At 39.0% G+C, this 144179-nt stretch overlaps 1 pseudogene; it reads right to left on the minus strand.

Annotated features, from left to right (window-relative positions):
- Nucleotides 1–46082: 46082 nt before the first annotated feature.
- LOC104682616 lies at nt 46083–109752 on the minus strand (annotated as a pseudogene).
- Between the last annotated feature and the right edge of the window lie 34427 nt (nt 109753–144179).

Consider the following 144179-nt stretch of genomic DNA (forward strand, 5'->3'; position numbering starts at 1 on the left):
GTGTCTCCATTTACAGGCATGAGTGTGGCTACCGTGGAAGAGTGGAAGAGGGAGTCCTGTGGGAAGGCAGCGAGTATGAATGCCTGGGAGGTGCCGTCATTGGGAAACACAGAAAGAGCAAGTCAGAAACGGCATCCTCACTTGGTGTGTGTGGCGTGTCATGGCATAATTCAGTACAGGCAGGAGTGCTGGAGTGGTGGCATCTGCATGCAGCCTGTGTCCCTGCTCTAACAAAATGTGGAGTCGTTTCACCAAATTACATGTCCGTATCACAGAGCAAAATGGAATAGAGGACAATCATGAGAGTCCAGGAGATATCACTTTTCATTGTATCTAAATAATAAAAAAGTAATCCTGATTTGCAAGATTTGGGGATAATTTTTTTTAATTGCTGGTCAAAACCTACAAAATGTGTAGTTACCATTTTCCCTCACAGTGGGGCAACACATGAATTGCAGTTTCTTCAAATTGCACACACCAAATTGAACTAGCTTTGAAAATAAATCTCTAGATACTTAATGCAAACCTTTTTTTAAAATCAAATCATCATCCTGGGGCTTGACTTATACATTCATTTAAAGTAGAATAAAAATATAGCGGCTGGGCACGGTGGCTCACGCCTGTAATCCCAGCACTTTGGGAGGCTGAGGTGGGTGGATCACGAGGTCAGGAGATCAAGACCATCCTGGCTAACACGGTGAAACCCCGTCTCTACTAAAAAAAAAAAAAAAAGTACAAAAATTAGCCGGGCCTGGTGACGAAGGCCTGTAGTCCCAGCTACTTGGGAGGCTGAGGCAGGAGAATGGCATGAACCTGGGAGGTGGAGCTTGCAGTGAGCCAAGATCGCTCCACTGCACTCCAACTGGGAGACAGAGCGAGACTCCATCTCAAAAAAAAAATATATATATATATATATATGTATATATATATATAGCAAAAATATGCATATTTAGAAATGCAGAAATTGTAATAAGTAATAGAAAAGTGAAATCAAAGTAGTGTCCCCACAGTTTCAAAAGATAGTTTTGTTAACCTAAAGTAAATAAATGTCAAGGAAAATACCGATTCACGCCATAATAATCACATGGAAGAGTCGGGCCAGTTTTCCAAAGTGGGCTATGAAGTTCCCGTTTTTATAACACATTAGAAACCTTAATTTTATCTTTCTTGAATTTTCTATATATACTTCACACAAATAGAAAATGTAATACATAGAAAGCATACATGTGTATGTTTTTTAATTATCCAGAATGATGATACATGCAACAGCTTGGTTTATAATCTGTGCATATATAAAGACCAAAGATGTTGGTATAGTGTTTTAATTAACCCATGGGTCACCAAGTACAAACAGAAGTCTAGAGGGAAGTGACAGAGATAAATTGAATCCTTTACACCTCATTATATTCTGCTGGTGAAAATCAAATGCTCGAGGCTGACATCCTCTACAGGAACCTGTCTCTGTGCTTCCTCCTCTGGGAGCACTATGGGTCAGCATATTTCATCAGGCAGCTCCCCCCACAAAAAAAGCAATAAACATCTTGGAAACATTAACTCACTCCTATGCTTCATAACTTTTTGAGTAGGAGGAAAGAAAAAGCATCCCATTTTAAAAAGTCTTACTTTTTTGTCCCGAAGATCCCAAAGTTCACCTTCTGTTTTCAGCATTTGGGAATAAAGTAGAAATTCTGTAGGTCCTACAGCATTTGGCTAATCTCTACTTGTACCTGAAGGCAGAGTAAGAAGCATGAGAAGAACACAAATAATTGATATTCACAAGTTGGTCCTCAGAGCCCCTCTATAGAGGCCCCTCCCACGTGAGCCACTGCCAGGCAAAGCCACTGCCAGGCAAAGCCATTTTACAGGTATAAAATGATTCTTAGTGGTGATGGCTTTGTGTCTGTGTTCATATCACCAGCAGTGCCTGGCTGTGGTTTGAAAGCACCCACTTCTGATGCCCAGAACCTGGTGTCCCCATAGGGGATACCTCTGGATCCAACTTCATGGGAAGCCATGGCTTAAAAGCAGGGAATCAGTCTTTGTGCTGGAGTGTCAGACGAGGAACACAGTGGCAAAAGGAGAATGGCACAGACTCAGACACTAGGCCAGCCACTGCTGTCACCCCAGGACAGAGTTGGGGGAATGGCACCTCTCCTGATGCTCTGTTCTTACCCTTCTCCCGTCTTTGGTACACACAGGAGCAGCCCGTACCTTCTTCCGCTGAGCTGTATGCTCTGAAGATCTGCCCTACGCTCAAGCTGTGCTGCCTAGATGAGCCCACAGAAACATGCCTTGTAGCCTCGACTTGTCTTCTCATCTCCTGGATGAACATAACTGGACTTCTGCACATGGGAGTTGAGATGCTGGCTTCAGGTAAGCAGTGCCCTGTGCACGTCACTCCTTACGGGTTGATAACTGGCTCGATAGAAAGGCTCCTTGGTGATTGTCACTCTTCCGTGACATAAAACAGCATGTGCCAACTTGTTCCCTGCATCAACCTTGCAGAGCTGGCTCCCTAGCAGCCCCCCTGGAACTCCTGTGACCCCCACAAGCAGTCTTTTTCAATCCTTTTTCACTGGAGAGAAGTCAAATTGGAAGTCTAAGGGAAGAGGCAAATGGGTTGTCTGAGTGGCTCTTTCATTTATTCTGGGTCTATTTGCATAGCAATATGTCTGTCCCACAAGTCAAACCGTCTTCTTTTCAAGGGAACAAAACCAAACAAAGAAAAATAACACAAAACTTTAAAATCATCTAGAAGCCCAGTTGAGCATGAAATGGATGTTGGGAAGAACATCAATAATTGTAAGAAGTGTTGCAAATGATCCAGAACTGGCATGTGGATTAAGCTAAAACTATTAGTTTTCATTGTAAAACAGTCAACATTATTCTGTTCAAGCTTTTGTTTAAGCAATCCTTAACCAGGGTAAACTGCAGCTTGAGCTTGCTGGGAGTTGGCACGGCAGGTTGCAAAGGGTGGACGGTTTCCCGACGTCCCGGCGCTATGCTCTTGAGCTTTGAGCAGGAATGTGTGCAGCCCACAATCCCACAGGAAGCAGGGGATCTGCAGAAACAGGAATTGAAAGGCAATTACCTGGCATCAGACTGGCACAATCTGTTCAAGGGACTTGTCCGCCGGCATGGGGTCAGTGGGAGAGGGAGCTGAGCTGGTAACAGATCCTTCCTTCAGCCTCAGCAGTTCCCGGAGACAGTGACATGTTCTTGCCAGGACTTAGGGCCAGCAGAGCAGAGGGCTGCATTTTTCAATTTTTTTTTTTTCACCTATGCAGAAGATTTTTATATCCAGACAGGGAGGACCTACATTTTTATAAAGCAGTATGCTTTGGGGATATTTATAATCAGTAATTTCCCTCCCTGCCTCTCCCCTGGTATGCTACATTAGATGAACAGTTACTATATTAGCCACAGTCCAAGCATGAGGAAAGGGAAAACATGCAAAAACAAGACTTACACGAAAGAGAAAAGAAGAGTCTACATAGACAGCAGTGTGAATAGATGTCTACTTTGGAACTCTAGCTATTTCTGCTTCTGTTTTGGAAATCCAACTAGTATTTTTTCAAGTGAGCATACATCATTCTTTGTGTAGCATTCCTATGTTATTCTGGGTAAAAGACTGAACCGTACAAAAAAATACAACTCTAGGCAAGAGGGCGGGAGGTATTAATGAATTAGACACTCACAGCGCCTTCGAGCCATGGTGCCTTCAGTGACTGAGGTTTGAATCTTCTAGTGCGTGTTGCAGAAAGAAAGCTTTTAGACAGCTCTTAGCAAAGGGGAACGAGTGTGCAAGTTTGAAATAAGTATTCATCAACTGCTGTGTACTTTTATTCAGTACATATGGTTTTATATAGTAGGGCAAATAGAAGACAAAGAAGCAATGACTTAAGCACTGATTTGAATAGATAGCATTTATGGAATAAATACACGCTGTACCTATTTTCTACAAAATATAACCTCATTAGCAAGGCATAGCAGAAATGAGGCAGTTAATCGTTACATATGTACTGCACTCTTTTCCTCCATAATGACAATAAACAAACCTATGAATTTGAGAGCCTACTATGTGCCAGGCATAACCCACCCAACCATTATGTAGAGAGATAAGATTCCCATTTTTTAGATGAGTGGGTTGAAGCTTTATATTAATTTTACCTAAACAAGTCCACCTGGAAAAATATCAGGTATGTTGTTGAATAAAAACTGTTTTTGCTAAAGAGTAGATATCGATGGTTTGTAAGCACATGCATTAAAAATGTGAACTTTTACTTGTTTGGATTTTTGCACTCTGGAGAGCAAAGAGATAGAAGAGACTTTTAAAAATCCTTTGAATTACATTTGCGTCTTATTTATTAAAATACCGTAAGAAAAACAAGGAAGCTTAAAAGCAAATATAACAAGCTGAAGGGACGACACATCACCAACAGGTTATTATTATAAAAGATGGGCTGGGCGCGGTGGCTCACACCTGTAACCCCACCACTTTGCAAGGCTGAGGCAGGCGGATCACTTGAGGTCAGGAGGTCAGGAGTTCAAGACCAGCCTGGCCAACGTGGTGAAACCCCATCTCTACTAAAAATACAAAAATTAGCCAGGTGTGGTGGGATGCATCTGTAGTCCTAGCTACTCAGGAGGCTGAGGCAGGAGAATGGCTTGAGCCCAGGAAGCAGAGGTTGCAGTGAGCCAAGATTATGCCACTGCTCTCCAGCCTAGGCAACAGAGCAAGACTCTGTCTCAAAAAATAAAATAAAGTAAATAAAATAAAATAAAATAAAAATGACTACTGATCAATAGAGAAAAATTAGACTTTTTCCACCTCTGAAGTCAAACCAGGTAGCACCATAGGCAAATGCTTCATAATTTCCTCTTGTTGTTGATGTTTCTTTATGTTTTCCTGCTTTCAAACCTTTATCACATTTCTGCCTGCAATCCCTAATAGTTTTGGAACAAAAAGAAAATTTTCACTTTTGACATTTAGGTGAAAATGTTAGGTTGTAGACACTGATGAACTTCATTTCGAAAGGAGTGGCCAGTCCGATTCTGGTCATAAGCAAATAGAAATAACGCCATGTCTGCATATCTCTCGGCCAGACAGGTTTTATGGCTCTAAAGGCTGTGATCCTTCTGAAGTATTCCCAGGAGGACAGCTTTTATCAGAGCATTGCATTAGTCATGGTTACTTTCGGAGGGAGCAAACTGCTTTCCAACACACAGAGTTTGGACAGAAAATAATCTCCTGCTTTCCCCCTTGATATTTTGTGAGATTGTTACTGGCACAAATATATTCCAAGTTACCAAAGCAAAGGGCGGAAATAGATGAGATGTTTACAAGGATTCCAAAATTTGGGGTGGAAATTCTTAGTGAAAATGCCTTTGAAGATAAGAGGAGATAGAAGCCAAAATCCTTGACAACTCAGGGTCAAACTGCTTTCAGAGATGCCACTGAAAGGCCGCGAGACCACAGCCACGGCCGTGGTGAGTGCAAAGCTGTCTAAACAGCACATTTGAACCTTCTGAGAGGATGAATGCACCTTTCCCTGCTCTCTCCACAGTGATTTCAGGTTGCTGTATTTGCTAACTTCTTTTGGTTTTATCATCAGTGTACGGATTCAGTCCCCCAAGGAAAGTTTAATAAGAATAAGAAGGAAACTTGCTCATAGGGCATTCTCTCCCCTTTTGGATTCAGGACGTCAGGAGCTACAGGGAGTAGATCCTAGTTGACTTCTGGCTCGGGAATTTATTAACTGGATGGCCTTCGCCTCCCTAGCACTCGCTTTTCTCACAGTGAAATCAAGGGGCTTGAACTGGATCAGAATAGACAAATAACTTTCTTCAGTTTCGGAAATGCTTTATGAAACATCGCAAATGGGATTTAATTAAATGAAAGATCTTCTGTACAGAGGAGGAAACAATCAACAGAGTTGACAGACAATGTGCAGAATGGGAAAAAATATTTGCAAACTGCGCACAGGGGACTAATATCCAGAATTTACAAGGAACTCAAACAACAACAACAAGTAACAATAAATAATCCCATGAAAAGTGGGCAAAGGAAATGAATAAACATTTTTCAAAAGAGGGCAAAATGGCCAAAAAGCATATGACAAAATGCTCATCATCACTAACCATGAGAGAAATGAGAATTAAAACCACAATGAGGCATCATCTTACTCCAGTCAGAATGGCTGTTATTGAAAAGACAAAAAATAACAGATGCTAGCGAGGACACGGGTAAAAGGGAACTCGTATACACTGTGAGAAGGAATGCAAATCAGTTCAGCTTCTATGAAAACAGCATGGAAATTTCTCAAAGAACTAAAGATAGAACAATCATTTGATCCAGCAATCCCACTTTTGGGTATCAACCCAAAGGAAAAGAAATCACATCAAAAACATACCTGCACTTGCATGTTTATCGCAGCGCAACTCACAATAACAAAGATATGGAATCAACCTAAGTGTCCATCAATGGATGACTAGATAAGCAAAATTATACATAGATAGATATGTATGTATTTACACACACACAATAGGGTACTATTCAGCCATGAAAAAGAATAAAACTTTGTCTTCTGCAGCAACATGGATGGAATCACTCGAGGCCATTATCTTAAGTGAAACAACTCAGAAACAGAAAGACAAATATTGAACACTCTCACTTGTAAGTGGGAGCTAAATGACGTGTACACATGGACATAAGAGTGTGGAATGATAGACAGTAGACATTCAGAAGGGTGGGGAGATGGCAGAGAGTAAGGAATGAGAATTACTTAAGAAGTACAAAGTTTGTTAGTCCAGTGATGTGCCCACTAAAATCTCTGACTTCGTCACTGCACAGTATATCCATGTAACAAAGTTGCATTTTGACTTCCTACATTTATACAAATAAAAAATTTTTCAAAAGAAAATGCCATCATTTAGAATAAACAAATGTAAGGCATACACTTAATAAAGCATTTTTTCTCTGAATCAGCCTGCAAGGACTTGGAGGAAAAGCAAGGCTCATAGAACGGCAAAGTCTGAGCTCTTTCAATGCTCCCAGCAAATGCTTCTCTATTCCACTGCCTTCCACTCAAGTGTGGTTCAGATTTAAAATCATCCCTTAGAGTTTTTCTGGCTTAACACCTGGGAAAAGTTTCCTCTCCGACAACGTGCCTTATGTATTAAAATATATTTTGTCACTATGTCACCTATTGTATTTCCAGTCTGGTGTATCTGGTAGGATGTCTGAAGATGGTAATTACAGTGATAGTAGACATGGAAAATATATGATTCGTGAATTTTGATTTTACACATAATAGAGAAATAAAGTCAGATATTCCAATAAACCATCAAGGTAGCCTTTGTTTATCCTAAACCCAAACTGAAGAGGGGATTGCTGGTGAGACTTTGAGTAGCCCATGGATGCCAACTCATTCACTGTCATAATTGGTGGAAATGTAAGCTGTTTGAGACTTACGATAAGCTCTCATGTTTATTTGGCCCTTTAAAGACCATACTATAAGGCTTCACGTTTCTTTTATTTGCCAGAGGAGGTTCACACCCATTTTATGAATGAAAAGTAAGTGGAGGAAGGAAAGATTAATTGATTGGCCTACGTTCGCTCATTAAGTTTGTTAATGGTACTCAGGATGAAAATTGTAAGTCACCTGAAAGTAGGATTTTATCGCGCTTATCTCTACACCAGTGTTTTTCTCAATCATCTGCCTAGGGCCTATAATAAGAACATTTTACAAGTGACCTAATAAAGATTCACACCCACGGAACTCAAAAAAGAATTTCATGGAACAAAGTTTAGTCTTTTTTCTTTTTTTTTTTCTTCTTCTCCTGCTTCTCCTTCTCCTCCTCCTGCTTCTCCTGCTCCTCCTCCTGCTCCTCCTCCTTCTCCTCCTCCTGCTCCTCCTCCTGCTCCTCCTCCTCCTTCTCCTCCTCCTGCTCCTCCTCCTCCTTCTCCTCCTCCTGCTCCTCCTCCTCCTTCTCCTCCTCCTGCTCCTCCTCCTCCTCCTCTCCTCCTCCTGCTCCTCCTCCTGCTCCTCCTCCTCCTTCTCCTCCTCCTGCTCCTCCTCCTCCTTCTCCTCCTCCTGCTCCTCCTCCTCCTCCCCTCCTCCTGCTCCTCCTCTTCCTTCTCCTCCTCCTGCTCCTCCTCCTCTTCTCCTCCTCCTGCTCCTCCTCCTCCTTCTCCTCCTCCTGCTCCTCCTCCTTCTCCTCCTCCTGCTCCTCCTCCTCCTCCTCCTTCTCCTCCTCCTGCTCCTCCTCCTCCTTCTCCTCCTCCTGCTCCTCCTCCTCCTTCTCCTCCTCCTGCTCCTCCTCCTCCTTCTCCTCCTCCTGCTTCTCCTGCTCCTCCTCCTCCTTCTCCTCCTCCTGCTTCTCCTGCTCCTCCTCCTGCTCCTCCTCCTCCTTCTCCTCCTCCTGCTTCTCCTGCTCCTCCTCCTCCTTCTCCTCCTCCTGCTTCTCCTGCTCCTCCTCCTGCTCCTCCTCCTCCTTCTCCTCCTCCTGCTCCTCCTCCTTCTCCTCCTCCTGCTTCTCCTGCTCCTCCTCCTCCTTCTCCTCCTCCTGCTGCTTCTCCTGCTCCTCCTCCTGCTCCTCCTTCTTCTTCCTTTTGTTGTTTGTTGTTTCTCTCTCACTCTCTTTTTCCTTTTTAGTGCGATTTCAGTTACTTTTTATTTAAAACCATAATATTTATTTGGACTCATTAACTGATTTCCCAACTCTCTAAGATGTCAGGTACTCAGATGGAAAAATACCCCTTTAAATTGTAGGCCCTCACAGGCCTTTTTGGCAGCAGTCTTGTTCTACTATGAAGTTTTAGAAAAATAAAGCAATAAGAATGATGTTGTCAATATAAGTTTGGCAGCAGAACTTTCTAAGGAAAAACTCTCTTTTCTCTGACAACAAATTCCTACTACTATTTTGGATGGGAGTCCCACTGCTTCCTCACCCCAGCCACCTTTCTTTTTTGAAACGATGATGATACTATCTCAACAATAATTTTTTTTTTAGCACTTCTATTTAGACATAATTAAACAGTTGCCAATTTTGTGTAAGGTCTCTAAATTTTATTTGTTGTTGTTAAAAGTTTTGGTTAGTATTGAAATGGTGTTGTCTGTGGATATTTTTAGGTACTTGAAGTCTTGCTGCCTGAGAGCAACGAAACACAACCGTAGTATCTCCCTGTTGCTGCTAGCGTGGGACCCTCACACACCTCTAGTTCATAAACGTGTCTTGAAAAGCCTGACTTTGCCAAAAGAATATACTGTTCTTTTTTTTTTCTTCAACTTTTATTTTAAGTTCAGTGGTACATGTGCAGGATATGTAGGTTTGTTACATGGGCAAACATGTGCCACGGTGGTTTGCTGCACAGATCATCCCATCACCGAGATATTAAACCCAGCGTCCATTAGCTGTTCTTCCTGAGGCTCTCCCTCCTCCCACCCCCACCCTCTGACAGGACCCAGTGTGTGTTGTTTGCGGAAGGGGTATGGTTTTGGGAGGAAACTGCTTCGCCTCAGATCATCAGGTATTAGGTACATTCTCATAAAGAGTGTGCAACCTAGATCCCTTGCTTGTGCAGTTCGCAACTGGGTTCATGCTCCTATGAGAATCTAATGTGGCCGCTGAACTGACAGAAGGCAGAGCTCAGGCGGTCATGCTCACTCACCCGCCACCCACCTCCTGCTGTGCAGCCTGGTTTCTAACAGGCCACAGGCTGGTACTGGCCCACAACCCGGGGGCTGAGGACCCCCTGAAATAAGATATGTAATTAAAATAAACTTGACAGTTTCTTTTAACTTTCACTGTAGCTGCTAGACAACTGAAATTACATACGCTGCCCATATGATATATTCATTGGCAGTGCTGATCTCAACCTTTCCCTCTTCCCAGTCTCCACACGTGCCCAAACATCAAAACGATGCCTACAAATTCAGGATGAGTAGACTCTCTGAAGCATAATCATAAGTTCCTGTCCAGTCATCTCAAGTAAAAAGCTGTCAATGTATTATTATCATCTCTATTGTACAGAAGTGGAAACTGGATCTCTGGAAAGTTTAGTGACTTGCTGTAGGTCAGCTAGTAAGTGCCAAAGCTGGAGTAAATCCAGGTTTAATTACTTCCATTAATTCCCTCTTTATTAGCACTTGCAGATATAAATTCCCATTTTGCCTACATGTATTCATTATCAACTTTTCAAATTAGTTTTTATGAAAAGCATATATATATCCCAGACCCAATAACACTTAAAAATGTTGTGAAGACTTGGAAAGCAATTATTCATATGTGGACCCTACATTACCAAGGCCACAATGAATACATTTAGATTATATAAAAGTGAATTGAGTATTTTATTTACCAAAGGATATTATAGTCCCTATTTATATAGTTTAATGTATTCCACATATAAAAAGACTATTGCTAAGAATGGTTACCATATAGTGGATGTTGACTGTATGTTAGGAATGTTTGCTAATGCTTTAAATATATTATTTCATTTAATCCTCAAAACAACCACTCAATAATAATTTCATATAGTCAATAATAATTTCACCAGGTTGTTAGGAATTTTATATACAGTCCCTAAGATGAAAAACTTTATGACACTAAGTGAACTTACCCAGGTCACATTAAGGAAGGAAGAGCTGCCAAGCTTTAACCAAAGTCTCTCCAACTCCAAGTCTGATCCTCTTAATCCTGCCTGCATGCACTACGTGTTAATAAAAAATCTCTTGACATGCAGGTTCCATCTCTGTACCTGTGTCAGTCATCTAGTCTTAAAACCAGTAGGAAAAAGTATATGTGGGAAATAAACAAAATGGGATGGTTTTAACTTATCTTGTGTGATAGAAAAGCTTCTATAGAAGAAATAAGCAAACTTAATCAAAAGGAAATTGGCATGTCTATTGTTAGAAATACAAATGGGTGGTTGTGATCATTCGGAACATTTACCTGTTTAACAAATTTGTGTCTTAGTTTTAAGATGGTAAAGCAAAACGGTCTCTGTGTAGATTCTGATTCCTGATCTACGTGATGGACTAGAATTATCAAATGAGAGAAAGATAAGATAAAGACATACAGAAGAAGATGATAGATTAGAAGGGAAAAAAATAAAGCTTTTAAATAAATTATGGCAACATTTAAAAAGTCAAAGTATCAAATATGTGACCCTAAATTAGTTCAGTTTCCTCTTCTGTAAAATTGGCATTTAATATATCGGTCTTAATGCACACTGTACTCAATGTCAGCTTTTAGCTTAAACTTTAGTACTCACAGGGCTGTGCTCATGTGACTTTAGTGTTAGAGGGTATCACACAGTGGAGACATAGGTGATTAGCTACAGTTCTCTCTAACTCCACCCAAAATTGTGTTCAAAAAGTGTAACAGGGTCTGGTCAATCAGAAAAGAGACAGAAAGCTAGAGGAGATAAACAAAGAAGACTGACTGTAGAGGTGGAGAGGTGGCTGGAACTGAGAGCTTCCTTTGCTCCTGGCAGATGCCTGCTTCAAATGGCAATCCAAATATGTCCAGGAAGTAGCCACATTATGTGACCTCTGTAAATAGACTTTCTGGGTACAAATCCCAGCTATTCACTTATTAGTTGTGTGTCCTTGAGTAAGTTATCTAGGCGTTGGTTTCCTCCCTTGTAAATTGGACTAATAATAAGTAAGTGGCATTGGACTGAGAACTAAGGTTGTGGGTGACATCCAGATGTGCCATAGAGATGAAAATGGTGCAAGAAGAGGACACACACATGTGAATCCTTCAGATGGAGAGGACTGAAGAGCATGAAGGCACTGAAGGGCCCTTGGGGCTGCAATACGGAGTGTGGCATAGAAATAACATAGCTGAAGCTGGAGAGGGAGGCAAAGCCACATATAGGTTGTGGTCAGGATTTTATCCCACACCCAAGAAAAAGCCAGGAAATGCACTCTGGGTTAAGACCCCTCTGTCTCTCACCAGAACAATCAGTAACCTCCAGCCCAGTTTCAAAGACTTTAAGCCTGTCTTCTACTAATTTTATAGGCTGCTGTGAGATTAATCTCAAAGTCATGGTCTAATTAAAACATTGCCCTGCTTGGTTCAGCATTCAATCCAATGTCTTGGATAGACACTTAAGGTTAAGTCAACTCCACCTGACATTTCCAGAATTATTTCTCAGTATTTTTTCTTTTAATACACCTTACCATGTTCTAGAATTCACTATTTTGTAGGCAGAAATACCAAAAGCTGGTTCTTGGAAAAGATCATTAAAATCATTAAGGCTCTAGCCAGGCTAACTTAGAAAAAAATGGGAAAAAACACAAAATACTAATATCAGATATGAAAGATGAGCACTATTACAAATTCCATGGACATTAAAATATAATCAAGGAATCCTAGAAACAATTTTATGCCTACAAATTTGATAACCTACCTCAAATGGATCAATTCCTTATGAGACACAATCTGCCAAAACTCACAGAAGAATAAATATACAATCTACTGTAGAGACCCATCTATATTAAAGAAGTTGAATCAATAATAACTTTCCCAAACAGGAAGCAGAAGGTCCAGATAGATTCAGTGGTGAATTCTCCTAAACAGCTAATGAGAAATTATACCAAATTTAATATCTTCCAGAATACAGAAGAACACAGCATACTTTCTAAATCACTATGTAAAGCCATCATCACCCTAATACCAAAGCCAGATCAGGACTTTACAAGAAAATAAAACTACAGACGGGTATCTCTCATGAGCATAGTGCAAAAATCCTCCACAAAATACTAACAAATCAAATTGAACAAAATATAAAAATGATTACACACCATGACCAAGTGCGATTTATACCCAGATATGAAAAATGTATTCAATATTTGAAGACTGATTAATGCGATTCATTTTATCAACAAGCTAAAGAAGAAAAATCCTATGATCATATCAATCAATGTAGTATTTGACAAACCAGCAGTCATACATGATAAAGTCTCTCAGCAGACTAAGAATAAAGGGGAACTTCCTCAACTGGATAAAGGACATTGCTATGATTTAAATGTCTACCCTCTTCAAAACTCATGCTGAAATTTAATTGCCAATGTAATGGTATTGGAAGATGGGGCCTTTAAGAGGTGATTAGACCATGAGGGATCTGCCCTCCTGGCTGAGTTTAATACCTTAAAAGGCTTTCAGGAATGGATTTCCTGCCTTCCCCTTCTGTTGTTCTGCCATGTGTATGACAGCATCCCTACCCTCTGGAGGATACGGCACTTAAGACCCTATCTTGGATGTGGACACAGGGCTCTCAGCAGACACTAGACCTGCCAGCACCTTGATCTTGGACTCTCCAGCCTCTAGGACTGTAAGAAATAAATTTCCATTCTTCATAGATTACCCAGTCTGTGGCATTCTGTTGTAGCAACATAAAATGGACTAAGACAAATAATTACAATAAACCTAGAGCTGGCATTATATTTAATGATGATAAACTAGAAGTAGCTTTCCTTCTAAGGTCAGAAATAATACAAGACTGTTTTTTCTCATCACTTCTTTTCAACATTATACTGGAACTCCTAGACAATGCAGTAAGGCAAGAAAGATAGATAGATAGATAGATAGATAGATAGATAGATAGATAGATAGATAGATAGAGATATTGAGCAGGAAGAACTAAAACTGTTTTTATTCACAAATAACATGATTATTTATGCAGAAATCCTGAAAGGCTTGACAAAAATCTCCTGGAACCAATGTTATTGCAAGGTTGTAGGATACAAGGTTAATATCCAAAAATCAATCATTTTCCTATATGCCATGAATGAGCAAGTGGAATTTGAAATTAAAAATGCAAGACTATTTACATTAGCACCCCCAAAATAAAATACTTAAATATAAACTAACAAAATGGATACAATATCTGTATGAGAAAAATTACAAAAATTATCAAAGAAATCAAGGAACGACCAAATAAATGGAAGGGTATTTCATATTCATGAATAGTAAGAATCAATGTTGTGAAGATGTCAGTTCTTCCCAACTTGATTTTAGATTTATTGCAATTCCAACCAGAATCTCAGCAAGTTATTTTGTGGATGCTGACAAACTTACTCTGAAATTTACATGTGTATTAGTCAGGGTTCTTCAGAAGGACAGAACTAATAGGATAGAAGCATGTATAAAGGGGAGTTTATTAAGCAATGTTAACTCACATGATCACAAAGTCCCACAATAGGCCATTTGCAAGCCAAAGAGCAAGCAAGCCAGTCCGCATCCTAAAGCTGAAGAACCTGGAGTGCAATGTTCAAGGGCAGGAAGCATCCAGCACGGGAGAAAGATGGAGGCTGGGAGGCTAAGCCAGTCTAGTCTTTTCATGTTTTTCTGCCTGCTTTTATTCTGGTCATGCTGGCAGCTGATTAGATGGTGCCCACCCAGATTGAGGGTGGGTCTGCCTCTCCCAGTACACTGAGACACATGTTAATCTCCTGTAGCAACACCCTCACAAACACACCCAGGAACAATCCTGAGTTGACACTCAGTATTAACCATCACAGCATGTGTATTAAAATTTTTTGAAACTTTATGCTTTCCCTAAAATAGGCTGTGAACACCCTGCCCAGGTGAGCAGGTGCACTAGTTAATAAGAGTGGTCATTGCCAAAAGTGCCCCTTCTTGCCTTTTCCTGTCCGTGACCTAAGATCACTCAAAGCCATCAATGAAATCCCCTCATGTCTTCGTGTGCTCCCTCTGACTCCTAAGAAAGGCTCACAGATCCTCCCTCCTTTTTGGTTCCCAACCTGCCTGGCTGAGCTTGCTCCCCTGGCACTCCTCACATATGGCCCCCTGCATGGCCCACCATGCCACCCTCTCCAGGATCTGTGAGTGTGCTGAGTACTTTAATTTTGCATCTTAAGTGTAATTTCCATGGCTGTGTTGTTATGATCCTTAAAGACCCCAAAAAAGGGACTCGCTCCCTCATTTACAACATAATATGGAGGGGCAAAAGACCCAGAAGAGCCAACACTATATTGGGGAGAAGAACAAAATTGAGAGAATGACACTACCTGACTTTAAAATTCTATAAAGGTATGGTAATCAGGATGGTGTGGTATTGGCAGAAGAAGGGAACAATTATCAATGAAACAAAATAGACACTCCAGAAATAGATTAATATAAAAATAGCAAACTGATCTTCAACAAAGGAGCAAAGGCAGCATAATGGAGAAAAGATAGTCTTTTCAGCAAATGGTGCTGAACCAACCTGTACATGTACCCCCTGAATTTGAAAGTTGTAATTATTTAAAACAACACAAACAAAAACAGGACATTCACATAAAAAAGAGTCTAAGCATAGTCCTTACACTCTTCAAAAAAAAAAAATTTAAAATGCATCATAGACCTAAATGTAAAATGCAAAATTAGAAAACTCTTAGAAGATAATGTAGAAGAAAATCTAGACAACCTTGGGTTTAGCATGACTTTCTTAGGTAAAAAACCAAAAGTATGATCCACAAAGAAATCATTAATAAATTTCATTTCATTAAAATTAAGAACTTCTACTCTGCAAAAGACAATGTCAAGAGAATGAGAAGACAAGCCATGGGCTGACATAAATACTTATAAAAGACATGTAATAGAGGACTATTATCTACCATATACAAAGAAATCTTAAAACTTAACAAGAAAATGAACAACCCATTAAAAATGGGGCAAAAGACATGAACAGATAACTGACCAAAGATATACAGAGAGCAAATGCACATATGAAAACATGCTCAACATCATATGTCTTTAAGAAATGGCAAATTAAAATAACAATGAGATGCCACTACACACCAATCAGAATGGCCAAAATCCAGAACATTGACAACACCAAAATGCTGGTGAAGATGAGGAGCAAAATGGTACAGCTGCTTTGTGTGGAAGACAATTCATCAGTTTCATATAAAACTAAACATATTCTTAACACGACAATCCAGCATTTGTGCTTTTTGATCTTTACTCAAATGAGTTGAACATTTATGTCCACACAAAAACCTGCACATGGATGTTTATAGCAACTTTATTCATCATTGCCAAAATTTGGAAGTAACCAAGATGTCTTCCAGTGGGTGAATGGATGAATAAAGTGTGGTAAATCCAGACAATGGAATACTATTCAGCACTAATAAGAAATGAATTATCAGCCAGGTGCAGTGGCTCACGCCTATAATCCCAGTACTTTAGGAGGCCGAGGTGGGTGGATCACCTGAGGTCAGGAGCCAACATGATGAAACCCTGTCTCTACTAAAAATACAAAAAATTCGCCAGGCATGGTGGGGGGGCCTGTAATCCCAGCCTACTCGGGAGGCTGAGGCAGGAGAATGGCTTGAACCTGGGAGGCAGAGGTTGCCGTGAGCCAAGATCGCGCCGTTGCACTCCAGCCTGGGCAACCAGAGTGAAACTCCCTCTCAAAAAAAAGAAAGAAAAAAAAAGAAATGAATTATCAATTCATGGAAAGATGTGGAGGAACCTTAAATGCACATTACTAAGTGAAAGAAGCCAATGTGAAAAGGCTGCATATTGTATGGTTCTACTATATGACATTGTGGGAAGAGCCAAATTATGGAGACAGTAAAAAAATCAGTGGTTGCCAAGGATGAAGGGAGAGAGGGATAAAAGGGGAAGCACAGAGGATATTTAGGGCCGTGATGCTATTCTGTATGATGCTGTAATTGTGAAAACATGTCATGATGCATTTGTCAAAATCCATAGGTTGTACACCACTAAGAGAGAACACTAATGTAAATATGGACTTGGTGTGATATTAATGTGTTCATGTTTTATCAGTTGTAACAAATGCACCATTTTGGTGCAAGACGCTGATAGTGGGGGAGGCTGTATGTGTGTGCGGGCTGAGGTACACAGGAGCTCTCTGTACCTTCTGTTCAATTTTGCTGTGAACCCAAAAATGCTGTGAAAACATAAACTGTTGAAAAGGACCAAAGAAAAGAATCAAATCATATGTAGAAGGAAGAAATTAGCATGATAGTTATAATAGGAAACTTTAATACACCATTTCCAGATAAAGCATATAAAGTAGTTGTGATTAGTAAAAAAAAAATTTACCAGTTTAATGTAAATATATATAATTGTATGAATATTTGTGGCTCTTAGCATATTAATAATATATATTCTTTCCAGTCATACAGAAAACATTCTAAAAATGAAGCAAACACAACAAAATAAATTTTATGCATTAGATCACAAAAGAAATCTCAATAAATCCTCAAATGCAGAAATAATACTCTTCAAGGACCATAACTGTGTAATTTCAAAAGTAACAGAAAAAGATGCAACAAAACGCCTAAAATCTGTTTAAAGAAAATTTAATAATAACCAATGTTCTAAGGAAATTTTTAAAATGAAAGTTATAAAGAATGCAGAAATTCATGAACAAGAAACTGTTTAATATCAAAACCTACGGAATACTGGCAAAGTGGATAATATGGTCTGATAATTTTAATTATTAAAAAAATTTTGTGATGAAAAAATAAAAACAGAATGAACAACATTTTAGTCAAAGAAATCTGAAAAATAGCAATGCATCCAAGAAAATAGAAGGATTTAATAATAAAACAAATTTTAAAAGAGAAAAAAAAGTTGATTTTTTAAATGAGTTCTTTGATAACTTTGAAAACATCAGAATTTAAAACTCTAAATAACAAACAAGACTACAAACAAATTTAAAAAACAGAAAAAGTTGATGAGAAAATAAATCTGTAACATACGAAGGAAAAAACAGGTAATACATTATTAATAACATTGCATTGGAGCATTTATAACTCAATAAGGAAAAGAAAAACGATGTAATAGAAAGAGGCACAGTCTGTGAATACACAACTGGCAAAGGATAAATAGAAATAGTTGATAAGCATTTTAAAAGATGCCAGTCCTCACTAGTAACCAGAATAATTTAAAATTAAATCCACAATGCCAAATTTTTTTTTTTTATTATACTTTAAGTTCTAGGGTACATGTGCACAACGTGCAGGTTTGTTACATATGTATACATGTGCCATGTTGGTGTGCTGCACCCATTAACTTGTCATTTACATTAGGTATATCTCCTAATGCTATCCCTTCCCACTCCTCCCAACCCACAACAGGCCCCGGTATGTGATGTTCCCATTCCTGTGTCCAAGTGTTCTCATTGTTCAATTCCCACCTATGAGTGAGAACATGCAGTGTTTGGTTTTCTGTTCTTGCAATAGTTTGCTGAGAATGATGGTTTCCAGCTGCATCCATGTCCCTACAAAGGACATGAACTCATCCTTTTTTTATGGCTGCATAGTATTCCATGGTGTATATGTGCCACATTTTCTTAATCCAGTCTTACACTGTTGATGGGACTGTAAACTAGTTCAACCATTGTGGAAGACAGTGTGGCGATGCCTCAAGGATCTAGAACTAGAAATACCATTTGACCCAGCCATCCCATTACTGGGTATATACCCAAAGGATTATAAATCATGCTGCTATAAAGACACATGGCACACGTATGTTTATTGTGCCAAACTTTTTTACTCATCTGATTGATTGACAACATTTGCATTTAGTAACATCAATATTGGAGGGCAACTAGAAACTAGCATACTAATGGACTACTCAGAGTATTTAATTTTATTAAGTTACTGATCCAAGATTATTTGAAAGTATCTAATTTTTTTGAAAATCATATTATCTAAACCAACAATTTTCTTTCATTTTTTAAATAGCTATCCTACAAAACCACTGGCAATCATAGATAAATTTATTTCATCTTTAGTTTTAGTGGGAAAAAATGGAATAATTTACAGAAAATAATCTAAGTGTCCAATAGAGGTAATTATTATATAGGATATAATACAATGCAATATATGTGATAGAAAAGAATGTTCTATGTTTATTTCTTGACTTCAAAAAAAAACCCAATTTTTTGAATCAAAAAATGAATATTGTAGACTTAATCTGACATACAATATGATATGCCTGTAAAAATACATTAAATATTATATATTATAGTATTTTTATTTCCTTAGCAAATTATTTATTATTAAATTTTTGTATCAATAAATGTTCAGGCTTTTTTGTTCTATAACTTTCTGTTAATTTTGAAAATTACATCTATCTACTAAAAATTAGATATAGTATATGTACTACATATATGTGTGTGTGTATATATATATAGTGAAACTTATGCAGAAAATTACATAGCAAACTGATAATGGTTACATGGAAAGGACTGGTGTTCAAGAGAGCATGTATTTATTTGTAATGTCTGAATTTTTTACATTGAGCATCTACCCATGACTTTCTCATATACTTAAAAATAAAAGGTAATAAAATTAATAAGAAACAAAAAAGAAATAACTTAAAGTTTTAGTTTTGCATTTATAATAAAAACTAAAGGATATTGAGTGTGTTTTACATGTTAAGCATTATTTTAAGTGTTTTTGCAAATGTTAATTTATTTGACAATCCTCAAAACAATACTGTGGCTCAAGCATTATCACCATCCCCATTTTAGAAATTAAGAAAGTGAGGCACAGAGAATTTGAGTATATTTGTGAGGATCAAAAGAGATAGCAGTTTATGCTGCTAACCCATTTAAGAATGAAAGGAGTTTAAAAGTAGACAGGTAAGTATAAAGAAATATGCTGCCGGGCACGGTGGCTCAAGCCTGTAATCCCAGCACTTTGGGAGGCCGAGGCAGGAGGATCACGAGGTCAAGAGATCGAGACCATCCTGGCTAACATGGTGAAACCCCGTCTCGACTAAAACTACAAAAACTAGCCGGGCGAGGTGGCGGCGCCTGTAGTCCCAGCTACTCGGGAGGCTGAGGCAGGAGAATGGCGTGAACCCGGGAGGCGGAGCTTGCAGTGAGCTGAGATCCGGCCACTGCACTCCAGCCTGGGCGACAGAGCGAGACTCCGTCTCAAAAAAAAAAAAAAAAAAAAAAAAAAATGCATTGAGTCATCCTTAAGAAACTTCAATAAACATCATAGAAAAATATACAGTCCAAATGGAAAGCCCTAAATCGTTTTTTGCCCTGATGATTTATTATAATTTAAACTTTGGCCCAGCTCTAGTGGTAAAGGAAAAAAATCTCATGTGGTGCCGACCATCAAAAGCTCTGTCCACATCTCATTATATGTTCTGTCTTTGTATTTAGCTTGTTTAGAACACATCAAGAAACCCCGTGATAATTTCCATTCTTACATTAGCAGTATTCTTCAGATTTTATTCGCTGCCATCTGCCAGCTAAACTAGAGAATCAACTTACCTGCAAAACTCTGATAAGTAAATGTGGGCCATTATTCTGGCGTTTAGTAGGAGAGTCCATCCTGATAGAAACAGTTGCAGGGCATGCACTCCAATTCCACAGGCAACTCTTGTAAATCTCTCTGCTTCTGCTTTTGCTGTGAATTCTTTTCCGTTGTCTCTGGGCTTTTTGCCATTAACATCTCTCAAATTCTCCTTTCCAGGTCTAGCTCTACAGGACCCACTCTTAGTAAATCTTTTAGAGTAGGCTCCACCTCCTCTAGTACTCTCCCTTCATTACCTCTCCAGTGTCTCTTGAGAGAAATCTTGCTATGCAGATTCTGTGAAACATTGGTGGAGTAAAGGAGTGAACAGAAATTTTATAAATTTTCTTTTGTATCCAGCCAGTCTTATCAACAGTAGTAGCTTTGTAACTACCCACTTGTAAAAGTTACTTGCATTATACCTTAATCTATATGCTAAGCAACCGGTATTGACCTTTTTTACTGTGTGCAAGGCACACCATCAGTATCTGGGAGAGATAAAAAATTTTTCTGGTAAAGATCCTTTCTGTAAAGGAAATTCAAATTTTTGAAACAGATAATTGACAAACAGATGAGCTACACATGTACAAAAATTACTATTATATAAGGCATAGACCGTTAAGTGTATGAATAACATGAAGTATAATCTTCTTGGACTCTGCAAACATTTCAGTTTTGGTTTACCATGTTTTCCATAATAACATGTTACTCTATAATTAGATTTTATTACACACGGTTTTTGAGAATTTTGTAAATTTATAGGACAATAAATAAAAATTAATTGAGCAAGGACAAATAAGTCTGCAGCAGAATTTCCCCTGGAATGCACATTTACACCAGTTTTCATTCCAAACCACATCGTGCATATGATTCTTTTAAAAGTTTGTGAAGGAACCAAAACAACAGGTTAGTCTGGATATGATATTGCTCTTGGAGGGGTTTACATGATTTTTCTTTTACTCTTTGATCTTAAATCAAGTTCACCAATTATGAATCCTAGAACGAAACTAACACAGCAAGAAATGTTTCATAGTTGGAATATATATTGATAGTTTATAATGTTCTAAAAATCTTTTTTTGATAGAAAATTTTGTTAAAGAAAAAAATAAAAATCCAAGTACTATTGGTGAATTGTAGCAACACATTAATATGTTTAAAAAATAAATTCAGGGAAAATAATAAAAATAGACAAAAATTATTAACAAGTTAGTATTTAAATTTTGGTCTCGGTCATTGAAAAACAAATAGGTTTTCAAAGTAGAGTTGTTACACCTTTGTCAAAGATATATTGACCATAATTACTTGAGTTTATTTCTGGACTTTCTATCCTGTTCCATTGGTTCATGTGTCTGTTTTTAATGCCAATACCACACAGTTTTGATTACAATAGCTTTATAATATGGTTTACAATTGGGAAGTGTGATGCCTTCAACTTTGTTCTTTTTCTCAAGATTCCTCTAGCTAATTGGGATCTTTTCTGGTTCCAGACCAATTTTAAGATTGCTTTTTCTGTTTCTGTGAAAAATGACATTGGAATTTTGATATGGATTTCATTGAATCTGTAGATCGCTTTGGGTAGTATGGATATTTTAACAATATCAATTATTCTAATCCATGAACACAGGATATCTTTCCATTTGTGTCCTACTCAATTACTTTCATCAATATTTTATGGTTTTGAGTGTACAGATTTTTCACCTCCTTGGTTAAATTTACTCTTATTTTATTTTTTGATACTATTTTAAATGGTATTTTTTTTTTAACTTATTTTTCAGATAGTTTGTTGTTAGTGTATGGAAATGCTAACTTTTTTGGTGTTGATTTTGTAACCTGAAACTTTGATGAATTTGTTTATTAATTCTAACAGCTTTCTGGTGGTGTTTTTAGGGATTTCTGTGTAGAAGATCATGTCATCACCAAACAGACAATTTCACTTCTTCCATTGATATATGAATGCCTTTTATTATTTTTTTTCTTGCCTAATTGCTCTTGATGGAACTTCCAGTTCTATGTTGAATAGAAGTGGTGGGAGTGGGCATTCTTGTCTTGCTCCTGATCTTTGTAGGAAAAGCTTTCAACTTTTCACCACTATGGTGATAGTTGTGGGCTGGTCATATATAGCCTTATGTGTTAAAGTATATTCCTTCTATGCCTATTTTGTGAAAACGTTTATATGAATGAATGTTGAATTTTGTTAAATTCTCTTTTTGTAGTTATTGAGATTATCATGTGGTTTTTGTCTTTCATTTTGTTAATATGATGTATCACATTTATTGACTTATGTATATTGAGCCATTCTTGCATCCGTGGGATAAATTCCTCTTGATTATGGTGAATGGCTATTATCAGGAAGATGAATGATAAAAAGTATTAGTAAGGGTGTGGAGGAAAGGGAACACTTATACACTGTTGGTGGTCATGTAAATTAGTATAGCCATTTTGGAAAACATAAGTTCTTCAAAAAGCTAAAATAATTATCATATGATCCAGTTATCCCACTTCTAGGTATATATCCAAAAGAATCTAAATAGGCATGTCAAAGCGATGTTTGCACTCTCATGTTCATTTCAGTATCTTTCACAGTAGCCAAGATAAGGAAGCAACCTATGTGTTCATCAACAGATGAAAAGATAATATGGTATATATACACAATGGAATATTATTTAGTGTTTAAAAAGAGGCAGATGCTATCATTTATGGCAACATACATAGAACTGGAAAACATTATCTTAAATGAAATGCACAGAAAGACAAATACTATAAGAGCTCAGTTATATGTGGAATTTACAAAAGCAATTTCATAGAAACAGAGAGTAGAAAGGTAATTACCAGAGGCTAGAAGGAGGGGAAAAGATTGCAAAAGGGAAAATGGCAGTCATAGGGTACAAAGTTTCTATGAAATTGATTGAATAACTTTTAGTGATCTGTTGCACTGCAGGGTGACCACAGTTAATAATAATGCCTTATATATTTCAAAATGTTATTTATTTATTTATTTTTATTGTTATTATTTTTTTTTTTTTTTTGAGACAGAGTCTCACTCTGTCGCCCAGGCTGGATTGCACCAGTGCCATCTCCGCTCACTGCACGCTCCACCTCCCAGGTTCACACCATTCTCCTGCCTCAGGCTCCCAAGTAGCTGGGACTAGAGGCGCCTGCCAGCTTGCCCAGCTAATTTTTGTACTTTTAGTAGAGATGGGATTTCATCGTGTTAGCCAGGATGGTCTCAATCTCCTGACCTTGTGATCTGCCCACCTCGGCCTCCCAAAGTGCTGGGATTACAGGGGCAAGCCACTGCACCCAGCCTATATTTCAAAAATTTTAAAGTAATAAATTGTTAATGTTCTCACCACAGAACCATAATAATTTGGTGATGTGATGGATGTGTTAATTAGCTTAATTGAATTTTTCTACAATATATAAATAGATCAAAACATCAAATTTACCCCACAAACATACACAATTATTATTTGTCAATTAAAACAATAAAAATAAAAAGCAACTTAGAGCTGCTAAAGATGAAATTGTGATGGGGAAATTTTGTTTTTGATGTTACAGTTCTCTAATCTTGACTGGGCTTTTCTTTATCCCTTGTTAGTTAGTCAGTGCCGTTCTTCTATAGAAAACTTACGTTAGGAAAAGTATTTATTTCATTACTTCAGTTCACACATATTTCAGCAAAGCATTATGCAAGGCATTGTGGGGGCTGCAAATTTGAACAATGCATAGTCTCTGTTCTTGTAGAACCTCCAATATTACCTAGAAAAGTGGGTGGCAATTCCATGCAACAGGTGGAATAAAACCCATGCAGACTCTGTTACTGAAAGGATTGTTTCTGGGAGAATGAAGGAGAAGACATCATAGAGAAAGATAAACTTCTGCAGAATCTCAAAGAAGAATCAACTGCACTGTGTTAAGCAGATATACCATAAATGAATGAACAAATATATTCTTCATGTAAGCATTTAATATTAAGCATTATTATTCCAAGTGGAAAGAACAGCAGGGTAAAGCGATACATTTCAGTAAAGGTTTTGAGGAATGTAAAACATGGGAAACCAGGATACAAATGGAGAGTACTTGAGTTTTGAGTACAGGTTTCAGATTTGAGGGATACATCGTCTATCTTAGGGAAGCACTGAAGCTTTCGTAGGAGAAAATTCACACTATGAATACTGTTTTTGGAAGATTAACCTCATAGCCCTATAAAATGGATTGAAGCAAGAGAAAATTTTGGAAGAGCAGCATTTGAAAGACTGTGGAGACAGCTAGTTCAGGAGCTGAAAAATGCCAAATCAGAGCAAATGTGGCAAGGCCAAAGTAAATAGTCTGTGAAAGAGAAACAGAAAGAAGATTTGACAGAATTTAGCACTGCTAAAGTTCTTTTCCAATTGTTACTTAATAATGTCCCTATTCATGTCTCTGTCATCTTTCATCTTCCTCATCATATGTAATTTGTTAACAATGGTCTTCAGCATTTCACTGCAAGTCCACTCTTTCTACTCCCAATTGAGCATCCTACTTTAATGAAACTTGATTTTTATCATCCCATCTAAGTCTCCAAGTCTTTACCTAATCCACTGACTTTCCCAGCATTCTTCTGCCCCGCTGAAATGTGTAGATCCATCTTTTCAAAAAAAACAACTCCCCATCTTTCCGATTCTATAGCATACTTCTTCCCATCCTCATATATGTTTGTAGTTGTATTTGCAGACATTTATTGGTGCTGATTGAATTCCCTATCCTTACACTTCAAAAATCGTATGAGAATAGGGCTATTTTTATAGCCAATACTTGAACAAGCCACAAAAGCCACAAGTGCATACTCACTATGTGGAATAAACACATCTTTAACTGGTAAGTGGAAAATTATAATGAAAAGACATCAGATAAAAATATAAAATACTGTTTTTTTTTTTTTTTTTTTTTTTTTAGATGGAGTCTTATCTCTGTAGCCCAGGCTGGAGTGCAGTCTCAGCTCACTCCAACCTCTGCCTCCCAGGTTCAACCAATTCTCCTGTCACAGCCTCCTGAGTAGCTGAGACTACAGGCACACACCACCATGCCCAGCTAATTTTTTGTATTTTTAGTAGAGATGGGGTTTCATCATGTTGGTCAGGCTGGTCTTGAACTCCTGATGTCAGGTGACCCACTCGCCTCAACCTCCCAAAATGCTGGGATTACAGGTGTGAGCCACTGCGCCCGACCTAAAATACCACCGTATTTTATATGTCTTTTAATCTGAGAGATATTATTCTGGTTGCCAATTCAATAAGTGCTGGACTTTGTTGAATAATATATTCCTAAAAACACATCTCAAACGAGATGTGAGAAATTTGAACTAAAGACTTCAAAGTCAAAAAGGGGGCTCTATTCTGAGAGAACTAAAATATATTAGAAAAATCCCTGCTTTAGCATCTTGAATTTTAGATACCATATTCAGGAATGAATTTGTAGATTATCTTGTATAGTCTTTAACTGTGGTTCCTTCAGTTTAACACTAAACCATAGACCTTGATTCCAGTGAGTATCCAACTATGAATAAATGTTTTTTATTTTGACACACCTAAAGATGTCCTTATATTGCTCATGTGACCTATGTTGCCCACTAATACTAGCACTCTTAATGGTTTTATATGCAATTTGATTAAAGAATATTGCATTAAAAATTTTGATTCATTGGGCAATTGAAATTTTATATACAAATATGACAATTGTGCCTCAACAAAGCTGTTGACTACTAGATGGTAACATCAAGTGATTTTGAGCAAGACTGGTCTTCAAAGTCTACAAAAGGTCTAATTTTGTTTAAGGATAGGATTTTTAAAGAGTATCAGTGTATAATAACCAATGTCTAGGTTGTGAACAAATTGAACATTCAAAAAATAAGCCTTCTCCCTGAATCAACATGGCCCACATTGTCTTGGAAAAATGTGTTATCTGTGACTCAAAGAATGATAGGCACAGCTAGAAAGGATTTTAGAAATCAGCTCTCACACAAAACGCTGCTTTGAGAATGAAGACACAGGAAGCCAGTAGAGCTGCAATAATTGATACAACATAAGGCACTTTACCATATGTGTGATGGATGTATGCTCATGTAGATGGGAAGAACAGTGTTAGCTACTACTTTATACCACCCAACATGGTGCCTTTGAACATACAACTTTGATTTTTAAAAATCGTGATAAAGTACAGCTAACATAAAATTTCCTGTCTTAGCCATTTTTTCTAAATTTGATTTTACCCATTCATGTTTTGGAACTTTGCAATAGTACCTAAGAAACTGAATCTGGGAGATGGGTACCATCTCTAATTCCACACATTCCTGCTAAACAGTGTGCAATACATATTCATCAAATAAGCAAAGAAGTGTGCTGGGTGTTTGGCTGCAGGGTAAGAAAGGCAGCATCTGGAAAACAATTCTGAACTCTGGTGAACTCAAATTCTATTTGAGATACACTGGTACCACAGTAAATATAATTTGGCTTTGCAGGGAAACACGTGTCATTAACCCAGGGCGTGTGTATTACTGGGCATCCTCAGAATCCTCTTTTCGCCCCTTGCCCTACTGATTTAAATGGCTAAGGAACAGTGAGAACTTCCATTTCCCAATTCCTACATTTGGGACTGAACAGATCATGTTTTGCTGATGTTCACTACGTATCACAAAGACCTCTAAATAATAAACTACAAAAGCATCTGGTGTTTCCAGAAAATGAAACATTACATTTCCTTTAGTCCACTGTTCAAACATGTGTTTAAAAGTTCTAAGGTGTTCAAGTTTGCAAATGTATCAAATGTATTATCTGTAGGTTGTTATAAATTGTAGCATTTTTTTTTTCTGAAGCCTTAACTAATTTGCTAATGTCCTGCTCCATTGGTTTCTGGTCCCCAATCATCAGTATGATGATAGGCCTACAGCATTATTTGAATATGCAGGGAAAGTCCTGCATGTTGTTTAGGTTTCACTGTGGCCAACTGATCCCAAGTTGCATAGTTTTAGTTAGGAGTATTTTTTAAATAAATAAGTGCCTGTGTTTACTAAAATGTAGGATAATTTTTGCTTTCCTCCTTCAAAGAAAGTCCCAGCATTGGCTGGGTGCAGTGGCTCACGCCTGTAATCACAGCACTTTGGGAGGCCGAGGCGGGCAGATCACGAGGCCAGGAGATCGAGACCTTCCTGGCTCACATGGTGAAACCCCGTCTCTACTAAAAAATACAAAAAATTAGCTAAGCGTGGTGGCGGGCGCCTGTGGTCCCAGCTACTCGGGAGGCTGAGGCTGAGGCAGAGGCAGGAGAATGGCGTGAACCGGGGAGGCAGAGCTTGCAGCGAGCCAGAAGCCAGGATCGCACCACTGCACTCCAACCTGGGCGACAGAGCAAGATTCTGTCTTAAAAAAAAAAAAAGTCGCAGCATAAAGTAATTTTTTAAATTCAGTATCTTCTATCTTGGAAGAATGACATTCAGAGTAGTTTTAATGATGTCAAAGTACAAAAGTTCAAGAGTTACTTTGAAAGTTTAATTTATAGCTATGTAAAGACTAATGCCAGGTTTGAACACGAATACAGCTCAAGGAAAACCATACCAGCTGTGACAACTTGGAGATTAGGTCCACTATAATTTAGTTTTACCAGTTTATCTGCTCTTTGGCAAGAACTGAGTTAAGTTCCCTCCAGGTTTCACCCATATCTTGTGCTTTCAATGCGCGGAAACTATAGTTTTAAATTGAGAAACATACGAAAATTAATCTGTTTAAGAAGAGGAGATATACCGGCTTGATCCAAGCACCTTGCAACTTATATTCGTATTAAATATTTAAGTGTTTTACAGTTGTTACTTGGCATCTTATTGGGTTGCATTTTAGAACCATCTTTTTTCTCCTTTTGTAATCAAATATTTTTATAAATACCTGAAACCTCTAAGAAATATTCACATAAATGTTTCCATTTTAAAAAAATATTTTCTCTGTTAAATTGATTTGCTTTTTGACCAAAGATCAATTGACCATATTTATATGGGTCTACGTCTCGGCACTTTATTCCATTGCATTGCTCTATTCGTCTATTATTTCACCCATAGTCCACTTTCTTGATTACTACAGCTTTCTTGTAGTTTGTTGATTTTCACAAAGTAACTTGCTAGTATTTTGACTGGGTCTGTGTTGAATTTATACATAAAGTTAATAACATGTTGACAAAACTGAGTCTTCATATCTATGAACCATGGAATTGCTTTCCATTTATTTAGGTCTTTTTTTTTCCCCCCCCCGAGACAGAGTCTCGCTCTGTCGCCTGGGCTGGAGTGCAGTGGTGCGATCTCAGCTCACTGCGAGCTCCACCTCCAGGGTTCACGCCATTCTCCTGCCTCAGCCTCCCGAGTAGCTGGGACTACAGGCACCGCCACCTCGCCCGGCTAGTTTTCGTATTTTTTTAGTAGAGATGGGGTTTCACCTTGTTATCCAGGATGGTCTTGATCTCCTCACCTGGTAATCCGCCCGCCTCGACCTCCAAAGTGCTAGGATAACAGGCGTGAGCCACCGCGCCTGGCCTATTTAGGTCTTTTTTATCAGAATTTTTTCTTTCATCAGAATTTTGTGGCTTTCCTCATAAAGATCTTGTACGTATTTTGTTAAACTTAGATCTAAGTGTTTTCCGGTGCTAATAGAAATGGTATTATGTTTCTAATTCCAAGTTTCAGTTATTCATTGCTGGTATGTAAGAAAGCAACTGACATTTGTCTATCAGCCCACATCCTACAACCTTGCTCTAATTGCCTATAAGTTCCAGGAGGGTTTTTGTTCTACAGTAGAGCTTTCTACTCTAATTTTTATGATTTTTTATAGTTGTTTCGAGCATAAATTATTTCTTCTTTCTGTAATTCTCTAAGATGGAAGCTTAGATTATTGATTTTAGATTTTCTTGCCTTTTAAAATTATCATTCCTTTTAAAAATTTTATTGAGGTATATTTGACTAGTAAAAATTGTATATGCTTAAGGTATACAATTGGTGATTTGATATACATATCCACTGTAAAATAATCACCACAATAAAGCAAATTAGCATCACCATCACCTCAGCTTTTTTTCCTAATATAAGCATTTAATAATGTAATTTTCCCTCCAAATAATGCTATCAATGCATTCCACATATTTTGATAAGTTGTGTTTTAATTTTCATCTGGTTCAATTTTTTTAAAAAATGTATCCAGAGATTTCTTTTACCCGTCTTTTCTTTAGAAGTTCTTTGTTTAATGTTCAAATATTTGGAAATTTTCCAAATACCATTCTGTTACTGATTTGTAGTTTGATTTCACTGTGGTCAGAGAACACATTCTGCATAATTCCTGTTTTTTTTTTTTTTTTTTTTTTTTTTTTTTTTTTTTTTAACTAGTTAAGGTGTGTTTATGAGCTAGAATGGGGTCTATCTTGTTGCATGTTCCATGTGAATGTGAGAAGAATATATATTGTGCTGTCATTGGATGGAGAATTCTATAAATGTCAATTAGAATATGTTAATTATAATGCTACTGAGAGCAACTGCATCCTACTGATTCTCTGCCTGCTTGATATATATATATTAATAAAAGAAGGGTATTGTATTCTTCAGCTATAGTAATAGATTTGTCTATTTTTCTTTGCAGTTCTATCAGTTTTTCCTTCATGTATTTTGAGTCTGTGTTATTAGGCATATACAGATTAAGGATTTGTCTTTCTAGAGAATTGACCCCTTCATCAACATGTAATATCTCTTTTTTCTCTTACAATTTTTCTTGCCCAGAAATCCACTTTGTCTGAAATTAATATAGCTACACCAACTTTCTTTTGATTCGTGTTAGTATCATACATCTTTCTCCCGCCTCTTTAGATTAAACCTGTGTCTTTATATTTAAAGAGGGTTTCTTGTAGAAAATTTATAGTAGGGTCTTTTTTTTTTTTTTTTTTTTTTGAGACGGAGTCTCGCTCTGTCACCCAGGCTGGAGTACAGTGGCCGGATCTCAGCTCACTGCAAACTCTGCCTCCCGGGTTTACGCCATTCTCCTGCCTCAGCCTCCCAAGTAGCTGGGACCACAGGCGCCCGCCACCTCGCCCGGCTAGTTTTTTGTATTTTTTTAGTAGAGACGGGGTTTCACCGTGTTAGCCAGGATGGTCTCGATCTCCTGACCTCGTGATCCACCCGCCTCGGCCTCCCAAAGTGCTGGGATTACAGGCTTGAGCCACCACGCCCGGCCAGTAGAGTCTTTTTTATTCCAATCCACTCTAGCAACCTGTCTTTAATTGAAGTATTGAGACCACTGACAAAGCGATGATTGATAGTTGGGTTAATATATACTGTATTTGTAACTATTTTATTCATTGCTTTTCCTGCTTTTTTATTCACCTTCTTTTTTTTGAGATGGAATTTCGCTCTTGTCACCCAGGTTGAAGTGCAATGGCACGATCTCTGCTCGCTGCAACCTCTGCATCCAGGTTTCAAGTGATTTTCCTGCCTCAGCTTCCTGAGTAGCTGAGATTACAGGCGCCCGCCACTACGCCTGGCTAATTTTTTGTAGAGACAGGGTTTTGCCATGTTGGGCAGGCTGGTTTTGAACTCCTGACCTCAGGTGATCTGCCCACCTGGGCCTCCCAAAGTGCTGGAATTACAGGCCTGAGCCACCGCACCCAAACTTTATTCACCTTCTTTTGTCTGGCTGGTCTGATTTTAATTCAGTATATGTAATTCTATTTTCTCTCTTCTCTTAGCATTTCAGTTATATGTAGCTTTTAAAAAACCTTATTGTTTGCCCTAAAGTTTGCAATATACATTTTATAAGTAACCTAAGTTTTCTTTCAAATAAGTTTATACTGCTTCATGAATTTTGCAGGTGCTGTAAAGTATTTCAGAGTTCTCCATCTAATGACTTATAAGGTTGCTGTCATTAATTTTACTTTACCACATGCTACAGTCACATAATACATTCTTATTATTTTAAGTAAATATCTATCTTATCAATTAAGAATAAGATAAAGATTTTACTTTATTTTCATTTATTCCTTCTCCAAAGTTTTCTTAATTATGTAGAAAGTTTTTACATTTTCTTCATTTTTGAAGATTAATTTCTCTGAATATAAAATTGTTGTTTTTATTTCAACACTTTAAATACTTCACCCACTTTCTTCTCATTTGCAAAGTTGCTGATAAAATGTAACATACAATATTTATATTTTTTCTCTATAGATATAATGTTTTCCCTCTGGCTTCTTTCAAAGTTTTCTTTTGCTTTGGTTTTCTTTTATTTGGATATAGTAAGCTTGGATATATACACACACACACATATATATACACACACATGTACACATATATATAATGTACACATACACATTAATTTTAGAAAATTCTCAGCTAACGATTATTGCTTCAAATATTACTTCTGCTCATTTTTTCTTCTTTTAATATTGCAATTACATGTATATCATATCTTTTAAAAATGTTCCACAGTTCTTGGATATTAGGTTCTGTGTATTCATTCTTTTTTCTATTTACATTTTAGTTTGGAAAGTTTCTAATGGTATTGCTTCACATTCACTGATTCTTTTTTTTTTTTTTTTTCACTGATTCTTTCAGCCAAGTTCAGCTTACTGAGTCCATCAAAGGCATTCTTTATTTCTATGACTGTGGTTTTAAATTCTAGCATTTTCTTTTCATTCTGTCTTACAGTTTTCATCTCTATGCTTATACTACCAATCTGTTATTGCATGTAGTCTACTCTCCTCATTAGAACTATTAGCATGTTAATTATAGTTATTTTTAAATCCTTGTCTGAAAATTCCAAAATCTCTTCCATTTCCAAGTCCAGTTCTGATGCTTGCTTTGGCATCTGCAGACTTGTAATTTTTTAAGCATGCTTTGTAATTTTTTGTAGAAAACTCTATATAGTGTATCGAGGAAAAGAAAACTGAGATAAATAGGCCTTTAGTGAGATATTTTATGTTTATGTGGCTATAGGTTAGGTTATATTTGTTTCCTGTGGCTGTAGGTGTCTGAAGCTAATATTCCTCTGGTGTCCATGGGTTATCTCCCCTGCTGCATTTAGATTTCCCTAGAGACTCCTTCTTAAGTGGAGTCTGACAGCTTTATCTACTTATATTATAAAAAGCGGTGTTAATGTGGTGGTAAGGAGTGGCAAAGGAGAGGCATTCTATATTCTTATCATGTTATCTCAGTCTCTTTATGTCCCTCTGCTGTGATTTTCACAAATATTTCTTACTATTTTTTTCTCCCCTTCCTAGATGCAACAGAAAGGTTGGAGTGGGCTGGAGTTGGATGATTGATTATTGTTTTATCTGTGTGAGATTAGGCTCTGGTGAACTCTTTTTTTTCACTTGAGAGTGGGCCTTCGTCATGGAGAACACATTGGGCATCATTTGAAAATACTTATTTTTATCTTCTCATGCTAAAGACACAAGGTGATTTTTCTTAAATACTATTGTGAGAACCTGCTGGCATTTTTTTCATATAAAAATCCATGAAATATGAATGTAAGTGGACTGTAGCCTCCAGCAGTTATTCATTATCAATCCTGTCTAAATTCAGCATCACCACTTAAGTGTACCTACCAGATTACACCTCCAGTGACTTCTGTCCCAGGTAAAATGATCTCAGCTATATTTCTCTAAATTTGTCTGTCTCTCTAGATTTTAGGGTGGCAGTTTGCCCTGCAACCTTAATTCTCTGTTGGGTGCAGAAAACAAAAAGTCATTGATTTTCATTTGTTTAGTTTTTTCCTTGTCATAAGGATAAGAGTGACAACTTCCAAGCTCTCTAAGTGTTGGAGCTGCAACAGGAAGTCCTCTCCATTTTTTTAAGTGTAGCATATTTCAAAAGCACTGACATTGTAGTTAACATCTGGTTACTAGATTACAATTTTGTGGTTAGGAAAATATTTTTTTAAGTACAAGGCTGAGAGATCAACTCATAAAACTTTGCACAAATGAACAAGTGTTCTATGGATAAAAATCCCTTTAGCAATTGTATGGGAGGGTAATCATAAATCCCCTTTCTTACAGGCAATTTTACTATTTCAGCAGATGAACATGCAGTTAAAAAAAAGTATGTCATCAGAACAAACTGTTTTTCTATTTTTTGAGTTAACTGAGATGTTGCTGCATTTTATTATAAAGACGTTTATCTTTTTAGGAAGGAGGCTGGAATTAATGTTAGACAAGTAAAGCATTTCCAGGAGCTCAAAATTTAAGAGGGACCAAAAACTTAGTAATCAAGATAAATTATATTTTAAAATAATACTTTTTAAAAATAAATATTAATGAAAAAATTTTACAATGAAGAAAATATCAAAATTTACTTAAAGACAGAATTAGAAACAGTCCCATGTACAGTCATACTGGAGACTAAGGCAAAAGGGAAAATCTTGATTGCTGACTTTTTATATTTCTTTAAATTGCACACCCTACGCAAGTGGCTCCTTCTACTCCAGCCCTAGTAGGGGAATGTTCAGTCATCAGACACTGGAAAAATATATGTAAGTTTACATCTTAGAGAAATAGGATGATTTTCTTCCATACATAGGTCAACATTATCATGTGAAATTCATTATAACTGAGTGAAAAACTAAACTATTGCCAATTCCTTTCAGTAAAAAGCTACTATTTCATTCAGTAGCTCTTTGTGATTTGACAATAATATTAATATATTAAAGGTGAACATATTTGTCTCTTCACACACAAATGCATATACACATACACATTTATGTACACACATACAAATATTACAAGAGATTGAAAACAGGCATCTCCATAAAATAGTATCTCTTGGGCTGACTTCCCACTGAAACTTCCAGTCTAGCCATGATTTTGGATTCCTCCTTTCCCTCATGATCCCTCCATCCCTATTCCCTTCTCAGACTTTTCCCAACCTTAAAATAATTGCTATTTTTAATACCCATGTGTCTTAATTTTTTACTGTAAATCTTTAAGGTCTACAGTATAATATTTTGATATATATATGTAAATGGCCACTATAGTCAAGCAAATTACCACATCCTTCTTCTCACATAGCTTTTGTTTGTTTTGTCGTAAGAACACCTGAAATTTACTCACTTTAGCTATTTATTTGATCACTTCCTCTCTTCCTAACTAAAGAGACTTGAATTTGTGTTCAAATACAGTTTCATTTATATAAGGCATGTTATTAAGTACCATACATATAAATATGCATACCCTTTTGTTGGATACACAGGGTAAAATAATTCAAGTATATAATATGTAATATTAAAATACCAGAGAGTATGGGTTATTACTAAAACATTCCTTCTTTTCTTTTGATCCCATTAGACATGATCAAAATACATTTGAACATGAGGGTTGCTACTTAATGAGCTGTGGTGGTAAGAAGTGAACAGCTGTTCTACCGATGAGATGGTTGGTGGGCTTGACACACTGAGCACATCTGAGCACAGGGAACTCACCAAAGTTCCTGGCGATGCACAGGTGTTGAGGAACAAGACAATGACAAAGAACAGTCTCTTCTAATTGTGCCCAGATGATGATAATCGGGACAATTTGGGACTTCATATTTTTCAGAACTTTAATCTTCATAAAATTTTCAACAGGAACAAAGAGAAAAGGCTGGAATTATCTGAATTGTATAGGTAGATAAAGGACCTAGAGTCCTTCCAAATTTACACATTGAGTCATAGATAATATAATCAACATACATATATATATGTATATATGTACTTATAGAATTTAAATTGTGGTGTGGTTTTACAAATCAGATGGAAAGGGTCACATTTGTAACTAGAAAAATTCAGGTCAGGTTTCTGTCAGTACTGAAATCTATTGCTTTAATTCCACATATTGAACATTATTTTGTCTCTATCTGATTTTGTTAATGTCCTGTAAACAATATGCTGGTTTTCTACTTCTCAGAAATGTTTACTGTGAGGCCAGTTTTGCCATTATGAAGAAAAATGTAGGGGAAAACTAGTCCTGCACATGTTATATTTAGACACACGAACAATAGAATAGGTACTAAAATCTCGTCACAATCACATCTGAAGGCCAGGGAACAAAGAGATTTATTTCAAATATTGAATTTCCTGCTTCATTGTTTTTATGGTCAAAAGTCCTTGTTAAGCACACTCCTTTTAGGACTCTCCACAATCTTCACAAGTGACCTAAAGACAAAGTGTGGGAGACTAGGAGAGAAGTACAAAGAGGTGGGGCCTGAGACCCAGAATAAAATGAATACATGCGAGAAGAAATCAAGTCTAGAGCAGAGGCTTTTTCACTTCATAAATTACTATCTTGATGGACATTCGAGACTAGCAAATTCAATGCACAAGTAATGCAAAGAATTTTCGTGGGTGGAAAAGGCTGAAAGAAGAGATCAAGCAACAGCGTCGGTAGCTCTGGATGGTTTGATAATGGTCCCAGATTTCAAGCAGATACTTAAATACATTCTTCACATAACTTAGAGTACCCGGGTGTTACATCTCACAGAAATGGTATACTCATTGTGCTGTTTTTATTTCTAAGTAGAATCTTGAAAGATCTTTCTAAGTAAAATGTTGGCAAAGAAACAATCCCATCACTAAATGTCCCTGTCATTTCGCTTTTTATGGGATTGGTTGCAGATGTTGCAGGGTCTTTACCTCTCCACCTAGGTCTGTTCACACTCAGCTCAGTCACTGATTGGGATAAATACTGAACACACCACTCTGCTGTTGTGATTCAGCTTCAACACTTACTTTTTAATTTTTCTTTTTTTTTTTTTTTTTTGGTCTCAGCTTACTGGTGCTTTTTGTAGAGAAAACTTTCAAGTGGTTTTAGATTATAAAATAAGGCAATGATGAATTACTTGGGAACTTGATTAAACATGAGACTAAACTTTGATCAACACATTTTTGTAGAAAAACAAGAAATATCAAATAGAGACAAATCTGAGACAAAGTTCAATTCAAAATAGATTGAGACTGGAAGAGCATTAATGTTACTTAAATCATATATTTAATAGAAATATACAAATGAAGGTTCTAACAGCTGGATGTTTTCATAAGTGAAGGAACATCTAAAACTAACTTTTAGAAAATTAATAGCATGTACCCTGGAGGCTACTGTATTACTTATACAACGTTTTTTTAAAAGTATCATTTTGTATTCCATGTAAGATGACACAAATGGGTTTTTGTCATTGTTGTTATACAATTAAAAGTTGTTCAAGAAAGGAGGTGTAAGTATAATGTAATGTGCTGCTTAACTGTAAGGAATATTTGCATAGTCATAGGAATGTAAACCCTAAGTACTGATTTCATTTCAAAGGGTGATATAAGTATATTGGAAGAATGAGGGGTAGTCTGTGTGAGTTTATAGCTAGCAAAGATTTTATAAAATAGATTATTTCTCAACCTCAATAAAAGGAAAGTAACAGATACCATCTAAAGGTTAAAAATCAAGAAACAGCTGTTCTAACATTTGATTTGGAAATGGGAGGTAAATGACATTAGAAACAACTGTAGGCAAGTAGAAAAAAAATTGGGAGAATGGGCAAAGGACTATTATTTCTTTTTTTCTTTTTCTTTTTCTTTCTTTTTTTTTTTTTTTTGGAGACAGAGTTTTGCTCTGTCATCCAGGCTGCAGTACAATGGCATGATCTCGGCTCACTGCAGTCTCCATCTCCCAGGTTCAAGCAATTCTCCTGCCTCAGCTTCCCAAGTAGCTGGGATTACAGGTGTGCACCACGATGCCCAGCTAATTTTCTTTGTATTTTTAGTAGAGATGGGATTTCACCATGTTGACCAGGCTGGTCTTGAACTCTTGACCTCAAGTGATCTACCCACCTCAGCCTCCCAAAGTGCTGGGATTACAGGCATGAGCCACCGCACCCAGCTAGGACCATTGTTTCTTCTTGGACAGTTGTGTTACTAATTACCACCCTGCTGGTACTTTTTGAATGTATGTGTGTTATTACTTTGATAAAATTAAACACCTAAGAGTTTTATAAGAAATTAAATCCTATTTTTAAAAAGAAAACATTTTTTTGTTGGAGGGGAAGAGTACTTCAACTTTCCTCTTTAATATAGAAAAGGGGAAATGTTAATTAACAGAAACTATTATTTCTGGCCAAAATATTATAACACCTTTGAGAGTGATCAACATTAAAGAATACACTCTGTAATCCTGCTTCCCCAGTAAACAAAATTATCTTCATAGTCTTCTTCAAACTTGTATACAGCCATAGCGTAGTGACTAAGACCAAAGGCTTTCATTCAGACTATCTTGGTTTGAATCCTGGTTGTGTAACTTTGATATAGTTAGTTAACCTATTTAGTAAAAATATGCATCACTGCATTGTTTGAGGGTTAAATAAGATAATAAATGCAAAGCACTTACCATGGTGCCTAGCATAGATTCACATTCAATTAATGTTAGTTTTCCTTTCATCCACAATTGAAATAACGGCATAGATATATATTTGTTATCTCTCCACATGAACTCAATTCCTCAGCCACCTCCCCTTTTCCCACAGTGCAGCCCCCTGTTACACCCCTCCTGTGCTAATTCTGGACCATTCTCCAGAAAAGCCTGCACTAACTGGCACTGTGTAAGCCGTACTGCCCCTTTTTCACTTTTATCCTCCACGGTATCCTGCTTATTTCCTTAATAGCACTTCCTAGAACATAAAACAAATATTTCTGAGTATAATTATTTATGTAATATCCATTTGTGTCTGACAGTGGACTTTAAACTCTTTGGAGCAAAGTCTACTTCTATCTCCGTCTTTATTAGATACTGAGTTCCGAGCACACTGTTTGACTCATAATAGGTGTTCATTAAATGATTGGCTTAAAGGTTGATTGTGACTGCATAGCTTCCCATTAGGTTGCTGAGCTATATCTTCCTTAACTGTTGTGTTACCCAGATAGGGGGCTGGCAGGACTTGTTTTCCAGTCATGGCCCTGTTTATCAAAGCAGGATCTGATCAAAACAGGATGCAGCCAAGACAAGTGGGCCAAAACCAGCAGATGGCTATGAAAGTGACCTTTAGGTGCCCTCACTGCTCATTAGCATAAAGACACACCCACCAGCACCATGACAGTTTACAAATACCATGGCAACAGGCCATGGCAATGGCTAGAAAGTTACCTTGTATGATTCCTGGAACTCCCAACCCTCTTTCCAGAAAGTTCTGAATACTGTGCCTCTTAATTAACATATAATTAAAAGTGAGTATAAGTACAGCTGCCAGCAGCCTAATATGCTGCTGTATCAGGGCACACTGCCAGTACTGCAAGGAGCAGTACTGGTTCAATGAAAGTTGCTTTCCTTACCACCAGCATGCCCTTGAATTCTTTCCTGGGTAAAGCCAAGAACCCTCCCAGGCTAAGCCCCAACTCTGGGGCTCACCTACCCACCTGCATCATTACTATTGGGATACTTCTAATTTTCAGTTACTTCCACTTGTCCATAGTGCTATAATGAATATGTTAAGAATAGGGTTTTTTTTTCTTTCTGATTATAAACATTTAATAAACACACTCAAAGGGTGAATACTTCTGTCTGAATTCTCTGATTGTTTTATAGCTCCATATTCTCATAAGCAGCTACTCAAATGATCAACATATCCTTGAATGTATAAGTAAATTCATGAAGGAAGTAAAGAGTTAGGACCAACAATTGATCAGTTAGGACTTTTCCAGAAGTTTATGTTTGTTCTTAATACTTCTACTTCATGTTGTTTTTCTTAATCCCGCTCCCTAGTTGTCAGATATTTAGCATGATTAATGCCTCATCTTTTGAGAGAAAAACAGTACATTTGGAGTGCTCTTATATTTTTCTTTTTTAAAAAAAGCATATCGGTGATTCTTTCTAAATGCTCACCTGCCTCCTTCCTTGATATGATTTGATAGCTTCTTACTAAAAGGTGACTTGCTAGAAATACTTTTACAATCTTCTTTTGTGAGTAACTTTTTTTGAAAAAGCCTTCCTTCATTAATAAACAAGTTATTGGGCTTTGGCTTATTTTCAGTTTTATTTTATTCAGATAGTGAATAGCATTATCTTTCTTTTTACAGAGGTAGAGACTGAACTTTTGAACATACAAGTAATTAGTCCAAGCTCATAAAGAGTGATGGGTCCTGTTGTCTCTGAAGTCTACATTCTCAACTCATATGCCACACAGCCTCCATCCTCTACTTCTACAGTGGCATCTATGATTTCCACACTTCATCATAATTCTGTGAAGTCACATATCATTCCTCATTCTCAGTTTCATACTTAACACCTATCACAGGGCACAACAGGTCACTCAATGATAATGAGGTTTACTAAAGTAAAATTGATGCCATTGATCATTGTGAGTGGGGTCAACCAAAATGAAAAAGAAACAACTCGGGCAATTCAGGTGTAATATGTAGAAATGTTAATTACTGTGAACTCTTAATTAACATTAAGTTATTCCTCCCCCATGCCATGATGTATAGGCCACCTTCTCCTAAATCTACACAGTTGAATAGTAGCCATCTGAAGACTTAAGGATTATGAAAGAATTGTGAAACATTCACATAGTAATTTTCTTTCTTTTTGAATTATACTTTAAGTTCTGAGATACATGTGCAGAACGTGCAGGTTTGTTACGTAGGTATACACGTGCCATGGTGGTTTGCTGCACCCATCAACCTGTCATCTACATTAGATATTTCTCCTACTGCTATCCCTCCCCTAGCCCCCCACCCCCCGACAGGTCCCAGTGTGTGATGCTCCCCTCCCTGAGTCCATGTGTTCTCATTGCTCAACTCCCACTTATGAGTGAGAACATGCAGTGTTTGGTTTTCTGTTCCTGTGTTAGTTTCCTGAGAATGATAGTTTCCAGCTTCATCCATGTCCCTGCAAAGAACATGAACTCATCCTTTTTTATGGCTGCATAGTATTCCATGGTGTATATGTGCCACATTTTCTTTATCCAGTGTATCATTAATGGGCATTTGGGTTGGTTCCAAGTCTTTGCTATTGTGAATAGTGCTGTAATAAACATAAAGCACTGTGCATGTGTCTTTTTAGTAGAATGATTTATAATCCTTTGGGTATATACCCAGTAATGGGATTGCTAGGTCAAATGGTATTTCTGGTTCCAGATTGTTGAGGAATCGCCACACTGTCTTCCACAATGATTGAACTTATTTACACTCCCACCAACCGTGCAAAAGCATTCCGATTTCTCCACATCCTCTCCAGCATCTGTTGTTTCCTGACTTTTTAATAATGGCCATTCTAAGTAGCGTGAGATGGTATCTCATTGTGGTTTTGATTTGCATTTCTCTAATGATCAGTGATGATGAACTTTTTTTCATGTCTGTTGGCTGCATAAATGTCTTCTTCCAGGAAGTGTCTGTTCATATTCTTCACCCACTTTTTGATGGGGTTGTTTGGTTTTTTTCTTGTAAATTCGTTTACATTCTTTGTAGATTCTGGATATTAGCCCTTTGTCAAATGGATAGATTGCAAAAATTTTCTCCCATTCTGTAGGTTACCTGTTCTTTCTGATGATAGTTTCTTTTGCTATGCAGAAGCTCTTTAGTTTAGTTAGATCCCATTTGTCAATTTCGGCTTTTGTTGCCATTGCTTTTGGTGTATTAGACATGAAGTCTTTGCCCATGCCTATGTCCTAAATGGTATTGCCTAGTTTTTCTTCTAGGATTTTTTTTTTTTTTTTTTTTTGAGACGGAGTCTTGCTCTGTCGCCCAGGCTGGAGTGCAGTGGCCGGATCTAAGCTCACTGCAAGCTCCGCCTCCCGGGTTCACGCCATTCTCCTGCCTCAACCTCCCAAGTAGCTGGGACTACAGGCACCCGCCACCATGCCTGGCTAGTTTTTTGTATTTTTTAGTAGAGACGGGGTTTCACCATGTTAGCCAGGATGGTCTCGATCTCCTGACCTCATGATCCGCCTGTCTCGGCCTCCCAAAGTACTGGGATTACAGGCTTGAGCCACCGTGCCCAGCCTTCTTCTAGGATTTTTATGGTTTTAGTTCTTACATTTAAGTCTTCAATCCATCTGGAGTTAATTTTTGTATATGGTGTAAGGAAAGGGTCCAGTTTCAGTTTTCTGCATATGGCTAGCCAGTTTTCCCAACATTATTTATTAAATAGGGAATCCTTTCTCCATTGCTTGTTTTTGTCAGATTTGTCAAAGATCAGATGGTTGTGGATGTATGGTCTTATTTCTGAGGCCTCTGTTCTGTTGCATTGGTCTGTATGTCTGTTTTGGTACCAGTACCATACTGTTTTGGTTACTATAACCTTGTAGTAGAGTTTGAAGTCAGGTAGCATGATGCCTGCAGCCTTGCTGTTTTTGCTTAGGCTTGTCTTGGCTATATGGGCTCTTTCTTGGTTTCATATGAAATTTAAAGTAATGTTTTCTAATTCTAAAACTAATTCTGTAAAGAAAGTCAATGGTAGTTTGAGGGGGATAGCATTGAATCTATAAATTCCTTTGGGAAATATGGCCATTTTCACAATATTGATTCTTCCTATCTATGAGCATGGAATGTTTTTCCATTTGGTTGTATCCTCTCTCACTTCCTTGAGCAGTGGTTTGTAGTTCTCTTGAAGAGGTCCTTCACCTTCCTTGTAAGTTGTATTCCTGTGTATTTTATTATCTTTGTAGCAACTGTGAATGAGAGTTCATTCATGATTTGGCTGTCTGTCTATTATTGGTGTATAGGAATGCTCATGATTTTTGCACATTGATTTTGTATCCTGAGACTTTGCTAAAGTTGCTCATTAGCTTAAGGAGAAAATTTTGGGCTTAGATGATAGGGTTTTCTAAATATACAACCGTGTCATCTGCAAACAGACACAATTTTACTTCCTTTCTTCCTATTTAAATATCCTTTATTTCTTTCTCTTGCCTGATTGCCCTGGCCAGAACTTCCAGTACTGTGTTGAATAGGAGTGGTGAGGGAGGGCATCCTTGTCTTGTGCCAGTTTTCAAAGGAATGCTTCCAGCTTTTCCCCATTCAGTATGATATTGGCTGTGGGTTTGTCATAAATAGCTCTTATGATTTTGAGATATATTCCATCAATACCTAGTTTATTGAGAGTTTTTAGTATGAAGGAATGTTGAATTTTATCGAAGGCCTTTTCTGCATCTATTGAGATAATCAGGTGGTTTTTGTCATTGGTTCTCTTTATGTGATGGATTTTGTTTATTGATAATTCGTATACTGAACCAGCCTTGTGTCCCAGGGATGAAGCCAACTTGATCATGGTGGATAAGCTTTTTGAAGTGCTGCTCAGTTCGGCTTGCCAGTATTTTATTGAAGATTTTCGCATTGATGTTCATCAGGAATATTGGCCTGAAATCTTCTTTTTTGTTGTTGTTGTGTCTCTGCCTGGTTTTTGTATCAGGATGATGCTATGCTGGCCCTGATAAAATGAGCTAGGGAAGAGTCCCTCTTTTTCTGTCATTTGGAATAGTTTCAGAAAGAATGGTACCAGCTCCTTTTTGTACCTCTGGTAGAATTAGGCTGTGAATCCGTCTGGTCCTAGGGTTTTTTTGGTTGGTAGGCTATTAATGACTGCCTCAATTTCAGAACTTGTTATTGGTCTATTCTGGGATTTGACTTCTTCCTGGTTTAGTCTTGGGAGGGTGTATGTGTCCAGGAGTTTATCCACTTCTTCTAGATTTTCTAGTTTATTTGCGTAGAGGTGTTTATAGTAGTCTCTGATGGTAGTTTGTATTTCTGTGGGATCACTGTTGATATCCCTTTTATCGTTTCTTTATTGTGTCTATTTGATTCTTCTCTCTTTTCTTCTTTATTATTCTGGCTAGTGGTCTATTTTGTTAATCTTTTCAAAAAGCACCTCCTCGATTCATTGAGTTTTTGAAGAGTTTTTGGTGTCTCCATCTCCTTCAGTTCTGCCCTGATCTTAGTTATTTCTTGTCTTCTGCTAGCTTTTGAATTTATTTGCTCTTGCTTCTCTAGTTCTTTTCATTGTGATGTTAGGGTGTCGATTTTAGATCTTTCGTGCCTTCTCTTGTGGGCATTTAGTGCTATTAATTTCCCTCTACACACTGCTTTAGCTGTGTCCCAGAGATTCTGGTACATTGTATCTGAATTGGTTTCAAAGAACTTATTTATTTCTGCCTTAATTTCATTATTTACCCAGTAGCCATTCAGGAGCAGGTTGTTCTGTTTCCATGTAGTTGTGCAGTTCTGAGTGAGTTTCTTAAACCTGAGTTCTAATTCGATTCCACTGTGGTCTGAGGACCGTTTGTTATGATTTCCATTCTTTTACAGTTGCTGAGGAGTGTTTTACTTCCAATTATGTGGTAAACTTTAGAATAAGTGCAATGTGGTGCTGAGAAGAATTATATTCTGTTGATTTGGGGTGGAGAGTTCTGTAGATGTCTATTAGGTCTGTTTGGTCCAGAGCTGGGTTCAAGTCCTGAATATCCTTGTTAATTTTCTGTCTCATTGATATAATATTGACAGTGGGGTGTTAAAGTCTTCCATTATTATTGTGTGGGAGTCTAAGTCTCTTTATAGGTATCTGAGAGCTTGCCTTAGACAAGAGCTAAGGTGTCTTATTGAGTGCATATATTTTTAGGATAACTAGCTCTTCTTGTTGCATTGATCCCTTTACCATTATGTAATGTCCTTCTTTGTCTTATTGATCTTTGTTGGTTTAAAGTCTTTATCAGAGACTAGGATTGCAAACCCTGACTTTTTTTTCTTTCCGTTTGCTTATTCCTCCATCCCTTTATTTTGAGCCTATGTATGTCTTTAAACGTAAGATGGTTCTACTGAATACAGCACACCAATTGGTCTCGACTCTTTATCCAATTTGCATTTACATTTAAGGTTAATATTGTTATTTGTGAATTTAATCCTGTCATTATGGTGCTAGCTGGTTATTTTGCCCATTAGTTGATGCAGTTTCTCCATAGTGTCTATGGTCTTTACAATTTGGTTTGTTTTTGCAGTGGCTAGTACCGTTTTTTTCTTTCTATATTTAGTGCTTTCCTCAGGAGCTGTTGTAAGGCAGACCTGGTGGTGACAAAATCTCTCAGCATTTGCTTGTCTGTAAAGGATTTTATTTCTCCTTTGCTTATGAAGCTTAGTTTGGCTGCATATGCAATTCTGGGTTGAAAATTCTTTAAGAATGTTGAATATTGGCCCCCACTGTCTTCTGGCTTATCGGGTTTCTACAGAGAGATCTGGTGTTAGTCTGAGGGGCTTCCCTTTGGGGGTACCCGACCTTTCTCTCTGGCTGCCCTTAACATTTTTTCCTTCATTTTAACCTCGCTGAATCTGATGAGTATGTATCTTGGGGTTGCTCTTCTCAAAGAGTATCTTTGTCGTGTTCTCTATATTTCCTGAATTTGAATGTTGGCTTGTCTTGCTAGGTTGGTGAAGTTCTCCTGGATAATATCCTGAAGAGTATTTTCCCACTTGGTTTTATTCTCCCCATCACTTTCAGGTACACCAATCAAACGTAGGTTTGGTCTTTTCACATAGTTCCATATTTCTTGGAGACTTTGTTCATTTATTTATTTTTTTATTCTTTTTTCTCTAATCTTGTCTTTTCGCTTTATTTCATTAAGTTGATCTTCAATCTCTGATATCCTTTCTTCCGCTTGATCAATTCGGCTATTGATACTTGTATGCTTCACGAAGTTCTCATGCTGTGTTTTTCAGCTCCATCAGGCTCTTTATGTTCTTCTCTAAACTTATTCTAGTTAGCATTCCTCTAACCTTTTTTCAAGGTTGTTAGCTTCCTTGTATTGGGTTAGAACATGCTCCTTTAGCTCGTAGCAGTTTGTTATTACCCACCTTCTGAAGCCTACTTCTGTCAATTCATGAAACTCATTCTCCATCCAGTTTTGTTTCCTTGCTGGCAAGGAGTTGTGATCCTTTGGAGGAGAAGAGGCATTCTGGTTTTTGGAATTTTCAGCCTTTTTGAGCTGGTTTTTCCTCATCTTCATGGATTTATCTACCTTTGGTCCTTAATGCTGGTGACTTTCAGATGGGGTTTTTGTGTGCACATCCTTTTTGTTCATGTTGATTTCTGTTTGTCAGTTTTCTTTCTAACCGTCAGGCCCTTTTGCTGCAGGTCTCCTCGAGTTTGCTGGAGGTCCACTCCAGGCCCTGTTTGCCTGGGTATCACCATTGGAGGCTCAGTTGGAAAAGCAGAAATCACCCGCCTTCTGGGTTGATCTTGCTTTGGAGCTGCAGACCACAGCTGTTCTTATTCGACCATCTTTCCTAGTCTCCCACATGGTAATTTTCTAGTGGACTAGATCTAGAAGAAAAATCGTTTATTAAAAACTCTTCAGATTTAGCTAAAACTGGCTCAAAGTTCTATCTCATTGTTTCCATGTTCGTCAAGATTTCTGTGAATCCCTGTTGCTTGAGTTCCCCTAGTCTACAACTGACATCCCTGTTACTGCCGATGTAAGGCTGACATCAAGTAGATTTCACGGTGAAAGAAGCAAGGGATTACATTGCTATAATATCTGACAGCTTACATTTGATTGACTGTTCCTTGACCATTTCTCACCAACACAAGTTGCCAGCTGCCATGGGAGCTCAGCCACTGTCTTCTCTCCCGCTTCCCCTCCTCTCTTTCTAGGCTCATTCCCACTTCAACAAGCCTCTAGTGCCACCCACCCCTTGTTACTGTCCTGGGGCCTCGACATCTTACGGTGTTCCCTTGTCACACCAGGGCTACAACTTGTCAAGGTCTTTTTAGACTAAAGAAGGTTCTTCTCTCATTTCAGTCCCTGAAATACTCTTTTATTTCTCTGACCACACAGTTGTCCAGCATGTCCCCCAGCTGGTTCCGCGCGTAGATGGTCTCCTCTTTCTTTGCAGTAACAGGTCTGCAGGCTTCTGCTCTGCACAGCAGCGGGAACATATGTGACATTTCTGTCAGGAAAGCCAGAGATATTAATTAACATTTCGTCAGATTACACCTAAATTGCCAGTTATTTCTTTTTCTTTTTGGTAGATGCATAGAGATGGAGTATTAGTTTTTTAGTATTGGATGAAAACATCATTGCTTATTAAGGAATTCTGCATCTAGATGTTGGCTGTCAATTAGGTTTCACATAAAGGTGATCATATATAATATTTGTATTCATAAGTCTATATATGTATTTATATAGTAATATAATTATATTTTATACTATTATGTTATATATAAATGATATATAAATATTAACTATCAAAACTAATGTACATAAAATATATATAAATATGCATATATAAATTTATATATACATATACACACATATTCACTATGTATTAACTTTTATATGCACAAATATATGCGCACAATGTATATGTGCATGGCTCTTCTACATAGTAAGATGTATATGTAATCTCTCTTCCATTTTATCTCTCCTATAAGGTGCTTCAAAGGGAGGAAATGTATATATGTGAACATATACACATTTGTTCACAATTCCATATATGCTGTCAGGAAGCAGGAATGTACTCAATAATTATTCAATAACTGTCCATTTCCCACTGTTTTTATTTTGGCTGGTGGTTTCAAAATCATGTAAGGAAATGGTGGAAAGATGTGTAGTTTATCAAAATCACATTTAACTCAGAAATGAAACTTAGATGTGAAGTTATACACACGAAAGTCCTGTTTTTGGTTTGACACATTATGAGCAGTTGTCTTTCCTTCCTCAAACAGTGGGAAAGCAGACTTGTCTTCTGATATTCCAGTCTCCCTTTTCTCAGAAATTGATTATGCATACACACACATGTAGTCAAGGTGGTTCTTCATTATGGCAGACTATATACTTAAAGAATCTGACATAATTTTTCCATTTTTTATCCTTTTGAAAGCTTTAATATTATTGCTGTAAATGTGGTTGTACAAAGCTATAAATTTCTCACTTAATCCTTTTTAAATCCTTCTGACATGTGACCAGGAGTTGGAAATACATAAATGTTAAATTTTATGTTTTTTTCCGTGTTACCATAGCCTGTTATTCTATTATAAACTGTCAGCTGTTACCCAATCAGAGTAAAATGGGTAAGAAAAGCTTATGGTAGTCCAAGGAACATTCCTTCTTGCATGAATTTGCCAATCTTCATCAGATGTAGGCTAATTGATGAAACTTGGAGTTTTCAAAAATGGTAGCACAGAGTGGGAAAAGAAAGTGTCTTACTTCTTCCTGCTTTGCTTCTCCCTAACTTCAGTATAAAAATATCTCTCTGATTTGCGATCTGTGTTTGGGTACATTTTGTCACTAGAAATATTTATCTTGTGACTTAAGTATATTTCCTTTGGATTGTTTTATAATTTCAAACTCAAACTCAATCGTTACAGCTTTTCATCCCAGATGAAGGTAGGATGTGTTTTGGTCAAAATTTCAGACTTTTTTTTTTTTTTTTCATAAAAGGGAAGGCTGACACGTCAGTTTCTGCAAAACGATTTTACTCTAACTGCCTCTCACTCTAGTGAATTTTGACTGTCCAACAAAATCATAATAAGGAGTGTGCAATATTTTGCTTTGGTTCAGGTGAGGTGAGGGGAATCAAGCGTTGAAGCTGAAAAGAGTTCTAGGTCAATCTGGCTCCTTCCTTCAGGAGTGTAAGATCTTGGGCAATTACTTGTCCTTTTACTTAGCTGTTTTCTCGTCAGCAAAATGGCAATAATCACATTCACTACAGACGGTTGTTTCTAATGTTTTGAGCCTGAAAAGAAATTTGGTATTTATGTCAAGTAGCACACAGAGGATTATCAATCACTGTCACCTACTCACATCACAGGTTTCCAAACTAAGCATGAATGATCATTTTCATATCTGTCAGGGCTCCTTGAAGAAGTGGTTGATTTCCAAATGTGGGCATGGAGAACACAAGATAGACCTGGAGGACCTTGCGGTGCAAGAAAATGAGATGATAGTCCTCAAGAGAGAATGGGGGCATCATAAGAGGGCACAGAAGCCAACCTGAAAGACCTTCCAAAGGCCACAACTGGAATAACGTAATCGATAAAATAAATACAGTACTGAATTACAGCCCACAGAATAAAATGAATATCCATACATTTGAAATACCGATATAAGCAATAGATTGAATAAACTAATAGAGAAAAAGAGAGCTCTTCTTTATAGAACTCCAGTTAATAAAGGAAGAAGGAATGCAGCAAATACACAACATGAGAACAACACAGTAATCATTGTTGCAGGAAAGATTCATCAAGAAGAACATGAGTCACAATTTAAGCCGAAACAGAATAGCTGTGTAGTCACAAAATACCTCCCCCAAGATATTTATTAATTAGTTACGAGTGGAAAAGAGTACTTGTATCATGGAAAAAACCCACAGACTTTGCTTCAACTAAGTCATCAAGTTAGTGTCACTGCTAATAAAACTTTTAGGCATCATCTGGCCCTGATATGATGCACCAAGAAACACACAGCACTTCTGTGATCTTGTTCCCCTAAAATGCATAACTTTAATGTACTAAGGAAAAAGTATAGAAGAAAACAAATTTGAGGACATCTTATAAAATAACTGACCAGGACACCTTGAGCATCAAGGTTATGGAAGATAAGGGATAACCTTATCCTCCTAAGGAGATGAAGGAGATATGACAGCTAAATTCGATATGAGTTCCTGCATTGGACCCTGAAACAGAAAAAAGGGCATCAGTGGGAAAACGAGGAAAATCTAATAAAATCTGTAGTTTATTAGATAATGTGGTAACGTCTGAGTTTTGATCATTGTGATATATGATGTTAATGTTAGGGGAAGCTGAGTGAGGGTATATGCAATATTTCCATAAATCTAAATTTATTTCAAAACACAAAGTTAAAAATATATGTTAGGACCAAGTTATAATTCTCTTTCATAAAATATCTAGCAATATCAATGAAAAGGACTTATCTCTAATTCTGCAAGGTTCTCAGAAATTCTCTGACTCTGTCCCTGGTTGTATGCTTTTTTCAAAGCAAAATACTGTTGCTCTTCATCAATTCTGTTTTTAAAATTTTTTGGTTGGGTAGCTTGCTTCTCATTTCACATGTGTTTGCCTCTCTCCAAACAACTCACAGTCACAAGGTGATATGGAGAGAACCAAACACATATGAAATCTTGGATTAGAATCTGAACTCAGAGGTGATATCCGGGAAGTTTCTCAAAACTTCTGTGCAAAGGCTACTAAGTGAGCAAAGAAGTACAGGCTACAATGAACCACTGGGCTTCATTTATCATCCTACTCTTCAGACTCTCGCATTAGGTCTTCATCTATTTGAGGACTAAAAAAGCACTTGATTTCTCTTCAGAATAGGCATAGTATAGCACAGTAAATGAGAGCAAATGTCAACTTCCCACATAATTTCCAAATACCCCAGAGACTAACACAATTCTTGCAGTGATCAGAAATGTAACAGAACTGTTAATAACGCAGGAAAGAAGGCGTGGTCATTGATAAATTACAGGTTCACTTCTTGCAACATGATGGAAAATAATAATAACTATATTTTTTATCAAATTTAAACATGTCGCAAACTTGTTTCTTTTACATGATTCCACCGTCTTGCCTCAGTAGTCACAGAACCTCTGGATTGCAATACTATACAAACTTTTTAAAAAGAAACTTTGACATTTTATTAGGCACATCAAATGTGGGTAGTTTATGATTCATTTATGATCCATGATGGTGTAATTACAATAGCCATGTTTCTTAAATGATACTACCTTGCTTTTTACCACATAAAAATGCGTGATGTTTCTAGCAAAAGTCAAAACATGTGGACATGGTTGTCAAAATGCTCATTTCGATGTTAACGATACTTAAAATTATGGATCATGGCCCCTTCTAGCTTCTCAAGAGTGGTGCCATCTAATTGGACAGAAGGTTGATAACACCTAGTATATAACCCCATTTTCTGCTCTAGACCCATCCACAGGAAAATGAACGCTGGAATATGTGTTTTACATAGGATGTCGGACAAAGGAATTTCAGATAAATAAGATTAAGAGCAAAATAATATATTTTTATTAAATGTGAATTATGTGAGTTTCTAGGAAATGATGAACTAAACTTCATCCCAGTCTTGTGTTTCTGGATAATTAAAGGCACCTGCTTGGGAAGCTCTACTCCTCAACTCTTCCCGAGCACGGAGAGACGTGACGTGCTCGAGTGACCGCTGTCTCTTTGGTTCCAGTGATCTGGCATGTGTTCTTTCTTCACGCTTCAATGCAGCGATCCTTAATCTTTTTGAAGTGGTAAGCCCCTGTAAGAATATAAAATGTATAGATTGCGGAGGGGAAAGGTGTCTGCAAAATCACACACAATTTTGCTATTTCAGGCAGCTCTGAGCTCTCGTGAGATCCCCCCACTGGCTTTAGTTTAACAACTTCTAACAAAGCATGTTTTAGTTTTACTATAACTGTAGCACGACAGCTCTAGACAAGTAGGAAGCAGGAATATTGGTAGGCATCATAACCCTGGCCTTCAAGGAAATCACAGTATAGTTGGGGAGCCTACACATTCATTCATAAAAACACAAATGGTGTTTCCTGGAGTTTTTGCCACGTGCTTAGCATGAGTTATTTGATTTAATTCCCAAACTAATTCTACACAAGACCTGCTCCATAATGTGGGCCAAAATGTGGGATCCCTTGCTAAAAAAAAAAAAAAAAAAAAAAATGCACGAAAACCTGCCGTATTTAGTGGTTCTGAAGCACAGAGTCTTGGTCCTTCCATGTCCCCTCAGCCATTCCTGGTGTTTTCTGCTTGCTATTTTGATATCGCACGCTCTCACGCACAGGGCATTCCTGGGTAAGTGCGGATCCTCACAGGTGTCCAGGAGCAGGCCCCCAGCAGGTGCCCCACCCCACGCTGGCCCCATATTCATGCACATGCATGCCCTCTTCCCAGGGGCCTGCAGTCCCAAGCATGGTGGATGGCCAGCCCCTAAGAGTGTGGCAACGTCCATGCCAGTGTGCGCTGGGGTGAGCACCTGGACCACCCCCACTGAGTCTCCTGCTGAATGGACAGTTGCCAGCTGCCGTGGGTGTAGCTGCAGCAGCAGTCCCTGGAGCCCTGTGCGGGCCAGGAAAGGGGAGGCCCAGCATGCCCTGGGTTGACCATGGAGAGTGTGGGGGAGGTGGGTAGGCAGATAGCTGGAAACCAGTCCTGGGAAGATGAAGGAAGTCAAGGAAAAGACCTGTGTGAGCTGAGGCTCCAGGTCGTGCCCACTCCCCAAACTCAATTTTCCCACTGGACTCCACAAAATGCAAATATGAAAGTTAAAATTATTAAAATTTCAAGACGGGAATCACAGAGCCTTTAATTTCAAGTGTGGGGTGCTTCCAAGTTCAGGGCCTTGTGCCCCTGGGCCCCTGAATCTATTCTTTGGGATGGTCATTTCTTCCACTTTACCCATAAAGAAGCTGAGGGTGTTGGAGCAACTCTCCAAGGTACACAGCGCTAGGATTTGTGGTGCTGGGCTTCAAACCCATGTCTGACTGTTTCAAAGCCAACTCTTAACTACAAGGTGCAGCGAGACGGTGACGACAGATGTGGACCAGCAGGGACACATCCAACAGGGAAGCCCAGCACTTGCACCTATGCAAGGGAAGGGTGCTGAGACTGGGAGGATCTCACTGGGGACAAGTCATGGCAAGGACCAAAGGAAATAAAGAAGGGGAAAGACCCTTGGATATAGTGTTTAGGATTCCTGAAAGCAAGGGGCAGTGATGACTATGGTGAGATACATGGCACCATAGTGAATAGCAAATGGGAAACAGGCTGGAGAAGAGACTAAGCGTTGTCTAAGGGGTCTTCCATGCACGGGCATGAAATACAGGAGGAGGAACTCAGAATTCATGGAAGAGACCACAGGGAGCCACTGAGGAATGAGGAACCAAATGTCAGTCATAGCCCAAGTCACTGGATCCAGGTGGCTTGAGAGGCCCTGGAACATTCTAGATGACTAGTCATGAAGCAAAGAAAATGGACAGTGGTGAAGGAACTGGCAAGTCCTGGATTATATTTGGAGTCAAAGACAGCAACTTTCATTCAGAGAAGAATGTCTAGGTAGTACAAGGATTTTAATAACATGCTTTTTTCAAAGCATGAACATCTAAAGCCACAGCTGAATTGTATTCATTCCAATTTAACCTCTACACTAACTCTACCAATATGGACCTGACAGAAGCATGTTCTTCCCCGGCAGGTCTCACTGCCGTTTCTCCACATTGATAAATTAATCTGGAGATTATCTACAGCTGTACGCAGTTTTCCAAGACTCTCTTAAAGAAAATGAGTGAGGAAGACGGTGGAGATGCAAACCCTGGTACACTGTAGGAAACTTGTTGCAATAGTTTCAGTGACTGCCCCGCCACCACCAAGCCTAGGAGTACATCCCTGCTTTTTGTTGGCTACATGTTTTGGGGGTTTTGTTTGTTTGTTTGTTTGTTTGTTTGTTTTAAGAAAGACAGGAATCAGACAATTACTGGCACCACAAGTAAGTCACCCAATCGGAACACCTTGGAGTCACACAGCCTCCATCTCTACTCCATGCCCGTCCACGGACGTGAAACGTGAAAAGTTCCCTTGTCTCCCAAATTCTGGGAGTTCTTGACCGGCCTGATTAGGGTGGAGGGTTTTTTGTATGTGTGTTTTGGTGTGTGTGTTGTGTGTGTGTGTGTGTGTGTGTGTGTATGTGTGTTGAGACAGAGTCTTGCTCTGTCGCCCAGGCTGGACTGCAGTGGCGCGATCTTGGCTTACTGCAAGCTGAGGGTGGAGTTTTTAAAATTCTGTGAAGGGAGGCAGGAACCTGGTACCTACAGGAAACAGAGAGGTGGCAGGGTTTTACAAAAGAGGCAGACCACACAGTTTTGCATTCCTTCACACTTGCCTTCCAGGATCTCAGGGGAGGTCCTCAGTTGAAACGGGAAAAGTTCCTTTGTCCCCCTTCGCGGGGCTTGCTATGGGGGAGTGGAGTGGCTTGCCACTCAGTGCCCCGCTGCCCAAACCTCTAGGGGAGCATACAGACGGGCAGGCTGTGGGGCTCCAATCCCATGGCAGAGTCTAGGGGTGAATGTTTGCAGCTCCTCCTAAAGCCCAGTGGGCATGTGTTACAGGGTACCCTTTTAGTTTAGCTGCCGGTATACACAGCTCATGTTAGCTCAGTTAGACCCCTGCCTTATCGCAAGGACAGAGAGCCTTGCATATCCCAGGGTTCTTACCTTGGTGTACCAGAAGTCGGATCACACCATGGGCTTGGAGAATGAGCACAAGGTTTTACTGAGTGGAGGGAGGAGATGGCGGAAGCCAAAAGGGGATGGAGTGGGAAGGTTTTCCCCTGGAGCCCAGCAGCTCAACAGCCTGGGCTCTCCTTTGACTGCCCCAGCCTGCCCCAGCCAAACTCCATGTTGTTGTTCTTCTGCAAATCGGTGGCCTGCTGGCATGCAGGTGCCTGTCATTGTATTTCTCTTGATGTCCAGCCACCCACGTGTTCCTCTGCCTATCTGCTCCTCTCAATGTCCAGCAGCTTGTGTGTCTGCCTGCTAGGGTCTGGGGGGGGGGGTGGGGGGTGGTTATAGGCCCAAGATGGGGGCGTGGCAGGCCAGGGTGGTCTTGGGAAATAAAACAAAAATGCCTGTCCTCACCTAGGTCCGTGAGGGTGGAGCCCTAGCCAGGGGCAATGGCCTTCCTCTATGCAGCACTTCCCCTGTTCCCTATCGTTTAAAGGTACCACGCCCTTCCCTTCCCAGCACTTCCCTTCCGTATTCGAAGCGTGGTGGAATGGTCTCATATAGAAGAGCAAAGAGCTTAACTGTGGCTAAAACCAGTATCTTTGCTGCATAGCACTTGTTTTAAGGTTTTTCTTTCTCAGCCAAGTTTGTGCATTTCAGGATGGTGCATAATGTTGCCAACAAAGCTTTCTGGATGATTGCTAGTGAATTCAAAGAGTTTCACATTGCCAAGTCCAATTTATCCATTTCAGCCACTCCACCAAAGTTACCTTATTCTCAAGAAAGCCATGTCTATACTTGGAAGACTAGTTGACTATAAAATAGAACTCTGCATTCTGCAAAGCATGCTCAATGCCTATTGCACTTGGATAACGCCTTTCTTCATAGTTAACCAGCATGCTCCAGCTCTCTGCCACTCCTGGCAGTGTAGAATGTCACAGTGATGTTCACAGCCAGATCTCCACAAGACAGGTTTAGAGCTCAACACATTAGCCTCAGATATTCCTCATAACACAGACACAGGTAGGCACTATATATAAAGTTTAACTTATCATCCATGTACACAGATGCATATACATATACAGAGATGATAGCCAATGAAAAAATAAAGGCAAAGAAATACATATGTTGGTTTTATAATCTTTTTTATGTAGATTTCCACACAAAAAAAAGAAATGGAGTTTAATATTAGTACATAGTTTGCTAGGGCCACCATAACAAAGTACCACAGACTAGGCAGATTACACAGTAGAAATTTTTTGTCTCACAGTTCTGGAGGCTAGAAGTCCGAGGTCAAGGTGTCAGTGGGATTTGTTTCTTCTGAAGTCTCTCTCCTTAGCGTATATACGAAATGCCGCAAATGGTCATCTTCTCCCTGCGTCTTCACACGGTCTTCCCCTTCGATGTGGCTGAGTCCTCATTTCCTCTTTGTAGAAGGTCATCAGTTAGATTAGATTAGGGCTCACTGGAATGACTTCATTTTACCTTAGTTAGCTCTTTGAAGACCCTGTCTCCGAATTCAGTCCCATTGTGATGCACTGAGGGTTAGGACTTCGGCATATGAATTTGCGGGGGACAGGGAACAATTCAGCCATGACAGGTCGTATCCCATATGATAACTTATTTTGTGAGATACAGTCTGGATGTAACTGTAGGAGTCAATTCAGGGTATGATGTTCACACCTCAATAGTGAGTTTCAAAAATATAATTGATTTGACTTTGCATGATCTCTCTCTCAAGGAAAGACTTTTATCTGTGTTTGCTCCCCGTCACTCAATTAACTGTTAATTCAACACTCATTATGCACAAGATGCGGCTAACTTGCTGTGAATAGTAAAAGATTCCTAGATGCTAGATGTCTAAGACACAGCCCTCATTGTCAACATCATTTCAAATATTAATTGTCAACTCATGAGATTGTGTAGTTGGCATATGATAAATGCCAGAATATAAGCAGCCCTAGGGCAGTGACTGGCACAGAGTTTGTGTTCATTACATGCTCTGAGTAAATATTATATCCATACAATTATTTTTACATATTTCTTTGGCATCCGAAGAGGGTAAAAGTGAAGGTGGTACCATATGCCCAAAAATGTCTTTGTGACATTTTCCCAGTGACACCTGAGAGTTTAAAACTAGAGATGGAACGATGTCTGACATGAATCAAAACTAAAACATTAAAGTCAGCAGTTAAAGACCACCACCTGTGAATCAGTCTTTCCAGTCTGTTCCCTTGAGGAAAGTTTTTGAGGATTCCTCGAAAAAGAATAAATATGGAGAATTGATTGGGAAGCTGAGGCAAAGTGTTCCAAGATGGTATCACATTTATTAAATGTCATATACAACTTGATTACATGTGAATCCTTTATTTGATTAGTGTGTGTAATTGGTCATAGTTAACAGAACTTCTTCCCCTTCAGACAAGAATTCTCCAACTTTCAAGATATGTCTTTCTTTTTTTTCTCTGTGGAAGACAGTCTGAGTCAAAAACACAATTTAGTCCATTTCCCCCTTCAAATATTATGGAAAATATTTTTTTTTCTAGATTGATAGCCAACATATCACACTTTAATCCTTCTGGAACTTTCTTGTGCCAAGAAGTAACCTTTAAGCACAGTTGTTAATGGTGACCCAGGCAGCCTTCTCTGAACAGCCCACGGCTGTCACACACCCATTGCTACAATTTCTACATACTTGAGGCTAACACTTCAAGCTAACACACAGTGTTTTTTAAGATCTTGTGTTAGTAATAAAAAAGTCATAAATAATTCCTGTGTGAAGCTCTGTAGTTTTCATCAGTATTTTTGACTTAATACAAAGGCATTTTAGAAGTGAGTCCTATTACTGTCTGTGAAACAATGTCAGGCTGTGGTAGGTCTATTTGAGACAAGATTTTACAGCTATGTCATAAAACATATCTGAGTAAAAACACATGGTTTCTTGATCATTAAGACTTTTTCCAATTGAATGGGCCAAGCTTCACAATATAGCAGAATTTAGTTTCTGCTTTGATACCTGTAATGAATAACCAAATAATCCCAGAAGACCATGAGTTTTAACAAAAGATTAGCAGTTCCTAAAACCTAGTATGTGTTCACTGAAGTACACAAATAAACCTCTTTTTCTGATTTAGTCCAAAATAAAATATGACCAGGAATGAGTGCTTGGATTCATTCAGTAGCTCACAGTAGCATCTATCTCTGGATATCAGTGCTGATTTCCTATCCAAATCTCCTCTTGATGGTATGAAAATATTTTCTCCAAAATAATAGTGATGCAATACCTTGACAATGAATCAGAAAAGTAAATCAAAAAACTTCAGGTTCAAAAACCATTGGCCAAAATTATTTCCTAAAATTCATTTTTACCCCATAATCACCAAGGAAACATTTTTTCTTAGGACTTTGAAAGAACCTGGCAAATTTTCAGTACACAAAGCAATAGGATTACCTCTCGTCCTCCTGCTCTCCATTAGCTCTCTAGGCTAACTTATTCTCTGTAACGGCAAGCTTGTACTCTTTGACCTAGGTACATCTTCCATTTCCTCCCCCTCCCCACCGCTGGTAACCACCTTTCTAAGCTGTTTCTGTGTATTTGACTTTTTTTAAGATTCTTCATAAAAGTAAGATCATACAGTATTTTTCTTTCTACGTCAAAACATCATGTTGTACACCTTAACTTTATAAAAATAAAAAAAGAATCTGGAAATACATGTAACATACACTTAAACGTTTCAGATTTCAGATTCATGGCCTGAGCTCAATTTTGGTTAAAGAGAGCACAATGCACTTAATAATGATTCATCCCTCCTTCGTTGGCATTCCCACTGATTTATTTTAAAAAATAGTCACTGTGACCAACAGGCCCAGAAGATATATATGACTATTTCCCCTCGATATGCAGGTGGTTGAACTGTCTGAACTTCACACTCTTTTCACAGTCCAACTATTCCCCCAGGCACAACCGTGGACCCTGGGCCCATAACAGCATGCTGCCATAGGGGGAAGTGTGATCCCTGTAACTGTATCTCCGGCCAGGGTCCTAGTAACACTCCCTCCACACCCACCCTTGCCCGTATTCCAGCTTCGGCTGCATAGTTTCAAGATTCAGGGAAGCCCTGGGAATAAACCATAGGATGGAATCATTCAGCAAGTCCCTTAAGCTAAGTGTTTTTAATGCTACTTGGCTTATTCCAGGTTCTTAAGTTACATTCACTCCCAGTGTGCTGTTCTGGCCGTGGGTGGCCTGGGTAAGTCACCAGCAGCCCCAGCTCCACTGCACAAACTGGCCCCTGACAAAGAGCTACTCCCTGCCCCGCTCTCTGTGGTGGAGAGAGGTGGAGAGCTCCCTCCTGGTCACAGGGAACAAACAGGCCAAACTGTGATCTCAGCGCATTAAACACGTTCCTAGGTTGGAACTCAATTTCTGTGGCATACTCACATTTCACCTAAGAGACCAACCAAACAGTTTCATAACTTATGTACACACACACACACAGCAGGAAAGAATAATTAACAAATCACCTTTTACATTTGAAGCAAATAAGCTCTTGGATAAGAAACACATTATGCCTTTATGACTAATCATTAGTAAATAAAATTGATTTTGGATTTCGGCAGTATATTTTAAATTTTGTATATGGCCCAAATTCATAACAAGAATGAACACATAAATCATTAATTACCAAAAAACATCTAGCTTTTGTGTTTGAAATAACAGGTATTGATATATATTGAGCGACTATAATGTATCAAACACTGTTGTAAGTGCTTTGCTTTTATCCACCCAGTAGCTGGATGGGATAAATGAAGACCTCAAGGGACAGAGAAATGATGTGACTTTTCCAGGGTCTCATAGCCAGCAAGCTGACAACCTTGGATTTGACCATCAGTCTGATTCCACAAACCAAACTGAAACAGTTATGTCCAAAACCCATCACAAAAGAGTGTTTGGGAAACAGTAACTGCTCAAGGCCTGTTTGCTACTATGATAGTAATGTTACTAAAATTGCAAGGAAAAGAATTATTGCTGCTACTTTGGTAAGCATTTGTGCAAAGAAACAGGATACTCAACCTGACTGAACTAGAAAAACAAATATGGCCTGTGTCTTTTGGCATAATTTATTCCCCCCCCCCAAAATTTATTAACTTTCCAATTTTGACATTGTTCATTTGAAATTGTGAACCTCTGGGCCGATAAAATATTAAAATATTTTAAGTTATGAGGATTTGGGGAAAAATTCAAAGTGAATTATTTACTAAAGCTATTTGGACAATAAGATATTCTTATAAATAGAGTCCGATTTTTAGTCTCTTTAAAAAAGTTTGTAAGTTGTTCAATATTACTTTCAATATTAAACTTTTATTGATTACTTGTAAGTCAAAGATACACATCACTAAGTGGAATTTTCATCAATCAGAAAAATATTTCATATATCATAGGAAGAAAGTCTCTAAAATATGTGGTAAAGAGAAAATGTTTTTACTCATTGCGAAAAATCACAAGCTTTGGGCCTGAAAGAGCTGGCTTTGGAATTCTCATTATAGATGTGTCCCTGGGAAGGTTTACACAACCTCGAGTGTCCATTTTCTTGCTTTTGAAAGGCTGATTGTGTAGATTATATGAGATAATGCATTTAAAGCTCCAAGCATGTCTGGCATATCGTATGCACCCAGTAAGTGCGAGTTTGAAATAGTCCTGTACTTTTGGGGGTAAGGAACTTTTCCATGGGAAGAAGACACAGCAATGACATATCTCACTGGGCAGTGTTCATGGCAATTGTTCGGTCAGAAGCATAACTTCTCAATTTTCTTTCATTTTGCTGTGGGCAGGAGCAACTGTGTAAGAAGGGTGTGAACTCTGAACATGGACTGGTATGGCTGTCGGGAGGGTGGGTGAAGGTCAGAGAGGCTAAGAGTGGTGTGAAATATGCTACCTGGCTGGCTGAGACCCAAGGTGCTGCAGAGCAGCCCAGGATGTGCAGGTCACGTGGCTGTCTGGGAGGCGTAAAACCTGGATTCCAGGCTCAGGCATCTCGCTGGGTTCCCCCGCTCCTCCATCCACCACCATGGCACACACACCGCTCGGTGTGCACGCGTCTCAGCACAGTCCCGGAAGACTTCTGTCCTGGGTCTAAAGAGAGAATGCAGATTGGCCATTAGTCCTCATGAGGGTACCACACTGTCTCGTGAGCAGTCAGATTTGGACTAAGGCTGAGAAACAGGGGATGGAGTGAAGAAGATGAACAGAGCTTTGTGGGCACTAAAAATTAGGTGCATGACAGAAAACAGAGCAATGTAAAGAAGGAGAGGTGGACGCGTGTTCTAGAGAAGACACAGGAGGCAGAGTCTCAGAGGATGCTCTGTGAACTGAGCCCTTCCACTAGGCTTCTGCAGCTTCCTGTCACTTCCGCTGTCCATCTACTTCTGAAAATCGGAGTGAATTATAGTCTCCTACTTATAATTCCCACCAAGAATGTTTGTGAGAACATTATGTTTGTTTTTTGTTTGAGACAGAGTCTCAGTCTGTCACCCAGGCTGGAGTGCAGTGGCGCAATCTCGGCTCACTGCAACCTCCACCTCCCAGGTTCAAGTGATTCTCCTGCCTCAGCCTCCCAAGTAGCTGGGACTACAGGAACCCACCACCACAGTCAGCTAATTTTTGTATTTTTTATACAGACAGAGTTTCTCCATGTTGGTCAGGCTGGTCTCGAAATCCTGACGGTCAGATGATCCATCCCCCTCGGCCTCCCGAAGTGCTGGGATTACAGGTGTGAGCCACCGTGCCCAGCCTGTATTTTATTACACATCCCATCCGTACAAAGAACTTTCCTAGCAATGAACAACTACCTCTTAATTTGTTAATAGTTTTGCTTTTATTGCTTCAGATTATTTAATGGATATTTATTGTGTTTCAAACCTATAGCAGAGAAAACAAAGATTTTGCTGGAAATACAAAGATACGTGAGACATTGCCCTGATAATCTGAGACCTGTCAGTCCAGGGTAGAAATCGGAGTCGAATACAGAAATAACGAGCACAGAAGTGGAAATCTGCACAGATTGTTATGGAAGCGGGTGAGGGTGGGGTCCCAAAACCAGTTCATCAGTCCAGGGTGGTCAGGAGGCATTTTTAACTTATTTTAAGTAAAGGAAAAAAAAACGGGGGGAGGGCGGGGACATCAGGGACAACTTAGGCCAATCCCTTTTTCTTCATTTAGTGTTAGGTGTTATAACATAGTTGATGGACTTACCAGAAGAAGGGAGGTACAAAGAAGACAAACAGAGGAGAGAGAAATTTCCAGCGCAGCATGTCCAAAGTGACACATGGCCATGTGCTGCACAGACGCAGAAATCCCAGACCTGGTAGTGGTCACAGAGCATTACACACAAACAGGCCTACAAAAAAAAAGAAAAACACTCTGCACATCATTCCTTTGCCCAATTTAAAATGGCATTTATTTGACGGCTGTCTTAGTCTGACTACCAGACGCTGTGTGTCCTGGTGGCTGTGGCTGAGGCAACGAAGGACGCTCAGCTCCCAGCTCCTGCCTGATGTTTTAGCCACACAGCACTTAACCATGCAGGGAGCCCATAAGGTCCTGCAAGAAAGTTACTCTCATGCCCAAAACAACAGCGGTAAGGCTTGCTCTGTTTCTCTTATTTGTCTAATTTCGCGCATTAAAATATCTAGACCTGGAGCTCTCTTTATTTTCTCTAATAGTTTCAATCACTGTGTATTCCAACACGGGCTACAGAAAGTCATAAACATAGGATCACAAGTGCATGACAAGAAGGAGGTTGCCATAGACCAGTTCTACTTTTCCCATGAACTTCTTTCAGTCTCTCTCGAACCCCAAAACCTGTCCCAGACACTTAACTACGTATATATGTGTCTGCATATATATACATACATATACACATATATATACACAAATACGTATGCACATATACACATACATATACATACACGTGTGTGTGAACATAACGCCTATATAATCATCACACTCGGGGTGTTTATATTATAACCAAATACAATAACTTCAACATTATTTAGAAACACTCATTAGTGCCTCACTCATATTGCTCCAAAATTGCTCAGAATACAAAATTAATGACTTTCACAAATGAAGAAATGGAGCATTTGAGTTATTGACATGTGTTCATCCAACCACTCTAAAGTAGAGGTGGGGAAAGAATTAATGATTTTTTTACTCTGCATTTTGTCTGTTTCTCTATGCTCTGTGAAGGAAGGAGCCTGCCCTCTCCTATACATAGGTGTATTTTGTGTTTCCTCTTGACTCCTAGGTAGAGCTGGTTCTGTTCAATACCCCTTCACAATAATGATCACAAAGATTAAGAGTAAGCCTTTTGGAAGACACAGTGCTATTTCCATAGAGAAATCTATCTTGTGATGTGGGACATTTTTGTGTCCATTACAAAAATGACAGCTCGTGGCTGTAAAAACAGCTGATGAGACGTTCTAATAGTGTTGTGTGAGCTCCAGATAATGGTGCCATTCATCTTAGCATCATTCAGATTTGAGCAGTCTCTAGCAGGTCATCTGCTGCGCTGTGAGTGTTTGATTTCATTATTTTTGAGCCATCCCTCATTAGATGAGAGGCAGTACAATCGCAGGTATCGTCCAAGGCGGCCTTCTCCGTAAATAATCACTCAGTGACTCCTTCTGTCCCACAGCTCTTGGGCTCTCTACCAGCTCTCTGGGTCTCCCTGCCTTAGAGGCGGGCTGAACTCTGCTGCCCGTGGGTTACCATGCAACAGGAGCTGGGACCAGTGCAGAGTACCCAAGTGTATCTGGTCACGGGGGACTAAAGAGCAAAGGTATTTGTACTCTATGTTCTCTGTCCGTCCTTGGAATTTTTCATCAATTTTTTCACTTACCCTGAATCCATTCTGGAATTCAAAACACGTAATAATGATGCCATGTAAAGGAATTATTGCAGATGTCTACATGATCCCTTTGAAACAATCCTTTACATTTTAGAGAAATATCTTCCTTTGAAGAAGAGATACCCATAAGGGCCTGTTGGCTCCTACTGACCTACATATTTTTGATTTCCTAATATCATACTTCAGGCCCACTTTTGGCGATCCGCCAGGAGTTTGGCATGGAGAGACTTTGAGTTAGAGACTTTCAGACAATAAATTTTATCTGACAAGTCAAGCACTTGCTTTTATTACCATGTCTCATTTTCCCAGGCATATACACTTTACAGAGTCAAAGGGCCTCTCCACTACCCCGGCCCTGGGTAGTACCATGTGCTCTTTGTAAAACTTTCTTTAAGTGAATTAAAATGAGACCCTTTTTTTCTAATTACATTGTGTGTGGAAAATTTACTTTTTAAAGTCAATGCCTACAAATTTCTGAGGCAAGTGCCACTAATAAGAATATTCATCAAGCCATCTTTATACCATTCAAATTTTATCTGTAATTGTTTGTTTTTATACAATACTATCAAATCAGTTTTCTTCCTCTCATATAAATATCGTTGCTGATGGAGGGAAGGAGAGCCCAGGGTGTTTTAATCAGTTCAACGATGTAAAGGTCATCCCCTTTATGTGTTTGTAAGTATTAAAAAGCTTTTCTGGATTATACTCTTATGGTACTGTAATCTTACTGCAGAGAAAAAGTCTATCATAGTATCCTTTATCCCAATGGAGAACACATTTTACACTGCTGGCTACAATTAATTGCCCTTCACTGTGCAAACCTGAAAGAGAGATTGAAAATTTATATTATCTGATGTCAGGCAATCGGGGACGTGCCTTGTGAGGTATCACATTAAAACAGCAAAATGAGAACCACTGACTGCCCCTGTTAAACTGAAGCTATTCATTCCCTTAGCTCTTCAGCAACATTTCCAAGCCCCATTTCTCTCTGCGTTCTTTTTACTGCAGGATGTGTATGAAGGAGAGCTTGTGTCTGTGCCCTGTCTCCTGTTTATGCCTTCATTCATTTCATAAGGAAATCATGGGTTTCTGGCCTCCCCCAGCCACTGCGTTTGTAGCGCTGTTGTGAAAAAGCCAAGCACGCCTAAATCCTGGCCCGACCACTTTCGAATTCTGAGACACTGGGCAGCTAACTGACTTCACTTCTCTGTGCCCGATTTTCCCTGTCTGTCAAACAGGGACCCTAACAGTGCTTGCCTCATATGGTTACAGACAGAAGATGGAGAAAGTGGTTTTACTTTCCAGGAACGCAGAAATGCAATGGGCACACGTTTATGTTTCTGTGTGTGTGCTTTAAGATTTTCCTAAGGGTTTTTACGTACATGATCTCACTGTATCCTCCTGCTAGCTTTGCAAGGTAGTTAAGTATTATCTTTATTCTATTCAAGAACTGAGGAAACTGAGACCAGAAAAGGGTCACAGGTGAGCCTGACATCCCCCCGTGTCCCTCAGTACATGATAGCACTCCTAGACACAGTTTCACAAAACCCATCTCGCAGAGAATTACCTAATGACAAAAAAAAAAAATATTAAAGCTAGCAACCATCAGCCTATAGTCTTGGAGTCATATTCTTGTTTGTAGTAGACAACTGTTTGTGGGTTCTCTGAACTGCCTGGCCAACTACTTTGATACAAATGCACTGAGGCCAGAAATCCCAATACTAACAACCCTTCCTTGAAGTAAAACATTGACCTTTTCCTCTAATATTTGTCAAAAATGTGCATAGACCTCTAAGTGGGAGCATTTTTCGTCTATAATGCTTCGAAGTGCAGGATTCATCAGCCTAGTTCTTGAAAGGAAAAAGCTGGATGGAAAGATCTGGAGTCTAGGGAAAAGAGAAGTGTCATGAAGAGAAGCAGAAGGCAGTGGTGTCAGCCCTGTGGCATCTTAGTCGTCTTGACTTTTCAGCCTCAGGGGAAGCCCTACAGGCTACCGATGGCAGCATGTGTCGCCCGGAGTCAGAGGGAAGTCAGCAAAACACGCCCAGTTCAGCATTCCAGACACAGTCCTCAAGGCTTGTTATCTGACCTAATTGGATCTGTTGAATTTAATTTACACTTTTTTCTTATTTTTATTTTTTATTATACTTTAAGTGCTAGGGTACATGTGCACAACGTGCAGGTTTGTTACATACGTATACATGTGCCATGTTGGTGTGCTGCACCCATTAACTCATCATTTACATGAGGTATATCTCCTAATGCTATCCCTCTCCCCCGCTCCGCCACAATAGGACCCGGTGTGTGATGATCCCCGTCCTGTGTCCAAGTGATCTCATTGTTCAATTCCCACCTATGAGTGAGAACATGCGGTATTTGGTTTTCTGTTCTTGCGATAGTTTGCTGAGCATGATGGTTTCCAGCTGCATCCATGTCCCTACAAAGGACCCAATTGGATCTGCTGAATCTAATTTACACTTTTATTAGTAAAAGCAAAGCCACTGCCCTTTCTGGGTGTGTGCATAAACCTACACTTGCGTCTTGATTGATGCTGATCCTTTTAGGATAGCACCAAAGGAGGCTTGAACTTCTCTACTTTTTTTTTTATTTAATGAGGTGCTAAACATACGGTTTAATTATAAGCACTTAAATTACAGTGATGTCAGTGTCTTTGCTGCTGAGGGACACCCAAGGAGGAGACTGTCGGACCTGGAGTGGTTCTCATTCCGTAGGAACACATGGGCTCAGCGCAGGGGCATGTGGAAGTGGCAGGGGGACCTTAGGTAATGTCTAGGAATAGCCGGCTTCCATTCGATATTTTGTGGAAAGAACAAAGCAAGGCAATAGAAATTTCTGGAAAGGTGAGGAGTAGTAGTTTAATAGACACAACAAAGATTATTGCTGTGTGTATGAACTCTCTTCTACTATTTTAAACAAGCTTCATGGAAAAGTTCAACTGACAGACCAGTTAGTTATTAATAGATTCAATAGGTTCCAAACTACATGGAAATTTTTTATACTTAAAATGAACAAAGTATGCATTATTTTATTTTTTCTCTTACATAGAGTTTTCAAAAAAATTGCTTTCCACATTTCAAAAGTAAACATGTTTGCTATAGATAAAGAAGCCAAAAGCAAAGCATTGATCAATTATTAGTTTATAGACCTGTATTGTTTATATCCGTGGCACACCATTTTAAATAAAAAAATATAGGGAGCATTTCTGTTACTTTGTAATAGTCTTATTCACTATTTTAATTGATTATCAGTATGCTAATTTGTGAGTACACCATCATTATTTTTTCATTTTAATTTTTTTTTAGAGAAGGGACCTGGCTTTGACAGCCAGGCTGGAGTGCAGTATCATGAGCACGGCCTCAGCCTCTGGGGCTCGAGCCCTTCTCCCCTCTCAACCTCTGCCAAGTAGCTGGGACCACAGGAGTGCGCCACCATGCCTGGCCAATTTCATTTTTATTTTTTGTGGAGACGAGGTTTCACCATGTTGCCCAGACTGGTCTCCAACGGTCCTCCTGCCTTGGCGTCCCAAAATGCTAGGATTACAGGCATGAGCCACAGCACCTGGCTCCATGACTTATTATTTTATTTTATTTTATTTATTTTTTTGAGACGGAGTCTCGCTCTGTCGCCCAGGCTGGGGTGCAGTGGCCGGATCTCAGCTCACTGCAAGCTCCACCTCCGGGTTCCCGCCATTCTCCTGCCTCAGCCTCCCGAGTAGCTGGGACTACAGGCGCCGCCACCAGGCCTGGCTAGTTTTTTGTATTTTCAGTAGAGACGGGGTTTCACCGTGTTAGCCAGGCTGGTCTCGATCTCTTGACCTCGTGATCCACCCACCTCAGCCTCCCAAAGTGCTGGGATTACAGGCGTGAGCCACCGCGCCCGGCCGATTTATTTTTTTAAAATACCAAATATGGAGATTTCTGTACTGACCAATTATTTATGTAGAATAGACAAAGTCAGTAACAGTATATTTAAAGCTCGATGCTGTTGAAAAATAAATTCCTAGAAAAAATCTACATCCAAAAGTCTGCAAATGTGTAATGCTCTGAAATTATTAGCTGAGCATTGCAAACTCACCTGACCCCGCAACGTTTGTAGCGAGTAGTCATCAGTAAGAACTGTTACAAATGCCTGCCGTTTTCTTTTGCACCTTGCCAGCCCCTTAAAGTACCACATTTTGGCATTGGAAATTATGTACGAAAAACTTACATTTAAAAAAATTTGAAATTATGTAGTCTTGGCCAGGTGCGGTGGCTCACGCCTGTAACCTCAGCACTTTGGGAGGCCGAGGTGAGTGGCTCACGAGGTCAGGAGATCGAGACCATCCTGGCGAACACGGTGAAACCCCGTCTCTACTGAAAGTACAAAAAATTAGCCGGGCATGGAGGCGGCGCCTGTAGTCCCAGCTACTCGGGAGGCTGAGGCAGGAGAATCGCTTGAACCTGGGAGGTGGAGGTTGCAGTGAGCTAAGATCACACTATAGCACTCCAGCCTGGGGGACAGAGCCAGACTCTGTCTCAAAAAAAAAAAAAAAAAAAAAAAAAGAAAGAAATTATTTAGTCTTATTCTTCAGATTGCTTATTTATTTTCTTTTCTTACTTTTCTACTGGGTATTGAACATTTTCCAACTTATTAATAAGGGCTTTTTATGTACTTTGTGATTAACCCTTAGTCATGTATATTTTTCTTTTTGAATTTTGGTATGGTAAACTTACAGACACAGAAGGTTAAAATATAGATTAAATACATAACATACACAATATTTTCCTGGGAGTTTTACCTTTATAACATGCTCATTAAAACTTTTCCCAATTCCAAAAACATGGAAATGATTTTTTTAACATTTTCTCACATAAAATTTATTTGAAATTTTATTGAATAAGATAGAAGCTTTAACTTATAAACGTTTTAAATAGTTCAGCAATTGCCTCAATATCATTTATTAAACATGCTACATTTTCCTCACTGATTTGCTAATTTATGTACTATATTAAATCCCTACATACAGTTTTTCAGCATTTATTATTCCAATTATTCCAGGTGAACTTTGAAATCGGCCAGTAATATCCAAATAATTTGGAATTTTGACTGAAATTTTGTTAAATTATTTCTGGAAGAATTTATAATATGTATTTTATTCATATTTTCTTTTGTGTCCCTTAGAGTGATGGTATGTACATTTTTTAATCTAGTCATAAGCTTTCTGTTAAATGGATTCCTCATTGCCCGAGAAACTGGATCTAGTTCCTTAATTTTCTAACTGTTTGTTATTAATAATTAGATACTATAGTATGTAATTTGTAAACAAAACTATTCTGGTTTGTTTGGATAGATTTTAGTTCCTTCTTGAGTCCAAATAGATGAAAATAATTACCAGTTTATCCCTACCTTTTCTTTCTGTTTTTATTATCTATGATAGTGAAGAAATTTTTCTTTTAATTCCAAACTCCCATGTCTTATCATTTTATGTAAGTCTGACATTTTAGTTGTTCTATCTCAGATTAAGGAAGTATATCCTCCTCTTCCTTGCTTATTAAGTGTCTTTATCAGATTGTACACTCAATTTTCAATGTTCTTATTAAACATTGTTAGGGATATTGGTAGATTCTGAAAGTCTTACTCTGATATTTATTGTCTATTTTAAACTTGTAATAATAAAGTTCCTCAAGTTTTAGCTCAACACACAGCTACCTCAAAAGAGGCTACTTCCCAACTTTTGTTGAAATTAGGCCATGCACTTAATTTCTGGCCAATGGAATGTGTGCACGTGATGTCAGCAACACGTGGCTTACTTCCTTATAGGTAACTCCTTTTTCTAGGCTCTCTACTGACTTCCTCTAGACTTTTTCCTTCTGGCATGTTAGGAAATAGCAACAACTGGAATAGCCACCTTGGACCGAGAAATGGAAGCTAGTTGTTGAATTCAGTAGAGTCCACCTACCTGATTGAAAACCTGGACTCACTCAAGAAGCAGAGTAGTTTATCAGGCAGGACCACTGTCTTCCTGAGACAAGAGACTCAGGTAAGGGAGATACATATGTGTGTGTGTGTGTGTGTGTGTGTGTGTGTGTATATATATATGCACAAATACTTATATATGTATGTATAATTTAAATAAATTTAATGTAAAATATAAATATATATACAGGTATACACAAATTTATACATTTATACACAAATATTTAAGTCATTGTGTTCTAGTGTTTCTTAAAACAGCTAAGTCTATACCCTAATATATACATCAATCAATATAAGTTAGTCTAATAATCTTTCAATATCATGCAAAATTTATTGACTACTATTTAACTTATGGATTTTACACGTGGTTTTATTAATGAACTGGCCTGTACTTGAGAGAGGCAAGACGGTGTGAGAGCATGACTGAAGCCAGACTTCGTCAGTCTGAATCAGGTTTCTCTTTCTTTATGGCTCCAACCTTGAAGATATTTACCATCTCTGTGATTTATTTCCTTCGCGTTTAAAATTGGGAAAGTCATTGCACATATTCCAGTGATTGATGTGATCATGAAATAAGGAAATATAAGTAAAGGGCTTTAGATAGTGCCTGGCACAGAGCAATGCTCAATGAATGCCACCTATTACTACTGTTATTGTAAGTGTGAATGTGTGCATCTTTTGCTCTTCTTGTTGTTATCAGGTTTTAGTGTCTGGGTTATCCTGCTGCCTTTATTGAATCCGTGTTTGTTTTTTCCCATTTTTAATTCCTTTGTCATGGAACAGTTTAGCTAGCATCGCCATCATCATTGTTTTGAAGTTTGCGGGCTTTCCTTTACATAGTTTTAATTTATCCTGACGAAGTTGGGCTGCCTCTTTTCTTTTCCATGACTATTTTACCTTCTTCTGTTGATCTTATTCTAGGATTGGCTATTCCTGGAAATTATCTCTTATAAATCACCATCATAGGGCGGAGGCTTCCTGAAAGTTAATATTTGCCTAAAACCACAGCTTAAACGCCCCCATATAGTTTGTGGCACAGGTCTCTCTATGTCCAAGGAATTGCTGTCTGCCACATCAAAGTGAAATTACTGGGACAGTTCAGATTAAGTATTGAAATTATCCAAACCTCTCAACTCCCGTTTCCTTTCTTCAGCAAAGGCACATGACTTGTGAACAAAGGTGCCTGTTCGGCCTGTTCATGCACACAGCATGATAGTCATAAGACAGTACAGGATAGAGGAGATGGGGACCAGAGACAAGTCATGTTGCTGCAGTTTTCAAAACGTGCTCTCCTACGTCTTCCTGTCACCCCTCTCAAAACGACTGAGAATGTCTATATGTAATGAACATTCTGGGAAATATAATTAACTACATATCATTCGCCCTTCTGCCAAAAAGCAATAGCTGAATGATCAGGCTACATGGAGAAGCAGTTATGGTTGTTCTAGTGGTTTGAATTGCTCCCCGACGTTGGCCCCAACAACAACAACAACAAAATATATATATATACACACACACACATACACACACACAACAAGTTCTAAACCCCAGTGCCATGAATGTGACTTCATTTGGAAATAAGGTCATTGAAAATGCAATGAAGTTGAGATCATGCTGTATTAGGGTAGGCCCAGACCCAGTGAGTGGTGTGTTTAGTGGATACAGGAGAGGGAGATATTTTATTGTAAGTAAAAGATGAAGGGCACAGTGGAGTGCACCTGTAGTCCCAGCGACTTGAGAGACTGAGGTGGGAACCCAGGAGTTCAAAGCTGTAATATGCTGTGATTGCACCACTGCACTCCAGCCTGGGCCACAGAGCAAGACCTCATCTCTGTTTAAAAAAAAAAATGATTAATTAAAAAAGATCAAAGATAATGAATGCATCAGGAAAATAGGATGATTTATTCTAAAGCACATTATATGCCCCAAAATGGCCAAGATTCTGAGGCTGTTTAACTGATTTCCATTGAGTGAGTGCCTCTGAATAACTAAAGTCCAACTGAAGTCCAGAATTCAACCTACCTAAAAACACTTTTAACATTGATATTTCAAAGACTTGTATTCCCAAGGGTTTCTCTGAATGTAAGAAGTAAATTACTAAATCAGATGTATATGTATGAGGTGATTTTATTCCCACCTGAGGATGCTGAAAAACAGATATAAATATTTGTCTATAGAGAATGGTATGCATATTTATTGAGATCTTTAGTTTACTTTTAACATACGTGTTCAAAGAAATCACAGGCATGCTGCTGTCAGTTTTCCAGCGGTAGTTCTAAACATCAATAAAAGTAACCAAACAGGGTGCATATTTTTATTGGAAGCCTGGTTTAGCAACTTCAGAAATATTTTTAGTAGGAAAATATCATAGAAGTATCACAGCCATTCTGTTACAAATTCGACTAATTTATTATCTAAGGGAAATAACCCAAATTTCTCTCCTACTCACAGAAATGCTGTAGAAATTTGCGTGTGCGCGTGTGTGTGCACACATGTGTATGTGCACACATTTCAGGCTTATAAGCCCAATCTTATTTCACAGGAAGGAACACTAGTTCTTTTAGATTTTTAAAGCAGATTAATGATATTAATATTGAAGTTTACCAGAAGATCCCTGAAATTTTCTAGAACTGATTACAGAATGTTCGAGATGGTACACTGGACTCATTAACTTATTTAAATACTGAGTGACTCCAATTCCTTTTTAAGACCACGACAATGCTGGTTTTCTAACTTCTCAGTCAGGAATGGAAATAGAACAAGACCGGCTTTGTGATTTACCTCTAGCAAATTGCATGGTGAAAAGAAGTTTTAGAAGCCCCACTATAGAAGACTGTACGGAGACACAGAGAAAAGAAAGGAGCATGCAAAACAGGCTGAGCGTTCCTACCCCTGCTTCCATCTCACAGACTCATAGTGGAGACACCATCTGCAGACAGCTGCCCCCAGAGGCCCCTTTTGGTTCAAGAATTTCTTGAGCTAAGATTACTCACTCAGCCTCGTAGAGATAAGAGAGACCTAAGATACGTCTCTTGTCTCCACACATTTTATTACCATTTATTTTGTTATCGCTTGTTATATAACATGAGTCCTATTCTTCCCCCTTAAATAGGGGAGATCTCTAGGTAACAATGTGAGAAAGTAAAACAGGCAGTTTTCGTAATTCTAGCTTGATAAACCTTTTCCTGAACAGAGTTTCAACACCGAGGAAAGAGGTAGATGGCATTTGAATGTAGAGTTCTTATTTTTAGGGACAATATGCAGGTTATGTTAGACTCCTATAAAATCAAATAATTACCTTCTCTCTGGCTATTAGGTCCTTTTCTCATTTTTTCTTTCTTTCTTTTTGTTCAGTTAATCTTTCAGAGAGACTTCAAGGCTATAACTGTCCTCCTAGAAAACCCCAAAACTAACGAGGAGTAAGCTTTTCAATCAGCACTTTCATATAAAAGCCCAGGTCAAGGATCACATTACCTAGAGCTTTGCTGACAGACTGGCAAACTTTTCTCTAGGAAGTGTAGCAAGATTCATTTCCCCTGGTTCTGGGTCAATAGGGATAAAACAATATGATTCGCTTCTCTCTTCGTTCCTATAGTATTTCTCCTAAGACCTGATCCTCATGCTTCCAAATAGGAAACAGGAGGACTGTTGGGATTAGCCTGTCACCTGGTCACTTAACCCCACTCTCAGCGGCCTCTAGTTATGGCAGACGGACCAACCAGGAACTCCCCACAAGCTTCCTTTCCAGGGCTTCTACCCCAAACTGTTGTCACGAAAGAAAATCAAGCCCAACTGCACTTGTCTATCACAGCGCTCCTACCTCGTTTGGAAAGAAAAATAAACAATAATTAGTGAATATTTATAAACTGATTCTGCAGGAGAAAAATTGTGGCTTGGACAATGCTAGTGTCTACCTGTGTTCAGGCATGATTACAAAGTGGTCTTGCTTTTGACTTATCTGCCATGATCATAGTAGCCTGGCCTGAAGTTGAAGTGGTTTAGGTTCAGCTGAGGGACACCATTGCCCAGCTGTGCGTGCCACGCCAGCTCCTGGATGCCAGGGGCTGCTTTTCGCTTCCTCAGTCCCCTTGATTTGGCCAAAAGCAAACAAGTTAGGCCACAGGGTCTTAATCAGTCCCTTCGGATTTTCACCATGCCTGATATTTTTCTGAACAGGAAGTTGCTTAGAGAACACAGTCTGTGGTTGGACTTGGATTAAGTTCTCCTGCTTCAGGAGATTTGTGGGATCATCGGACATGACAATAGCTGCCTAGTAGCACTTCAGAGTCTGTACAGGACACTTCAACTGATTGCAACAAAAGCAGTTATCAGGAAAAACGAAAAACAACTCTTAGATCTTGAAACAAGTTTTGAAGCCAGGGGTCGAGAATATAAAACCCAGCGAATCCAGCTGAATCTGTTTTAGAGAACCAGGTGACTTTCTTTTTTCTTAGTTTTATCATGAGCTTATTTGTCCTGCAGTATGTGGATGTAGTGAACAGTGTTCCCTATAACATGGATTTCATCTTGGCTAGTTAAGGGGAAAGCAAGCGCTGTGTGATTATCTGTAAGAACACTGCTTTGTTGGGTTTTTAGACTTTTGTTAGAGTCAAGGAGAGATTTTGGACTAACTGTCCATTTTAGTATTTCTGACATGACAATTGCAGCTGACCACAGCATGCATATAGATTTATCATAGTTGTCACTTCTGGAAATTTTATCAATAGACTTGTATAGACCTCACTTTAAAAGGTTCTGGGTAATTTTTGAATGGAAATATTATCAACTGGAGGTGTGATGACTTTAAATATTTGCAGACCTCTAACAATTATCCTGAACACACGGAATGCTTTTATGTGTGATCGGCAGGTGTCAATCACTTGTCAATATAGGAAAGAATGATCTGGTGATACACGGACTGCATTCGGAATGAAAGTATTGTTTACTGCAATAGGAAGGAGCCTGTTTTGTGTCCCTTTATGAAAACAATTTTTTTTTTTCTTTTTGAGACAAAGTCTCACTCTATCCCCCAGGCTGGAGTGCAGTGGCACTATCTTGGCTCACTGCAACCTCCGCCTCCCGGGTTCTAGCAATTCACCTGCCTCAGCCTCCTGAGTAGCGGGGACTATAAGCACTCACCACCATGCCCAGCTAATTTTTGTGTTTTTTTTAGTTAAAATGGGGTTTCACCATATTGGTCAGGCTGGTCTCAAACTCCTGACCTAGTGATCTGCCCACCTTGGCCTCCCAAAGTGCTGGGATTACAGGTGTAAGACACCGTGCCCGTCTGAAGACAAATTTTTTGAGTCAAATTTAAAGGAAGTGTCTCTGAAGAAAACAAATTAAGTAACGTAGTCAGGGTAGCCCCAATATTAGTGTTCTCAGGATTGACCAGTCCTTGTTGATAGGACTGTAATGACCTCAGCAGAATCATTTTGATAACACGAATTAAGGTTCATATCTAAGAAGACTGAAGGTTGGTAGTAGTAATGTGAGGGAAATTTGAGGGAAATGTGAGAGTATTAGATGGCAACATAAAAAGGGAATTATTCTGTGAAGGATTTGAAAGAACACCTTTGGGGTTGTGGTCTCAGACCCAGCAAACAGTATTTAAGAACCCATTTTTCCCTATGGGCTTAGGAAAATGTTCAGAGCTTTGGGTTTCCTCACATCAAAAAAGAAAACCATAGAAATAAAATATAAATAAATATTAATAAATATATAAATATATTTATAAATTTATATTTTTATATTTATAAATATATTTATATATTTATAAATTTATATAATTTATAAATGCATAATTCATTTATAAATATGTTAATATTTATATAATATATTTATATAATATATAGATATTTACATTGTATATATTATATATTTATATTATATAGATATTTGTATAAATATATAAATATTTATATTATATTGTATATTACAAAGTGGTCTTGGTTTTGACTTATCTGCCATAATCATAGTAGCCTGGCCTGAAGCTGAAGTGGTTTATGTTCAACTGAGGGACACCATTTATATTGTTATATATATATATAAAATATCTTTATATTATATAAATACATTTATATATTATATAAATGTTTATATCATATAGTATATTTATATAAATATATTATAATATATATTATGATATAAATATATATTTATATGTATATATGTGATAAAGAATAATGATCATATTAGTGCTCTAAAGGTGGCCAGATTAGTGGTAAAGAGATAGAAAAGTGTGTGAATCAGAAATTAATCTTCTTTTATATCTCGGGTGGAAAATATCTGCTTTCTGCAGTCAGTGGCTTCTGAAAGCTTCCAAGTAATCCTTGCTCAGGAAGCAGTGAGGTATGTGTTTTATGTGAATCTGAAGATCGAAACCTTGAACTTTCCTGATACGTCAGTCATTCACAGTACCTGGTGAGGTCTTTTTTCACTGAGGCTCAAGGGCAGCTTTTCTCTGATGCCTTCACAGTCTTGCCGGGGTCGCGCCGTTCGTGGGCAGTGTGTGCCTTGGAAACGTTGTCTGCAGCGCATCTTGCAGTGAGCCCACCAATGTCAGGCCATCAGTCTCTGCTCCTGTGAAAAATATTGTGAAACAGCTTTGCTAAAATTCTATTTTCAGAATAGCCAACATCTTAGATAATCTTAATGCATATCAGGGCTTTTTAATTGGCCATTTATTTTATAGAGGTTGTTGGAGATGTCAGGCATCTCTTGGTTTCTAAAGCAGGTTGAAGATATTGACACATCTAAAATCATGTACCTACTGGCCAGGCGCAGTGGCTCACGCCTGTAATCCCAGCACTTTGGGAGGCTGAGGCGGGCGGATCACGAGGTCAGGAGATCAAGACCATCGTGGCTAATAGGGTGAAACCCCATCTCTACTAAAAATACAAAAAAAAATTAGCCGGGCGTGGTGACGGGCACCTATAGTCCCAACTACTCGGGAGGCTGAAGCAGGAGAATGGCATGAACCTGGGTGGCAGAGCTTGCAATGAGCCAAGATCACCCCACTGCACTCCAGCCTGGGCAACAGAGCGAGACTCCATCTCAAAAAATAAAAATAAATATAAATATAAAATAAAATCAAGTACCTACTATCAATATAAGTGTGTGTGGGTCAGGAGGTCTGGAAAGTGGTGAGGACATTTGTGTGTGTTGATAGATTATTTAACGATTCTCCTTCAGTCAGTTGTTTTCTGTATTCAGTTACTTAATTCTTACCCATATATTCTTTTCTTACCTGCCAAATCTGAGGAAAGGGTAGGCTCTGGAAAGATTTCTTAACATATAGACATATTCAGTAAAGAAACAGACTTGGGATGACGAGGCTGAAATGTGAAGGCATGGAGTGGCTAGCTTAAGAGCAAATACATGGAAGTTAATGCAGAGGAGGGAAAAGAGGATTGGCTTTATTACCAGGGTAATATACCAGGGATATGAGTTGATGTCTCATTTTATCTGGTTTGTTTTTTATTGTTTTCTTTGAATCTCTTGGTGGATTTCCTAGTTTCCCTAAGTAAACTTCAGCATATCTTAAGAGACCTGTAGACGTCCTTCTTTGAATGATATAACCACAGGTAGCAGCTGTGGATCTCAAGAAGCGATCTGCGATGGTCCAGAACTGCTAGAGTGGGCCCATTTCTGGGGATCGCGACAGAAAGGAAGGTTTTTATGAAGAGCCGGGATTGCTTTGTGGATTTTGGAGCTGACGTTTTGTTACTGGAGAAACGTTTTCAAACTGGCATTTGGAGAGCCATTTTCATTTCTTGTAGAATGCTCAGACACTGTATGTCTCATAAGCAGTGTTTAAAACTTGCGACATTTCAGGAAAAGCTGACAAGAAGCATTCAGTTTTTGCCTGTTTTTAAAACATCATGATGTGCTACTGGGATTTGTGGTTTCACTTGTCATATTGGCACCTGGGATGGAGATCATTAAAAACTTTTTTCGAGTTTTCATGTATTGTACCCTTAGAAAAATTATATTTCTATTAATTTTAGTTGGAAAATTTTGAGAAGTGTGTTGTAAGCCATTCCAGGTAATATCTTTCTTGTTGTACAGCTATTACTCAGACCTATCTAAAGAAAGAGTTGAGTGTGAATTACCTCAAAATCAAAGTAGTCACTTTAAAATTTGAAATGCAGTATGCACCTGAGGTGCTGACAGCAAAGCCCGTGCCAAGCATTTGATCCACTGATACCCATTTTCCAAGCACGCCAGATCCTTAGATCTGCGTCTCTTCCATTTTTGCTGTGGCCAAGTTTCAAATAAGGGATCGGGAAACAGTTTAGTGATCGTAAATCACACTGATGGTTGGAAAAATAAGAAGTGTTCCTTTGCTTCTTCAGATGTGGTTCCATACATTTTTACACATCTTTTGGCTAAATCAGAAATCCAGATGCAAAATGATGGTGCTTACAAATGCAGTGTCTATTTGTGACAACCCATGGAAGAACAGAGGGCCGGGAAACCAAATAAGGCTCTTCTCCGGCATAACAAAGGGTAGGTCAATACTGCAGAAAGCAATAGGCGACAGTTTGCTTAAAAGTGGATGTGGGCCAGGCGCAGTGGCTCATGCCTGTAATCCCAGCACTTTGGGAAGACAAGGCAGGCAGATCATGAGATCAGGAATTTGAGACCAGTCTGGCAAACATAGTGAAACCCCATCTGTACTAAAAATACAAAAAAATTAGCCGGGTGCGTCAGTGTGCACCTGTAATCCCAGCTAGGCAGGAGAATCACGTGAACCCGGGAGGCAGAGGTTGCAGTGAACCAAGATCACACCACTGCACTCCAGCCCAGGTAACAGTGCGAGACTCCATCTCAAAAAAAAAAAAAAAAAAAAAAAAAAAAAGTGGATGTGGTTGCCATTGCTGTGTCTGCATTCCACCAAATGATTTATTCAGCCAAAATACTGTATTCACTGCAGTGGATAATATTAAGGAAATATTTTTACCTGCTATTAAATGGTACATAGTAACAGCTTCACGTTGACTTTTAAAAATTCCAGTCTTTCTGATAGGACAATTGAGGATTCTTTCCTTATTTCTCCTTTTCTTTATTTCCCAAAGTATTTTTAAATAATAAAAGCATGTTACTTTTCTAGTCATAAAAATGTATTTAAAAGTCCCTATCCTGTCTTGGAGACACTATTTAAATTCTGCTGTTGTCCCTGGTTCATCCCCTCATGACATCACCTTCTCCAGCTCCCCTCTAGCATGTATTTCTGGCGGTGGGGAGTCTTCATTCAATGCTTATGTGTTAAGTATCAATTTAAGCAGAAGTCATTTTTTTCCCAGTGTAATTGCAGGAGCATTGGCTGTCAGGATAATTTATGCAGGCTTTGGTATGTCTTGGAGTAGTAATATAACATTAGCACAAAGTAGATATTTGGTGCACCCTAAGCTTTCTCTTCTGACGTTTCTTCTCCCTGCTTTCCATAGCCCTCTTTCTATGCCTTTTTAAGAAGAAAAAGAAAAGAAAAGAAAATGTACCAAATTTCAAACCCTTAAACTCTGGCTTAGAACATTTCTATCAGGTTTAGTATCTTTATATTCCAACCATCCACTCTGAACTTCGTCTTGCATTGAGTAAACACCTTCCTTCTTGTAGACTAATGTCTCCCTATTTATTACCTCCAGTCTCCAGATCTCTGTCCCCACGTCTCTCTATTTATTACCTCCAATCTCCAGATCTCTGTCCCCACCCCAACCTTAATTTGGGAAGAAAGATAGTATTTTTAGTAACTTTATGTTGGATAATAATATAATGGTGGTTATTTTAACAGCTGAAATGTTCTAGTTTCTTCAGGGTCTTACCTTTATTTTATTAAGCATGTTTCCTTTATACTTGTATTGTAATTAATTGTGCTCATTTTATTTCATTTTTATTTTTATTTGTGATGGTTAATACTGAGTGTCAATTTGATTGAAGGATACAAAGTATTGATCCTAGGCGTGCCTGTGAGGGTGTTACCAAAGGAGACTAACATTTGAGTCTGTGGCCTTGGGAAGGCACACCCACCCTTAAACTGGGTGGCCACAGTCTAATCAGCTCCCAGCAAAGCTAGAATATAAGCAGGCAGAAAAATGTGAAAAGAGAGACTGGCCTAGCTTCCCAGCCTACATCTTTCTCCCGTACTGGATGCTTCCTGCCCTCGAACATCAGACTCAGGTTCTTCAGTTTTGCAACTCAGACTGGCTCTCCTTGTTCCTCAGCCTGCAGATGGCCTGTTGTGGGATCTTGTGATCGTGTGAGTTAATACATAATAAGCTCCCTTTTAAATGTATGGATGGATGTGTGTGTGTGTGTGTGCGTGCGCGCGTGTGTATGTATATATATTCCATTAGTTCTGTGCCTCTTGAGAACCCGGACTAATACACTTGTAACATTCCATTTTTAATGACAAAAATGCCTCTACTTTTCAAATATATACAAACTCTGACCATTTATCACCATTTCCACTGCTACTGTCATTTCTCTCCTGCATGAGTCAGTGACTTCCTAACAGATCTCACCACTCTTCCCATTTCTCTTCTTTACTCCTTCATTCTGTAAGCCAGTAACCAGAGTCATCCTTTTAAAACATTAAGTCCAAGAGAGTCACTCTCTTGCTCAAAGCCATTTAATTGTTCCCCATTTTATCCAGAATAAAGCCCAAAGTTACTGCAATGACCATTAAGCCATACACAGCTTAACCCTACCCCTTTGATAGCTTCCTACTGCCATCTCATCTCGTTCTGCGCACCAATAGCATAATGCCTTCCACCCACGGTGGCCTCCTCACTGTTCTCAGAACAACCCCCACTCTACCCAGGCACAATCTCAATGCTTTGCACTCACCGTTCCCTGACAGAAATGACCTTCCCCTCTACTTCCAGATGGTTAAATCCCTTCCTTTATTTAAATCTGCTGAAATGTCATCTTCTCAATGGGACCACCCCACTTCACATGTCAACCCCAACCCCTACCTATGCTCACATCCCTTCTCCTTATCTGGATTTGTTTATTGTTCTATAACATGTCACCATTTTACATACCCACTATGTTTACTGTTAATGTTCTGCCTTCTTATGATAACATGTGAGCCTTAGGAGGTCTGGGTCCCTCGTCTGTGTATACACAGATGTTTCCTCAAACGTGTGTAACAGCGAGTGGCATCTAGTAAAGTACAATAACTTTTTATGAAGTCTGAATAAACTCCGCCACAATCCCAATGCCACTGTGTCAGATGGTGAATCTCGTGCTTCACTCCCAACTTGCCCAACCTTAAATTTGCATTTTCCACTCTGCCCCAAACTCCAGGCTTTAGGCACTGAAGAAACACTGGCTCCAGAATCAGGATCAAGAACACATACTCAGTAAGATCTCTCAGAACTACAATAACATTCTAGGCATTAGAATTCTAATAGTTCATATAAATCTCTTAGATGCCACAGTATTATAATTTAAGTGAGGAGACTAGGCATGGCAGCAGAATATACACGGCCAAGGAAGGAGAGGTGGGTGTGGGATGGGGGGAAGATAAAATACTGCTCCCAGTTTAAAACATACATTACACCACCACCAGCACCATTACTATGAAGCACATCACCATTGCCTACCACCACCAGCACTATCATCACCAGTGTTACCACCATCATCACCACCACCACAAACACTACCTTCACAAGCACCATTATAACTACCACCATTACCACTACCATCACCATCACCACTAACATCATCACCACCACTATTATCACCATCAACACAACCACCACCTTCCCCATCCCCATCACCACCACCACAGTCACCTTCATCACCACTACCTACACAACCACCACCATCACCACCAGCACAACTGCTAATCACCACCATCTTAACCACAACTACTGTCATCACCACTACCATCTACCTTGGCAACCACAACCACCACCACCACCTTCACCACCAACACTGACACCACCACCACCTTCACCATCACCATCACAACCACCACCATGACAACTATTACCACCACCAGCATCATCACCACCATAACCACCACCACCACAATCACCATCTACACCACCAACTTTATCACCACCATCATCACCATTACCGCCATCACCACCACTTTTACTACCATCACCATCATCGCCACCAGCACAATTCCAGCTCTCACCATCACCGTCACCACCACCATCACTTCCACCACCTTCACCACCACCACAGCCTCCACAACTACCTTTGCCATCACCACTATTACCACTACCACCACCACCACCGAAACCATCACCATCACCACCATCACTGTCACTACCACCATTATCATTGCCACCATTAACATTACCACCACCATCGCCTCCACCACTTTCACTGCCACCACCAGTACCTTCACCATCACCATCACCACCATTACCACCAACACCAATGCTGAAACCACCACCAACACTACAACCATTACCACCACCACCGAAACCATCACCACCACCATCACCATTACTACTGTCACCATCACCACCACCCTCACCAGCACCATCACCATCACCATCAAATGCATACATGCACAGTCTTTCCAACCCTCAGTTTCCGTGAAAGAAAAAATCGAATCTTTCAGCAGGTGATAGAATAAATAATAATCCACAAACCTATTAGCTTACATAATACAATTTACATTGTTTTTGTATTGGGTTACAGTAGACATTTAAAATATTTCAGTAAGACAATAACCGAAAAGCTAATAGTAAGCAGTAATTTGTATTGAGATCTCCACTGGAGTCAGATTGTGCTCGCAATCTGAATGCCTTTGCTCGTGACGTTACCAGAGGGAAGAGAGAAAGGATGTTACAATATGGTCTCTGACAATCACCTACTGCAGCGGCTATCAAATACAATGCTTTTTTAAAATCCTAATAATATTGGATGTATACCATGCAGTTTGTGCAGAGAGCAGATAACACAATGGTTCACAGGAAATAAAAGAATCTAAAATATAGAATCAAGCAGGTCTCATAAGAACTTAAAATATGTTATGAAAAAAATTGAATTTAGGTGAGGTGAGAGGAGAGAGTATTGTGGAGGAAATATATTTTTCAAAGTCAGTGGACCCTAATATTTGGGGAATACAAAGTAAGGGTTCAGATGGAGACCCACATGCTAGGTGTCTAAATATCTTTAAATTATAAAACAACCTAACAAACTGTTTATCATTCCACTCTAATAAATAGCTTTATAACGACAACTTAGAATCTGGGTTTAAATTCAGCAGCATCAGGCTTTAAAAAGTCTAAGCGGGAACATGGAGCAGCTCCTGCCCTTCTCTGACCTCGCTCTGCATCACCTCACCTTGCAGGGGATCTCTTTCCTGCACTGTTGGATACACTGGTCTCAACATCTAAATTCCAGCCATATTCTACCTCTGCAAATCCACCTTCTAATTATCCCTGAGGCCTGAGGGTTCGCATACCAGCTGCACAGTCTGCCCTCAGGAAGAGTGAACAATGAATACAGGAAGAGGCCACATAGATGCTGGAAGGTCCAGGATCCCAGATAACCTTGGTCTAAAAGGAGCATGCAGGCACCAATTAGCATCCCCTTGGCCCCATGTCTTTCTTGGCCTGGAGAGAGGTGCTTGACCAGAGGAGACCAGAACAGAGACCTCTCTAAAACTCAGGGCCCAGGGCAAGTCCTTCTTGCCTGGGTTTAAGTGTAGTACTGAGAGGTGAAGCCAGCTGGACTTCCTGGGTCTAGTGGAGACTTGGAGAACTTTTCTACAAAAGATTTGTAAAATGCACTGAGCAGTGCTCTGTAGCTAGCTAGAGGTTTGTAAAATGCACCAATCAGCACTCTGTAAAATGGACCAATCAGCACTCTGTAAAATGGACCAATCAGCACTTTGTGAAATGGACCAGTCAGTAGGACATGGACTGGGACAAATAAGGGAATAAGAGCTGGTCACCCCCAGCCAGAAACAGCAACCTGGTCAGATTCCCTTCAAGTCTGGGGAAGCTTTGTTCTTTCACTCTTCACAATAAGTTGCTGCTGCTGCTCACTCTTTGGGTCCATGCCATCTGTAAGAGCTGTAACACTGGGCTGAGCGCGGTGGCTCACACCTGTAATCCCAGCACTTCGGTTGGCCGAGGCAGGCGGATCACAAGGCCAGGAGATGGAGACCATCCTGGCTAACACGGTGAAACGCCGTGTCTACTAAAAATACAGAAAAAAAGAAAAAACAGCTAGGCGTGGTGGCAGGCACCTGTAGTCCCAGCTACTTGGGAGGCTGAGGCAGGAGAATGGTGTGAACCCGGGAGGCGGAGCTTGCAGTGAGCTGAGATCCGGCCACTGCACTCCAGCCTGGGCGACAGAGCGAGACTGTCTCACACACACACACACACACACACAAAAAAATCCACAATTTAGTTTAATTATAAAAAGAAATCAGTAAACTACAATAATCAATAATCAAGGATCTATTTTTCAGAAGATTTAGAAAATCATTTTGATGACAATGCGAAATTTTAAGTGAAAAAGAAAGCATGCGATTTCCTAGGTCAGTGACAAGGGGGATATAAACACATGAAATAAAGTAACGGGAATAAAAAAAAAATAATTTTTTTATTATTATACTGTAAGTTCTGAGGTACATGTGCAGAACGTGCAGGTTTGTTACATAGGTATACACACACCATGTGGTGTGCTGCTCCCATCAACCCGTTATCTACATTAGGTATTTCTCGTGATGCTATCCCTCCCGCAAACCACCACCCCCGACAGGCCCCAGTGTGTGATGCTCTCCCCCTCCACCCGTGTCCATGTGTTCCTTTTTTTTTTTTTTTTCAAACAGAGTCTTGCTCTGTTGCCCAGGCTGGAGTACAGTGGTGTGATCTGGACTCACTGCAAACTCTGCCTCCCAGGTTCATGCCATTCTCCTGCCTCAGCCTCCTGAGTAGCTGGAACTACAGGCGCCCACCACCACACCCGGCTAATTTTTTTGTATATATATTTTTTTTTAGTAGAGATGGGGTTTCACCACGTTAGCCAGGATGGTCTCCATCTCCTGACCTCATGATCCGCTCCCCTTGGCCTCCCAAACCGTATCCATGTGTTCTCATTGTTCAACTCCCACTTATGAGTGAGAACATGCGGTGTTTGGTTTTCTGTTCCTGTGTTAGTTTGCTGAGAATGATGGTTTCCAGCTTCATCCATGTCCCTGCAAAGGACAGGAACTCATCCTTTTCTATGGCTGCATAGTATTCCATGGTGTATATGTGCCACATTTTCTTTATCCAGTCTATCATTGATGGGCATTTGGTTTGTTTCCAAGTCTTTGCTATTGTGAACAGAGCCACAATAAACATACGTGTGCATGTGTCTTTATAGTAGAATGATTTATAATCCTTTGGGTATATCCCCAGTAATGGGATAGCTGGGTCAAATGGTATTTCTAGTTTTAGATCCTTGAGGAATCACCACACTGTCTTTCACAATGATTGAACTAATTTAGACTCCCACCAACAGTGTAAAAGTGTTCCTATTTCTCCACATCCTCTCCAGCATCTGTTATTTCCTGACTTTTTTTTTAATGATCACTATTCTAACTGGCGTGAGATGATATCTCATTGTGGTTTTGATTTGCATTTCTCTAGTGACCAGTGATGATGAGCTTTTTTTCATGTTTGTTGGCCACATAAATGTCCTCTTTTGAGAAGCGTCTGTTCATATCCTTCCCCCACTTTTTGATGAGTTTTTTTTTTTTTTCTTGTAAATTTAAGTTCTTTGTAGATTCTGGATATTAGCCCTTTGTCAGAAGGATAGATTGCAAAATTTTTCTCCCATTCTGAAGGTTGCCTATTGACTCAGATGATAGTTTCTTTTGCTGCGCAGAAACTCTTTAGTTTAATTAGATCCCATTTGTCTATTTTGACTTTTGTTGCCATTGCTTTCTTCACAGAATTGGAAAAAAACTACTTTAAATTTCATATGGAGCCAAAAAACAGCCCACATAGACAAGACAATCCTAAGCAAAAAGAACACAGCTGGAGGCATAGCACAATTAAGTACATAGAGAATCCAAAGGAATCTCCAAAAAAAAAAAAAACATAGAAAAAATAAAACTACTACAATAAAGGTAAATTTACCAGGCTCACTGGATGCAATCACTATGCAAAGACCAAGTATATTTTTATATATGAGTCACAAAAATTTAAAAATGAAATTAAAAAAGAATATCATTCATAGTAACATAAAGCATTAAAAATTAAATTCTTAAGAATAACATATTTAAATGTGCAAGACTGTACCTATAGGAGACATACTGAGGGAAATCAAAGAAGATATAAATAAACAGTGAGCCATAGTGTGTTCATGTTTTATAATATATAAACTTGTTAAGATATCACTTCTTTCTAAATTAATCTACAGACTTAATGTAGTTCCAATCAAAATCCTAGCAGTCATTTTTTGTAGAAGTTAACAGGTTGACTCTAAAATATACAAGCAACTAAAAAGAAATAAAAATAGCCAAAGCAATTTAATAATTGGGTTTTACCATTTGATTTCAAGACTTGCTCTAAAACTACAGTAATTACCAGTGATATTGGCATAAGGCTAGGCAAAATCATGAATGGAAAAGAATGAAGAGTCTAGAAATAACTTCCTCCCCACCCCTACACACACATATTTATGGTGCATTTGTTTTCAACAAAGGAAACAAAGCAATTTAATGGGGAGAAGGATAGTCTTTTCAACAAATGGTTCTAGAATAGTAGCAGATCCCTATAAAGAAAATCCACCTTAACCTGTACTTTATATCATATCTAAAAATTAACTCAATCGAGGTCATATACTTATATATAAAATTCAAAGTTATCAGCCAGCTAGGAAAGCAGTCAAAAGATAATATATTGTTATGAAGAGATTTATTAGAAAAGAAATAAAATTAACTAGCCATAAAGAAAATATTGATAAATTAGACTTACTCAGAATTAAAAGTGCCCATCAAAAGGTACAGATAGACAATTTGTAGGCAATGCAAAATACTTGAAATTTCTATATTTGAAACAGGACTTGTATCCAGAATATATTTTAAAACCCACCTAACTCAATAATAGTGATAATAATAATTATTTAAAAATTAATTTTAAAATGGGCGAGAGATTTTACCAGATACCAAAAAAAGAGGAACACACAGTGAGCAACTGAAAAGGCAATTAACGTTGGTCATCTAGGAAATTCAAGTCAGAGCCACAATCATTTCCATTTCACAACTATTGAAGACTCACAATACCACATGTTGAAATAACTGAATTCTGATATATGGTGATGATTGTGTAAAATGCTAAACCTTCTTAAGAAGCTGACAGTTTCTAACAAAGTTAAATGTACATCTACCCTATGACTTAACAGTTCTATTCCGAGTTATTCCCCCAAGAGAAATAAATGCAAATCTTCCAGGAAAAACATGTATAATAACATTTATAGTAACTTTATTCACGATAGATAAAAGCTGGAAATAGCCTCAAATTTCAGAAACAAAATGCGTAATCAAATTGTTATATTTTTATGCACATTTTTGTTTATTGCTTTTTTTTTTTTTTTTTTTTTTTTACTTTTTTTATTATACTTCAAGTTCTAGGGTACATGTGCATAACGTGCAGGTTTGTTACATATGTATACTTGTGCCATGTGGGTGTGCTGCACCCATCAACTCGTGAGCACCCATCAATTCGTCATTTATATCAGGTATAACTCCCAATGCTATCCCTCCCTCCTCCCCGTTCCCCATGATAGGTCCCGGTGTGTGATGTTCCCCTTCCCGAGTCCAAGTGATCTCATTGTTCAGTTCCCACCTATGAGTGAGAACATGCGGTGTTTGGTTTTCTCTTCTTGTGATAGTTTGCTAAGAATGATGGTTTCCAGCTGCATCCATGTCCCTACAAAGGATGCAAACTCATCCTTTTTTATGGCTGCATAGTATTCCATGGTGTATATGTGCCACATTTTCTTAATCCAGTCTGTCACAGATGGACATTTGGGTTGATTCCAAGTCTTTGCTATTGTGAATAGTGCCGCAATAAACATACGTGTGCATGTGTCTTTGTAGTAGAATAATTTATAATCCTTTGGGTATATACCCAGTAGTGGGATGGCTGGGTCATATGGTACATCTGGTTCTAGATCCTTGAGGAATTGCCATACTGTTTTCCATAATGGTTGACCTAGTTTACAATCCCACCAACAGTGTAAAAGTGTTCCTATTTCTCCACATCCTCTCCAGCACCTGCTGTTTCCTGGTTTTTTAATGATTGCCATTCTAACTGGTGTGAGATGGTATCTCATTGTGGTTTTGATTTGCATTTCTCTGATGGCCAGTGATGATGAGCATTTTTTCATGTGTCCGTTGGCTGTGTGAATGTCTTCTTTTGAGAAATGTCTGTTCATATCCTTTGCCCGCTTTTTGATGGGGTTGCTTTTTTCTTGTATATTTGTTTGAGTTCTTTGTAGATTCTGGATATTAGCCCTGTTTATTGTTTTCAAATTGATTTTTAGAATAGTTTTAGATTTACAGAAAAACTGAAAAGATAGTAAAGACAATTCCCATATGCCCAATATCCAGTTTTCCCTGTTATCATCTTACATTGCTATGGTAGGTATTACAATCAAGGAACCAAACTTGAGGCAGAAGAATAGGGTCTAGAAATAGGAACCCTAAGGCCAACCCATAGCTGCCTTCTTGGAAATGAACTAAGAGGAAAACCCCACCTCTCCACGAACACTAATATAAGGGGCCAAATGCCCCTCTCTCTCCAAACCTCTCCTCCCCTACCTCGTGAACGAGAATGTTTGTAATTGGTTCATTCTGGAACCTTCATTTGCGTATACATCACAGGCAGGATGCCTCTGATTGGTCCTGGGCAGAATCCTGCCACTGACTGGTCTTGGGCAAAATCCTTCATTTGTATAAGGTGTAACTTATCAGAGGCTTCTAAAGGGTACTTAGGGGTGTTACCATGTTTTTTTATTTCAATTAAAAACCCAAGAAACATTACAGTCAGGGCTCTTGAGCCACTTGCGTGGGCCTGCTCCCACTCTCTGGAGGGTACTTTTGCTTCAATAAATCCATGCCTTACTCTTCTGTTGTTTGTTTGTGTGTTTTGTTCAATTTATTTGTTTTTTGTTTGTTTGTTTGTTTTTTTGAGACGGAGTCTCGCTCTGCCGCCCGGGCTGGAATGCAGTGGCCGGATCTCAGCTCACTGCAAGCTCCGCCTCCCGGGTTCACGCCATTCTCCCGCCTCAGCCTCCCGAGTAGCTGGGACTACAGGTGCCCGCCACCTCGCCCGGCTAGTTTTTTGTATTTTTTAGTAGAGACGGGGTTTCACCGTGTTAGCCAGGATGGTCTCGATCTCCTGACCTCGTGATCCGCCCGTCTCGGCCTCCCAAAGTGCTGGGATTACAGGCTTGAGCCACCGCGCCTGGCCAATTTATTTGTTAAATATGCCAAGAACCTGGACAACTTGCACTCAAGACTTTCATCCGGTAACAAACTAATACACTGTCATTAACCAAAGCTCATGGTTTACTCAGATCTTATTTTTACTTCATCTCCTTTTTCCCATCCAGAATACTACATTACATTTAGACATCGTATCTCCTTAGGCTTTCTTGACTCTGACAGTTTCTCATTCTTTCCTTGTTGTTGATGACCTTGAGAGTTTTGAGGAGTACTAGCCATGTAATTTGTAGAATGTCCCTTAATTGAGGTTCATCTGATTATTTTCTCATGCATAGACTGGTGTTATGGTTTTGGGGAAGAAAGAGCGGTGTTGATCACATTATATATATATCAAGAATATATACTCTGTGAACGTGATCCATCACTGTTGATATTGACCTTGGTCACCTGGCTGAGGTGGCATTTCTCAGGTTTCTTTACTGTAGTTACTTTTTTTTTTTTTTTTGCCCTTTCCATATTGTGCTCTTTGGAGGAAGGTGCTCTGTACAGCTCACACTTAGGTGCAGGGAGTCATGCATTCCCTCCTTGAAGGTGAAGTAAATTCTAGTATTTTTATATTAATGAATACTCAGCAATTTTTCTAGGGAAAAAGGACAGAAAGAAAAAGGAAGGAGCACAACTGAGACAAGGAACAACATAGTTGAACTTCACAAACATTAGGATGTGTGAAAGAATCCAGGTACAAAAGTATACATACTGTAAGACTTATTCATGTCAAAAATAGACAAAAATAATCTGTGGCAATTAGAAGCAGAACAGTGCTTGCATCAAGGGGCAGATGACTGAACTAAAAGGGGTACCAGGGAAATTTATGTGGTTGATAAAATGTTCTATGTCTTGATTAGGATGTATTCATAACATTCAGTTAGCTATAAACTGAAGGTCTTCTTTTTCACTTATGTAAATCATTTCTTAATTGAATTTTTTTTTCAAAAAAGAGTCTTTTGCATGTAACGTCCAAGAATTCATTTAACAATTCTGGTTAAAAGCAATTTCAGTACAAGTGTTGTTGCAGATGGTTTTTGGGGAGCTTTTAAATTTCCCTAAAAGACCTTCACAATGAAATGGAGTGAAAGAACAGCACTTACGGAAGAAGATCACTAATTATACTTGAAAACATAGAAGACAGAAACAGAGGACTAAAGATCTGCAGAGAACAAAAATCAAACTGCAGGAATATACAGTAACAGTGCTGACCTCATAAAGGAACTAAAAATAGTTTATTGAGCATCTAACTGCTACGGCCATCCAATTGGGAGAAACAGAATGCAAGGAGCTGACTAATGTCTGCCAACACACTTACCTCTAGACCCCAGTCTAGCAATGTAAAAATCGTACATCCTTTTATAGTGATCTTTGGAGATTTGCTAAATCCTTGAAGCACTCTAGTAAGAAATGACCCCTTAAATGTTACAGCTTTTCAAGGACACCCGTAGGTAGTGTGGAACTATAATGTTTAAAGCATGTGTAAAAAGGCATATAAAACAATATGGTGTATAGGATAAAAACTCGGGGCACAATTCTCACGGTCACTATTTATCTAATGAGTTGGTGGCTGCATCTCATTTTGTCTTCTGTAATTTGAGAAAATCTCTGGAAAACCAATAAGAAAACAGAGAAAATAGTCAAAATAGTTAACAAACTAAACTTCTCTGAGAATAAATAAGGAAAATTATCCAGCTTCCTGAAGACAAGTAAATCACAAAACTTCTTCCTGCTGAAATACAAGAAAGATAATGTATTCTTCATGGAAATTGGAGTTCTCAGAAAAACTAACCACTCTGGGATTTAGCACTGACCATGAAGCAAAAAAGAAAAAAAATCTGGTGCCTTTACATTGTATATTTGTCCTTGGATGGGAGAGGATCAGGATTGTTATACAAATTTTTTTTCATTACTTCATTTACATTAAGTCTAGAAGTATAAAAAAGAGCATGGAACAGGGAGTTTGAGGTCCAGAGACTTTTTTAAACTACATTTAAAAAATGGTGGGACTAAGTATTTAATTATTAAAGCAAAAACCAGCCTCTGAAGTTTTGAATTAAATGAAGTATTAAAATATTAATGCAGAAAATCACACATTCTAGTGAAAAACAAGAAAAATACAGACTTTAATCATACCAACTTCAATTAAATCTTCCTTCTAGCACATCTAGATTTTAAGCAATCACTTATTCTACCAACATTAATTGGGGACAGATACTGTTCTCAGCACTTGGTTTTCTGTGATGAACAAACAGAATTCCAGCTGTCAAATAATACATTGTTTGCATTTTTTGAAATTTTTTTGTTTTGCCTTGTTTTTTGAAATAGTATTATTTCAAGACTGGGAGAAAGAGAAGATCTGCTCTCAGAATCCCTTCTAATCTCATAATTTTATTAAACATCTTGTTGCCAACTCGAGATCAGCATCATAACTCATACACATTGGTAAGAGCTTAAATAAATATATAGTTATTGTTGGGCTTTGAGAAAGGATATTAAATTACATACCGAGGGAGCTAAGGCCAACATAAAGGAACACTTACATCTCTGTTTTCACATTGCATGGGGTTTTTATTCCAAAGAACTCCTGAGCTTAAGCTATTTATTTAAGCATTTCTCCAATATCACAATATCAACTGGTTATTGCATTCTATGTACCTTGATTTTTTCACTATTTAATGAGTATTTTAAGTTGTTTCATGTTAAACTCGATGTGTTTAGATAACAAACAGTTACTCAGACAAATGAGGGTTAGTTTTCTTTATATCTCTGTATCTAAAAGTAAAAATAGAGATAGATGTTTACTACTAAGAAATGGTACTGGGGCCTCATCAGTCCATAAAATCAGGGAATAATTTTCATTGTAGAAATACATATTGCCTTTAGCTATGAGTCCTCATTCTAATGTGTGAAGTCGAATTTCTATATGGGGAACAAAGAATTGCTGGATCAAATCTTTCCATGAGACTCAAGGATTGAATTTTGTCATAATTCTTCTGAATCTGCCATTCTTATTTTAGCTAAAATTGTCTTGCCTTGAGTGGAACTGAGGTGGGGAGGCTTAACACATTGTCTGGCACCGTTATTTGGGATTCATTGAAATTCTTTATTTTGATTTTAAATTGTTTCCAAAAATAACTTCAGAGACCATTAGGTAAAATCATCAAAAATATTCAGTAAGGAAATAATTGCCAGAGTTAAAAGTCGAAGTTCATGTACCCTGGGTCTGAGATGGAAGGTTTTACACACACTTACACACACGCGCTCACGTGTGCACACACACGTACATATTTGAAAATACTTCCATGATTGGTCGCTGCTATCACATAACAGAAAACAGCTGCACTGAGTAAAGTAACAACTGGACAGCCATTGTAACCTTAGCTTTCCATTTGATACTCAGGAGAGAAACCTTCCTCTACATATGATGAAAAAATATAACCACTACCATGATTAGTAAAGCAGTGAAGCAGCAAAGTCAAACAACTAACTTCTCATCTCACAATCTCCACCCTCTGCCCCTTTTGGTCAGTGTTCTCAAGGCCAGCATTGCCTATCTCCACCGGGCAACTGGACTATTACATAATAGGCGTTAATACTTGTTTCAGAAAAATGTATATATATGATCTTTTAAAATGCTCATCTCCAGGAAGCTTAATGACTTTAAAATTAAAACAAGGTAGCCATGGAAAAGCTATTATTGGTAGAACTACACAAGTTGATGTTTTTCTTAACTGTATTTATATTCTGGGGTCGGTTTGGTAGCCTTAGTCCAAGTGCTCCAATGATAGTTTCAGGGATATTTTCATCTCTCCTATGTTGCACTGGCTTTTATTTTCAGTACTTCAGTCAGCTTTAGATGATACTTTTATCTGTTAGGGTTTGAAAGGACAACAGCTGACCAGGCACGGTGGCTCAAGCCTGTAATCCCAGCACTTTGGGAGGCCGAGGCGGACGGACCACGAGGTCAGGAGATCGAGACCATCCTGGCTAACACCGTGAAACCCCGTCTACTAAACTACAAAAAACTAGCCGGGCGACCTGGCGGGCGCCTGTAGTCCCAGCTACTCGGGAGGCTGAGGCAGGAGAATGGTGTGAACCCGGGAAGTGGAGCTTGCAGTGAGCTGAGATCCGGCCACTGCACTCCAGCCTGGGTGACAGAGCCAGACTCCGTCTCAAAAAAAAAAAAAAAAAAAAAAGAAAAGAAAGAAAGGAAAAGAAAAAGAAAATACAACAGCCGGCCCAATGACTTGAACACAATTTTGAGTGAGGATTCTGTGTAAACATACTGATCCCTGCACTGAGCCAGATTGTTATGCAATAGATGGGGATGGGCGGGTGGAAATCCGCCAAAGTACGTGCCAGCGTCCGTAATTGTATGAACTAAGATTGTCTCTATTTCACGTGACAGGAAACTATCTTAAAGCAAATTAATCAAATGAGAGGATAGACTGGATAAAAAGATCTAGGGAAAAAATGAACAACGAAGATGCAAGAAGGGCAGGGGTGCATCCCAGATGCAAGAACTCTAGAACCAAGGACTTAAATGCTGCCAAGGCACTCTCTCCATCTTTTGCTACATTTCTGTTTTCATAATAATTCCTTCCTAAGACAAACAGTTCCTCCCTTGTGTAGAAATCATGGAAACACACACAGACTTCCGGTTCCTGCAGCCTCGCACAGGAACCACCACTGGTGTGACTTCTGTCGTGTCTCACAGCAGTAACCACCATTGTGATTTCTAATACCGAAGACTAATTTTATTTTTAGTTTGTATAAATAGAAATTATATAGCATACATTTTCTTTCATGCCTGGCTTCTTTCAGTCATTATTATGCTTTTGGCATTTATTGGTGTTACTGCTTTTAGTTGTAGTGTATTTATTATCCTTACTGTATAGTATTCTATCATATGACTATAACAATATTCTTTTCTTAATTCTATTGTTGATAAAGCTATTTAGGGTTATTTTTCCATTTGAGGATATTGCAAATAGTGCTATGATGAACTTCCCTCTGTTTTTACTTTTCACTTTTTGCACACAGATGAACGTTTTACTGGATAAACACATAGTAGTAGAATTCTAGGTCATAGAGTATGTGAATGTTTAGCTTTAATAGATAGCAGCAGCACGCTGGTTATTGTAATTTACCCTTTTACCAACAGTGAATGAGAATATCAATTACTCCATTTACTTGCCTACTTTTGGTATTTTGGGACTTGTTTTCTCCTCTTTGTTTGGCTTTGCTTTTTTTTTTTTTTTTTATCATTATACTTTAAGTTCTAGGGTACATGTGCATAACGTGCAGGTTTGTGACATGTGTATACTTGTGCCATGTTGGTGTGCTGCACCCATAAACTTGTCAGCACCCATCAACTCGTCATTTACATCAGGTATAACTCCCAATGCAATCCCTCCACCCTCCCACCCCCGATAATAGGCCCCGGTGTGTGATGTTCCCCTTCCCGAGTCCAAGTGATCTCATTGTTCAGTTCCCACCTATGAGTGAGAACAATGCGGTGTTTGGTTTTCTGTTCTTGCGATAGTTTGCTGAGAATGATGGTTTCCAGCTGCATCCATGTCCCTACAAAGGACACAAACTCATCCTTTTTTATGGCTGCATAGTATTCCATGGTATATATGTGCCACATTTTCTTAATCCAGTCTGTCACTGATGGACATTAGGGTTGATTCCAAGTCTTTGCTATTGTGAATAGTGCCGCAGTAAACATACGTGTGCATGTGTCTTTATAGCAGCATGATTTATAATCCTTTGGGTATATACCCAGTAATGGGATGGCTGGGTCATATGGTACTTCTAGTTCTAGATCCTTGAGGAATCGCCATACTGTTTTCCATAATGGTTGAACTAGTTTACAATCCTACCAACAGTGTAAAGGTGTTCCTATTTCTCCACATCCTCTCCAGCACCTGTTGTTTCCTGACTTTTTAATGATTGCCATTCTAACTGGTGTGAGATGGTATCTCATTGTGGTTTTGATTTGCATTTCTCTGATGGCCAGTGATGACGAGCATTTTTTCATGTGTCTGTTGGCTGTATGCATGTCTTCTTTTGAGAAATGTCTGTTCATATCCTTTGCCCACTTTTTGATGGGTTTGTTTTTTTCTTGTAAATTTGTTTGAGTTTTTGTAGGTTCTGGATATTAGCCCTTTGTTAGATGAGTAGATTGCAAAAATTTTCTCCCATTCTGTAGGTTGCCTGTTCACTCTGATGGTAGTTTCCTTTGCTGTGCAGAAGCTCTTTAGTTTAATTAGATCCCATTTGTCAATTTTGGTTTTTGTTGCCATTGCTTTTGGTGTTTTAGACATGAAGTCCTTGCCCATGCCTATGTCCTGAATGGTATTACCTAGGTTTTCTTCTAGGGTTTTTATGGTATTAGGGCTAACATTTAAGTGTCTAATCCATCTTGAATTAATTTTCGTATAAGGAGTAAGGAAAGGATCCAGTTTCAGCTTTCTACTTATGGCTAGCCAATTTTCCCAGCACCATTTATTAAATAGGGAATCCTTTCCCCATTTCTTGTTTTTGTCAGGTTTGTCAAAGATCAGATGGCTGTAGATGTGCGGTATTATTTCTGAGGGCTCTGTTCTGTTCCATTGGTCTATAGCTCTGTTTTGGTACCAGTACCATGCTGTTTTGGTTACTGTAGCCTTGTAGTATAGTTTGAAGTCAGGTAGCGTGATGCCTCCAGCTTTGTTCTTTTGACTTAGGATTGTCTTGGCAATGCGGGCTCTTTTTTGGTTCCATATGAACTTTAAAACAGTTTTTTCCAATTCTGTGAAGAAACTCATTGGTAGCTTGATGGGGATGGCATTGAATCTACAAATTACCTTGGGCAGTATGGCCATTTTCACGACATTGATTCTTCCTATCCATGAGCATGATATGTTCTTCCATTTGTTTGTGTCCTCTTTTATTTCACTGAGCAATGGTTTGTAGTTCTCCTTGAAGAGGTCCTTTACGTCCCTTGTAAGTTGGATTCCTAGGTATTTTATTCTCTTTGAAGCACTTGTGAATGGAAGTTCATTCATGATTTGGCTCTCTGTTTGTCTGTTACTGGTGTATAAGAATGCTTGTGATTTTTGCACATTGATTTTGTATCCTGAGACTTTGCTGAAGTTGCTTATCAGCTTAAGGAGATTTTGGGCTGATATGATGGGGTTTTCTAAATATACAATCATGTCATCTGCAAACAGGGACAATTTGACTTCTTCTTTTCCTAACTGGATACCCTTGATTTCTTTCTCTTGCCTGATTGCCCTAGCCAGAACTTCCAACACTATGTTGAATAGGAGTGGTGAGAGAGGGCATCCCTGTCTTGTGCCAGTTTTCAAAGGGAATGTTTCCAGTTTTTGCCCATTTAGTATGATATTGGCTGTGGGTTTGTCATAAATAGCTCTTATTATTTTGAGATTCGTTCCATCAATACCGAATTTATTGAGTGTTTTTAGCATGAAGGGCTGTTGAATTTTGTCAAAGGCCTTTTCTGCATCTATTGAGATAATCATGTGGTTCTTGTCTTTGGTTCTGTTTATATGCTGGATTACGTTTATTGATTTGCGTATGTTGAACCAGCCTTCCATCCCAGGGATGAAGCCCACCTGATCATGGTGGATAAGCTTTTTGATGTGCTGCTGGATCCGGTTTGCCAGTATTTTATTGAGGATTTTTGCATCGATGTTCATCAGGGATATTGTTCTAAATTCTCTTTTTTTGTTGTGTCTCTGCCAGGCTTTGGTATCAGGATGATGTTGGCCTCATAAAATGAGTTAGGGAGGATTCTTTTTCTATTGATTGGAATAGCTTCAGAAGGAATGGTACCAGCTCCTCCTTGTACCTCTGGTAGAATTCAGCTGTGAATCCATCTGGTCCTGGACTTTTTTTGGTTGGTAGGCTATTAATTATTGCCTCAATTTCAGAGCCTGCTATTGGTCTGTTCAGGGATTCAGCTTCTTCCTGGTTTAGTCTTGGGAGAGTGTAAGTGTCCAGGAAATTATCCATTTCTTCTAAATTTTCTAGTTTATTTGCGTGGAAGTGTTTCTAGTATTCTCTGATGGTAGTTTGTATTTCTGTGGGGTCGGTGGTGATATCCCCTTTATCATTTTTTATTGCGTCTATTTGATTCTTCTCTCTTTTCTTCTGTATTAGTCTTGCTAGCGGTCTGTCAATTTTGTTGATCTTTTCAAAAAAGCAACTCCTGGATTCATTGATTTTTTGGAGGGTTTTTTGTGTCTCTATCTCCTTCAGTTCTGCTCTGATCTTAGTTATTTCTTGCCTTCTGCTAGCTTTTGAATGTGTTTGCTCTTGCCTCTCTAGTTCTTTTAAGTGTGATGTTAGAGTGTCAATTTTAGATCTTTCCTGCTTTCTCTTGTGGGCATTTAGTGCTATAAATTTCCCTCTACACACTGCTTTAAATGTGTCCCAGAGATTCTGGTATGTTGTATCTTTGTTCTCATTGGTTTCAAATAACATCTTTATTTCCGCTTTCATTTCGTTATGTACCCAGTAGTCATTCAGGAGCAGGTTGTTCAGTTTCCATGTAGTTGAGCGGTTTTGATTGAGTTTCTTTGTCCTGAGTTCTAGTTTGATTGCACTGTGGTCTGAGAGACAGTTTGTTATAATTTCTGTTCTTTTACATTTGCTGAGGAGTGCTTTACTTCCAATTATGTGGTCAATTTTGGAATAAGTGCGATGTGGTGCTGAGAAGAATGTATATTCTGTTGATTTGGGGTGGAGAGTTCTATAGATGTCTATTAGGTCCGCTTGGTGCAGAGATGAGTTCAATTCCTGGATATCCTTGTTAACTTTCTGTCTCGTTGATCTGTCTAATGTTGACAGCGGAGTGTTGAAGTCTCCCATTATTATTGTATGGGAGTCTAAGTCTCCTTGTAAGTCTCTAAGGACTTGCTTTATGAATCTGGGTGCTCCTGTATTGGGTGCATATATATTTAGGAGAGTTAGCTCTTCCTGTTGAATTGATCCCTTTACCATTATGTAATGGCCTTCTTTGTCTCTTTTGATCTTTGATGGTTTAAACTCTGTTTTATCAGAGACAAGGATTGCAACCCCTGCTTTTTTTTGTTCTCCATTTGCTTGGTAGATCTTCCTCCATCCCTTTATTTTGAGCCTGTGTATGTCTCTGCATGTGAGATGGGTCTTCTGAATACAGCAAACTGATGGGTCTTGACTCTTTATCCAGTTTGCCAGTCTGTGTCTTTTAATTGGACCATTTAGTCCATTTACATTTAAGGTTAATATTGTTATGTGTGAATTTGATCCTGCCATTATGATATTAACTGGTTATTTTGCTCGTTAGTTGATGCAGTTTCTTCCTAGCCTTGATGGTCTTTACATTTTGGCATGTTTTTGCAATGGCTGGTACCTGTTGTTCCTTTCCATGTTTAGTGCTTCCTTCAGGGTCTCTTGTAAGGTAGGCCTGGTGGTGACAAAATCTCTAAGCATTTACTTAATCTGTAAAGGATTTTGTTTCTCCTTCACTTATGAAACTTAGTTTGGTTGGATGTGAAATTCTGGGTTGAAAATTCTTTTCTTTAAGAATGTTGAATATTGGCCCCCACTCTCTTCTGGCTTGTAGAGTTTCTGCCGAGAGATCTGCTGTTAGTCTGATGGGCTTCCCTTTGTGGGTAACCCGACCTTTCTCTCTGGCTGCCCTTAAGATTTTTTCCTTCATTTCAACTTTGGTGAATCTGACAATTATGTGTCTTGGAGTTGCTCTTCTCAAGGAGTATCTTTGTGGCGTTTTCTGTATTTCCTCAATTTGAATGTTGGCCCGCCCTGCTAGGTTAGGGAAGTTCTCCTGGATGATATCCTGAAGAGTGTTTTCCAACTTGGTTCCATTTTCCCCCTCACTTTCAGGCACCCCAATCAGACGTAGATTTGGTCTTTTTACATAATCCCATACTTCTTGCAGGCTTTGTTCATTTCTTTTTCTGCTTTTTTCTTTAGATTTCTCTTCTCACTTCATTTCATTCATTTGATCCTCAATCACTGATACTCCTTCTTCCTGTTGATCGAGTCGGTTACTGAAGCTTGTGCATTTGTCACGTATTTCTCATGTCATGGTTTTCATCTCTGTCAGTTTGTTTATGGCCTTCTCTGCATTAATTATTCTAGTTATCAATTCTTCCACTCTTTTTTCAAGATTTTTAGTTTCTTTGCGCTGGGTACATAATTCCTCCTTTAACTCTGAGAAGTTTGATGGACTGAAGCCTTCTTCTCTCATCTCGTCAAAGTCATTCTCCGTCCAGCTTTGATCCATTGCTGGCGATGAGCTGCGTTCCTTTGGAGGGGGAGATGCGCTCTTATTTTGTGAGTTTCCAGCTTTTCTGCCCTGCTTTTTCCCCATCTTTGTGGTTTTATCTGCCTCTGGTCTTTGATGATGGTGACTTAATGAGGGGGTTTTGGTGTGGGTGTCCTTCCTGTTTGTTAGTTTTCCTTCTAACAGTCAGGACCCTCAGCTGTAGGTCTGTTGGAGATTGTTTGAGGTCCACTCCAGACCCTGTTTGCCTGGGTATCAGCAGTAGAGGCTGCGGAAGATAGAATATTGCCGAACAGCAAGTGTAGCTGTCTGATTCTTGCTTTGGAAGCTTCCTCTCAGAGGTGTACTCCACCCTGTGAGGTGTGGGGTGTCGGTCTGCCCCTAGTGGGGGATGTGTCCCAGTTAGGCTAGTCAGGGGTCAGGGACCCACTTGAGCAGGCAGTCTGTCCGTTCTCAGATCTCAACCTCCGCGTTGGGAGATCCACGGCTCTCCCCAAAGCTGTCAGGGTCGTTTGCGTCTGCAGAGGTTTCTGCTGCTTTTTTTGTTGTTGTTGTTGTTGTTTAGCTGTGCCCTGTCCCCAGAGGTGGAGTCTACAGAGACAGGCAGGCTTCCTTGAGCTGCTGTGAGCTCCACCCAGTTCGAGCTTCCCAGCGGCTTTGTTTACCTACTTAAGCCTCAGCAATAGCAGGCGCCCCTCCCCCAGCCTCGCTGCTGCCTTGCTGTTAGATTGCAGACTGCTGTGCTAGCAATGAGGGCGGCTCCGTGGGCGTGGGACCCTCCCGGCCAGGTGTGGGATATAATCTCCTGGTGTGCCCGTTTGCTGAGACCCTTGGTAAAGTGCAGTATTGGGGTGGGAGTTACCCAATTTTCCAGGTGTTGTGTGTCTCAGTTCCCCTGGCTAGGAAAAGGGATTCCCTTCCCCCTTGGGCTTCCCAGGTGAGGCAATGCCTCGCCCTGCTTCAGCTCTCACTGGTCGGGCTGCAGCAGCTGACCAGCACCGATTGTCTGGCACTCGCTGGTGAGATGAACCCAGTACCTCAGTTGAAAATGCAGAAATCACCTGTCTTCTGTGTCGCTCACGCTAGGAGCTGGAGACTGGAGCTCATCCTATTCGGCCATCTTGCTCTGCCCTGTAAATATCCTAAAGCAAATCTTAATGAGAAAAATTATTTTGATTTTTCTTAACCATATCCTTTTTTTTTTTTTTTTTTTTTTTTTTTTTTTTTTTTTTTTAGTTTCCACTCATTTTTTAGTCTGGAAATTTTTCAGTGATTTATTTTTCAGTTCACCAATTCTGTCTTCTACTATATCCTAGCTACTGTGAGCTCATCTTTTAACTTCTTAATTTCAATTATTACATTTTTCAATTCTAAGATTTTTATTATTATTTTACGAATTCTACATTTTGGAGCACACTAATCTTGGTTATTTTTGTATCTGTTTTTCATACTTCTATTAACTGGATCATTGGTAAGAAGTTTGCTAATTTTTTATTGAGTATTAAATATTATCTATAAAAATCAGACTCTGGATTGTTCTCCTCCAGAAAGGTTACAACATGTCCTCTGATGGTGAGATTCAGTCAAGGCATATCATCTTAATCTAATTTAGGACAAGGCTAACTGGAAGCTAGGTTAGAACTGTGATTAAGGCTCTGCCTCCTTGTAGTTTACACTCATTTCTAGGACACTGCCCTCCAGTTGGTCGACCTGAAATCCTGAGGTTTCTTCCGTCATGGTTCTTGAGTATGATTATTGTCTCTAAATATTTCCGGAAAATTCCATTACGTTTTTCAGTGGCTTTCTGATGAGCTTCTTATCCCTCTTTAGAATTCAGCAAAAGCCTCTAGGGGAGAAAAAAAAAAATGTCTTAATTCTTTATCTCTCTTTTCTCACCAATAACTTGATTTCACATCTCAGCTGTTTTGAAGTCACAAACTTTAGCTTATTCTTCTTTAGTCCTGTGAGATTACCAAATAGTCTGCTGATTTCTTTGCTTCTTATAACCATGGCTTCTAATTTGTGGACCAATTTTAAAAAGCCCAAAGAAGAGTGACTCTTAGAGTGACCTTGTAAGTCTCTGAGGTTTTTTTTTTTTCCTGCAAACTCCTCATCTTTCAATTTCTAGTTGCTTTGGCAGCTCTCCATTATATTCAGACAAATGATTTAGTCAAATTTTTCTCTGTTTTCAAGTTGGCTTATTGGTCTTCTGTAAGCTACTCCATAGTGAATGGAAGCAGAAGTTTCAAGGAATAGTTGATAAATAAAAATGTTGTATAATTGTTGCAATTATTACTGTTGTTGATGCATTATTATTTTTTTAATTCCATAGAACCAAAGCTTCTACACTGTTTTCACTAGCCAAAAGTGGCATCTGACTACGAAAAGTTGAAAACCCTTATCTGTTACAGGTGTTCTGGTATTTGAGGTGGGCATTAGCTTTTAGTATGGCATGCAGCATATCTCAAATGCAATAGCTTCCTGTGAATACCTCATCACCAGTCACCAGTAGCACTATAAAATCTAAAAAGTTCAGCTTTTTTGTTTTTTTTCTTAATGTACTAATATTTGGCTATCTATAATCCTTGCACATCCCAAAAACATTTTATCCTATATTTATCAATATGAAATACATAATTTTTAATTAAAAATACAAATCACATACTTCTCAATCTATATTTAAAACTTTATTTTTTCACAGATTTATAAAGAAAACTTTTTGCCCTTTAGTTCATATGCCAGAATACTTTTGGGTATAAAAATAGTTATATTTCATCAGTGATTAACATATACAATATGTTATAGAAATATATTTTCCATATTACATTTTACCTAGCATGTATATTTATGTAACATCCAAAACTTTTCATTGTGACAATTTTTTGTCATCTTGAGAATGTATGTAAATATCACTGAGTGAAATCAGTTGCTTTAAACTATAATGTGATGCAACTATGTGAAGTGGCTGGTTTAGTAAAATGTTGTTTTAATATGAATTAATAGAAGTAGAGTGCCAGAACAAGAGATGTGCACATCCTGCTATGTTCTGTTGTGATCAGGACTTACTTCAATTTTGGTACTCTGCTTTAAACATCATACATTAAAGGAAACATCAATTATAACATTGCACACAGTGTCACTAGGATAGAGAAAGGCTCTTAAACACTGTTTGCGAAGAATAATTCACAAGACTGAAATGAAGACAAGATTTGTCAAGTAACACATTTTCTAATATTTAGAGGTCTATAACACACAGGTTTAAGAGACATCCTGGGTCATTATGGAGGAAAGAATCCCAACTGGTCAACATATGAGTGAAAAACATTTTAATAATTGGAATTGTACTGTCACAGATAAATTAATATAGGAAGTAAAAAATGTATAAACAATTAAAACTATTTGATGATTTCATAGAGATGATATCAAGGGGTTAAACACATCCTACCAAGAATAATCTAGGTGATTTCTAAGATTTCTTCCAGTTCTAAAACTCTGAGATTAAACAATGTTGTATAAAGTCAGATCTCTGCTTTTCTTTCTCATTTAATAACTTAAAATTTATTTTTGTGGAACATCAAACATTGAGCTGATTTGTCTCTTACGATTTGAGGGAAGGATTGAAATTGGAAAAAAGATAATATGTATAATTTTATTATATCATAGTATTGAGCTCAAAAAATGTCTGCTGTACAATCATTTCTATAACTAGCAATAATAAAGGAGATAGGACCCATGGTTCAAGATCTTAAATCAAGCTAAATTTCCTGTCACAAGGCTGGCTTTTCCTTCTGTGCCTAATAATATGTTCATCATTTCCTTCTGAGACCTCACCAGGAGCATGTTTAACATTCATATTTCTGCCAAGCTGTCATGTTTTATCTCAGATGCTGTAAGCTTTCTCTACCCTGTTCTTCACAGCCATCTGAATTCTCACCAGAATTGCTTTTCACTCCACATTGCCACAAATCATTTCTTTGAGGCAATCTGGGTTTTCTCTAGCATGGTCCCCAAAATTCTTCCAGCCTCTGCCCATTACTCAGTCTCAAAACCACTTCCATATTTTTAGGCATTTGTTACAGCAGCACCTCATTTCCTGGTACCCAAACCTGTCGTATCTTGGGGCTGCCATAGCTAAGTACCACAAACGGGGTGGCTTAAAGCAACAGGAACTTACTCTTTCACAGTTCTGGAGGCCAGAAGTCTGCAGCCAGGGTGTTGGCAGGGTCATTTTCCATCTGGAGACTCGGAGGGAGAATCTGTTCCATGCCTTTTGGGTTACAATGCCTCTGTTCCAAGGCGTTCCTTGGTTTGCAAATGTATCGCTCCAATTTCTGCCTTCACGGCCTTCTTCCCTGTGTGTCTTTGTCTCTGTGAATGTCTCCTCTTAAAAGAACACAAATCATTGAATTTGAGGCCCATGTAATCCAGTATGACCTCATCTGAATTAATTATATCTGCAAAGACCTTATTTCCAAATAAGGTCACATTCTGAGGCTCCAGGTAGATGTGAATTTCAGAAGGACACTATTCAATCCACTATATAGGTTCTGTGTTCTTTAAGGTCTGTACCATGTGTGGTTCTTCTAGAAGTCAACACAGTGCCTGGCACCTAGAATGAATGAATGATTTAGTGAATTTCCTCCATCACTAACTCTGTCAAATAAGAACAGTTAAGTGTCAAGTTGAGGTGGATACATTAAATAATGCCCACTTTATTTGAGCAAGATTTAAGACTCAGCCTTGACTTTCAATTCTCTTGTGTGCCACATAAGCATTGCACATCACACTGGGGTCTAATCTCACTTGTTTGATTGTTCTCAAAAAACCTTTCTTAAGAAAAACGTCCACTCCATCTACTGAGATAGAAGTTTGCCATTTACAGTTGAATCTATGCTATTCTGGAAAGATTTGTATCACATTCTTTACTCTGGTCCCTCCTACAAGAGAGGATCCTACTAGATCATCAACATTTCTGTACATTAGGAATGTAACTGTGTGACCTCAGTAAGCCACTTAATCTTTCTTGGGCTCTGTTGTTTAGTAAAATGGGATTATTAATGGTACCTACTTCGTACGGTTGCTATAAGCATGAAATAAGTTAATTTCATAAAGTACTCAAAACTATGTCTGGCACAGAGTAAATACATGTTTGTTTAATAAATAGTATTTAATGTCAATCAATCAAAATCAATGAAGTTTCTCTATAAACAAAGTATTAAGCAGCTACCAAGTTCTCAAAAGGGGTTGGCTGTTTCTTATAATTTTCTTAGAGACGTAGCAACTTAGAACTGGTTTCATCAAGGTAGTTACTAAATTCAGCAACATGAAGGAAAATTTTCTGAGAAGCATTTTCCTGGCTAAGCTTAAAGGTCTGCCTCTCAAACACTTCTGTTTTGGAGATATGACATTTTATAGCATGAATGGAAAAAATTGTCTGGAAGTTATAGTGTTTTTTTAACATAACACTCACTATTGTGCCTCACATTTTACGGTTTACAGAATGTTTGTTTGAAGTCGTCAGTAGGGTTGCAGAAAGTATAACCAACGTGCATCCTGATTTGTGAATCGCATGTAATCTGAGAGCATCTGAAAGCCTGTTGGTGTCCTTTTCTTGGCTCATGGCTCACATACTCCCTTGAAGGGCTGTCAAAGTTGGCATGGCTTAAATGTCATCTTTTAAATTACTAAGGATTTAAAGTCAGGCTAAGGTTTTGTGTGTGTGTGTGTGTACATGCATGTGTGTATGTGTTGAAGATGAAAGAGTTTAGCAAATATCAGTTTATTGACTACGAAAATGTACTCAGACTTCACTTAAACCACTTTTCTCACCCACCCATAGAACTGTTTCAACCAAGTTTAATCAAGGTGACACTAATGAGCTAAGAGTCTTCCAGGTAGGAGTCACACTGACATCAGAAATATTCTATAGATCTTAGCCTCACCTCTCTTCTACCCATCCCCTCCCCCACCTTTTGTCTCTTTCCAGAGCCTGAAATCTGTTATTATTCCTCTTGGGAGGTCCGTTTACATTGAACACACATCTGGCTTAATTAGGTTGACAGCTGCTACAGGTACCGTTGGACAAGGTCCAGCCATCTCAGTGCATTCCCATTTACTTGACAGCTTAAGCTTTCACAATCTCATCTTCAGAGTGCAAATGAACTTGAGAGATGTGCTTTTATTATTTGTTAATACATGCTCATTTTCTACCTTGCCACCAAAATCATAATCAACAGAGACCACACGAAAAAGTAAAGGGTGTTTCCCTAATGCCAGTTGGTGAGCTGCAAAGACCAAACTACCAAAACCTATGAAAACTTGGCAAAAAAGCATAATAAGAAGTGGTCCAGGGCGGTTGGAGAAAAGGCTGAGAAAACAATCCCACTTTCAAGACTTATGGCTTGAGTTTGCTTATATAAAATCTTTAGGCAGTAAAAAGTGATTATAGTTATTTCTGCCTTCAGCCACAGCCAACAAAGAAGGTGGTCTTCAGATTCCCCACATACACTGATGTTTTTCATCTACACTGTTGTACTTTTAGCAATGGAGTGACCAAACATTTTGCACATGCATACAGGAATAATCTGTTTGTTGCAAAGCCACTCGGTCTGTGTTTTAAACCACCTGCCTTAAATGCCTTTGCAGTTGTTTTAATTAATTCATGCAAAGTTTTTTTCCACTAGAGATTCATGTAGAAACAACATTGAGAATAACAACTACTTTTAGCTGCCTCAACCCAAGCCCGAGCCCAAATTAATAAAAGCAAAGTCAATTCCAAAAGGCCCTTCCAAAGAAAGGTGGTTAGCTTTTTTCGTACCATATTTACTTAGAGCAGGAAAGTCCTTTATTTAACAAAGTCCTTTATTTAACAAACTACTGTTTGACTTCCTGGAAGTTTAGATGTTTGATTCTCTGTGGCGATTTTATTTTCCCAACAAGCAACACCTTTGGGGGGGCCAGAGGACAAAAGGAAACTGAGGGTCATTCCGTTTTCCTGGACCATGATTTTCCTTTGGCTATTATTTTGAATCATTATAACTAAATTGTTTTTCTTCTCCAAGAACTAAAAGTAGATCTGCTATTCAATCTAGCAATCTTACTAGTGAGTATCTACCCAAAGAAAAATATATCATTATATCAAAAGAACACTTGCATGCATATGTTCATCACAGCACAGTACACAATTGCAAAGATGTGGGACCAACGTAAGTGTACATCACTTGATTTTTGAATAAAGAAAATGTGATATATATATTACCATGGCATACCACACAGCCATAAAAAAGAATAAAATAATGTCTTTTGCAGCAACTTAGATGGAGCTGTAGGCCATTATTCTAAGTGAAGTAACTCAGTAAGAGAAAAACCAAGTATGTTCTCATAAGTGAGAGCTAAGCTATGGGTAGGCAAAGGCAAACAGAGTGGCATAATACATAGAGTGGCATAATACATACAGAGTGGCATTAATGGACACTGCAGACTCAGAAGGGGGGGCAGTGGAGGGTCATGAGGGAACATTTACATTGGCATCCTTCTCCTTCAGCACTAACTTTCAGTCACAACAGAACACCTTGAGCTCAGGGAAACTGAGGGCACCCTTCCTCAAAGCAGCCAGAGTTGCAAGGTCTGAATGGTCACCAGATTCATCTTTCTGGGTAAGTAGATGGAAACTCGTAACTATGAAATGATGATGTTTATTTATTATTATTATTTTTTTTTTTTTTGAGACAGAGTCTCGCTCTATCGCCCAGGCTGGAGAGCAGTGGCGGATCTCAGCTCACTACAAGCTCCACCTCCCAGGTTCACGCCATTCTCCTGCCTCAGCCTCCCAAGTAGCTGGGACTACAGGCGCCTGCCACCTCGCCCCGCTAGTTTTTTGTATTTTTTTTTTTTTTTTTTTTTTAGTAGAGACGGGGTTTCACCGTGTTAGCCAGGATGGTCTCGATCTCCTGACCTCGTGATCCGCCCGTCTCGGCCTCCCAAAGTGCTGGGATTACAAGCTTGAACCACCACGCCCGGCCTATGATGTTTATTAAGAAGAGGTGGAGGTGCAGTGTGTAGCCCTCCTGAGTGCTCCGTGGTTTTGGCAGCGCTTGAGAGGTGAGGATGGCTGCCCTAGGTCAACCTGGCTGGTGCCAGAACAGGTTTTGCCTTGAGGGCAGACTAGGATACCTTCAAGGCAACCAGGAGTGAAGTTGTCTCCCTCTTGCTGTCATTTGGGGCCCTATACTGACCCAGACAGCCAGATCCCCACACCAATCTCTGGTAATGGGAACACCACCTCCTTGCCTCCTGGAGCTAACTCACCTGGAGAAAACAAGGGCTAGGGCTCCCAGGATACCAACAAAATCCCAAATATAAAATATTCAGGCAGTTAATTCTGGTATATAGTATGTATAAATAATCATATTTCTTAGAGATGCTTATCCACAATAAGGAAAAAACCTTACTTTTGTACAAAACCATTTTACCTACCACTACAATCTTTCTCACAATGTATTGGTAGATGTCAAACAATATAGAAGCAAGATTAGAAAAAGTGTTATCATCTTTGCTGCCCCACCAGCGAACTAAACAAACAAGAACATTTAGCATATTTTAAGAAGTGTATTAACAATTAACTGTTGTGTGTGCTTTGATCCGTTTCCTAAAATCAAACAAAAAATGAGATACGTAGTTGAGCAAGCAAGAAATCAATTTGCGCTGCTTCAAATTTCACGGTGATGGTCATCCAATTTGTGCCTCTGGATCAAACACGATCGAAATAAGTAATTTTTCTTTTTTCTTTTACAAATCTGTATACCACTCAGGTCAAATGCCTGTTTAATTTATAGAAATATAAATAACCATACAATAAGATTTTATGATCTAATCACACCGAGCCCTGGATGTTAGTCATAGGCCACTGTGCTTTCTGCCCACTGTAAATCACTCAGCACAGCGGCTGACTTATTTACCACAAACCGTTTTAACAAATGTAGTCCTGCCTTTCCCTCCATGTTAATTAATACACATAACAAAGGACAACGCTGTCCCTGGGACAACATAACCCTTTTGTTCTCTGAAGCCTCCAGGCTTCCACTGAGGCCCCTTTGTAGGTGCTTTCTCCTCGCTGATTAAAGGAGATATTTTGTGTGTTCCAGTAAGAACTGGGAGAATAATCCTGCACCTGTTGGAGGCTTAGGAAACTGGTGAGTAAACCTCTCACCTCCCTGGCTGACTCAGTTTTCTCAGCCTGGAGGACTGGCAGAGAGCTTCTCAAAACTGGACAGATGTTTCTAGAAGCTTTCCTCACGTCACCTAGAGCCACTCCCATTGTATTTCTGAGAGCTTCGTCCTAATTTTCAGTTCTTCATTTTTTTAAAGAGGCTTTGACAGTTAGATCCAACAAGTAAGTACAAAGCATCCAATTTCAGTGTGAAAAATACAGCAAAAAAAAAAAAAAAGAGGTTATTTGATTTATTTTAGATCAAACATCCAGTTATTTGGAAATATCTATTTTTGACTAAATTTTTATTCTCATCAAGATGTTTGGAATTTGTGTAGACATGGATTAAGTGCCTGCATTGTATTAATAAGACCCATTTCAAAAGGAAAAATGATATAATATCCTTGTAAATTCGGGTAAACCAAAAGATTGGCTTCTTTCTTAGCATAATCAAAACAAATTTTCCTCACCTCCCTTATAACCTCACATCCTAAAGGGAAGGGGGAGATGTCTATAAAACATCTTTCTTTTTTTTCCATAGTAATATTCTTACACGAATCTGCAGCTTTTGGACAGTGAAAAGAGAGACCCACCTGGCACACAGGAAGCCACACACGGGCAGCAGGACCACTCCAGGCCATCAAGGCCCATGGTCAGGACTCTACTCACCATATGTAGAGATGTTGCTTTCCTCCAGAAGCTCTGTCACATTACCTTCCAACCGGTCTTGGATGTCCTGGAGGATTTTGGCGTCATTCTCCTCAGACACAAAAGTGATGGACAGGCCTTTAGTGCCAAAACAACCTGCACAGGCCACTGGGTGGAGGTAGGTGTCCGAGTCTTCAGGCAGGTCATAGTTACGAAGATGTTGAATCACTCAATTCCTACAATGGTTAGGAAGTGATTGAAAGTGAATACGGGGACTTTGAGCAAACCTGCAGAGACATAGGCTTGGAGCTGCCTCAGTAAATTCCTCCAGTGAAGTGGATGGCATCATGGTGTGGACAAGAGTAGAAGAGAAGTTATCGACAGATTTGCACAGAGGCCCTCAAAGATTTTATAAATAAAGAAAAATGTCTGCAGCCAATGGTTTATGCCAAATATCTTCCCAAGCTTCCATATCCCTGTGGATGTTGCAACTGACTGCAAACAGATTGATCCACCAGGATCCACCACTGGAAATCCTTGGACTGCTGATAGTGTGACAGTCATTCCTCATGAGCCATGGCCAGGGCCAGGAAGTTCTGCTCCATGAGGAGCTGGGCCGGGGACTACAGGGCTGCACCGGCTTGATGAAGATTGCCACATGCTTCAATTCCAGCATGTCCAGGAGATCGAAAAGCTTGCAGTTCTTCTCAGTGTCCTTGAGCTTGAGGTAGTACTGCTGCGGTACGGGCAGCATGCACTCATCATCCACAAACACCTCCATGGGATCCTGCATGGACTCCCTGCACACAGGCCAGATCTCCTGGCTCAGGGTGGCACTGAACACGACTCACTGCTTCTGCCAGAACATCAGGTGGGAGGCCACCGGCATGTCCCGCCACAGGTCCAGCCACCCCAGCATCTCATCCAGCACAAAGTGCTTCACATTCTTCAGGTTGAGGCTCCTGTTCTGCACACGTGACACGATCCGACCCGGGACAGTTCGTCAACAGTTCTTCATTCTTCTTGATGAAGAGGCCTCTGAAAAACAGACACCTTGACACTGGGCATCTACTTGGAGAAGTGCTCATTCATACTCCCTGCTGATCTGGAAGGCCAGTGCCCCTGTGTGGCACGTGATCAGGACTGTCACCTGTCAGTTGACGGGCTGGATCTGCTGCCCTGTGGCCAGCACAAAGACCACCGTCTTACCCGTCCCGGACTTGGTCTGGCACAGGACGTCCATGCCCAGGGTGGCCTGGAAAAGGCACTCATGCTGCACCTCAGGAGCTCCAGCTTCAGCAGAAAGTCCCAGAAGCTACAGCTGTGGATGGAAATGTAGGAACTAGGGTGCTCCCTGGAGGAGCCTGGGGCTCTTCTTCATAATCCAAAAGCTCCTTTTCCACATCCTGTTCTGCCATGTTGCTGAGAGCAGAGAGGCAGGGCCCTGGTTCCTCGTTCTCCTCCACATGCTGCGAGGGGATGCAGTTGCCAATTATTTACATCTATTATAAGAATTACCAGCTAATGACCAGGCGCGGTGGCTCACGCCTGGAATCCCAGCACTTTGGGAGGCTGAGGCTGGTGGATCAAGAGGTCAGGAGATCGAGACCATCCTGGCTAACACGGTGAAACCCCATCTCTACTAAAAATACAAAAAACTAGCCGGGCGAGGTGGCGGCGCCTGTAGTCCCAGCTAGTTGGAGGCTGAGGCGGGAGAATGGCGGGAACCCGGGAGGCGGAGCTTGCAGTGAGCCGAGATCGCGCCACCGCACTCCAGCCTGGGCTACAGACCAAGACTCTGCCTCAAAAAAATAAATTAAAATAAAATAAAATAAAATACAGCCAAACTGAGAAGTTAGGCAGGGATGGAGCTGGCGAGACTTCTCAGAAAGCAGCCCCCATCAACAGGAACCATCCTGCAAGCCCTCCTCCTTTGACTGTGAATTGAGAGGATGAAGTTCCCAAGGTCATTGCCATACCAGTGAGTAGAGGGTGCAGAAGGAATCTTGCTACTAGCTCTGCAGGGGTTAGAGGACAAAGCTTGAACCCTGTGGCAACAACATCATACAGGGAGACTTTAAAAGACTATTTAGGTATTTTACTCTGGGGACTGGGTGTCTGCATTGGGGTGGTGCTGACGGACATAGTGAGAAGTGATCTGTTTAAAACATAAGCAAGGCAAAGAGTTAAGAGTGTTTTCTAGGCATTCTGGCCTACACAGCACTGTAAATGGTGTGAACTTGGGAATACAAGAGGAGGACCAAGAATGTAAGTAAAAAAACAAACGAAACCAAAGGTCAGTTTGGCGCAGGCTTAATCTGTGTTACCTACAGACACCTACAGAGGATGTGAGCGGATGAAACTCTGAGGCTCCACACCAAGGGCAATGGCAGAGCTGAGACGTGAGTTTGGTGCATTAATGCAATTTAAAATGATAGGTCTTCATTCAGCCTTAGGTTATAAAGCTAGAAAAGGGAAGAGAACCAAAGACTGGGTGCCACAGTGCTCTGACATTTCAAAGTCAGGAAGAAGAGTAGGAATCCACATGGGGACTGAGTCAGACACTCTGAGTGGTTTTCCTGACCTCATCATTTCCCTAAATCCTGAGTTAGATTGTGATTCTACAGAAGTCTGTGCTTGTTCACCATAGCATTTACCAAGTTGTATTACAAATATTTTACACTGGATAGTATATTCATCTTGTGAAGGAAGGAACTGTGTCTTGCTACATCTTGAAATTGACTCAGGCAATGGGTAGACTTTAAAACCACCACTTATGGAATAAAGGAAGAAAATTTAGACCCCAAAGCCTATATACATACCCTAAAATGTTACCCATTTCATAGGTAACTTGCGCTAGCAGCAGCTTCGATCCTACAACAGATGGGCTTTGAGTAGATGCTATTCTGTGAACATAGGTGGCCCTTGGTGTATCTGGAATGTGTCATTTTACCCAAGTATGCCAAGGGAAGAAAAAATCTTCGTATCTCTCTCTCTTCCCTCCTTCCAGTTTTGGAGAGCTATAGCTAGAAGTAAATCCTGTCAAGATGAAGACTAGTAATTACAACATTTCACATTTTAGGTCATTCTCCTTTATTCACAAAACATCACTATAGCCACCACCTCAGCCTCTCCACTTCCAGCAAGGAGATCTGGCCTGTGTGCAGGGAGTCCACGCAGGATCCCATGGAGGTGTTTGTGGATAATGAGACCAAGTGCACGCTGCACACACCGCAGCAGTACTACCTCAAGCTCAAGGACACCAAGAAGAACTGCAAACTTATTTCCTGGCCCACTGCACCCCAGTCCTACCTTATGCTAAGTCTCCATGTCAGAGGATGATAAATACACATGCGTATGCACATGCATATTCACCATCTGGCCCTTGTTCCCTTCCGGTGATTTATTTCTTGCATCTCCTTATTGAATTTATAAGACGATGCGTGATAATTCATTTTCTTTGTCAATTCCCTGCTTCTCATTTTGCTAATTCAATGCCACACTAACACTTCTATTAATTTGGCACTTGGAACTGATAGATTTACTGTGTGGCATTCCATCTCTAACTAAACAAAAATAAAACCGCAGACTTAGAGCTTTTTCCACTGTCAAAGTTTTGCTGCTGCTGCTGCTGCTGCTGCTGCTGCTGTTTTGGCCACTGCTATGTTGTATGAAGCTTATCCACATCCTTTAATCATAGGATGTGGATAATCGTTCTCTCAAACTGAGGTATATGGGGACATTACCTGAAGTTTTTCCCCCTTGTGGAGGCATTGTAAATATTCCTGAAGTGAAGACTGATGTGGTTAAAGAAGTCATCTTCCTTATAAACCATAGGGTTCACCTGAGTCATAAGGCAACCTGCTCTTCTATAGCAAATACTTGCTTGCTGCAAAGGCCTGGACGAGGATTCTCGACAGTGATCACCTGCACCTTGTCCCTGATATGCACATATGTAGATGACATCTTTGGAGACAATTAACTCTGTAAAATTTTAGGACAGTTGCCTACAAATCTGAATAACATCTGCAGTTATATCAGGGAGGATAAAATTAGCAGAGTGATCAATACTTATCCTTCAGGATGTAAACTAACAGCTGGATTCAAAAACGAAGTCCCACAATCAAATGTCATCAGTGATCTGTTGCAAAGTGAGTGGTTGGCCACCAGTAAAACTCCCAGCCCAGGCCTTTGTTGTAAACAAACATTGGCCACCCATGAGCAGATCCTCCTTTTCACCCAGGCACACTCTGTGATTTCTAAAGACATTTGCAAGGTTTGCAATCCAGAAGCCCATTTAAACATCAGGTATCTATCGGGGTTTGGAGAGAAGTGCGTCACCAATTCAAATGCCAACCAGCCTAATGGATGCTGGGAACATGCCCCAGGGTAACCACTGCCAGGGCGACTGATCTATCTGAAGTTCAATTAAAGAAAAATGCTTGTCCTCACTTCCAAGTTTTGAAAACAGTTGGGCATTTTTGAACATTTTGAACTCTCTTTCTCCCCTGTAACCACTTCTTTTCTGCCCTGAAATCTGTAGTGGGAAAGAAACGTATTTAGTAATTTAAGCTCTCATCTTAAGAAAAGTTCAAAGTAGGTGTGGAGTAAATGTTGTGAGAAGGAAACCTGAACCTCGAGTTAGTGTAATAAGCCCAAGTCCCAGACATATCAAGAAAGTTAGCAATGCCAGAAATAAACACAGCCGAGCATAAATCAACAGAGACTGTGGATGGAAATTTCACTGCGGGTATCACTGGGAACAGGAATAAAACAAGCAGATGGTAATATTGGAGAGAAAAGGGGAAACATAAGAAGAAAACATAAAAAGTGGAAATATTTGACTTTTTCATAAAGTAAAAGAAATTTTAATTTTTTTTCTACTTAGCAAGTTCTGAGTAAGAATTAAGCATCATGATGAAAATAAATAACATTCAAGAAAAGGATTATAAAAAGGCACAGAAGAACTTTCACATTTAAAATGGAGTCCAGGCAATTCTAGAAACCAGATCCATTTGTATTTGCTAGATTAAGCCAGTATTACCCAATGATAGTAGCAAAACTGCTTATATCAAAATCCAACTTAGCTTTGAGGAAATACAAATCAGTCTACAGACATGTTAAGTTTCAACAAATCCAGTAAATCAGAAATACAGTGTAAAAACTTAAAAATAAGATTTTTCAAAAGTCATGCTCTTTGGCCGGGCGTGGTGGCTCATGCCTGTAATCCCAGCACTTTGGGAGGCCGAGGCAGGCAGATCACGAGGTCAGGAAGTCAAGACCATCCTGGCTAACATGGTGAAACCCCGTCTCTACTGAAAATACAAAAGTTTAGCCAGGCGTGGTGGCGGGCGCCTGTAGTCCCAGCTACTTGGAAGGCTGAGGCAGGAGAATGGGTGAACCCAGGAGGTGGGGCTTGCAGTGAGCCGAGATGGGGCCACTGCACTCCAGCCTGGGTGACAGAGCCAGACTCTGTCTCAAAAAAAAAAAAAAAAAAAAAAAAACTTTATCGATAATTGAAAATACGTGTTACCTAAATTGGCATGTTTTCCAAAAGCAACAAACTGGGCAATGCTTTTGTTTATTTATTAATTATTTCAATAGCATGTACTGTGTGTGCACCACACTCTTGGCAGACTGCTGGGTGCCAACACACAAAGATGCACAGCACATGGTCCTGTCCTCAAGGGATCTGGGCTAGTCGGTTGTTAAATTACTCTGGTCACATAAGTATCTTCAGATTTACACCAAGACATTTCACATGGAAATCCATAATCGATTCCATTTCAAATGCGAAACCATCTCATGCATTTATACTTAAACATGTTTTCCTCGGAGACCTCCCTCCCTGACCTTCTGAATTGGCTTAATTCCATTCATGAGTTCCCGTGGAAGTGCACGAGGCACTTCCTTGTGCTTCCTCCACCAAATTACTCAGGGTACTCTAGGGCAGTTTTCCCTACTCTTTACTCGCTACTGTCTTCATTACGGTCCCCCAAGGAATTAGTAAGTAACTTATGAATGAATGATTACATGATAGAAGAGCTGAATAAATAAATGAACTGATCATTAAACTGAACTGTGCCTGAACAACTGGACAAAATAAGTGAGCCTATTTGCCTGGCCCTATTTTGTTATATTTTCTCTGAAATTATGAATGCTAGTTTGGACTATAAATTCCTTTTTAATTGGAATGACAGGTTCAAATTTCTCTGCTTCTCTCTTGCATTTTACTGGATAATCCACGGGTCATAGGTTTTTAGGCTGATTTAATTCCTACAGCACTCTTAGAAAATGAAGTGCACAGCTTTTACAATGACAATTACTGTTTTAAAAATTGCTTACAACACATAATTAGACAGGTCAATGTGGTATAAGCACAATGCAGATATTTTAAATGTGTAATAGTGCCATCAGAAGTACTGATAAAAGATTACTTTGTTCTCACATATGTGAACAAGTTTATACATCTTGAATACTTCTTGCAGGTTTATTATGAAAATATTTTCTATCTTGAACAATGGATTCATTGTCAGAAATCTGATATGTTCAGCAACAGAAAGAACCTTGCTTTTCAGATGGAGGTGGATTTTCTGTACAGGATTAGTTCAAACTAGTTCTTATAAAAACACACAAGAAAGGATAAGACACATTCTTCCATAATATTGCAGGAAAGTGAGTTCAGAATTTATAGATTACCTCATAGTTTTATTAATATACTATAATTAACTGAGCTTCTCTGTTTAAATTACTAATTGGGGGATTCCTATCACAAACTTGAGCTACTTTTCCTCTCAAGAATGTGCACTTCTAAACTTGTTGTAACATTCTGGTCTCATTAAGTTACCAATTCATCTGCTATGTACAGCTGTCTTCACAGTCTCTTCCTTGGTAAGAATTGCAGCCAACAGAAGCATTTTCTATGTTTTACAATTACTGACTACTACAAGGGAGACCAACGAAGCTGACAATAGCTCAACTCCATGACTGCCTGGACTTAGTAATTGTAAGGTGTGTTTGACAAAATGTAGACATAAATAGGGTTAATGGAATGAGGTGTGTTTCAGAAGTAGAAAACCCTGCTAACATCAGTTATAGCTTCTCTTTTAAACCTAACTATGTAAAAGAATATTTTTGATTCATTTTACAGTTACTTTTAATGCATCCAGTCTTCTGGTTTTTCACCTTGGTTAAACTCTCATTAAATTGAGTGGTTTTATCTTTAAGGTAGGGGTTTATTTCTATGTTTCAAAAACTGCTTTCAAACAAGAGAAACATAAGCACAGATATTTTAAATATCTAATGTGCTATCATGACTACCGATAAAAGAGCTGTGTTGAAAAATAAAAACAAAACACAAAATCTTGTTTTTACTCAAGAGTTTAACAATAAGTTCACTGGTCTGGGGACAATAAAATGTATTTATCTGTTAGCAATTGACTCAAGAATTGAAGCAGAATATTAAGCTGAGTAGCAAGGTTATTGTTAGGAGTTCATTTATGAAGCCTCCACACTGGTAAATAAGGAAAGATAAAGAGCACTCTCATACTCGAGAAATGTATAGCTATATTCTCCCTCAAGAGATTTTGAAATCATGTTACATTTGGGGAAGTCTTGGTTTTAGACAGCCAAGATTTTATTCCATCAAGTTTCTAAACACTCTTTACCTCTATGGAATCATCAACATAAGAGAAATAACAGAAGGTGGACCAAGGACAATATTGTTCTTAACTGCATGTTTAAGAAAGCCCAAGCCTCAAGTGACCAAAAATACTCCTGCATCTTGCTTTATAATGCAATAATAATCAAGCTCAATTCGGATACACAAGTTACAATGTGTAGTTCACCACTGGACACCAGGCACCTGGGAAATGGGGTCCAAAAGAGGCACATCTTAGCGGCCCCTTGGTGCACAAACAGTGGCCCCTTAGTGGTCTACTAGCCTCTCATTGGTATCTTTAGCTTCTGCACTATCTAGAAATGCTTGAGGATCCTAAATGCAAAATTAAAAGATTCTGGTGTTTCCTCAACTCTTAATTTGAATTTAGAATTAGAATTCTAAGTTCTAATTAGTTTAGCAGTTGTGTTCCCTCATACTGGAGTTCTCTCTATCCTTCCAGACCTTTTCTCCAAAGCAGTATCTCTGTGGGTGTTCCACATTACAAAGTTTGGGATAAATCAGTGGACGGGTAAAAGCAATCCCTTTGTCCTGTGTACTAAGGTAAGGTGGATAGCACCACACTTCTGACTATGGGGAGACATCTGAGCCACCATTCCCAGCCTTCGCTATTTTCTAATGGAATTGTTTCTATTTTTGCTGTTCAGTTTTGAGATTTCTGTATATGTTATAGACACCTGTCCTTTGTCAGATTTTTAGTTTGCAAATTTTTTCTCCCAAATCTGTAACTTGTCTTTTCACCCTCTTAAAGGATCCTTTGCAAAGCAAAACTTTTTGATTTTAACGAAGACTAGTTTGTCAGTTTTTCCTCCAAGAATTCTTTCCTCACTTTAGGTCTCAAAGATTTTCTCCTATTTTTTTCTAAAAGTTTCAAATGAAATGATTAGTTAGAGCTAATTTTTCGTACGAGGTGTGAAGTTTGGGTCTGGAATGTTTGATTGTCCCAGCGTCATTTGATGAAAGACTATCTTTCCTCCAATGAAGTGCTTTTGCATCTTTGTCGCAGACCGGTCAGGCATGTCTGTGTAGATCCTTCTGAGGTCTCTCCTCTGTTCCATTAGTCTATGTGTCTAACTCTGCCAATACCACACAGTCTTGATTACGCTCATTGAATAATGAATTTCGAGACCAGGCAGCCTTATGCCTTTTATTTTTCTCTTTCAAAATTGCTTGAGCCCTTCTAGCTCCTCTGCCTTTCCACCACACACCTATTAAAACGCCGAAAATAAAATGTGACATTGCCAAACACTGGTGAGGATGCAGAGAAAATGGGTCATGCAGACATTGCTAGCGGGGAAGTAGAATGGGACAGTCACTCGGGCGAACAATTCGGCAGCTTCTTAAATTAACTCAACGTGTGACTACCATACCAAAACTCCAGAGAGGGATTGTGTAGAATAATATCAAAACCATTGTGGCTATCACACTCTCATTTCAGAAAAAGGATATTTATATCGGCTTATCTCAAGAAGAGTTCTTATGTACATTCCTGAGCCTACTTTACATCTGAGTTCTGCATTCAGCCAGACTGTCAGAGAGGCTGCGCTCGCCCCTCCTGCCATTGATCCTCAGTCCGGTGTGGACTGTAACTGTGCTAGCGAGCACAGGGTTTCCTCTGTTCAGTGAGGCTCTGCTGATGCTCTGACAATTCTTTTTGCAGAGGTTGCGTGTCCTGCCACACTGCACCCTTCAGGAAAACATGTCCTTAATGTTTGTTTCCAAGCTGTTATTCTTCTGCTGTCTTGTACAAATCATTTCTTTTTCGATGCTTCTACTACTCAACTGTGTTATCATCTCCCTCCCCTTGCTTCTGGGAGCAACCAGTCTCCTGGCTACGTCTTTCATTCATCAAATACATGGCCACCCGGGTCATGGCCTCCCCTCCCTTCCGCTCCAGGCTTTGTGAGTGGCTTGAGCCTCTTGGCCTTGTGTTCACCCTACTCATGCAAACCATGGCCTGGTCTGGCTCTGGCCATCACCCTGATTGTCCAACTCCACCAAAGTCCCTGTGGCCACAGTTTCTTTTCCCTCCCACTTTCTCTCTGTTCCTCCCTTCTGCATTTTCACACCAATTCTGACTATGTGAAATCTTCCATCTCTCAATGACTCCGTAAGCCTCTGCCTTGCTCCCATGTGTTTACTATATTCACTGTTTTTCCTATTCAGCTCTAACTCCAAGTCTTACTACTTCAACCATACGCATGCCAATACCCAAATCCTGTAGCCATTGTCCGTCTCTTTTCCCTCCACATGGTGAATCCCTATTTTGGGAGCAGTTCAGCTGTACCTCTTCCCTGCACACACTTGGTATGGGAGCGTGATTGGAGAAAAATCACACAAACACACAGGAAGATATTTTTCAGATCCACAGTTCTATTCCTCCCCTGGGCCCTTGATTCCATTTGGAATTCCTAGTCATCATTTCCTCCCATGCTCAAGGGAAACTCTCCACACCTATAAGCCTCTGACCATTCCTCTTCCCATATCATTCCCACAAATGGCCTTACCTCTTCACAGAGAAAACAGAAGCGAGATGGAAACCATTGCAGCTTCCTATTTGTAAATTAACAAACAGACTTGGCCCACACCAGTGCTGTCTTGCTTTGTTCCTCCAAAAATGCAGGAGATGAGCCTTCTAAACACGACTCCTCTACCTGCTCTGCATTAGACTCTCCTGCCTCCTTCAGGACTCTCCCTCTACCAAGTATTTCCTCCACTGCCTCTGGATTTTCACCTCTCCCTCTCCACTCACCACGTCCTGTGCACATGTTAGTATGTTGTATGCTTCTGTCGTCTTGAAAAACAAAAACAAACTTTTCTTTGGCCCAACATTCCCCTCCCACCATTGGCCTATCTCTGTCCTTTCCTTCACAGCCAAGCCCATTTAAATGCATTCTACAGTTGCTCTCTCCTCCTATTACATTCACACCTCCAGCTGACTCCTCGATCTGATGCAGTTTTGCTTTCGTTTCCAGTGCTCCACTAAAACAGCTATTCCTCAAAGTTCCCACATACCTTTTAAATGCTAATCTAATGACATAATCATTCACTGCATGGCTTAGCCATCTCTGAAGACTGTTGACCAGGCCTTCCTCAGAGAACAGTTCTCTTCTCTTGGCGTCCATGGTACCATGCTCTCTTGGCTGTCTTCTTTCCATGGTGAGTGTCATTACCGGTTACCTTACAGGTTCTCTTCCTCTGCCAACCCCTGAAATGTCAGTGTTCTCAAGTTTCCCACTGTAGGTGCTCTGCTCGTCTCCCTCTGTTCCAGGGCAATATGTGCACCACAATTCACCTACTTTCCAAGACACAAACCAAGTACTGTCATATCCCTTCTGTCTTCTGCACCAAGGCTGGCTTCACAAGCACGTGACCCATGGAGTCACACAGGGACAACCCTTGCTTAGAAAGCCCTTGTGCCTCATTTAATGCTTGGCTATTGCCATTTTGAACTTTTAATTTTTTTTTAGAGAGAGAGAGATTGACTTTTGTATTTTTTATCCTTGTGGGTACCTAGGAGGTATATATATATTATGGGGTACATAAGATCTTTTGATAGAGGCATGCAATGTATAATAATCACATCATGGAGAATGGGCTACCCCTCCCCTCAAGCGTTTATCCTTTGTATTACAAACAATCCAATTACACTCTTCTAGTTATTTTCAAATTTGCAATTAAATTATTATTGACTATAGTCACCCTATTATGCTATCAAATCACAGGCTTTATTCATTCCTTCTATTTTTTTGTACCCTAAACTTTTAAATTCTTCAACAAGGGGCCTCACATTTTTATTTTGGCACTAAGCCCTGCAACTTATGTACCCAAGCTTGCCTACAGGCTATGGATTCAACGTCATTCTCCTTGCCTACTACCCCTCTGGCCATCTCCATCCATTGCTAAGACGGCTATAGCAGTGTTTTACCTGGGCCCCTGTTTCTACTGTTACTTCCTTCCAATGTGATCCCAAGAAATAAAATAGGTGCAGGAAAATTTAAAGCTATGTGTAAGATTAGTATATAAAAGACAAACCATGGAATCTTTTAAATTTTTTTCAGGCTAGATATTTGGTTGTGAGTTTTCTTGTAACCAATGCAAAATAAATAACTCTATTTTCCACTTTTTGACTGTTATATAGTATCACATCTTATAGATACACTAAAATATGTTCTCTAAATTATAGACATTTAGGTGTTTTCCAATATTTGCCATTGCAGATAATGCTACAGTAAATGTAGATAGGTATGTAGGTATGTAGGTAGGTAGGTAGGTAGGTAGATAGATAATCTCCCTGTGTACTACGTATGTACTACATATTCTTTTACAACTATATGTATATTATATAATTATATATATGCATTTTCAATTATATGTATTGAAAATACATTGTTCTAGATATTTGTCTTTGCACTTTGTTTATAGTATCTTTGGTTGTACACAATTTTAATAACTTATTCTTGTAAAATATATTAATTTTTTCTTTTAGGTGTTTGCTTTTGTGTCTTAATATAACAAAACAAACAAACACAAAAAAAAAAAAACAGTGAAAAAATAACTTTTCCTAATCCAAGGTCATAGAAATGTAATTCTACACTATCATCTAAATATTTGAAGATTTGCTTTTCTTACTTAAACTTTAACCATATAGAATTAATTTTATAAGGTCCTAATATAAGCTCTTATTTATTGACTAGTCCATTATTCCCTGAATGATTAATAGTGTCACCAGTATTACATATTATGCTCACAAATTTATATGGCTTCTGATCCTCTCCTTATCAATTTTCTATCCCTGGAAAATATTATTTTAATTACCACTTATGCTTTTAGCATTATAAAAACTATTAGATATGGTAAGGTGACTTCATCTTCTCTATTTATTTTCTCCTTTTCCTCCTCTTTTATCTTATTTAGAATTCTCTTGGATATTTTTCTCTTCCATGTGAAGTAGGGTCACCTTTTATTTTCAAATGCCCATTACTAACTGGAGTAGAATGACATTGAATCTTTAAATTAATCTGAGTACAGTTGACATTTTTGTATTTGCTTTTCCCATTTAGCAAAAGGTTGTACAACTCCATTTATTCTGATTTTCTTTGTCCTTTTTATAAACTTTGTATAGTTTTTTTCCTAAAAAGATCTTGAACAACTTATGTTAAATGTATTCCCAATATCATATAGGGTTTTTGTTAATATGAATATCTATTGTTTTACTATATTATTTTTCTCCATCTTACAAAAATTCTCTACTATTTTCAAATACCAAACGTTTTGCATCTTCCTTTCCAATTCAAATGTCTTAGATCTGATTAAAACCTCTAGAGCAATACTAAGTGCTAGAGATGATTCCTAAGTAGAATGAGAATGAATCTAATTTTTTACCACAAAATAGCTACTTTTAATAGACATTAAAGTTAAAAAAAACTTTCCACTTTGCTAAGGATTATTACCATAAATATGAGCCAAATTTTGGAATGCTTTTTCTGCATTTATTGTGCTGAGCATATTGTCGTTCACCCTACTAAAGTGAATAATCTCAAGGATATGTTTTCTACTGCTATACCAATTTTGCATTCCTGTGATAACTTTCACCTGCCCATGCTGTATTTCCTTTAACTACTACATTACTATTCTTTTCTGTGTTTCTGATGAGTTTTTTAAAACATATTCATAAGTAAAATTGATCTACATTTTAATTTTCCTTGTCTAAAGTTAATAGAATTGCATTCACTTTATAAAATAGATTGCATTATTATTTTTTTGCTATGTTCTCTGAATAATTTGCCTTAATGTTTTGTTAGAAGTTACCTGTAAAAATATCTAGTCTTGTCATCTGGAGGAATTGAATGAGAGACTAGAATAAAAATTTATTTGCTTTAAAAGTTGTTGGTTTAAGTTTTTCTTTTTAAAAAAATAGCTTTTTCTTAAGATAATGCATGGAAGGTATGTTTTTCTACATATCTCTTATTTCATTGGTAGTTTCAAGTGTTTCTTGTTTTAAAACATCTCTCTGCTCATTATAGTTATGCCTACTTTATAATTCTCACCACTGTTCATTTGTTCATTTCCTGTTACTGATTTCCTCCTGCTCATTCTGTTCATAGGATAGTTTATTCAACCTCTCAGAGAAAAATTTGAGCTTTTCTCTACGATAAATATGTATTAATTATATATTTTTATAATTTATATAAATTTTATAATTATATAATTTATAATTATATAATTTTATTATTATATGATAATATTTATAATTATATATTTATATTTATAGTTAAACAATTTATAATTTTATAATTTATATAAATATGTATTGATTATATATTTTGCTAACAAAGTATGACAATATTCAATATCTCTAACCTTCTGCCAAAACTACAAGGATCTTGGAGGGGAGTTTTTTGTTTGTTTCTCAGACGAGTCTTATTCTTTCGCCCAGGCTGGAGTGCAGTGGTGCGGCCACCTTCAGGACTCACTGCAGCCTCTGCCTCCTGCGCTCACAGCTCACAGCAGCCTTGAACTCCTAGGCTCAAGCGGTCCTCCCACCCCAGCCTCTCAAGTAACTGGGACCACAGATGGCGTGCCACCACACCCAGCTAAGTTTTTGTATTTGTGGTAGAGACAGGGTTTTGCCCACATTGCCTAGGCTAGTCTCAAACTCCTGAGCTCAAGTGATCCACCTGCCTCTGCCTCCCAAAGTCCTAGAATTACAGATGCGAGCCGCCATTACAGATGCGAGCCGCCATTACAGATGCGAGCCGCCATTACAGATGCGAGCCGCCATTACAGATGCGAGCCGCCATTACAGATGCGAGCCGCCATTACAGATGCGAGCCACCACGCCCAGCCAGGATCTTGGTGTATTTCAACTTTGCTCTTTGTCTTTCAATGTCTTCTCATTTTTATGTGAAACATTATTATTTTCATGATCACAAATTAATTAAATTTGGTAAAAATTTTAAAAATCCTTTTTCAGTTCACTTTCTTCTCTGGCATGGAACAGACATTCAATCCAAAATCTTCTTTCTGTGTTTATTTGCTTTTTACTGAAGTTTACCTTTTGTAGTACTTTTAGCGAGAATCTGTGGTTTGGAAATTCTATTGGCCTTACATGTCTGAATACATATTTATTTTGTGTTCTTTGTTGAATGATAATATGGCTGAGTATGGACTGGAGCTTGGCATTTTTTGTCCCTCAGTAACCTGAAAGGTATTGTCACTCCACTTCCTAGATTATTGCCCTAGATCGTTGATGTTGAGAAGTCTATTAGAACAATTGCTATTCTCGTATAGGTTAAAAAAAAAAAAAAAAAAAAAAAAAAAGGAATTACAGGCGCCCGCCACCACGTCCAGCTAATATTTGTATTTTTAGTAGAGACAGGCTTTTACCATGTTGGCCAGGCTGGTCTCAAACTCCTGACCTCAGGTGATCTGCCCACCTCAGCCTCCCAAAGCGCTGGGATTACAGGCCTGAGCCACCATGCCCAGCCCCCTTTCTCAATTTTTTTCGTCTTTTTTTTTTTTGAGACTGGAGTCTCACTCTGTCGCCCAGGCTGGAGTGCAGTGGCACTATCTCAGCTCACTGCAAGCTCCGCCTCCCGGTTCACGCCATTCTTCTGCCTCAGCCTCCCGGGTAGCTGGGACTACAGGCACACACCACCACACCTGGGTAATTTTTTGTATTTTTAGTAGAGACAGATTTTCACCGTGTTAGCCAGGATGGTCTCAATCTCCTGACCTCGTGATCTGCCTTCCTCAGCCTCTCAAAGTGTTGGGATTACAGGCGTGAGCCACTGTGCCCAGCCCAATTTTTTAACAGAAAATAACTTACATGAAGACAACCAACATTCACCATAAAATATACTCATGCAGTTTCTTAGAAGTGGCACAAAAAGGATGATCCCATGAAACACAAGTTACCAGTGCAAAACTATAAATGCCACGTCTATTAGCAAACTCCAGTTCTATTCTTCCCAACGTTTGATCTGAGTGAAAGAAACCATCCCTGAACTCGTGAGACGAAGAATCACACTCGAAATGTTTTTAATAAACTTTCCAGAGGTATCTTGTAATGTTTCATTTTGAATTCTTATGTCCCTTGACCCACATTCACTCTACTAAGATATTGTCACTCTACTAAGATATTGTCACTCTACATTTCTATAACTCAAATTTAATTTCAGTATCATATCACATGATTTATATTCATTACATTAATAGTCTGTCTTCTTAAATTTATCTGTAGGTCACTATAAAATCTATCTCATCACCTTAGTTCCTATTTTTGGCTAAAGTGGCTCATTCTGAATATGTTCATCCTTTTGATCAGCTAATGCCCTTTAAAGTTCTATTTAATAATTCAATGCATCAAGCATCCCTTAAGTTTCTAGGATGAGCAAAAATATATGATAATGACTGCACTAACTTCTTCATCTCCTTAAAAGCTAAGACAAAATGTCATGCACATACAGAGTGAACTTATCATAACATAAAATGAATGCTTTGCTTTGCATTTTTTGCTCTGTTGTGCATAAATTCTGCAGATTCCAAGAGGAGGTATCATGGTGGTAAACTGAAATGGCAGTCCCCACTGGCATTTCCTTTTCCTTTGTATACACAGTAGGCAGATGTCATGATTAGACCTGACAGCTTGAATTTTGAACTCTAAAGGGAAAAGCCAAAAGACAAGGAGTCAGTGAGGTGGAAAGGAGAAATGGAGCTAAGGGAACATGGGAAGAGGCAGGGCCTGTGTGGGATGAGTTGGACTAGCTCCAGTAACTACTGTCAGGGCTTGGGTCCAAGGAAATCTGGCAATGTTCTTTCTCCATATCTGGCCTCCTATTGAATTGAAGAGACATGAACAATACTGTGTGCATTGCTATATTAAAATCTCAGGAGTGTGTGTTTACTCTTTGTTTGTTTGTTTTAATGACAATAATTGGGATTACCTAGAATGTTAAGTTCTGGGACACAAGATTTATACCAAGGGGAGACTGAGATTCAGAAGCTATATGCCACATTTTCACTTGGCCCTCGTATGAGCTGCAGATAGCTTCTGCTGGAATATGGATATAGTAAATACATATTTGTGTGTGTTTGTGTGTGTGTGTGTGTGTGTGTGTACCTAACCCTACACACACAGACAGAGAGGGAGATAGTTTTGAAAGCCATATGTTTTCCGAATTTAGAACATTTCTAGAGTTGGAATACATCAAGCCTCAAAGTTTATAAAAATGTTTAAAATGCAAATCAAAACTATAATGTGATACTGCCTTACTCCTGCAAGAATGGCCATAATTAAAAAAAGTAGTAGATGTTGGCATGGATGTGGTGATTAGGAAACCAAATTTCCTAATGGTGGGAATGTGAACTAGTACAACCACTATGGAAAACAATGTGGAGATTCCTTAAATCACTAAAAGTAGAACTACAATTTGTTCAACAATCCCACTGGTGGGTATCTACCCAGAGGAAAAGAAGTGATTATATGAAAAAGATACTTGTACATGCATGTTTATAGCAGCACAATTCGCATTGCGAAAATATGGAACCAGCCCAAATGCCCATCAATCAACAAGCAGATAAAGAAATTGTGGTATATATATATATGTATATTTCTGTGTATACACACACACACACACAAAATAGAATACTACTCAGCCATAAAAATGAATGAATTAATGGCATTCGCAGCAACCTGGATGGAACTGGAGAATATTACTCTAAGTGAAGTAACTCAGGAATAGAAAACCAAACATTGTGTGTTCTCACTCATAAGTGGGAGCTAAGCTATGAGGATGCAAAGGCATAAGAATGATACAATGGTCTTTGGAGACTTGGGGGAAAGGGTGGGAGAGGGGTGAGGGATAAAAGACTACAAATTGGGTTCAGTGTATGCTGCTCAGGTAATGGGTGCACCAAAATCTCACAAATCACCACTAAAGAACAGACTTATGCAACCAAATACCACCTGTTCCCAAAAACCTATGGAAATAAAAATTTCTAAAAAGTCAAAACAAAATTACCTAGTAAGGGTTCGTATAAAAATGTAATTTAAAATCCACAAGAAATAAGCAATTTTTAAAGTTGAACTGTTAGAAAATCTTTAAGTCAATATAAATATATCATAGGACCATATGTTTTTATTAAGTAGATGTCAAGATGTCATTTTCAGTCATTAGAAAACATCTGGATTTATCTAATAGGATAAGTTAATACAATAAATCAGACTATATACAACCAATATAGTTTAATTGATTTTAATTGCCAATTATTGCAGTGGAATCACTAGTTGCATTGGACACTCATTTCAGTAAATATATTTATAAGAAATACAATAATTTTTAAATGGACTTTTGTTTGTTAGCAGTGAATATTTTGATATACAGGTGGGCTGTGGTAAATTCAGACATCAGGACTGGAATCTTCAGAAACCAAAGAAAGTGAATTAAAGAGATTCCTCATGCTGTCAGCCTCCTACTGCTATGCTTTTCTCTTCCTAGTTTATATTTATGTGCATGTGCAAAATACTCCTCTTGATGGCAAGTATCTATGACATTGATTAGATAATTTTAAAATAAAGTGAATTTAACCCATTTATTATCTTCACAACTCTGAATGTTACATACAGGGCTGGTGCCCAGTCATTTATAGCCAGCCATTTATAGTCATTCACAGCACTGAATGACTATGGCAGCAATGAATGGATTTTCACACCACCATCACCATCCATCACTGCAACCCCAACCATCGCTGCACCACCAGTCACAACACATCATCACACCATTACAGCACTACCAACCGTAACAGCATTTCCATACAGCTGGAACATCACAACACCATCAGAATATAGCCATATCATCAAGAATTTTTTTTTTGTTTTTTGGGGTTTTTTTTGAGGCGGAGTCTCACTCTGTTGCCCAGCCTGGAGTGCAGTGGTGCGATCTCGGCTCACTGCAAGCTCCACCTCCCGGGTTCACGCCATTCTCCTGCCTCAGCCTTCTGAGTAGCTGGGACTACAGGCGCCCACCACCACACCCAGCTAATTTTTTGTATTTTCAGTAGAGAGGGGGTTTCACCATGTTAGCCAGGATAGTCTCGATCTGCTGACCTCGTGATCCGCCCTCCTCAGCCTCCCAAAGTGCTGGGGTTACAAGCGTGAGCCACCACGCCAGGCCCCATCAAGAAGTTTTTAATAGAAAAAGGATAACTGTAAAAAATATATTTTAAGAATAGACCATAACAGGAAATATGTATGAAAAAAATATGCATTTTTCCTAAGAGTTTGGGTTAAGACAAATGATCTACTATTCTCTAAGAAGTTGTAATAGAAATTATGGTCTGATAGTTTAGATTTCGTCAATCCTTTAAAAAGGATTAATAGGAATGGAATATGCAAAAGAGAAGATCAGCAAGAGAACATGTGAAATAATTAGAATACATCATTGAAAGAGGAAAATAGACTCACAAGAAAGGCAGAATCTCACTAACAGTGAAGTATTACCCAGTTCCTAGTTTTATCAATCTGAGGCCCTGACATGCCTCTCTTTACAATCCAGCCATTGCTGCTAAATCCATCCAGTCTATCAGACCACCGGTCAGCATGCGCTACATGAGTGGCTTTGTATTCACATCACTTCCTGAAGTGAGTCACTTTCAATGAGTTATTCTAGAACCTGCTGAAGTATTTTCCTCAAGTTTGATCCAGCCGTTGAGCCCTAACAGATCCTAAGACGAAGTCTGTTAGTGATACCACAACTACCCTGGAGCTGAATCGTGCAGGAAATTCTAGGCCTTCATCTAGACATTGTAAGCTAGATTTCATTTCCAACAAGTGAAATTTCAGAATTTGATCATTGTAAATATTGGTTTGCATCAGGAATTAGATGTCCATCATTTATGAATTATATTTGTCATCAGGAATCTGAGTAAAAAATCAACTAATCTAGGGTTATGGCTATGATACTGATTTTAATCTCTAATAGAAGTATATTTAAAGAAACCAAGACACTATCACAAAATTTAAAATCTTATATATATATATAGTATTCGAACTGCTAGAAAAATAAAAAATAATTAAACTAGCCAGGTGCGGTGGCTCATGCCTGTAATCCCAGCACTTTGGGAGGCCAAGGCAGGCAAATCACTTGAGGTCAGGAGTTCAAGACCAGCCCAGACAGCATGATGAAACACTGTCACTACTGAAAATACAAAAAAAAAAAAAAAATTAGCTGGGCATTGTGGCGGGCACGGTGATGGGCACTTGTAATCCCAGCTACTTAGGGGGCTGAGGCAAGAGAAATCCTCGAACCTGGGAGGCGGAGGTTGCAGTGAGCCAAGATCGCACCACTGTACTCCAGCCTGGGTAACAGAGTGAGACTCTGTCTCAAAAAATATAATAATAATTAAACCACTACCATATTGAACAAACTCCTTGAATTATTCTCTTTGAAATGCTGATTTCATTAGAGTAAAAAAATACTAAGTTTGCATTTTTTAAAATAGGTCACCCTAAATTGGCTTTTGTATAAGCTGGATTCTTTCAGACAGTATGATGTGAAAAGACAGAGATAAATGTCATCAACATGATTCCTTGAGTTTCTTCCTTTACTGATTCAAACATATTCCCACACCCTTCTGTTCTATCGTCTGATGTAATACGTAAACCTACAGCATATGTGTCGACTCGCCTCCAAAGGATATTGATGGAATTTTCTTTCCAGGGAGGAATCTTAGCCATTTCCCGGCCTGGTGGTGGTGCACAGACTGACCTGTTTCCTGAACTCTGATGGGAGTTTCTGTTCCCAGTTTCCCAATAAGCCAGTGTTGAAAGTATCCACTGAGAACATAATGGCTACATCATACGTGTTCCCTTGTCTGCACTATCGTGGTTTTAATGTCTCAACATTTCCCTTCTATCCATCCACACATGCATGGCTCCCCGCCTCCTGCTGCTAGAATATGTCACCACAAGGCACAAATTATGTATTTCATCACTATTTTCCCAGCACCAAGTGCAGAATCCTGCATGTAGTTAGTACTTGTTAAATAGTCAGTGACTCACTGAATGAATGAATGGATACGCAGGAATGACCTGCACCCACTTCCCCAGTTGATGTATTCACTCATCATAAAACTTCTGTGAGAGCCTGGATGAGTTTTCTCCGTTCAGGAATAGCAAACTCCTAAAGCCATAATTTTATGGGATAAGGTAATGTTGAGAATAAGTTTCCCCACGGTAAAATTAAGGGACTCTCCAAATTTTTTATATTATTGTACTTGATTTGGGAATAGTCCTTATAAATCTGAACCATCTACAAAAAAAGAATGAAACTTAGTAAATAGCCAAGTTTACTTGGTACTATCTTAAGATTAAAAGCAAGATTATAAATAAAAGTGAGAATTTTTTAGTCTTTGGTGCTCAATTGTAATGCTTATTAGAACATTAAATGTCCTGAATATCTTACATACTGGTACTTTTCCTTAATTGTAAAATAAGATTATAAGAACAAAATAAAACAAACCTCTTTAGTCCCATTTCTCTAGCAGCTCCTACTTGAGCTTTCTTCTACTTGAGAAATAAAAGAAATGATACTAGTTTAGATGGCTCAAAATTGCCTTGAACACTTAGGTAAATGCATTTGTGGTGTGCAGTATACATTGCCTTGGTGTATTTGTTTATCTTATATCTAAGACTACTCTGTTTAAATAGAAAATGGTCACAAAGTGTTTCTTTTTATCTTTTAAGGCAGAAAAATGACATGTAAGACACTGCCTTGAAACTATGTCAATGCATCAGTGAATAAACACTCTTATCTCCATCACCATAATGGAGAGTCAAATCGGTATTGAGGTGCAAGGTGATACGCTCTCCGACATGGAAATTTTTCATCAAGTGTATGCTTGAATTTCTAATTGTTTCCTGATAGAGACTTTTTTTTTTTTAAGTTTTGCCCAAAAGGTGTTTAGCTAATCCATCTGGCTAATTTCACAGTGAAACTGAATTAATTACCTCTTCCCATCTCTGTCCCAAACAACTCTGTTTCTACAAACAAAACTACCTAAATGTATGCTAGCTAACAAAAATCAAAAGGAAAAGCTAAGACTAAACACTTAAAAATGTGTCCTTAATTCTGAGAAACTGTCACATTATAGAGTAGCCTAAAGAGACATGATGACTAAATATAATGTTGGATCCTGGAACACAGAAAAGAATATTTGCTAAAAACAAAGGAAATCTGAATAAACTATGGATGTTAGTTAATAATAATGCATCTATATTGGTTAATTAACTATGACAAATGAACCATAGTAATATAAAATGTAAATAATGGGGAAAACTGATGGATGAATAAAGAAAGTGTGGCCTATATATACAATGGAATACTATTCAGCCTTAAAGGAAAATAAAATCCTGTCTTTTGGGGGATGGAACTGGAGAACATCATGTTAAGTGAAATAAGCCAGACACAGAAAGACAAATATCACCTAATCCACATGATCTCATCTCACTCTAAAAACAGGAACTGGGCCTGGCACGATCGCTGACGCCTGTAATCCCAGCACTTTGGGAAGCCGAGGTGGGGGGATCTCTTGAGGTCGGGAGTTCAAAACCCACCTGGCCAACTTGGTGAAACCCATCTCTACTAAAAATACAAAAATTAACCAGGCGTGGTGGCACACATCTTTTATCCCAGCTTCTCAGGAGGCTGAGGCAGAATGGCTTGAGCCCGGGAGGCAGAGGCTGCCATGAGCCAAGACTGAGCCACTGCACTCCAGCCTGGGTAACAGAGTAAGACTCTATCTCAAAAAAATAAAAAAAAAATTAAATAAATAAATAAACAAACAGTTGATCTCAGGGAAGCAGAGAGTAGAGCCGTGGTTACCAAAAACTCCAGAAACTGGGTAGAGGAACAGGGACGAGAGGATGTAGAGAGGTAGGGTAACTATGATTAACCATAAGGTATTACAAAATAGCTAGAAGAGAAGATTTTGAATGTTCTTATAACAAAGAAATGATAGACAATTGCACGTGGTTATGATTACACTAAATACCCTGATTTAATCATCATACAACATATATGTGTATCAAAACATCAAATTGTACCCCATAAATAGGTATAACCACACTTTGTCAATAAAAATAATAATAGGGGAAACAGTACGAGGTATATGAGAACTCTCTGCACTACCTTCATAACTTTTCTGTAAATATAAATCTATTCTAAAATAAGAAGTGAATTAAAAATGCTTTCTCTTGTTAATTGAATACTTTTTACTCAGAAACATTTTCAGTATGTTAGAATTAATATGAAGATTTGTATGCAATCTCATCAAATAAGACATAGAGCTGAAACTTGGACAAAATATGTCCTACATTTAATTTTGTAAAATTGTGTATTTTCCTAAGCTTATTTCCAGGTGACTAATGAAGCATCTAGGTAAAAACGAGTTGACAAAATTTACCAAAGTTTGAAAACATTATGAGCTGTTAAAGTAGTTGACGAACGTATTTAGGAATTATACAAAACAGTCTCGTCCGTGGGACCCTGTACGATGGAAATAGCTCATTTTGGAGATGACTCCATTGTATCCAGTAGTTGACAATGGACAGCAATCACCATGCTACAGATAAAGGGAATTCCATAGCTTCACAAGGTCAGCGATGGTCCAGGGACTGCTTTTTAGAACGCAATGTCCTGCTAACTGAAAAATTACAGGAATCAGAAATGACAAGAGAGGTTCTGAGCCTTCTATCTATGATTCATGTGGGAAATGATTCATTTCAAAATCTTTCTCTCATGTATTAATAAATATCTACCAGAGCTGTGGATGATGAAGAGGAAAATGGAATTCATGATATGAGTTGTTAATATTTTACCATCATAAAATTCAGAGAAATTAGGAGCCTGCCATTTTCCTTTATTCCAAGAAATATGTTTTCTGTATCACCAAATATAGAACTGTGTGTGCGTAAACACAGGCCACGAGGAACAGAGGCTCATCAGATCTGTTGAGACAGCTACCAAGTGGAAGAATAAATTAGAAACAGTGGCGCTCATGCCTTTATCCCACAGAGTCGTTTATCATGTATGGATTGTTTGGATTTATTCTACCTTGCAGGAGGGAGTAGGAATGTGTTAAATCTTCCTTGTGCTTAGATTTGTGAAAAGCGGCTTTGAAGATTCTTTAAGAAAGCAAAATCTGTACTTAATTCAATGCATTAGCACCTATTATTAATCCTGAAATGGATCTTTTTCCTTTGTGATAAATCTGAGATAACAGTAGGTTCATGTCGGCATTCTCTGTCATGTGGCTGGCTCCTTGGAAAGATTTATGACAAACAGGCTGGGTCTAGGGAAAGGGTTACTTTTAAAAATCCAGCAGGATAAATGGGAGCTTCACAGCGTCACCTCCGCTTGACTGCCTGTTTGCCAACGGAGAAAATCCTGAGATAGATTTCAACACACATTGTGATTACCAGAGCACAGACTGGTCAGCACGTTGGGGCGAGGGGGGAGCGCCTAAAGGTGAGATATTTCCAATAGAGGCCTATGTACAGATGACAAGAGGGACCAAATATTCTGGCCCTGTTACATAGGGGTGCTCCCGCTGATGAAAGCGGCCTTCTGCACAGGGAAGGCGAGCGTGCAGCGCATCAGGGCTCCCGCAGCGGGGTGTGGGTTCAAAACCGCCTGAAACGCAGTCCAAACGGGAACAGGAAGCCCTCTCAGGAGGGAGCACCCTTTTTCCTCAACCATTTTTAATAAACTATTTACAATGATTTTTCTTCATTGTACCATATTTATGAGGAATTGTGGCATCCCCACATCTATTTATAGCACTTGCAGGTTTCTACACCAGAACAGGGTCTATATCTGAAGAGCTGACGCCTCCTTCAGAGGCGGGTTCCGTGGGTCGAATCCACACCAGTCTGTGACATCAAGTGCTCTTGCAAAGACCAAAATGTTAAAAGGCTATTGGAAAGCCACGTGTGGTTTTGAAAGAACGGGCAGAAGAAACAGAGCCTTGCCGGGCCCTGGTAGACAAAGCCTCCATTAGAAAGAGCTTTATTGCCATGAACCGTCTCAGGTAAGGTGACACCGGTGTTGTTGACTGGCTGGTGACTCTGCCAAGCCTTCTGCAGTGGAGCAATGACTGGGCTCCCACAGCCCCTTCGCTGCACCTGTCCTGAGTGGCTCCTTGGGCAAATCGCAGTTTGCTTCCCCGGAGAGAGAGAAACCCAGGCGTCCAGGTGTCCAACTGTGTGGGTCCTGCACCCTCTTCCCTCTCTCAGCCCCTGGGCTCACAGCTTGAAGCCCTCCTGGGCCGGACGACCTGGGCAATCACTGCACCCCCGAGGCTAGGAGCTCGCGCTCACCTCCCGGTGACTCCAAAATGTGTGGTTGCATCTTGAGGAAGAGCAGACCCTGCCTGGGGCCCGCTATCGGCGCTCTCCCTGGCCATGATGAAGCCGCCCCTGTGACCCCCCAGCCCGCACTTCTGAGCAGCCGCGACTCCAGGCCACACTCTGTGTCAGCTACTTCAGGAGAGAATTACGAATGAGGTACTAATGAGGAATTTCATCACCTGTTTACCTTCACTGATCAGTGGCCCTCCTTTAATTTACCAGAAACACATTCTTTTTCGGCTGCTGTCAGCTGGAATGGCCTCTTATTTGAAGTGGTTATAAAGTAACACATACCTGGGAAACTTGGCTCTGTGCATGCCTTGGGCTCTGATACCACAGTCTACAGGAGGAGACAGGGAGCCAAACACAACCAGGTTTCCCAAGCAGAGAGGTGAGGTTAAATACCCGTGATTGCACCCACTACTATATTTTACTTCTTAACAAGGACCACCAATCATGTTAATCCATCAGAGACAAATTCTCATAATTTAGAATTAATCCTGAAACAAGAGGGATTATCCACTATGCAGAGCTATTTCTTTTTGGAATCCATACCTAGGAAGGTGGTAGGAGCACACACAGGCAGCAAGAAAGAAATGTCAAAGGAACTGGGTTCAGATCCCAACTCTGTGTGATGCCCATAATCACTTCCCCTACTTCATCTTTCATTTCCTTACCTGCAAAATGAAAATGAAAATGCCTTTCCCACTGGATTGTGGGAAAAACCATGGCACAAAGTTAGAAAACAGTTTTTTACACTGTCTGGCACCGGGAGGTGATCATAAATGCCACTTTCTTTTTCATTTTCACAGCTACACAGATTCAATCCAATTTATTTCAAATCAACATATATCTGTGTTGTAGAAAATAGGAAAACATCATTAAATAACTGTAACAACCAAGTAGCCATAAGATAGAAATAATAAGCAACTTCTTCAAAATTTTATTTCCTATTTCAGCTTTAGATTTCTTTTTCCATTCTTCATTCATTTTCACATAAAATATTATTTTAAAAATTGAACTCATGAAGATAGAAAGTAGAATGATGGATACTAGAGGCTGGGAAGGGTTGGAAAAAAGAGATAAAAGGAATTAGTGGGTACAAAAACACAGTTAGATAGAAGGAATAAGATCTGGTGTTCATTAGCACAATAGGGCAACTATATAGTTAACAATAATTATTGTATATTTCAAAATAACTAAAAGAGCAGGATTGGAATGTTTCGAACATAAAGAAATGATAAATGTTTCAGGTGATGGGCACCCCAATTATCTTGATTTAATCATTACACATTGTATGCTTGTAACAAAACAACACATGTACCCCATAAATACATACAACCAGTATGCATGCATAACTAAAAGGAAAAAATTAAAAAGAAAAAAGATTATGTCCTATTCTCCATAAAAACCTAGTTTTCTGAATTCTAGTTATTAATTCTAATGTAATTCACCTTTGACAAAATTTCAGTGGCTTACGATGACCTAGCATGTAGAATCTAAACTCTACCTAGAACTCTACCTGGTTGGTGTAGCTGCCTGCATTTACTAACTGTATTAGTAGACACTAAAGGTACAAGTGACAGAAACTCAACTCAAACCAGCTTAAACTAAGTAGAGAATATATTGGCTTCCTTAACTAAGAAGGGAGCAAATCTGCCTTGGGCATGGTGGGATTCAGAAACGCGAATGATTTCCTCAGGAATCTTTCTCTTCTCCATCTCTGGACTCTGCTTTCAGATATTTTGGCTTCATTGTTAGGTGGGCTTCCTCCTTCATTTCAATAAAGCTTCTCAAGTAACGTAGGGAGCAAAGTTGTCCATTGGAGTTCCAGGATTACAACATCACTTAAGCAAACAAATCTAGAGAGAAGAAATTATCTTTTTCCAGGAAATTCTAGCAAAAGATTTAGGAAGGTTGTTTTTGGTCCAGTCAGGTCATGTTTAAACCAATTGCTGAGACCAGGGTGATAGAGAACCTTGATAAACCAAACTAAGATTACATGGCCATGTCTATGGCTAAAAGGGAGGGAGGTCAAGCATATCAAACACATAAAGTGGGCTTGTTTGGTTTTTTACCAAAAAAACATGTTCAGTTACAAGGATAATTATAACAAAAGGGTACTAACTATTGAGCACATAGACCACCATACCTCTCTTCCTGTCAACTCTAGTCAAGCCCTTAGGCTGACCCAGTGGTTTACTCATTCTTACTTGAATACAACTTCTCATGGATAGGGCAAGATGGTTCTTGGCGATAGTATGACCAGACTCTCCTTGATACTCTCCTGTAATTTTCATTTTCACAATTTTCCAGATACCTGATCTTCTTCCTGGTTTCTAAATTCTCATGCCTTTTTACACTGTTAATCTTGCACCTCTCTGATCAATGCCTAATTTGAAATATTAAGCCAGTTCCTGAACATGACTGACCTTATCCTGGCCACCCTACTGGCCTCAACTTCTCCCATCTGGCCTGATTTCTAAGAAACCCACATGTGCTTTGCAAAAAATGCTCCACTTCATATTTCTTACCGATGTGTTATAGGAACCTACCAAGCTGGAAATAGTATGCAGAGATAAATGTGTTTAAACACAGACTATTCTCCAAAATAGTCTCATTTTTTTGCCTAACTTATGTATTTTCTGTCACTTTTAATAAATTAGTCTAAATTAATAAACTTTTCATTTTCTAGCTCCATTAATGTATTCATTATTTTCTAAAGAATCCCAATGACTGGACTTTCAGATTATGTAAAGGGAAACTATAGACTTTCAAGTCATTTAAAGGGTACCATGATAAAATGAAAAATTATATAGATTTAAATTTAGAAGTCATAAGTTTCAACCCTAGTACTTCTAACCAGATGACTTCTTGCAAATCACTTAATCTTAGAAAATCTGTGTACCAATAAAATGGAACACCATCCTTAGCAGTTCACAGTGAGACTAAGATTAGATATTGCCTGTCTGCCAATTGCAAATATTTTTCAAATGTGTTTCCATTTTTATACTATTTACTATTTAGACTTTCTATTATGGTCCAGTTTTGTTCCTTCAACCAAATTAGATACTATTTGACATAAAATATTCTAATTTATTACTGTTTACTTCTAGAATAGTTTTAAGGATATAGCAGATGCTCAGTAAGTATTTATTTTGTGCCTGGCTCTGAAATATAATTGAAGGATAAATATTTGGCAGTTTTGATCCTTTAAATGTAAATGATGACCTCACTATCAAAATAATCTAACTCAAAGTCAAATCACTTAGGTAAACTGTAATAGATGGCCAAAAAGAGCCAATGATTCTTTTTTTGTTTGTTTGTTTTTTTAGAAAGAGGAGAAAGAGAAGAAAAGGAGGGGCACCTGAACTGAGAATAATTGCCATTGTATATCATTATAAAATTGGGAATCAAGAAGGTGAAATAACTTTATAATGAAAACTACAAAACACTGATTAAAGATACTGAAGAAAACACAAACAAATGGGAAGATGTCCCATGCTCGTAGATTGGAAGAATTAATCTTGTTAAAATGATCATATTACCCAAAGCAACCTACAGATTCAAAGCTATCCATTTCAAAATACCAATGATGTTCTTTACAAAAATAGAAAAAAAAATTCTAAAATTTATATAGGACTACAAAAGACCTTGAATAGCCAAAGCAATCCTGACTGAAAACTTAAAAAAGCTGGAGGCATCACACTACTTGACTTCAAAATAAACTACAAAATTATAATAACAAAAACAGCATGGTATTGGAATAGACCAATTGAACAGAATAGATAACCCAGGAATAAATCCACATATTTACAGCCAACTGGTTTTTGACAAAGGTGCAAGGAATATGCAATGGGAAAAGGGCACCCTCTTCAATAAAGGATGCTTGGAAGACTGGATAACCATATGCAGAGAAATAAAACTGGACCCCTATCTTTCACCATAAGAAATCAACTCAAAATGAATTAAAAACGTAAGTGTAGGACCCCATACTAAAATACTACTAGAAGAAAAAGAATAGGGCAAATGCTTCAGGACATTGGTCTAGGCAAAGATTTTATGTTCAAGACTTCAAAAGCACATGCAACAAAATTGAATACAGACAAATGAAACTAGATTAAACTAAAAAACTTCTGTACAGCAAAGGAAACAATAAATAGGGTGAAGATACAATCTATAGAATCAAGGCAAATACTTGAAAACTATTCATCTGAAAAAGACTACTCTCCAGAATATACAGGGAACTCAACTCAACAGGGAGAAAGAAAAATAATCCCATTAAGAAGTGAGCAAAAGATCTGAATACACATTTGTTAAAATAAGACATTCCAGTACCAGTAGGTGTATTAAAAATTCTCAACATCAACAATCATCAGGGAAATAAAAATCAAAACCACCATGAGATATTATCTTACCCAGTTAGGATGGCTATTATCAAAAAAGACAGAAGATAACAAATGCCGCTGACGATGTGGATAAAAGGAAACTCTTATAGCCATTAGTAGGAATGTAAAATTAGTGGTCTTATGTATTTATCCAAATAAAAGGAAATCAATATATCAAAGGGATACCTGCACCTCCATGTTTATTGCAGCATTAGTCACAATAGCCAAGATATGGACTCAACCTAAGTTTCCATCAATGAATGACTGGATAAAGAAAATGTAGCATATATTCACAGTGGAATACTATTCAGCCACAAAAAATGAAATTCTTTCATTTGCACCAACATGGATGGAACCGGAGGTTATTATGTTAAGTAAAGTAAGACCCTCCTATGGGAGCTAAAAAGCTGGAGGTACAGAGTAGAATGATGATCATCAGAGGCTGGGAAGGATGGGAGTGGAAGGAATGAGGAGAGATTGGTTAATGGGTACAAACATACAGTTAGAAAGAATAAATTCTACTGTTTGACAGCACAGTAGTGTAACTATAATTAACAATAATTTATTGTATATTTCAAAATAGCGGAAGAGAAGAATTTAAATATTCCCCAAACAAATAATTGATAGATGTTTGAGGTAATGAATATCTTAAATACGCTGATTTGATCATTACACATTCTGTGCATGTAACAAAATATCACATATACCTCACCAATATTTTTAATTGTTGTGTCAATAAAAGAAATTTTTCCAGAAAGTAGGAAAAGAAGAAAAGCCGCTTAACTCTTTATTCCAAAATCAGGAAAAGACAGTGCAAGAAAAGAGAATCATAAACCTGGTGTTGCTAATAAATATGTGTGATGTGTGGTATATCTGTGTATGGGTGGGTGTGTGTATTTCTGTGTGTGTTTAAAATTTCCTTCAAAGTGTTAAATAGACATCACTTTGGGGTGGAAGGTTACAAAAATAAAAATAGAACTACCATGTAATCTAGTGCAACTACTGGATATATATCCAAAAGAAATGGAATCAGTACATTGAAGAGATATCTTCACTCCCATGTTTATTGAAGCACTATTCACAATAGCCAAGATACAGAGCCAACCTAAGTATCCATCAGGGCATGAACAGATTTTTAAAATGTGGTGTCTACACACAATGGAATACTATTTATCCATGAAACAGAATGAAATTCTGTCATTTGCAACAACATGAATGAACCTGGAGGACATTATTAATGTGAGATGTCAGACACAAAGACAGATAACCTCATGCTGTCACTCATATGTGGAATCTAAAAAAGTTGGTATTATAGAAGTAGAAGAGAGCTAGTTACCAGAGAATGGGAGGGTAGGGTAGGTGGGGGATGGGGAGAGGTTGGTCAATAATTACAAAGCTACAACTAGAAAGGAAGAATAAGTTCTGGTATTCTATTGCACAGTAAGGTTACCATAATAAATAATAAACTTCCATATATTTCAAAATGCCCAGGACAGAAGATATTGAATGCTGTCACCACAAAGAAACGATACAAGTTTAGGTGATGGCTATGCTAATTATTCTGATTTGATCACTACACAATGTATACATTTATTGAAACATCACACTGTATCACTGTATTCCATAAATATGTATATTATATATAAACTAAAAACAAAATTAAACTTTTTTTAAAAGCGTACATATTTTCATACACTAGAAAACTAGCTTCCTACTAATAGACTGTACTGGTTGAATCCAGATTCCTAAACTAGGCTCCTGAGTTTGAACCACATCCCAGGGCTGTAACGTAAATCACATAATCTCTCCATTCCTCCTTTTCTTCTTGGCAAAATGCTGATAACAATAGAATCAATCACATAGAGTTGTTGTGATGGTTAAATGTTGAAACGAACCTAACGGTTAGAATAGTGACCAACACTTGGTAATATTCAATAACTATTGTTCTTTTCATTACTGTGGTAGGGATTTTTACAGAATGAGATTAACACGCTGCTCTTGAAAACAGAATACCCTAGAATTTAAGAATAATTTCAATCCATTCAAGCTGCTTGATATAGTTTGGGTATTTGTCCCCACCCAAATCTCATGCTGAAATGTAATCCCCAGTGTTGAAGGTGGGTCCTGGTGGGAGGTGTTTGGGGCATAGGGGAGGATCCCTCCTGCCTTGGTGCTGTCCTTGTGATAGTGAGCGAGTTCTCAGAAGATATGGTTGTTTAAGTGTGTGGCACCTTCACCACTGGCTCTTGCTCCTGCCTCTGCCACGTGATGTGCCTGCTCCTGCTTTACCTTCTACTGAGAGTAAAAGCTCCCTGCGGCTTCCCCAGAAGTTGAGCAGATGCTAGTGTCATGTTCCTGTACAACCTGCAGAGCCAGGAGCCAATGAAACCTCTTGTCTTTATAAATCATCCAGTTTCGGGTATTTCTGTATAGCAACTCAAGAATGGCCTAATACACTGCTCATTTATCAGGTCAACTCAGCCTCAACTTCATTCCTTCCTTTATCAACCAGCCCTGGTAACGCCTCCCACCCCTGACATGTTCAGATGCCCACCGGGTTACATGGAGTTACTTCCCTGATAAACCCATTGTAAGTAGAAAAATCTTAAGTAGAACCACAGTGAAGTTGAGGATGTCGGTTATTTTCTCAGTGGAACTCATGTTATTAGGAGCACCCATTCGGTTTTGTCACTGCTGTCCACTCCCCTATACTTTTTAACAACCTTAGCCCTGTACATTGACCACTGAAATTCCAAACCTTTGGTGCTGCTGCATCATCACAGGCCAAACAAATTAGAAGATTCTTTGCTAAACTTAACACAACTATAAGATAAATATGAATTGTTAACGTATTAGGAAATTTTTCACGAAAGCAAAATAAAATAAAGTAAAACATACTTTCATACTTATTTATGATCTCAAGTTTCTATTAATGGAAGGCTCCATTTTATAGTCAGTCCACCTAGTGATCTTATTTGTTTACTAATCAATCCATCTTCGTATTTATCTATCAATCTGTCAATCTTTAGAACTATTTATTATATTCTGCTAGTCCCCATCTATTGTATCCAACCCTGTCTAGAGGATTATCTATTGCCGGTACTAATAAAGTCCCATATTATCTTTACACAAATGTAGACTATTCCCACTGCTTATCAAGCTTAACCAGGGTTTCCAGAGAATTACAAAAAAGATTCAATTACTTTTGTGTGTGTGTGTGTGTGTGTGTGTGTGTGTTTTCCCCCAGTTGTTAGCATTTCTAGTAAAAAGACTTGGGTGTAGTAGAATACTGCAGCTAGGGCTAAAATAAAGTTTAGGGCCTGTCTGTAGACTTCATTTAATTCTCTTACTACTTCTGAAATGGGAAAAGTTCCCTTGTCCCCCTGGCAGGGCATGCGATGGGAGTGTGGCTCACTTCTTCAGCGCCCCACTGCTCAGCCCTTCAGGGGCCTACAGGCTGCTGATGTGAGTCAGCTCAATCGGACCCCTGCTTATTGCAGGTACAGAGGGCTTTCTGTATCCCCAGGTTCTTGCCCCAGCAGAATCGGATCACACCTGGGCTTGGAGAATGAGTACCAGGTTTTATTGAGTGGAGGCAGCAGACGGCAGAAGCCAGAATGGAATGGAGTGGGAAGGTTTTCCCGTGGAGTCGGGCCGCTTAGTGACCCAGGCTCTCTCCTCTGACTGCCCCAGCCAAACTCCACGTTGTTCTGCTTCTGCCAGTCGGTGGCCTGGCCTGCCAGCATGCCAGTGCTGTTGCTGTGTTCCTATGGACATCCAGCCGCCCCTGTGCTCCTCTGCCTATCTGCTCCTCTCCACTCCTGCTAGGCCTGTGTGTCTGCCTGTCAGGGTTGGGGCAGGGGCAGGGGTCAGGGGGTTGGTTACAGGCACATGTGTGGCCCGCCAAGGTGATCTTGGAAAATGCAACAAAAATGCCTGTCCTCACCCAGGGGACCATGCCTTCCTCTACCCAGCACTTCGCTTTCCCACTTCATCTCATTTAAAGGGACTAGCTCTTTCCTTCCCAGCACTTCCGTATCACTTCCGTCATCAACATGGGCAGTTCGGTGTGAACTGGAGAATTTGAATCACAAAGAATGACTTCTAAATAAAAGAGCCTTTAAAAACTCTAATCTGATGTTTTGGTTGAAAGATGCTAAAAATACAATAAAATAAAAACTAGGCTCATTCAAGAGAAATATTAAAATATCCTCCAGCCAGCAAAAGGACTCCATAAAATATTATGCCAATAACACAACTTTTAATTTTATTTAAAAAATATGTGTTTCCTCTATGAGTAACAATTAATGCGATCTTTTTGTTTTTTTTTTTTTTTGAGACGGAGTCTCGCTCTGTCGCCCAGGCTGGAGTGCAGTGGCCGGATCTCAGCTCACTGCAAGCTCCGCCTCCCGGGTTCATGCCATTCTCCTGCCTCAGCCTCCCGAGTAGCTGGGACTACAGGCGCCCGCCACCTCGCCCGGCTAGTTTTTTGTATTTTTAGTAGAGACGGGGTTTCACCATGTTAGCCAGGATGGTCTCGATCTCTTGACTTCGTGATCCGCCCGTCTCGGCCTCCCAAAGTGCTGGGATTACAGGCTTGAGCCACCGCGCCCGGCCAATTAATGCGATCTTTTAAAGAGGTAAATCTAAGTATCAAATGGCCTCGCGGTTCCCTTTCCATATATTTATGCTTAACGGTGATGCAGAGATCTTGCCGTGATAATCATTTTCAGCTTAATCTTAGACTCAACAGAGAAATGCTCCCTGAAGAAATAAATACAGATTGTAGTTTGAAAGGGAAATGACATTTCAACTTTTTTTATTTACTCATTCTTCTTTCACTTTAACATAGTGTCATGCAAATATATTTTCCCCTAAGTTATGTAAAATAGAAGCATTAATTTGGTTTTCACTCTTGTATCTATATTTTCTGTGTGTATATGTAAAGGTATGAATTTCTAAAGAGAGAAAATATTTTTATTTTCTCTAAACCTGTGACATATATATGTGTGTGTGTGTGTGTGTGTGTGTGTGTGTGTATATATATATATATATTTTTTTTTTAAGACAGTCTCGCTCTGTCGCCCAGGCTGGAGTGCAGTGGCACAATCTGGGCTCACTGCAAGCTCCGCCTCCCGGGTTCACACCATTCTCCTGCCTCAGCCCCCTGAGTAGCTGGCACTACAGGCGCCCACCACCAGACCCGGCTAATTTTTTGTATTTTTAGTAGAGACGGGGTTTCACCGTGTTAGACAGGATGGTCTCCATCTCCTGACCTCATGATCCACCCTTCTCAGCCTCCCAAAATGCTGGGATTACAGGCGTGAGCCACCGCCCCGGCCACCTATGTCTAATATTCTATACTATGGGACAGAATTACGTTATGAAACCTTCCAAAAGTCATTAAAACCCATTATGTGCTAATATAAAAAATAATTTTCATGTGTTTGCAGTTACTGCATGTGATGAATCTAACTTCACAAGCATTATATTTAGAATTCACTATGAATGTCTGCCCTATCAGCTGTAGCGTGGATTCTCTGAAAGACAATGGAGATTAAACAGTTTACTGAACAAAATTGCTGGCTCATGGTGTCAATTTTGAAGTTAAATGAGATGAAAAGTGTGGAATTTTTTTTTTTAGATGGAATTTTGCTCTTGTTGCCCAGGCTGGAGTGCACTGGTGCAATCTCAGCTTACCGCAACCTCTGCCTCCCGGGTTCAAGCAATTCTTCTGCCTCAATCTCCTGAGTAGCTGGGATTACAGGCATGCGCCACCACACTAATTTTGTATTTTTAATAGAGACGGAGTTTCTCCATGTTGGTCAAACTGGTCTCGAACTCCCAACCTCAAGTGATCCGTCTGCCTCGGCCTCCCGAAGTGCTGGATTACAGCTATTTCCTGAAATCCATCACTTTCATAAGGAAATCTACTCTCAACACCAAGCCTGTACCTGACCAAACACCACTGTCCCAATACATCAGGGATATATTTATTCCCCACCAATTATTTCCTTGAGATTTTTTGAATTACAAACTTTTCTACAGAATAAGGAAACATTATTATGCAGACAAATGTTATAATTCACCATGTTGAGAAATAGTTTAATATGAATTAAACTTTAAGCCCATGGATGAAAGTTTGTTCTAGGTAATCTTTCAACACAACGACTTTTACTCCATTCTTCAGCAATCTAAACACCTAACAGATGCCAAACACTCTCTGTCATCTTCACTAGGTCACTGGTTAATTTCTGAAAGTCTACAGAAAAATAAATTTAAAAAGCAATGCATTTGTAGTTATAAGATGTGAGTTCTTCCAGGTTCACCTCTATGCCCCACTAAAATTAAGTTTTGGTGGTTTCAGATTTTTTTTTTTTTTTTTTTTTTTTTTTTTTTTTTGAGACAGAGTCTTACTCTGTCGCCCAGGCTGGAGTGCAGTGACGTGATCTCGGCTCACTGCAAGCTCCGCCCCTGGGGCTTATGCCATTCTCCTGCCTCAGTCTCCCAAGTATCTGGGACTACAGGCACCCGCCACCACGCCCGGCTAATTTTTTTTATTTTTAGTAGAGACAGGGTTTCGCCATGTTGGCCAGGATGGTCTTGATCTCCTGACCTTGTGATCTGCCCGCCTCCCCCTCCCAAAGTG

This window comes from Rhinopithecus roxellana, chromosome 18 (genome assembly GCF_007565055.1).
Source record: "Rhinopithecus roxellana isolate Shanxi Qingling chromosome 18, ASM756505v1, whole genome shotgun sequence".
Lineage (NCBI taxonomy): Eukaryota > Metazoa > Chordata > Mammalia > Primates > Cercopithecidae > Rhinopithecus > Rhinopithecus roxellana.